The sequence below is a fragment of the Odocoileus virginianus genome, chromosome 3, assembly GCF_023699985.2.
Source record: "Odocoileus virginianus isolate 20LAN1187 ecotype Illinois chromosome 3, Ovbor_1.2, whole genome shotgun sequence".
NCBI classification, from domain to species: domain Eukaryota; kingdom Metazoa; phylum Chordata; class Mammalia; order Artiodactyla; family Cervidae; genus Odocoileus; species Odocoileus virginianus.
In genome coordinates, this window is record NC_069676.1 from 85,863,905 (window position 1) to 86,008,083 (window position 144,179).

Consider the following 144,179-nt stretch of genomic DNA (forward strand, 5'->3'; position numbering starts at 1 on the left):
ACAGGAAATCCTTCCTGAATATTCACTGGAAGGACTGATGTTGACGCTGAAGCGCCAATACTTTGGCCACCTGATGCAAAGAACTGACTCATTGGAAAAGACTCTGATGCTGGGCAAGATTGAAGGCAGGAGGAGAAGGGGACAACAGAGGATGAGATGATTGGATGGCATCACGGAGTCAATGGACATGGGTTTGAGTAAACTCTGAGAGTTGGTAATGGACAGGCATGCTGCAGTCCATGGGGTTGCAAAGAGTCGGACAGCACTGAGTGACCGAATTGACTGACTGAACTGATTCCTAGATACCTCAATGGGTAACCTCTTACTCAGACATTAGATTTTAGCTTAGATATCAATTCTTGTGGAATAGCTACCTTAAAGAAAGCCATCTGGGGCCCTGCTTCTGTGCTGTCATAGCAACCTGCCTTTGCTTCATCTCATGAGGATATTGTGATTTCCTGTTTCCTTAACAGTAGTCCACTAGACTCTAAGTTCTCTGAGGGCAAGAACTCTATCTCTCCATTTCACATTTATGTATTCAGTTCTTGGCATAGTGCTTATAGCTGTTAGATATTCAATTAGCATTAGGTAAATGAATGAATGTAACAAGTACATAGTTTTAAGCATTACATAATATTATTCCTGTATTGAGAAACTTATACTTCTGTTCATATTTTTGTATTCAATATTTTCATATTTTGAAATAACTTCAAATTTACAGAAAAGTTTCAAGAAGTGTATGAAGAAAATTTATTCCTAAACTATTTGAGACGAACTTGCCAAGTTGATGCCTCCTAACCCCTAACAACAACCCCTAATTTGTAAAAATAAGGACAGTCTCCTACATAAGCATAATGCAACCATCATAGTCAGGAAGTAAACATGAATACGTCACTGCTATCTCACTTTTAGACTACTTTCAATTTTTTCTAAATGTTCCAACATGTACTGATCCATGTATGGAATCGTGGATTTGACAGAAGGAACACATACCTCTATTAACATCACTAAGCAGCTGCATAAACCCACCCTGGAGCTGCCTTGACTCATGGCTTTTTCTAATGTTCATAATACGTTTCTACATTGTTTAAGCTGCTTTGAATTGCCTTTTCTGTTACTTAAAAGTAAAAGCAGCCTAATTGTTAAGTGATATTAAAATAGTTTTTTGCTGTTATTTCATGCTGGATGGTTTAATAATCTCATTCCAACTGTAAAATCCTGAAAACATAAAGACCACAATTGATAAATATTTTATATATATTTCCAACATCATATATAATGTTTCACATAAATATCTACTTGTTTATTATATTCTCCCTAAAATATCCATCTTTGCCTTTAAATTTAAATGTCAAGTATTTTGTATATTTCTATTATAATTAAAACATTGCTTAGAAACAAAATTATCAAGCAATACAATTAATTATAAGAGCAGAAATTTATTTAAATGGCTTTATTGTAATTTTTTATTTTCCTTTATTATGAAAACATAGAATATTAGATTTGAAAAAGATTTTATAGATGATCTAACTCAACTCCTATTGTGGACTTAGATTCCATGGACCAGAAATGAATGAAAGTCAGGTAGACTTTTATAATGCCTTTCAAAATAGTCCTATGTATGTTAGCCTGAGTTTTGCAAAACATACAACCTTGACTACATCAGACTCTTTTGAATTATCCTTTGGATCAAATAAAAAACATTGTCTAAGAAATATCTATTAATATATCTAATCTATTTATCATTTGGATTCCACTTTCTTTAATGTTCTTTGTTTCCATTACTCTGCTACTATCCCCTATATTATATTATCTAGCAAAGTCTCTTACCTTTTCCCCATATGTAGGCACTTGTATGTACAGTCTATTATCTAGGAGATATGAGAGGCATAATATTACTGTTCTTAAGAGCATAAACTCTGGAGCCACTGACTAGATTAGAAACCCTGCTTCTCCACTTGCTGACTGTGGGATTTGGTAAATCTAAATTAATCCCTCAAGACCCATTTCCTTATGTGTAAAATGAGGGGGAAAGTAATATTGACCATTTAGGATGGTTGTAAGGATTAAACTATTTAATATATGTAATGTTCAAGGGGGGCTTCACAGGTAGCTCAGTGGTAAAGAATCCACCTGCCAATGCAGGAGACACAGTAGATGTGGGTTCTTCCTGGGTCTGGAAGATCAACTGGAGGAAGAAATGGCAACCCCTCCGGTATTCTTGCCTGGAGAATCCTGTGGACAGAGGAGCCTGGTGGGCTGCCGTCTATGGGCTCACTCAGAGTCAGACACGACTGAAGCGAGTTAGCATGCATGCATGCATTGGAGAAGGAAATGGCAACCCACTCCCGTATTCTTGCCTGGAGAATCCCAGGGACAGAGGAGCCTGGTGGGCTGCCGTCTATGGGGTCGCACAGAGTCAGACACGACTGAAGCAACTTAGCAGCAGCAGCAGCCAGTATTCTTGCCGGGAAAATTCCATGGACAGAGGAGCATGTTGGGCTACAGTCCACGGGGTTGCTAAAGAGTCGGACATGGCTGAGTGACTGAGTACACGTAGCACAAAGTTTGAGGGACATCATAGACACTTAGTGAGTTTATATGTTACTTATATTATAGTGGCTGCTGCGTATTTGGTTTATAAAAGGACATTCTTAACAGGCAATTAATGCCTCTTAACAGGCATTAACAGGCAATGTCTGAAGAAGTTTTTGCATGATTATTTCAGAACTATCTGTGCTCTGATATGCTGTGCTGTATTCTAATACATCTACAATTACTTCTTTATACATGTTTGCCATTTATGAAATCTATGCAGTTTCTTAAGACATTTTTGAATAAAATGCTTCCAGTTTTGTATTGCTCAATATATTTCCAAAATCCTTAAAGATGAGTTCCTTTTGAGTTATAAAAAGTAAAATCAATAGTAAAAATGCTCTTATCTTTTTACTTTTAAAGCTTTAATGACTTTCATGATAATATAGCAACTTGAATTCTAGACAAACATAAACAATGTATAGTGATTGCTATAAGATGGGATAAATCTAATTTTGCCAATTTTCTTAACAAGATATTTGATTTCATGATTGGTTCAAGTGTGCAGTTGTTTCTTAAAGGTTACTTAAGGTTTCCACCAGATTAGGCTGGAATAACTAGCAGGAGTTGATATAGAATGAATAGTTGAGCGAAAAAGAGATGGTCATGAGATCAAAGTGAAAATAAAGACTAACACTAGCTTTTGTGAGATGAAAATACAAGACAATGATAGTCAGCAATACTGTTTCATAGCTTCACTTACACTATTACTGTCAATATGTTAACAGGGAAGCATTTCCTAATCACTCAATTCCTACCTGGGTTTGTACCCTTTTGAACTACTGAAAGAATGTATTTATTTATTTTCTGATTTTTTTATTTTTTGTTTTTAGTTGGTAAGTCTTGTCCAACTCTTTGCTTCCCCAGAGACTGTAGGCTTCCAAGCTCTCTGTCCTTGGGATTTCCCAGGCAAGAATACTGGAGTGGCTTGCCATTTCCTTCTCCAGAGGATCTTCCCTACCCAAGTATAAAACTCGTGTTTCCTGCATTGCAGGCAGATTCTTAACCACTGAGCCACCAGGGAAGCCCCCATTTTATTTTTACTTATTTTTTATTCCAAATGCATTTTATGTATCCATTTAATAATAATTTTGTATTTTCTTTTATATTACACAATTCTGAATAACTCAGCCAGAAATGTTTTTCATCTGTATAATATCCATGCAGAAATGCCATATTCCTTCTGCTGAGCCTCTTGGGCTCATGAGGAAGTGTTGGTGCATGGTCTTTAGCTAGGAGTTTCTGAGAAGCATCTTAATCCCCTGCTGGGTCTGTTGGGTGAATTAAGAGGTGGGGAGGTGGGACAGGGAAAAGGGACAGGGCAAAGAAGAGCCACATTTCTTGCTCACTTTTTCCTCCACTGGCAACTCAGTCCTTTTGTGTTAACAAGCTCTTCTGGGAATATAAATCAAGAAGGCCAGAACTACAGATCATTTGTTTTTGTACCCTTTGTCTAAATCATATTGACAGCTAACAGGAATTTTGAGAGGAAGGCGAAAAAGTCTGGACTGTAGGATCAGTGGGGTAAAGGAGGAAAAGAAAAGGCTGAAAAGTTTCCAGGGCAGCTTAGGCATCATTCCTTTATGGATTCCTCGCTAAGTCTTCCTTCCTCATCTTTCATTAACTGTTGGTAGGACAGGGTATCCTGTATTATTGGGCTTTCTAGAAGACACCTCCAATAAATATGCAGATTCTCCTTTATCTATCTTGTTATTGTTCAATCACTCAGTCGTGTCTAACTCTTTGCAACCCCATTGACTGCAGCACGCCAGCCTTCCTTATCCTTCACCATCTTCCAGAGTTTGCTGAAACTCGTATCTATTGAGTCGATGATGCCATCCAACCATCTCATCCTCTGTCGCCCCCTTCTCCTCCTGCCCCGAATCTTTTTCAGCATCAGTGTCTTTATTTATTTTACATCAGCCTTTTTATTGGGTGCCTGTTGGAAAAGAGTGTTACTCAAAGCGGTCATAAGTGGATACCATGTTTCCCAACTATCTTTTTCTTCAAACCAAACTCAGATTGACCCTGACAGGCATATGTGGCAGAGTGTCAAAAATAGGAGGTCAAGATTTGTCTCATCACCTAATTCATTCTCTTGTGTCAAAACAGGGGAGTTGGGGTCATAGAGTTAGGCCCTCCACACTCAGTGGCTCCCTTCCAGATCCTCATAAGTGCTTCTCAAATCTCCACACCCTGTACTGTACCTCGAGACACACATATACACACACGCTCATGCATACATGCATGTCTCCTCTCAGACCCTCTCTAACCTCTGATTTTTGGTTTTGCCAGGACCTCCTTGCATCAAAAATATGCCTGTGCATCTTGTGATCTCCATTGTCATAGACTTCCATCACAGACTTTCTCCTCTCTCTCTCTTTTTTAAAATTAACTCTTATTCTGTCAAGAGTAAGATACAGACTGAACAACCTAGCAACAACCCTGGTTAATTTCTTCAAGAATTACTTAAAAGTAACAACAGTAGTCTATATAGTCTGCTTTCATAAAAAAGGCACATCTCTTCCGTTAGTGTGACTTTGATCCTATTCCCTGAAAATAACAACTCCGCCTCATTTCGCTATGGGGTATTTTACTAAATTTCTAAACCAGTTTATAAAAATAGGCCACCATATAAGCAAAGAAGAACTTTGAGCCATCCAGCATAGGTGGCATTGGCAGCTTCAAATAGGATCTGACTCGACCTTTATCTCCTGAGAAAAATGAGTGGCTTTCAATTCATCTCATTTTAGGCAGTGGGTTTGGGATATGCTAGCTTTCTTACAGAAGAGTCAGAAGGCTAACTTAGTCTATGCCAGTTAAAATTTTAGATAAGTTGAAAAATTTTTTTATCTTGTACATGAATGACTGGATCTTGGTAGGTGTTCAGAAATACTTATTGAATTGAATGATACAGGCTTTCTTTATGGCCCAGCTCTCCCATCTGTACATAACTACTAGAAAAACCATAGCTTTGAGTAAGCCCCATTACTCAAAAACTCTTCTCTTTGTTTTCAGTGGAATCAAGCTCAGACTGAGCTCTGGCCTTTTCCCCTTATTTCAGTAGTCTTGAATAAAGTCTTCCTCCCCTGTTTAATTTTGTGCAATGTTTGCCTTGATAAGTTTTCCATTACATGGTAGTTAATACTACAAATGAACTAAGTGGTTCATAGATACATAGAATATTCTACTACATAAACTATTTTGTTTCTTAAGTAGCATTAATGAGTCATCTACTATAAATACTTCTGTAGAAATTATATTTAATGTAGCAAGTTCAAATTATAAGAATTCTGTATCTGTTTTATCATAAATATATCATTTTGTTGTATATGAGAGTATGTGGGTTTGTGTTTGTTCTTGTATATGTGATACATCTGTTTGTCTATAGAGAAAACACAAAAAAATTCTATTTCTTTGGCACACCAGTCAATAAGCCCAGAGATGCTGTATTTGAACTTTAAATTTCTCATGCAGAGAATCCAATAAATTCTTCCACAGATTCCCTTTGGCATCTGAGTAAATTTCTAGTGCCCTTTAAATTTTTATGGCTGTTTCTCCTCCTCTCTTACCCCAGAGGCAGTGTTTCACTACTTTCACAATATCTCCTCACCCTTACTTACTTGACCCCCACCTCCTCCAATGTTGAATTAACACATAGCTTCTAGACCTTGCTGGTTCCCCCTGGACTATGTCTTTCCAGCCCCTCCTTTTTCTTTTATTCTTCCTTCTTTTTTTTGACACTCTATCACTGCCTCTAGTGTATAACCATAAGATATCCTTAGTATTCCCACAGATTAGCCTAAAACCAACAAGTTTAGGTTGCTCTGTACATTTGTATATATGTTCATATTTATAGATACATTAAATCTTGCACAGAGTCATGTAAGAAAAAGCTAACAAAATGCACCTTTATATTAGAATGAGTGCTGATTCATAATAAATCTTTAAGGATACATAATTCTTTCTGTGACAGGCTTATATGTCACTAATTTACTTTCTCAAATCTGATGAGCAAGAAAAATGTCAGACGTTTTTGATTAGTTTTAATTCTTAGAGGCTATGTGCTGCGAATATTCTTGAAAAATATCAGAGTCAAGTAACAGCAAAAAATGGGAAAATTATATTCTGTTGAACATATTTATTTGACAGTTAAGGACTTAAATATACAGTGAACATTAATTGAGCAGATAAATATTTATATGTATTATATCATCACACAAAAATAATTGAAGCAAATGAAGTAGGAATAGTCTTTTAGGTGTAAGATATCGAAGCTGGTTCAAATTATATAAATTGGTTGAGCTGAGGTCATCTTATCTGTTCTTCAGTTTTAATGATGACTGTGGATCACCCATCATTGATTTTGCCAGTATAGTGGGTAGTGATGTTGGAGGAATCCAAAGTGATGGAACTGACATACTGGCACTTACTCTATTGCCCTCATATCTATGTGATGCCTATAAAATATCAATGATTCATGCATAAAATCACTGAATTCTTAGTCCCAGTAAAGTTAACTGTTGTAAAGTGTTGTTTAAAACCTCTTTTATGTTGTAAGGTAGCAGCTTTAGCTTCTTAGGAAAATAATCTGCATTATTTATGAATTGATTTTAATTTCAAATGATGAGATTACTAGCTGTGCGCTCCTTTTACCTGTGATGAGACATATCCTGATGAATATAGATGTTCTTTGATAGGTAGCACCTCGAATGTGCAAAATTTTACTGTGAAATTATATGAATTTGAATGCTACTTCAGTTTATGTTGGATTAAATTCATATTTCTAAATTCAGCAGCCTCTTCTCTCTCTTTCTTGGTTCACTTTCAACTGTCAAAAGTCACAGCTTTCCCCAAAGCATTATAAATAACATAAAACAAATGTAAACGAATGAGAAATAAGGATGACAAATTCCCAAGTATTTTGGGGAGGTGGTAGGGGACGTGTGTGAAAATGCACTCCTTATTCTATCCACAATTAAAGTCTGTGTTATTCTTACAGATGCAGGAAATTATAAAGCAGAAATACATCTTTGAAATTTTCTTTAGTCTTGTTGTTGTTGTTTAGTCACTAAATCATGTCTGACTCTTCTGCAATCCCATGGATTGTAGCCTGCTAGGATCCTCTGTCCATGGAATTTTCCAGGCGAAAATACTGGAGAGGGTTGACTTTCCTTCTCCAGGGGATTTTCCTGACCTGGGAATCCAACCAGTGTTTCCTGCCTTGGCAGGTGGATTCTTTACCACTGACCCACCAGGAAGCCTTCATTTAGTCTTAGGCCTTCACTAATCTTTTCCCATCTTAAAATATTTTTTTGTAAAGTGTAGCCCACTCTGTTTTTATTCTCTGTATTATGGAAAATGTATGGCAAATGTAGATAGTGAAAAAAAAAACATTGGGTTTTTTTCCCTTTATATGCATGTCAAAATTATTAGCCACATTGTAATGATTTAGGATCAAATTTCCTCCCTGGTAGAAGAATTTAACACTAATTTTACAATTTATATAGTAATGGGAATGTGATCAAATACAGTTTCTGTTATTTGATAATCATTCAAGAATATTTGCATTTGAATCATATCTGCTATCAGTGTATCTTTGAAAACATAGGCTACCAAAATCTTAATTCAGTACTGTGAATAAAATTGAATAAATACATGTATTTTACAAGTGGAAGATAAATTTTTGTGTCTAAAACTTTACTAGGATTGTTTGAAATGGTCATTTTTTTCAATTTTTCTTCACACTAAAATTTACCATATTTAAATCTCTTGTATTTCTTGGAGTAGAGGATGTTCTTAATAAGAATTAAGACATGTCAACATTAGAATTATTGAAATGTATTTTTCCTATAAATTAAAAAGATCAAAGGAATGCATAGATTTTATGCTAAGTAAAGTAACTAAGATACTTTTTTTTATTGTTTTTAAACTAAACCAAAGCTATATTTTGGTAAAAATTATAAGTGCAGTTTTTAGAGTGTGATGTTGAAAAGTCAGAGACCATTTTATGTTTTTTATTAATATTCAGCCTCTACAATTACTGATTTTTTTTTTTTTTTTTTTTTTTTAAGAAATCATCATCTACATTTCAAAACTCACCAAGCCCTGTAAGACATCTCTATGTCTACCTGATAAACCATTCTAAAACTCAGATATTTAAACGGTGTTTTATTTGCATACAATTATGTTCCACAAAAGTCAAAGTCTTCAGCTGGAATCACATGGAATACTGAAGTTGTCACATAGTCGGATAACTTGAATGGGACGATGTGTGTGGGTTATTGGCTGTGAATGTGAACTCTCTTTCAAGTTTCTCCTCCTTGTAGCCTGTATATGTTCAGTATCCAGTGGGCTGGACAAACAGGCTATCTCAAAGAATGATGGTTTCCAGGTTCCAAGAATATTTGATCCAAGAAGCAAGCCTGTAGTATTTTAACAAGCCCCTGCTAGCTTCATGCTATCTGGCCAGAGCAAGTCACATGACCAAATCCAGTCTCAATGTGATAGGATACCACATAAAGGTATGAATGTCTAGAGGCGTGATTCAGTCATCGGAGGCCACTCATGTAAGAGTTTACTGCAGCATTATTGATCAGAATATGAGAATCCCTACCTACTGAAGATCAAATCTGAATGTAGCCTTCCTAGATTCATTTATAATTTTTATTGTAGATTCTTTTCATTTACAATTTAAAAACTGTAGAGAAAATAAGGAGAAACTGAATTTTATGCTGAAAGATGGTTGTGAATCTTAAATTTTCTCTATAGTTTTAAATTAATAGTTGAAATGGAAAATAAAATAGATTGTGGACAGAGATTTGGAGTTGTAGATATAATCAAATTATATAGACATAAAAACAAACTGGAATATTAGACTAAGATATTATCATAAAAATATCAATGACAGATTGCACATTTTAAAGTAGTAAGAATGGGTACTATATAATTTTTATTTATCATGTTATAGTTGATAAAAAACCTTTCAGGTCCTTTCCTCTAAAGTTTAAAGGGATGCTTGTATTTTGGGCTTCCCTTTTGACTCAGCTGGTGAAGAATCTGCCTACAATGTGGGAGACCTGGTTTCGATCCCTGGGTTGGGAAGATCCCCTGGAGAAGGGAACGGCTACCCACTCCAGTATCCTGGCCTGGAGAATTCCATAGACTGTGTATAGTCCATGGGGTTTCCATTTTTCCTATAATAAGTATTCTGAGTAGCTTTTTCATTTCTCTATTTGTGCCTTTCAACAAATATGTAATGTTTTTGTGTTTTTATTACTCTAATTTGTTGATTCTCATCTTCCAAGTTTGAAAGCATAGGACATAAAGTAATGTGGATGCTTAAGCAAAAACACTTTTTTACTTTATTTGAGCTCCTCAATACACTAAGTAGATATTTCACAAACTGCCTCCCTTATATCCCGGGTTACATATTCTTAGAAATGTCACCCAAAATAACTTTCTGCCAAAGCACTTGTCATCAGCCCTCTTTATTTCCATCTATTCCTTTTCTCATCTAATGTGGTTTTCTGATCTGAATTGCCTTTTCTTTCCTTTCTTTATCTTTTCAAAGATTCTATTGTAAGAATCTCTATTTCTAGACAACCCACTTTAACTTCCTTCAGAAGTTCCCAGCACCCAGTTTCCTTATTCAAAATGATCTTCAGTAGAAGTGAGAGAAACTGATATTCTAGCAGTTGCAAAAAAAATATAGAAATATATTTGCATATATTTGAAACTCACATAATAGGGACTAAAATTGGAGAGGGATTACTTTACATGTAAAAGTGCTTTTCAGATTGTAAAGTGCTGTACAAATCTAAGGTATTATTATGAATAATAATGGTGATGTTGATGGTGATCATGAAATCAGTAGCCTTTACTAAAGACTAGTTCAGCCATGAGGAGTTATTCAGTTAATTTAATATTCATTGTGGAATGCCTTCCAAATCATTGAACTGTCCACATTATAATAGCAGCTATTTCAGGAAGATTTTTAACGTGGGTTCATTTACATATCAGAGTCTTCTTGAATGTTCACTTTCAATGCTAATCTGTATAAGATGAAACTATAAACTTGGAATCCCTATTGTCATGTGGTATAATTAGCAGATAATTTGATAATTGACTAGGTCTGCCATTTTAAATAGAATTCCTCAAGTCTGTAAATGTTGGGTTTATTTTAAAACTCATCCTACAACAAAATATGGAGATATATGTGTTATTTTGCACAAAATGCAAAATCAATGGTAAACCATAAGTACAGAAGGGACATCATTGTAAACTAGTTATTGATGTGCTAAAAGTCATTTATACCTGCCATGGAAGATAGATTGTGACATTATTAATTTAACTGGCATTGGGTATACTAACATAGCTGCCATGTAAACCAGAAATCCACCATCTGTAAAATTTTATGCATTTTTTTTGTGCAGATAGCTGTACAGTATTTTGACAACCCCAAATCAGCTTTAATCTGTCAATTTCAAAGTTTGTCACCAAAAAGTTCATCTGAAGGAGAATGTCTGTTCAATTCATGTTAAATGCAAAATGATTACAGTGGATAACACTTACAAAATGCACCATTCTTGGAAAAATAAAGTTGTTTAACATGGTTATTATGTACTTTCAAGGCATAATACAGTTTTTTAAAAAGCTCATCTTAAAATGCCGATATGAAGTAGTATAATGAAAGATATATTTACTCACAGAAGGCATCTGGCAATAGCAGTAAAAGTAAAGATGCTTTTCTCTGCAATAATTCTTCATTCAAATAACAATATGTAAGGGAGTAAAAAATGGTGTAGTGCTGAATTTTCATTTCTGGTTCAATTTGAGAGAGACTTGACACTCTCTTGCAAAGTAAACATTTTTTTCTTTTTTTCCACCGTGTCCACAGCCTTTTCCCTCTGCATTTAAAGCTATTTGGCTTTAGTGAGGAGTGGGTTCCTTTACAAAAGAATGAAGAATGTCTTTCTACAGCACCCTGTCACTTAAAAATTTCACTGGCAACATTGAGCAGCAGCCCAAACTGTCAAGGTACATAAAATTTCTGCCTTTTATTCTCAGAGAAATTCTAGTAAGAATTGGGAGAAAACAGATGTCTTAAGATAATATGGTATCTAGCACCTGTTTGCTCATGATTTTTGTTTTTATTTTTTCTGATTTTGATCTATTTTGCTTAGATGTTACATGTTACATTAAATGAAACAGCGAAAGGAAAATAATAGTTCATGAAAAACTTGTGAAAGAAACTGAAAAACAGCATGGGTCTTCAAAAATTATAATGGATTATAACCATGAATGCATGAATGGGGCAAATATTTACCTCAATACTAGGATCTTTGAAAATATATACATTCCAGGTAGGTACACAAAAATTTTTATTTTTATTTATTATTTTAGTATTATTGATGTTTTACATATTTATTATTATTATTATTATGCTTTTTAAATGATTGAAAAACATTCATCTTTCTATTTTACAAGAATTTTGAACACATTTAATGAAAGTTTACTTTTGTCCAATAGCCTTTGTTCTAATTGTGTTCTTCAAAATGTTGAAGAACATTTTTTATTGAAAAGAAGTAGGTTTTATTTTTGGGGGATCAAAAATCACTGCAAATGGTGATTGCAGCCATGAAATTAAAAAATGCTCCTTGAAAGAAAAGTTATAACCAACCTAGGCAGCATATTAAAAAGCAGATGCATTACTTTACCAACAAAGGTCTGTCTAGTCAAGAATTGATGCTTTTGAACTGTGGTGTTGGAACAGACTCTTGAGTCCCTTGGACTGCAAGGATATCCAACCAGTCCATCCTAATGAAAATCAGTCCTAAATATTCATTGGGGGGGACTGATGTTGAGGCTGAAACTCCAATACTTTGGCCACCTGATGTGAAGAACTGACTCATTGGAAAAGACCCTGATGCTGGGAAAGATTGAAGTTGGAGGAGAAGGGGACAACAGAGGATGAGATGGTTGGATGGCATCACTGACTCTATGGACATGAGTTTGAGTAAACTCCGGGAGTTGGTGATAGACAGGGAGGCCTGGCTTGCTGCAGTCCATGGGGTCACAAAGAGTCGGACACGACTGAGTGAACTGAACTGAACTGACTGAGGTTTTGTTGAGTGGAGGGTAAATGGGTTTGTGTCTTTTGTTACGTACTGACAGCTGACAGGTATTTCTTTCCTACAGGAAAATGCCTGTGTATTAATCTGCACACACAGTGTGTACTAAATAACTGTTCAATTTTTCTTTTTTGTTTCAAGTATTTGGAAACTAATAATTACAAATAATTTCCTGTTTGAACACCTGTTACAGAGAATCATGTGCATAGCTTTGACATAGAGCAACTATTTGTTTTCTTTTTAAATTTTAAGTGAAACTAGTTTCAGCAACATGAAAAATTTCAGGGATATATTATTCAAACTAGGAGCTTACCCTCATTGCCTGCATGGCCATCTTCTACTCCTTAGTCTTTTGCAGTTGACATTTTATTCTATCTAGTACCAGTTCTTATTCCTCTTTGTAGTGTTTGATAATGCTGATTAACCCCTACTTTACCCTTTTGCTTCCTTAGTCTGATTATTCCCGTTTCCGTTTCCCCCCATAGTCTTTAACCAATTAGTTGATTCTTGAATATAAATAATCTTCATGATTAAATAATCAACATTTCTTCTTCTCTTTTTACTAACTTTAACCAAGTCTTGGTTTCCCAGGTGATGCTAATGGTAAAGAATCTGCCTGCCAATGCAGAAGACCCAAGGGACATGGGTTCCATCCCTGGGTCATGAAGATCCCTGGAGTAGGAAATGGCACCCCACTCAAGTGTTCTTGCCTGGGAGAATCCCACGGGCAGAGGAGTCTGGCAGCCTGCAGTCCGTGGGGCCACAAAGAGTCTGAAACAGCTGAACACACATACACATAGAATCAAATTTTATGAAGTTTTATGGAATAATCCATTTCAGATCTCTCCCTATCCCTCCTTGTCAGTGCTAAGCCCTTTATCCAAATGTCCACTGGACAATATTCAGGCAACTAGTATTTATCCGGTGGTAAGTATATATCTCACACCAAGTTTATTCTGGAGATACACATATGAGGAAAAATCAACATGGTCATTGTCACCATGGTGCCTCAGTTCTTTCTAGAAAATAAAAATTCAAGTAATCACACACATCAATGTAAAATTAAATCTGCCAGGGAGATTACAAGTGGGAATGATGTGAAAGCATGTAATAAGAAGATCTGATATAAGGAAAGTTGCTGTGAGAAGTGATGCTTAAACCGACATTTAACGACATGTAAAAACTGACAGTGAACATTGGCTAGGTGAGAAGGAGAGAGATGAGTGTTCCAGACTGTGGAAAAATCAGTTTTAAAGATTTTTATGGAAATGTCCTTGTCTGTTCGTCTCTTAAAAAGGCCAGTGTGGCTTTAGCATGTGTGAGAGGAAGCTAGTCAGGGGAGGTCAGATCTTACTAGCCTTTGTAAGCTGTGACAAAAAATTTTGTCTTTATCTTCAGAGCAAATTTTCAAGCAGTCTGGGGGGTGGTATGTTATGATAGACATATTAATTTTCAAAATATGACGCTACGTATAGGTTGGAGAAAAGACTTGAGGGAGACCAGAGAGATGGAAGAGAAACTATTGTGTGGCGTACCTAAGAGGAACTTGATGGATGAGGCGAAATATACTTTGGGGATAAAACCATCAGGGCTAGTTGATGGAGTGATATTGAATGGGGAGTGCAAGAAAGTGAAAGAAGATAAAGATAAAATCCTGACTTCTAAATAGGGCTGCCAGAATACTGTCCAGTTACACTGGAATGTCAGATATACAATGATTTTTTTTTTTTTTAGTATGAATCTGTTTCATGGAACGTTTGGGACATATGTATGCTAAGAAATTACTTGTTTATCTGAAATTCAAATTTATTTGTGAGATCTGGCAACCCCCTTCCTCACTTGCCATCTCTGAATTATAACTTTCGGTAGAGAACCAGGGGGAGACATGAGTAAATTTTCCTCATCGAGAGTTACCTTTAATTCTAGGACACCAGAGAATAAATATCAAAAAGGTACTTGGATCTAGATTAGAGTTAAAAAGTTTTGGGAGGAAGATATTTTTGTATGGCTTCTAATTTCATGCTTTAAATGATATCATTTTTTATATCATCAATTCATTTATTTCCCTTAATTTCTCATTTTTGTTAGTAGTGTTATCATTATCTCAAGGAAATAGAAAATAAATTTGATTATTACTGTTGGTTACACTCCTTATTTTAAAAAATAGCTTTATATATTAAAAATATCTAGTCAGAGGAATAAAACCACCATATGACTCAGGAATCCCACTCCTAGGCATATACCCTGAGGAAACCAAAATTGAAAAAGACATGTGTATCCCATTGTGCATTGCAGCACTATTTACAATATCTAGAACACAGAAGCAACCTAGATGTCCATCGACAGATGAATGGATAAAGAAGTTGTGATACATATACACAATGAAATATTACTCAGCCATAAAAAGGAACATATTTGAGTAAGTTCTGATGAGGTGGATGAACCTAGAACCTGTTATACAGAGTGAAGTGAGTCAGAAAGAGAAAGATAAATATCATATTCTAATGCACATATATGGAATCTAGAAAAATGATACTGAAGAATTTTTTTTACAGGGCAGGAGTGGAGAAGCAGACATAAAGAATAGACTTATGGACATAGGGAGAGGGGAGGGGAGGGTGAGTGTCCCTTGGGCTGCAAGGAGATCTAACCAGGCCATCCTAAAGGAGACCAGTCTTGAATATTCATTGGAAGGACTGATGCTGAAGCTGAAATTCCAACACTTTGGCCACTTGATGCGAAGAGCTGACTCATTTGAAAAGTCCCTGATGCTGGGAAAGATTGAAGACAGGAGGAGAAGGGGAAAGCAGAGGATGAGATGGTTGGATAGCATCACGGACTCAATGGATGTGAGTTTGAGTAAACTCTGGGAGTTGGTAATGGGCAGGGAGGTGTGGCGTGCTACAGTCCTTGGGTTGGCAGAGTCAAACATGACTGAGCAACTGAACTGAACTGAGTGACATATTTCATCTCCACTGGGATGACATGTGCTAAGTGATTTTGCAGTTATGAATCAAGTCTATTCAGTTCCTATGGATGATTTTCAGAGCAGGGAAAGGAAGGGATGAAAAGAAGGAAGACCCTAGGCTAATTTGGGGCCTGGGATTGTTTTTGATAGATTAACTTCTGGCAGTCTGTCAAAAACATACAAGTAGGAAATCATTTTTCTTCATTGTTGTCTCTTTGCATGAATCTTGCTTTTGCAGTTAAAATAATTCCTAGACCAATATTGTTTATACTTGGAGTCAATTTTTGGGTTCATTGTTATTGAAGTTTGTCTCAACTAACAAGCAGATCTAATCAGTAGGTTAAAATGACCCATAGCATTTGATATCCTCTGTATCTTAAATCATAAATGCAACCTGACAGAATATTAAGTCCTCACATTCAAAACTTTTGGAATCCTTTCTAGAAGTCCTGCTTTTACCTGACTCATTTCCTAACCTTTCACTGAGAATGAAAAATGGTATTTGAGATCAGTAATCATGAGCAGACCATATAAGTAAGCATACTACTAACTGGTCATATAAGTGCTTAGTTACTATCCCTGAATTTATTTATTTTTTTGCTTGTCAACATATGCATGGAGTTCAGAGAATCCATGACAATAACCATGGAGATGAAAAGATTGACACTGAGGAATCATTACAGAGTTGGGCAAGTTATCCTCTATTCAATTAACTTTAGCATTAATGTCTGAGTTACCAATTGAAAAAAAATAATGTTTCATCAGTGAGGAAGGAAATGTCTTTATAGAAATCATTGCTATAGATTCCAATTATTTTTGAAATATGGAGCAGTAAATCAGAATTATCTCAAGCAACTAGATGCCATAGATCACAAATCATACTTTCCAAACAGTTTCTGTTATGGCAATAAATACTATTTTTCACTATTCTCCAAAATTAAAGAAGGATAAAGAAGACTCCTGATCCCTGTTTTTCAAAGCTTGGTTCACGGACCATTTACACTGGAATCATGGGTACTTTATTCACTTATTCTTTTTTTTTTTTAATTTTTATTAGTTGGAGGCTAATTACATTACATCATTACAGTAGTTTTTGTCATACATTGAAATGAATTCACTTATTCTATCATTAGCAGTTTTTTCAAAACTATTCATTCATGAGCTATTTATTAGGTATTTATTATTTGCCAAGTGGTGCTTTGGAGCTTCCCTGGTGGCTCAGAGGGAAAAGAGTTCTCCTGCAATGCAGGAGACCAAGGTTCAATCCTTGGATCAGGAAGATCCCCTGGAAAAGGGAATGGCTACCCACTGCAATATTCTAGCCTGGAGAATCCCATAGACAGAGGAGGCTGGTGGGCTACAGTCCACGGGGTCACAAAGGGTCAGACATGACTGAGCAACTAACACTTTCACTTTGTTTCAAGTGGTGCTTACTCTTCTGGGGCTAGAGTGATACCTAAGAAAGCATCTTCTCTTTCTACTAGAGATATGTGTTGTTAGAAAAGAAATTGCCTTGGGACATCACAGATCTACCAAGTAAGAATATCTGGTGATTAGGCCATCTGAACTTTTGCCCTCGATTTATAGGGAACATTGCTAACAGGGAGAAAAGCTGTCCACCATTAGTCATTTCTGGATTCAACTTTAAAAAATGTTTATCTTTTACCATCTCTTTCCAGAAATTTCATATATGAAATAAATGAGGAGTTCCCTTTTCTTATTTACCAGTAAACACACATTCACAAATAAACAAACTTTCACTTTTCTTACTAACTTGAGAGACTGAAGCCAGGTACTGGCAATTTATCTAAAACATTTTTATCTGAGTGGATGTTTCTGTTTCAGATGAAGTCTTCGATTGACTTTATTCACACCTGTTCAGTTTTTGTTTGATTTCCACATTTGATTGCTTCTTCCATTCTGTTTTCCTGCCTCATTTTTAAAAAAAATATCTATTTAATAATGTGTATTCGATATAATTTGTTGTTTCATTTGCTTCATCAATGGCATTAATGTTTTCCAGCTTGTAAATTTAAGGCTAATATTAGTCTTTCCTTATATTAATGCTATTCTACTCTGTTGGCCACTTTAACTATACTTTTAAGCCCTGCATTTTATGTTTTCTAACTGGATTACTCTTCCCTCATAACTTCTCTAATTATTCTTGCAATAGTACCATTTTTGGGTAGATCAGTATCTTCACTTCTTTATATCATCTGCTTATGTTGGAAGGCCTAGGCCCCACACAGCCAATAAAGTTAGCAAAGTCACTGCCCCAAAGATAAAGTGAGACTAATTTGCTTTGGCAGCCAACATACCCCAAGAGGTTTGGGAGCCCAGCCAACCTGAACTTGGAAGCAGTGATGAAGCTGTCGACTGCCCGAGACTCTTTTAGTTCTGATTCAGTGCAAAAAGGGGGATGTGGGACAAAGTGGTACCCAGCTAGATTCTATGGGGCCTGGATTTCATCCCCTGAGTATTGCACCATGAACCAGTTTAGACAGGAAATAATGTAGACTAAGGCAATTCATCTCTGACAGAAAACATTTTCAGTATTAAATATCATATGTTAATTGTACAGTGCTCTTTCTGCAACTACAGGTAAGGGAAAGCCACAAATACTTTTTAAAATATAATTTAAACGTCTTGATTTGTTGCATTTCATGACCCAATATCCTTGTGATTTTGCTGAGGTTTATTTACAGTAACAGAGTTGAGATTTCAACTATTTAGTTTATGCTTTCAGCTGAGTTTGTTTTTTCCTATGAGTTACTGTGAAATAGCTCCTCAAAGGGCACATCCAGAATGTTCTTACTTGACTTCAGTGTGGGTATGTGTTGCTAACAATTTCTCAGTGTCACAATCAAATACAGTGTTTTTCAATACATCATTTCTTTTTTGGAAATCCTCAGGGAAAGTTTAATCGTGTAACAGTTTTAAAAATCTTGAACACCAGACTTTACTGTGTACAAGAAAATAGGTGCATAGAGCAAAAATGAATGTGATACTAACGTACAAATAATAATAAACACACAGAGTTTAAATAACTTCTTCATCAAATTTGCCATCTTTGATTTGGATGACATGTTTACTATGTAAAACTTCTAACTCTGTAAAGTGATATGGGCTTAATTTTCAGGTAAATCTGAAGATTTTAGAATTGTGCAAGAATTGTGCTAGAATTTATAAAATGTGCCTACTTTGATGCTATTTTAAAGATACAACATTATATTTTGAAGACTTTTATCATGAATAAATATTCTGTGCATTGCACAGGATCCCATGGCTTGTTTGACATTAGGGTCTTCCTTTGAAGCCAAGCCAAGACAATAAAATACTTAGATTCTTATTCCTAATTTCTCTCCCCATTAATTTCTGTCATTCTGATGGTTGGCAGCTGCAAACCTAGCTCTTACCTCTAGGCAAGTGGTCAAGCAAGCGTCTCTTTCCTGAACTAATGGCTATACAGCTCCTTGGATTAATTGGCAAGTCAATGGTGCAGTCTGTGTGTTGTTTCCCCCAGGAGACCTGGTACTTGACATCAGCAACTTTTTAAATTCAGTTTGGCCTTAAGTTTGCTCCCAAATTTAACCCTTTATAGGCCACTGGTATTCTAATGGATAGCCATATTACATATTGACTCTTATGGGAAAGGATTGTCTTTCAAAAAGACTTCAGAAAAGTGAGAAAGACCACCGGTTAATTGTAAAATTAGTAAAACATCTTTGAAAGGAAGATGCTTCTTTTTCTAAAACCAACTGTTGTTTTGACTGTTTATGCACAGAAAGGACTTTCAGAGAATTTTAAGAAAAACTTTTTTTGATGAACTTTGCTGGATAGTTTTTTTTTAGATTATTTTTGAATACTTGCTTCCCTTATACTTTTTCAAAATTATGCAAAATAGATTTTAAATTTAGAGATTTTGCTTTTTTTTAATTTATTTTTAACTGGAGTACAATTTATGATGTTGTGTTAGTTTCTCTGTACAACAACATGAATTAGCTATATGTATATCCTCCCCCTTGAGCCTCAAGATTTTGCTTTATATTTGACCAATAAACTTTCTAAATGACCTTGGAAATACAAGATGAAGTACACTTTCTGTGTAAAATTAACAGTTCGGATAAGATGAAGTCTTCCAATTCTAAAATTCTGGATATAGTTTTTAAAATTCAGCTAGTGATTCTATATTTATTCTCTAGAAATAGAAACAAAGCCTCAAATAATTCTAATTAGTTTTTCTGATGAACAAAGGTAATTTCATCTAAGCTCAGGTGTTCTTTATTTTTATTCAATCACTCCCGAATTGAGTGTTATATAACTAAATTTAGCAGGAACTGATGCTGCTGAAAAACTATTCTCAAATGATCTGATGCTCCAGACCAGCAATGTCTAATAGAAATATATATTGGGTCACATAAGTAATTTGAAATTTTCTAATAGTCATATTAAAAAAAATAAAAGGGAATGAAATTAATGTTAATATACTTTAACCCATATATCCCAAATATTATCATTACAACATGTAGTCAGTTTTTTAACATGGTATAATTTGCCCTGTTTGTGTGTGTGTGTGTGTGTATTTTGCATCTTCTACATCTCAATTAAGAAGTCAGAAGTCAAAGTCTCTCAGTCCTGTCCAACTCTTTGTGATTCCATGTACATGGAATTCTCCAGGTCAGAATACTGGAGTGGGTAGTCTTTCCCTTCTCCAAGAGATCTTCCGAACCCAGGAATTGAACCCAGGTCTCCTGCATTGCAGGCGGGTTCTTTACCAGCTGAGTCACAGGTGAAGCCAAGGCACTACATTTTAATCAGAAATATTTAACAAATATTTGACTTCATAAATTTAAAACTGGAAAAATAGAACCACAGCTACAAGTTTTTTCACATATACTTAAAGGGTTTTTGTTAGTCTTTCAGTTAAATTAAATTTAAAAACTAAGTTTCTTCCTGGCAGTAACCCCATTTCAAGGTCTCAGTAATCACAGTTTGCAAGTGGACCCACACTACACAGCACATATCTGGGTGCTGATCCACTTTTCACTGGAGATAAAATGAAGTTTTTCAAGCTTCTTATTTAACAACAACAACAAATTCTATAAAGGCTGAAAGACATGTTCCTGTTAAAATCATGAATTAACATTTAATGAAATACTAAGATGAATAGGTTTATCTGAATTTTTTTTAACTCTAGTTCTCTATGAATGCCTATTTAAATGCCTATTGCCTGCACAGAATAATTATTCTAACCCTTGTTTTTGAAATAATCCAGGACACTACCTTTTTTAAGTAAAATTCTAAGCAAGAGGTAATCTTCAAAAAAATAGTTTTCTATATTTTGCTGAGCTCCTATACTTTTTCCAGGTAAAGCATCTCAAGAGTGATGAGAAAATCTTGTCCAAATCCAAATATCTAAATAATTTGAGTATCAGTTTCTTAAGTACACATACTACAAATGATCATTTTGAAGCTCAAATATTCTAACCTATGAGTAGAAACCTGAAGAGGGGGAAGGATTTCCTAATTTTCAATGTAGTATTTAACAAAGAAAAAGGTCTATTTGCTCATTATAAAAAAGATATCTATACATAAAATTTTAGAATTTTAGAAAGAAAATTAAATGTCATATATGTAAATTGCAGACTTCACAAGTAAGAGAACTGAGCTTCAGGGAGGCCAAGTGACTTGTCAAAATCACCACTATTTTCGAGCAAATCCTGAATTGGAACTCATGCTTTCTTAGTATTCTTAACATCCTTATTTCTTAATATCCTTACTTAGTGCTTTTCTCAAATTTATGCAATTGCATGTACATAAATGTAAGATCACACAATTATTACCTACCTGATTCCAGAAGTGTCTGCGTTGTGGGTTAGTCACTCAGTCACGTCAGACTCTGCGACCCCGTGGACCGTAGCCTGCCAGGCTCCTCTGTCCATGGGATTCTCCAGGCTAGAACACTGGAGGAGGTTGCCACGCCCTTCTCCAAGAGATCTTCCCGACCAGGGATCAAACCTTCGTCTCCTGCATTGGAGGCAGATTCTTTACTATCTGAGCCACCAGGGAAACCCATAATTCCAGAAGGTTGCTGGGCAAATACATACAACAATAGAGAGATTTGTAATACTTCTGCTTCTTCCATACTAAAAAAGTGCCCTAAATTTTAGCAGTAATAATGTTTTGTATGCTTTTATCTTCTCCAACCTGCAAAATGCTTAGGGCCCCATACAGATGTACATAATAAAAAAATAACAACTTCAAAAAACTTCTATAAAACATTTAAAACCAGAAAACTTATTGCAAATATCCTCTTAAAAATGTCAAGGTGAGGATCAAGTTTAAAGAAAATAAACACCCTCTGAGTGTATAATAACTTGTTTTAACTATTTATTAACTGAAATAAAGCAAAAATGTATGATTTGCATTATCAGATATATTTTACCAACAAAAGAGTGACTTACCTAAGAATACTGAATACTGTTTTGTTTGTTTTGTGAATATAAGTGTAACTTTGTTAGCAAAGCGAAATTCAGAAATTCATTTTAAAAAGTCAAGCATTTTTAGATTGTCCTGATAACTGATAATAAATTATCCCCCAAACATTTCTAATTTGTAAAGAATTCATATTTCAGGATGACCCAAACTAATATAATTTTGTAAAGTTAATAAAAATTTGCTACCTAAAATGTTGATAATTATGGAAGCTGGATGATAGGTACATGGCAGTTTATTTACATATTTTTTATACTTTGAATATATTAACATTTCATAATAAAAAGGTAAAAAATGAAGACACACCTATTTTTAATGATGAAATTGTAGTACTCAAAGTCTTTGTAGAGATGTAGTTAAAATGAACTATCAGTGATGAAAGGAAGATATTAATACCAAATAATTTGTATACTTATTATACATGAAGGATATCATGAAATAGTGGGATAAATGGATTTAAGAGCAAGCTCACAAATGGGAAGAGTCAGGGTGTATCTATGCTATAAATAGCAGGAGCTCCTGGATCTTCGCTGGAGTTTCCACTCTAACATTAATGTAGCTTATCCTTAACTTTCTCAGAGTCTCAAATTCATAATTCAGATTTTTGAGTTGAGAAAAACATTTCTATTCACTTGAGTCAGTCAGTGGATTAGCTTCTTCTAGGTGAATTGCCCGTTTCAGATCCATCAGCTGAGGCCTGAGGAATGAGGTCCTTAAATATGAAACAATCCTTTTCTGAGTAGTAGACAGAACAAATTCTTTCTAAAAGGGTAGGAGTGGGAAGGAAATTTTGAAATTTTTTTTCCATTAGTATTGCACTTGCTGGCTTGCTTGCTATGTGGCTTCAGTCACGTTTGACTCTGTATGACACCATGGACTATAGCCCCTGCCAGGCTTCCCTTTCCCTGAGGATTCTCCAGGAAAGAATTCTAAAGTGGCTTGCCATTCCTACTCCAGGGGATCTTTCCAACCCAGGGATTGAACCTGAGTCTCTTATATCTTCTATGCTGGCAGGCAGGTTCTTCACCACTAGTACCACCTGGGAAGCCCCAGTATTGCACTATTCCGCATGTTTCTGCTGGTCTCAAATGCCGGCTCTTTCACCAAAAGTTATATGTATTCCAAAATTTTCAAGAAGGTCAGCCCATTGTTGTTTGATACTTAGTCTTGATTAGAGCCTGCATTTTATCAGCATACATGTCATATTCATTTTATTTCAGTATTGTGCCAACATGTTGTTCTGTGTTTCTCTAGGTCACGATGACTTGGGAGTGATGAAAGGGTCAAAAAATTCTGTAACAAAGTGGTATTTCAGTTGCCTCAGATATGGACTGGCCCAGCTTCAGAGTAGAGAATAACATAGGGGGATATCTGTTTTTCTTCTGGTCTCTCTCTGCATATTCTCAAGATAGCTAATATTACTCCAATCCTCATCCACACATGATTGAGTTCAAAGACAGGAAACAGGCAACAGCTTTCCAAAAAATGTACTGATAAATATCTCACTGGTCAGATTTAGGTCACAATCCTCTGCCTGAGAGCTAGGGATCTCTGTTTGCTCTCCAGTCAACACTGAAGTTTGATTAGAAAGTAAGGAGGAAGTACATGGCTTTGTTGTAGACATGAAATAGCGTCTGTTCTTACACCCCTTCACTGTAGTGCAGACACTAAAATTTGGATGGAATTGACTTTATTCCAGTGGTCTTTGATTAGTGAAAGCCAATGCCCCATTCATTTCTTTCCATGGAGGTTAGTTCAGTTATCCAGGCTTTGCCCAATTGGCACATGGCATTTCTCTGGCCACAGGAATGCTTTCAGGGCTGGTGTGATCCAAACTAAACTGACAGGTTTTGTTGGATCATCTAGAGTGCAGCAACTCTTTCTTTTCCTGGAAAATTCCTTAATGCGGAGGACTCCTTTGACCATTTTGTCTCAGTGAGAAAAACCAAATTTAGGATGAATTTGGCTCTACAGAAGGCCAAGCAGAAAGAAAAACATAAATTAGTTTTCACACTGACATTGTTGAGCTGCCAAATCAAACCATGAATTCTACCAGTTAAGAGAGCCAGTCAATCCCCTTTTGTATTAGTTTTTAAGAATAAGAACTTATGAAAAATGTGTATTTATATAAGAAATGTGCTTTAGCAAATCTGTTGTAAGGATTTTTTAAATCCAAACTTTTACTGAGATGGGTAAAAACTTTTAAATTTTTGCAATTAATTATTAGATCTTTTTCACTACAAGTTAGCTAGTCCATGCCAAAAAAAACCTTTCTCTTGAAGTTTTTCAAAAAGAGATGTTAGATACTTTAATTTTGTGTCAGTATATCTAAAAGATGTCCTTTTTACTGTATATGCAGTATGTTTGTGTTGGTTTTATATACAATTAAAACTTTGATTTTTTTTCTTTGAAATTTATAGATATGGTTTATGTGATGTGAGCATAGAAATGCTGAATATTTAACTTAAATTTGCTTCATCTGTATAAGAATACAATGAAATTGGAATTTAGCCTCTATGTTGCAAGATTCCTAGTAGTCCATTCCCAGAAACTTTGAAGGAGATGAAGGAGTTCCTTTCACACCCTGAGTTGTCATCAGAGGCCTGCGGTTTGGTCTTTCTTCACACCTTTGCCGCCAGTGCTATGGGCTCCTTTTGCCCTCCACCTGCTTAGAGTTACCGACCTTGTTCTGCTCGTTTAGGCCCAGTGGCCCAAGACAACTTGGTTCCCATGCAGGGGTTTCTTAATTTGGATTATGCCACATTTATGTAAAGGAGTTGTGGAATGATTATCCATTAATAAATATACTTGTTGTTGTGTTAGTTGCTCAGCTGTGTCCAGCTCTTTGTGACCCCGTGGACAGTAACCCACCCGGCTCCTCTGTCCATGGAATTCTCCAGGCAAGAATACTGGAGTGGGTTGCCATGCCCTCCTGGAGGGGATATTCCCAGCCCAGGGATTGAACCCGGGTCTCCCACATTGCAGGCAGATTCTTTACCATCTGAGCCACCAGGAAAGCCCACAAAATATAATTGAGCTGTTCCCAGATAGTGTGCTCTTATTAGGTTGACCTGTGAAACCTGATTCCTTGTGCCACAGACACAAGCAGAAACTCATTTTTGAGGTTAGTTTATTTGAGCTTAAAATACAGCTTATAAAATTTATGCATGGATACATTTATCTCTTGGATGGAACAATATGAGAAAATTCTAGTTGGCTTGCTTTCATAAGGAGCTTTCAGAATTCAGTGCAGATGGTACCTGGGTTAGCAACATTGTAACCTCTGATCTTCTAGCTTTGGCCTTTCAGAGGCTGATGATGCATTTAAGATGCCATTGGGAGTTTCCGCAGTCTTATGGATAGCTTCTCAACACTTTAAGAAACCAAAGCATAAGACTTAGACATTTTTGTAATATGGACTTTTCATTAATTATTTTTGTATTAATTCATGTACTATCATTAGGGATGTTTATTTCCCCTTTATGTAATTTTTGTCTCTAAGTAACCATGAGAAAAGAAAACTAGTTTTCACCCCTTTTATCTATCTCATTGCTTTTAAGTGTATTTTACCTATGTAAGAGAAATTGCATTTAAGTATTTACATATGAATGTATTTGAGTTAGTGTTCTTTTTAATATTTTCTTAAAATGTGATGGGCAGATGTATGTGAAGACTCCATTTAATGAACTGATACCACCCTGCTGAGTCTTAAGCATCAGTGCATGCCTGTGCTAGGCCAGGTTTCATTTCCAGTTTATTTCAATTAAGTGTCTGTAATGTAATTACATGGCACAGGAAGGATCTGTTGATGTTGTGAATTTGATTTTTAATAAGATTACTCTAAACTATCATGTGCCTTTATAACTTTGAAAATTCCTCTTATGTAATTATCTATCAACTGTTAGGAAGAGTCTCATTTATACAATTATTGGCAAGATTTCCTTTAAGGTGGGTTACAGTAAGAAAGGTACCTAGGCTCACTTTTTGGTTTATTAACTGCAGAATCTTTTTTAATACACCTGGCATTTCTTAGCCAGAGATAATTCCAAAATATCATACATAGAATTTTCAATAAGAGCAAAAATTCATTAATTACATTATAAATTTGCCTTTTCTTGACTTTTATCCTACTACTTCTCTATTCTTCACATACATTTTCTTCTTCTTTTTCTTAAATTTCCAGAATTTTTATTGGGGAATGAAGCAGTTCTTAATATTCATGTTGCTAATGATTACTTGGGTTTTTGGTTTTGAGACATCATTTCCCTGCAAATCTCCATGTCCAGAGTTTACTGAGTTTCATTCTTCAATTGATACTTATTTGGTTAATATTCTTACTAACAGTGAGAAGGAAATTGTAAATTTAGTGGCATGTGTTGTTGAAGAGAAACATCCACAATAATAATTTTGTATGACTTACAATATTAACTATTATCTTAAATATTGATGAGTACATATACACTTCCTTTATTTTATTCATTATTAGTGATTCGTATGTTTTTCCCCAGAAGATTTGAAAATTAGAAGCATGTTTGCAAAAATTGCTAATTAAGGTCAAGCTTAATAAACACTGAATTGAGCATATTCATATAACCTAAATATGATAAGTTGATAAGCATGAGTTTGATTTCATTTTACTATAAACTTATGCTGAAACACAAATGGAGTTATTTTTAATGTAGGAATTTCCATTTTTTCTTTTTTGGCTGTATCAGAAGGCTGGAAAGAATTGGTTTTTTTATATATTTTTGGTAGAAAAATTACCAGTTTAAAATTTTCTTCCAGATTTTCTATTTTAAAATCTAATCCTCTGAATATAAACAGTATTCAAAGGCAAAAAGGTGGGATCTAGATAGCTATATATGTTAATAACAAATACAGTATTAATGATAAACCATATTATGACAAAGACTGTATATATTTATTCAGTAATTAAGTTATTCTCACATACTTAAAATAATTTAAAGGTATAATGAAATCTTATTAAATATAGAATTTCATCACTACTGATAGCATATTCAAAGTAGAACTTTCTTCCCTGTATTAAAATATTAGGAACCTAAAATAGGATATGTAATTGTAACACTTTTTAATTTAATTTCTTCATTAAGTTTTTCCAACACTGATGTGTAGATAATAGACTTAAATCCTCTCTGTTAAATAAGAATATTTGATGCATATTTGTCACTGTGATGTCTTTCATCCTGAAAATTGAAGTTAACCTCACAGTACTGCCCCCCAAGAAAATCCTTGACTGCAATCTCTGACATTAAACCTCTCTGCAGTCTTTATCTTGGACATTTGAGACTCAAGCTGCCACATTATGTGAACTATGGTCAGTAACATACCAACTAGTTTTACTCACCAGGGAACAAGCTGAGATTGAGTAAGTAGCCTGCTATAGTTCTGAAATTAACAGTTATCTTGACAAGAATTGTTTGTCTTTTTCTCTTATTTTAATTGATGGACACTTATTGGATCTCTAGAGAACTGTAAGTGACTTAGGCTAGTTGATTCAAAATAGTAGATTGAGCCACTAAATTTTAACCCTTAAGTTTTTTCTCTCCCTGTCTCCTAAAAATTGAACAGTTAAGAGTGTCTAGTTATTTTTTTGTCTTATTATATAGTTTTTCATGTGTAGCACCATATTTATTTTGTTCTTATGTGAACCAGTGACCTAATATTTACTTAAATTTATTTGTTAAGCACACATAAAAGAATGATTTAATAGCTTAATTCATAATAGGCTGGGATAGGTAGGAAGAATTTCTCCTGGTATATTGATTTACCTTTGTAAATCTCAACCCTGTAACTACATTTTGAAATGACACTTACCAATTCTGGCACTTTTGTAATAGCAATGACAAATATTTTATTTGGAAGAGAAAATGCCATTTTTGAAATATTATTTTTTATTAGTACTTTTACATGTGTCAAGATGTGCTAGTTATTTGTTGACCTGGTGGCTGTGAACTCATAATTTCATCTTCTTTTCTAGAAGAGAGAAGACCCCCGTCAGCCGAGGGTGACTCTGGTGAAGGGGTCAGCAGTGAGATGTTAGCAGCCAACACTTATAGTGGCTGATGGATGGACGCAACCGCCTGGTGAAGGGAATCTGTGTGGAGCATCAGAGTCTGCTGCAGTTGGAAAGTAATACAATAAATATTTCTAAAGTGATGAAATGTCATATAAGGTAGGTCTCAAAAATATTCTAAACGAAAAGCATTAGGAGCCATTCCTCAAAATTTTATTAGTTTTAAGATAAATTTAAAAGTGCTATTCCATACAAAGAATAATTTTTATAAATCATTAAGACTTCAGTATATCACAGTCAATTAATATAAGAGTGAAATGTAGATAAATATTTGAATGAAAAAAATTATAAACATTTCTATGGGAGAGCATAATAATACCACCTTTTACGATTTTCTTTTGTAAGGATGACTTTCACTTGAAGTGTTTGTTGGCAATAAGATTAACTATGACATACTATATGTGTTATATTGATACATTCAGTTATATATTTAATACATATTTATTGAAAACCAACTATGGATACAATGCAAAGGAAGTTTTGCCGAAGAGAGCATTTGTGATCATGTAGTCATACAACAGTATAAACTTACAAACTTTGGGTTGAATGCTACAAAGAAAAATTTATTGATGTACAAGAGTATATTTCAGGTATGAGAGAGTGAGTCTTGGAGTGTAGGGAAGGTTTCCCTGAGGAAATGATGTTTGAGCTGAGGTCTGTATGGTGGAAAGTGTCAAAGAAGATAGTGGAGACTCTTTGAAGCCAAGTGGACACGATATTAAGATGGAAGGGAAAATGGTGCTTTCAAGGAACTGAACAAAGTCCAAAGTAGTAAAAGGTTTGTAAATATAGGGGAAAGGGTTTGAAATGATCATTTAGAAATAAGCATAGGCTAGTTTATAAAGAATCTTGTAGAGCATAGTAAAATTTGGATTTGGATCTTCATTCTAAAAGCAATGAGACATCATTGATTAGCTTTAAACAGGAAAATAACATTACCACAATGAATTTTTATTTTTAAATATCTCTCTGGTCTATAAAGTGGGACAGGAGTGGATAGGTGCAGGGCAGTGAGTTGTCTGGGGAGAGATTGTGAGTTTAGATAAATGAGTAAATGGTTGGGATAAGGTGGTGGCTTCCCTGTGGGGGTTATAAGCAAGAGCAGAGAAGAATCTTCCATTTCTGCTTTTCCTGCTGCACTGATGCTCTTGGATAGGAGAGTTTCCTCCTCTCAGTGGGCTGATTTTACTCTCATTCTGCCCTCTTGACAGCAGTCATGGCTGAGAGTCAGCAGAGGGGCCACAAAAGTGCAGGGCTACTTTCAGCATTCTAGAAAAGAGGTGTGGGAAGGTTCTAACTTTTTGTAACTCTTGTGCTTGTTCTATTTCTACTTGTAATTCTGATTCTGCGGGTCTCATGAATATACTTCCGAAAGTTATGTTGAATTAACTTTTCAAATTACCTTAGTGATTCTGGTTGGAGCATCAATATAGTCTCAAAAAATTTTTGTCTAATTCCCCCTTTTTTCGATATCAGGCAATCCCAATGTGGAATGCCTAGCATGAAGCTGGGCTTTCCTGGTGGCTCAGAGTTAGTAAAGTGTCCTCTTGCAATGCAGGAGACCCGGGTTTGATCCTGGGTCAGAAAGATCTGCTGGAGAAGGAAATGGCAACCCACTCCATTACTCTTGCCTGGAAAATTCCATGGATGGAGGAGCCTGGTAAGCTACAGTCCTCAGTCATCCATTGGTTACCTTGGTTACCCATTCTTCACTGCTTGTAGGTAGGGACAATGTGGAAATCCATGGAAGTGGAGCTGTCAGCAGTTCAAGCATGTACCTCAAGGAAGGTGCTGCGTCGCTCGGGTTCCTCCCTGATAGTCACTAAAGGAAAGATTTGGTGAGAACCATTGGACGCGTGGCATAGTCCCCTTTGGCATAGTTGAGTTTTTGGTGGAGATTTCCAGTGGAGACCTCAACGAGACTTCTCTCAATGGAGCTCTTTGGTTCAGCGTCATGATTTGTTCCAATAATATAAACTTGAAAATTACTAGCACAGAGGGGCACATTGGGTGGCTTCCCAGGTGGTGCTAGTGGTGAAGCACCCACCTCTCCCGCCAGTGCAGGAGACATAAGAGACATGGGCTCATTCCCTGGTTTGGGAAGATCCCCTGGAGAAAGGAATGGCAACCCACTCCAGTATTCTTGCCTGGAGAATCCCATGGACAGAGGAGCCTGGTGAGCCACAGTCCATAGGGTTACAGAGTCAGACATTATTGAAGCTACTTAGCACTCACACACATACACAGCCCCTTGGGTGACCATATAATTTATTGTCTAAGCCAGAACAACTTTGAAAGTAAAAGAGGTGTTATGGACCATCATGCTGAAACAATAAGCGATTGAGAATGCCCTAAAAACATCACAAAATGCAGTCATGAGCAAAGAAAGAAACCTTGAATTTGCTTTAAATTGTCAGCAATTCCTCACGTAGATTTCATCAGTGGAGATTGGTGTCGTTTGTAATTTACATTGCTTTGTATAAGTCACTGTTATTCACAACTCATTTAAGTAGGAAAAACCAACAACATTAACTTGAAATTTAAAAGTCCACCTTTTTTTGGTCAGGGAAAAAGAAATGTCATAGGATTATTATTTAGATAGTTGTCTTTAGCGTTTATAATTTTGGAAGGTTCTGTTTAATTAGAACCATAGAATGTGAAATTATGTTCAGAGGGGTATGTCATTCTTTGTGGCTGCTCTGAACCTTTTGACCATCCTTGTTCTCCTGGCTTTTGACGTATGCATTCCTAGACTCTTTCTCAACTAAATGATAGTTTAGGCTGAAGTAGAAATCTGATGGAATCTTCTGGGAAGCCTATTGTTTTCAATGGTAAAAATTACCCTTCTCCAGTTTTAAATGTAGAAATGATGTCCAAGCTGTAGTGTCAGTCTTGTGTTCATGAAGAAAAGACAAAAAATAGATATCCTGGACTTGAATTATTGAGCTAGTTAAACAGTGTTCAGTGTTAGCAGCAGCAGCTGTGTTTTTTTTTGTTTTTTTGAGAAAAATTAGCTTCTCTTATGTAACACCCTATTGATCAGTTTTACCTCCCTGGTGGCTCAGATGTTAAAGAATCTGCCCACCATGCGGGAATCCCAGGTTTGACCCCTAGGTCAGGAAGACCCCCTGGAGAAGGGAATGACTACCCATTCCAGTATTCTTGCCTGGAGAATTGCATGGACAGAGGAGCCTGGTGGGCTACAGTCCATGGGGTTGCAAAGAGTTGGACATGGCTGAGCTTCACACTTTCACTACATCTTTGCATGAGAAGCACTCCACAATGGCCAGAAGCTGATAATTAAGCAACTATCCAACAACTTCCTTCCAGAAAAGTTGTTCAGTGTGATCATTATCATGAATTTTATGTTTGTGTGCTAACTGGCTTCAGTCGGGTCTAACTCTTTGCAACCCTGTGGCAAAGCCCACCGGCTTCTCTGTCCATGAGATTCTCCAGGAAAGAATACTGGAGTGGGTTGCCATGCCTTCCTCCAGGGAATCTTTTTGACCCAGGGATCGAGCCTGACTCTCTTACGTCTCCTGCATTGGCAGGCGGGTTCTTTACTGGTAGAGTCACCTGAGATGCCCAATTTTATGTTTATATCTAGTAAAACTTTACCAGTGAGTGATAACATGGGTCCAAAACATTCATTAGGTAAAATGGATGAGAGATTATGTTTATGCAAAAGTAGTGACGTGACTGGAGCAAATTTGTCTACTATCGGTCGAGGTTCCCTGGGTGCTTCTGAATGGCTCAGCCCTGTCCTGGTCTTGCTTGGCTTGTTTTTCTGCTCCAGGATAAAGTTAGTGAAGGCTGTTAAGAGTTGTGCCAGAGTGATTCACAAGAGGAAACATGATGTGTGTTTTTCTGTCCCAGTCCAGCTAGGGTAGAGAGGATATTGTAGATGCAGGATCTGCTTTCTACCTGCTTACTTCCTAGGAGCGGGCTGCCAACTCTTCTTGCCAGGCCTGAGCCTCACTTTGTCCTATACAGATCCCTCCCCTTTCTTTGAAAATTTGCCCTTCAACTCTTTGAGAACTATGCTTGATGAAAGACAAGAACCAAGATCCAATTCAGTTAGATCTAAAATCACCTTTCCATGGAATTTTGTTGGGGGCCTCATTGTACTGTGTAGCTATACTTCAAAAACCGGTCTACCTTGCAGAAATAGCTACTCATTAAAAGTCTATTCTTTTCTGAAAGACAGAAGATTGAAAGATAAAAGGTGTGGCACTCACCTGACTTCTCTTTGACTCATATCAGAAATACTGAAGTTTCTAGGAGGCTGGTAGTTTTACAATAAAGAATATGCCTGGCTATGAGCCTTTCAGTGCAGTGTCTTAGCCCTAACTGCTTTAAGTTTTTTTCCTTAACAAAAATTCAGCAAGATTTTTGTTTAATATCCTGCCAGCATGTTTTCTGGAGAAGGGAATGGCACCCCACTCCAGCACTCTTGCCTGGAAAATCCCATGGATGGAGGAGCCTGGTAGGCTACAGTCCATGGGGTCACAAAGAGTCAGACACAACTGAGTGACTTCACTCACTTCATACTTTATCACTGGAGAAGGAAATGGCAACCCAATCCAGTATTCTTGCATGGAGAATCCCATGGACAGAGGAGCCTTGCTGGCCGTGGTCCATGGGGTCAACAGAGAGTCGGACATGGCTGAAGTGAGTAAGCATGCATGCACCATGTTTTCTAATTGGGTTCTATAATCATATGCTTATGTAAATGTGAAAAAGATAAATATTATTCTTAAAAAAAAAACAACTATAAGACTTTTTACAACTAACATTCCTGAACCTTTACTGTTAACAGCATAGTGAATATCTTAGATTCATTTGATCCAGACTCTTTTGCTGGAGGTGCCTGGGGACTGATGTCTCATAAAACACATGGGGTTTTGTCAAATTTACCTGCTAAATTTGAAGGTGTACCTTTTTCTGGATTTGGAATTCTACTGTTTGCATAGTGAGATATCTCTTTTTTTGTGCCCCCTTTCTATGTTTAGGTGTTTAATTTTCCAACATATTTGTATCAGAGGACTAATATCAGAGTAGTCTCATGATATAAACTGAATTTCGAGAGTAGGAAATTTTTGCAAGTGGGAAATTGTTCAATTTGATGTGTCTGGAGCAGCAATCTGCAGACCCATGGGCTCCATGTATAACATGACATGCTATCTGACTGGAAAATGAACAATTCAGCAATGAGCTTTAGAGCTGGAAGATTCTTAGATATCTCCTTCACTCTTGTTTTACATATGAGAAAATTAGTGATCATAAAAGTAGGGTGGCCTACTCTTGGTTAGCAGCCAGTTAGTGGAAGAACCAGAATTAAAATATTAAATTATTATTTTTCCCAGTACACTAGACTGTCCCACAATCCTCAGAATACAGTATTGACTTAATACATGTTTCTTGAATACAAATTAATGCAAATAATTGTATGTTTTCTCTGAAGCTTCCTCTCTGTATCTCCTTCAGGAATTAGTAAATTAGTTTTCCGAGTTTCTTTTTACCAATCATAAAGATCAATACTTCATTTTAGAACTCTTCCATAAAAGAAATGAGGGAAAAAACTGAGTGGCATGGATGCTTGGAAACAAAGAAAAATGTAAGAATTATAAGTTATTCCTTAAAAAAAGAGTTCCTTTTCATGTTTCATAAAATTTCCTGCCAACCAATGACATGAGTAGCTTTAATAATTTATGAGTGCATCATGATTGCCAAATATGTCCCTGATAGATGTTTTTCTGTGTTTTTAATTTGTGAAGAACAGTGGCCTCTGAACCAGTGCATCCATACTTCTTCACTTTGATCTTGTATTAATGTATTTTCTGAAGATATATAACATACTCTTGATATTTTTATATTTTTTTATTATATTTGAGTCCATGACATGCAATTAATCCAGAATCCCCAAAACCCATATTTTATACCAACCATTCCCCCAAATCTGAATTGAGAGACACATTTGTGTAAATATGAATACAAATGCAAAAAAAAATTATATTTGTGTATTGAAAGGACATATAATGAAGATCACAAATATGAGCAAACAAATCCATATCATGATACCAAACTTTGTGGCACATATAATTCCCTTAGTAATCTAAGATTTTAAGGAGAGTTACCCTCAAGTGGGCAAAATAGGCAAGAAAGAAGCTGCTACACACTCTGTAGTGATCAGTTTCTGAAGGAAGTAGGGAAACATTCCAGAAGGACATATTGAAGACAATTAATTCTCCAGATTAATTGACACTATTAATTGAACTAGATTTCTTCTTTACAAATAGTTCCCATATCTCCCAGCGGTTTCATATTCATTTGTATCACATACTATGCCTCACCCCAGGGTTCTGGATATTGAAATCCATAGATCAACTCATTTGTGTAAGGAGTCTAATTTCTCTTGATAACCTACAAGGAGCAAGGTAGGAATGCACTTTTGTCAGCTTCCTCCTGATGCTGATTTCTGTTTGCATTTTTAAATTTAAATGTGATAGTCTTGAGGAAAAAGAGAAACTCCATGAATTATATGAAATAATTTATACCATCAGGGCAACCCCATAAAAAATGAAATTAGAGCCAAAACGATATAATTTAATATGGCTTGAAAAATTTTCTACCTTAAGACAGCTATTGTTTTCTGTTTGTTTCAGTATTTGTGTGTGCATATGCATGCTCAAAGTAAGGGTTGTTAGAAGCATTTCCCTTCATGGTCTTCTGTTAAAACAGAAAACTTTAAGGGAGAGTAAAATGTTAAACCTTTGCTACCCTACTATCAGTGAATTTATTAGAGACTTTGCTCAATTGATGAAAGTAGAAATACTGAGTTTTGAGATACTAAGAAGCTATTGTCCACTGCAAAAATTTAAAATAGGGCAAGTACAGAGTTGGAGGGACTGAAGCTATACTTAAGGGTCCCAACTGTATTTATAGGGATGTTTGATTTATCTGGAGGACCCACTAGTAGTAGAAAATAGTCTGTACACACATGGAAGTAGATTAAAGAGCCATCATGACTTAATTGTTAGAAGTGTATTAATTTAGTAGAGACAAAGTCAATAGCACTCACATCATCATTGAAGTCAAATCACTCTTTATTCTTGTATTCTGCACTTGATGTACTTGATGCTCAATAGGTTGAATCAAAAATGATTTTCAAAGTGAGTTGACAGTGGTCAGATTTCCTTTATAATCGGGTGCCAAGATGATTATGCACACATCACATTTACAGAGGCCTTCTCCTCGAGTAGTAATTTCTATAATACTGGTTTAAAAAAAAAAAAAGCTAGACAAGATGTGGTTTTTGAGTACAGGTTCTCAAAAAATGTGCAAAGCTGGAATGTAATTGTAGGCTGTATTATTAACTCAAAGGCTGGCATCATTTCAGCATAAAAAATAACAGTTATGGGAATGAGGACCCCCTTTTTGAATCATGAAAGTGCTTGTGTATGGATATTATAAGGGATTTTCCTGAGCCTTATTCTTAAACAGATTACACTATTCAAAGTCTCAAAGAATCAAAATCGTGCTCAGCTGGGGCAGTCAATGTGCAGTCTAAACATGTGACAGATGCAGAGAAAACTTCAAAGATGCCATTACAAATGCCTGTGGAGATATTTAAGGAGCCAGATGCTACTGTTTCATGTCTTCCGCAGTTCTGAATGTGTCCTGTGATCACCTTCCAGAGAGGAGGTGTGGTTCAATCTGGTGAGGAACAGAACACCACCTAATCTTCTCGTTGCTGTTGTTCACATACATTGTATGGCCGCGGTGTGAGGGTTTGGGATCAGGGATTCTAACAAGGATGCCATGTATATGAATTTGCTATTCCTTGTGAAAGCAGGAATGTACAACTGCAAGGAAATATGTGATGATGTATTCTCTGAAAGCTCTCCTCTCTAAAAAGTGTGATTTATAGGTGTGTATTGCCATGGAAACAATTTTTTTCCTTTAACTTTTGCCATATACTTAGACTCTAAAAGAAGTAATAAACATATTCATATGGTTCATGTTTATTTTCCATTTTGTTTGGTGGTAAGAAATAAATTACTTGGGACAATGTATTAAGTGTTTTGTTTCATTTTCATCACTACTGCCTTCTGGAGAAGAACTTAATATTTTGAGCTAGCATGAAGCCCCAGGTAAATACAAAGACTGTGAGATTTAACTAGAAATTTAAAAATGCCACCTGCTTTATTTCACAAGGATTCCTTTATTTTTAGTTTTCTTCTCCATTACAGTCTATGTAAGAGAGTTTGTTTTGCTGCAGCTTTTAAGAACACACGTTCATAGGCTTATTCAAAAGGAGCAAAGAGTATCAAAGACAATTTTCTAGGAAATATGTGATACAGGAAATTTCTAGGAAATATGTGATATAGCATTAAAACAATCTAGAAAATTTGAATTGCTATGTAATGTCTGAGCATATTTTTTTTTGCTTTGAAAAAGTGATTCTGCCCAAATTTGTTCTTATTTTATTATATGAATGATGTGCCCTAGCTCATCCTCTATTGAATCTGATCTATGGAGAGATTATTTTATTAATTTTTAAATTGAAATTTGTGACATATTATAAAAGACAAAAGGCATAATTATTTACATGAAAAGGGATGGCTATAAGTGTAAAATAAATAGCAAAGGATATTTTTCTTTCTAGTGTAAACATCTGGCAGTAATCCTTGCTTACACAATTAATGGGCATTTAATTGGCAATGATCAGTTTATTGCCGCAATATGAAGTGAATGTTTCCCCAGGAACAAACAGCTGTTGCAAGAATTTCACAGTGATTTAGCAAACACCAGGTGATAGCTGTATCTAGAATGAAGTGTTCTGTCTCTCAGCAAATCACAGTGCATCGAAAAAACACAGTGAAAAGTAGCATAGCCAAAGAGATCCAATCGTCACTGACGTTAACATCTATCTAAAAAGCAGACTTCATGAAACAACACACTAATTTTGCTAGATGTTATCCATGCCTCAAATATAAAGAAAGAATACCTCCAAGAAGCAATAATAAATTGGCATGGCATTCTTCTCTTTAAAAGTAGTATTTTATGTCTTGTTTCAAAGACATAACAGTTGACAAAACTTTTGTTGTATTCTAATACTTTGTCCCTTTAAAAGTCTTAGAAAATTTGATAGTCATGATCTAATTTTTTGATTAAAAAGTTATTGAAGTCATTCAATGGTTACTGACAATTATATTCTTTCTTAATAGATTTTGTTCAACTGTCTAAAATTAAATGTACCGTTTTTTAATTTGCATTGCTTGTGAGCTGCTTTCCCATTAAGTTTTAAATAAAAAGTTTTTCATTTTTCATTATGCACTCTTATTACTAATTTAATAAAATGATAATAGCTATGCAAAGTTTCTGTTACTACTCAGCTTTTGGCATGTATTGAATTATACATTTTAAATGTAGCACACTTGCAGACACTGTTATTTCATAAAGTTGAGTTTCATTAGCGAAGAAAGTAATTTCGCTCCAGCAAAAAAATGCTTTTATTTACTATAGTATTTAGTATTAGCTCATACTAGAGTCTGCGAACAATGAACTCAAATGAACAAAGCATCAAGGGCCAATTTAGAGAACAATGCTTTTATTTTTTTCACGTATGCATTCTACAATAATTCATCTCCATGACAAAAGCAGACAATCAATCATCTTCTATTGTGCCTTTCTCAATAAAATTACCATCCTTGATGTAACAAAAAAAGCTGTCTAAGTAATAGGAACAGCTTTACATGCTCAAATCAATAAATTGACCATACTTCCAAAAAACTTTACCCATTAATATGACAATGCAGTTTTATGTTTAACTGATCCACATTAATATAAATTATTAAGTAACATTGTTCTTTTTTAATTCAAGAAAGCGAAAAATAAGAAAGCTTGTTAAATGAATGCTTTCAAGTGTCTCTGTGACAAAACTTTGTGACTTACGTATGTGTTGATATGTTATTATAACTGTATAAACTGGAATACTGTATGTAAATTGTTACAAGAGCATGTAAGAGTGCCAGATTTAAAACAATCTTATGATATATGGTATTGTTGTAAAACGAGATATTTATATGGTAGTATATGTTAAACATACAAACTTATGCACATATTTCAAAAAGTGAAATCTGAAAATGTCATGTGAATGTAAAGGAAACTTAAGTTCAAATGTTAAGTACAAGTTTCCACACCAGGAAAATGAAGAAGGAATATTATAGATATAGGTATAGCTGCATACACATTCTAAATAATTTGGTCTTTATTTTCAACTAGAAGAATAGAAATTTAACATGAGAAATGAAAGTTTTTTGAAGTTTTTAAGCCAATATACAGTGCAAACTGATATATGCATTTATTTTCATATAGTTTGTATATATATAAAATACTATTTTGAGTTTTAAATTTCTCTCACAGAGATCAAAGGGAATTACAGCAAAATTCATAGATTAAAATATAAACCATTTCTATATAACCTACTAGAGCAACAGGATTAATTTGAGCTACTAACACTCATGTCATTAACCACTCCAAAATTCAGATGACTTTAGAACCTCTGAAGACTCTCCTTAATTGTATTTTCTTTTTTCTGAATTAATGAGGCCAGGCCATAACATGTTTCAAGAAAATGAAATCCTTTGTTATAGAAATGCAAATGCTGTGACTTAGCTTCTAAGATCCTATATGGTATAAATGACTATGTGAATAGTTTTATTGCAGTATACAGAGCATCATAATAATTCATAATTTTCAATAACTTATCTACCAGTTACATAATTAAATTCTTAATACTTTGTGCTCATATCGCCTGAAAGTTTACAGTATCTTCATGAGTTACACCATGTCAAAAAAATGGCATTCTAAATTTGATATTAAATATTCTATTAGATTTTAACCTCATAGTAATTAATCTGAAAAATTGCAATCAAAACATATTACTATGCCTGCAAGTTTAAAGTAAACATTAGTGAAAATTTTGTGCTGCATTTCATTCTAAAATAAATGTTTTAATTGAAATGTTTTTAGCTTTAAACAGTTGCTTATTTTATTGCCCTTTTCTTTCCTCATGAACTGGTTAATTCACTTTGATTTAATTCCCACTCAATGTGATTTATAGTTATTTACTGAGAGAAATTTGTTAGAGAATCAATTCTTACTATGGAAACTTGCTTACTGATACATTACTCTTACTCAGTTCAAAGAAACAGATTTCAGGGAAAAGTAAAAGTAGAAAATTTTATGTTGGATGTTTCACTTTTGTCTTGCCATCTTTAGCTTTATTTGCTGAAAAAAGAAAAAGCAGAATGTATCACTTAATAAGAAATCACAATGTGGTTGATCATGCCATCACAACAGTGTAGCTCAATTTTCTTGAACTATTAACTTATCTTTATAGGAAATCTAAGCCTTAAGAGTGCGGTCTTTCTCCCAGGTCTCAGAAAACAACTTTAGAGTTCAGTGATTTTCTCCTGTAGTCATCACATTCATCCTCCCTTCTCTGTGTTCCTGTCTCTTCTCCTCCCCTTGTCTCTTGCTCTCTTTTCCCCTACTTGTTCCTTGTGATCGCCAGATCTCTTTAAGTGTAGTGAATAACCTCCTGATGATTTCATGGCAGACTTCACCTTGGAGGCAGGGCCCAGGAAATTTCCATCAAGTGCATCTGCTTTATTAATCCTGGGACTTGTTACACGTGTGTGTGCCCAGTCATGTCTGATTCTTTGCGACGAGAAGGACTGTAGACCACCAGGCTCCTCTATCCATGGAATTTTCAAGGCAAGAATACTGGCGTGGGTTGCCATTTTCTACTGCAGGGGATCTTCCTGACCCTGAACTTGAATCTCTTGGGCCTCCTGCATTGGAAGGCAGATTCTTTACTTCTGTGCTACCTGGGAAGCCTCTGGGACTTGTTGAATTTAGTTTCAATTATATAACTGGTACTACTGTCTGTGGAAGTCATTGATTTCTTTCTTTTATGGATGGCAATATTTCTAACAATAGTCCAAACTGAGAAGCTAGAGTCAGCTATGTTTGTAGGTATGTAAACCCAGAGTAGTCCATCAAAATTTGAAGATTTTTTTTGCCTAGTTTTTTAAAAACTTTATTCAGATCCCTATGGTACTTCTTTTTATTTTTATTTTTAGCTGCACATCTACTGAGTGTTTTTCTTGCCTGGAGTACAAAACATATCCTTTATTCCTTGGAGTAAGAAATTGTTCTGAAATATGTTTTTTTATTGAAAGATTTGGTAGAGAATATATGTTGAAATCATAATATTATTAGAGAGAAGTCAAGGCAGACCTATTGGACAAGTCAGTTTACACCAGTTGAATGACTCTATTGCCGTTGTATGCATCAGGATCATCTGGAGGGCTTGCTCAAAAGCAACACACTGGGCCCCATCTCCAGAGTTTCTGATTCAGTAGCATGGTGGGTGACAGAGAATTTGCATTTTTAACCAATTCCTAAAGTTTGCTCATTTTGAGAACTACTATTAAGTCAACAAGTCCATCCTAAAGGAGATCAGTCCTGGGTGTTCATTGGAAGGACTGATGCTGAAGCTGAAACTCCAATACTTTGGCTACCTCATGCGAAGAGTTGACTCATTGGAAAAGACCCTGATGCTGGGAGGGACTGGGGGCAGGAAGAGAAGGGGACGACAGAGGATGAGATGGCTGGATGGCATCACTGACTCGATGGATATGAGTTTGAGTAAACTCCAGGAGTTGGTGATGGACAGGGAGGCCTGGTATGCTGCGATTCATGGAGTCACAAAGAGTCAGACAGGACTGAGCAACTGAACTAAGTTAAGCTAAGAAAGATAAACCCATCTAAATGCAGAGTTCCAAAGAATAGCAAGGAGAGATAAGAAAGCCTTAAGGAAACAATGCAAAGAAATAGAGGAAAACAATACAATGGGAAAGATTAGCGATCTCTTCAAGACAATTAGAGATATCAGGGAACATTTCATGCAAAGATTGGCAAAAAAAACAGAAGCAGACGATATTAAGAAAAAGTGGCAACTTATAAAATGGGTCTTAATGACCTGGATAATAACAGTGATGTCATCACTCACCTAGAGTCAGACATCCTGGAGTGTGAGGTCAAGTGGGCCTTAGGAAGCATCACTATGAACAAAGCTAGTGGAGGTGTTGAAATTCTAGCTGAGCTACTTCAAATCCTGAAAGATGATGCCATTAAAGTGGGGCACTCAATACACCAGCAAATTTGGAAACTCATAAATGGCCACAAGCCTGGAAAAGGTCAGTTTTCATTCCAATCCCAAAGAAGGACAATGCCAAAGAATGTTCAAACTATTACACAGTTGTGTTCATTTCACATGCTAGCAAGGTAATGCTCAAAATCCTTCAAGCTAGGCATCAACAACAAACTGGATTTAGAAAAAGCAAAAGAATCAGAGATCAAATTGCAAACAGCCATTGAATCACAGAAAAAGCAAGAGAATCCAGAGAAACATCTACTTCTGCATCATTGACTATGCTAAAGCCTTTGTGTGGATCACAACAAACTGTGGAAAATTCAGGGGATACCAGACCGCCTGACCTGCCTCCTAAGAAACCTGTATGGAGGTCAAGAAGCAACACTTAAAACCAGACATGAAACAATGGAGTGGTTCCAAATTGGGAAAGGAGTATGTCAAAGCTGTATATTGTCACCCTGCTTATATATAACTTACATGCAGTATACATCATGTGAAATGCCAAGCTGAATGAATCCTCAAGCTCGAATCAAGACTGTTGAGAGAAATATCAATAAATTTAGATCTGCAGATGATATCATCCTTATGGAAGAAAATGAAGAGGAATTAAAGAGCCTCTTGATGAAAGTGAAAGAGGAGAGTGAAAAAGTTGGCTTTAAGTTCAACATTCATAAAACTAAGATCATGGCATCCGGTCCCATCACTGCATGGCAAATAGATGGGGAAACAGTGGAAACAGTGGCTGACTTTACTTTTCTGGGCTCCAAAATCACTGCAGATGGTGATTGCAGCCGTGTAATTAAAAGACGCTTACTCCTTGGAAGGAAAGTTATGACCAACCTAGATAGCATATTAAAAAGCTGAGACATTACTTTGCCAACAAAGGTCCGTCTAGTCAAGTTTATGGTTTATCCAGTGGTCATGTATGGATGTGAGAGTTGGACTGTGAGGAAAGCAGAGCACCGAAGAATTGATGCTTTTGAACTGTGGTGTTGGAGAAGACTCTTGAGAGTCCGTTGGACAGCAGGGAGATCCAACCAGTCCATCCTAAAGGACATCAGTCCTGGGTATTCATTGGAAGGACTGATGTTGAAGCTGAAGCTTCAATACTTTGGCCACCTCATGCAAAGAGCTGACTCATTGCAAAAGACCTTATGCTGGGAGGGATTGGGGGCAGGAGAAGGGGATGACAGAGGATGAGATGGCTGGATGGCATCACCAACTCGATGGACATGGGTTTGGGTAGACTCTGGGAGTTGGTGATGGACAGGGAAGCCTGGCGTGCTGCGATTCATGGGGTCGCAAAGAGTTGGACACGACTGAGTGACTGAACTGAACTGAACCATTACAGTACAATTACGGAAGTATCTACGTGTATCTGCCATTTTGTGTTTCCCTCGTGGCTCACTAGCAAAGTGGCCTCCTTCTAATGCAGGAGATGTGAATTTGATCCCTGGGTTGGGAAGATCCTCTGGGAAAGGAAATGGCAAATCACTCCAGTATTCTTGTGTGGGAAATCCCATGGACAGAGGAGCCTGGCAGGCTATAGTCCATGGGGTTGCAAAGAATTTGGACGTGACTTAGTGACTAAAAGAAACAAACCACTACAGTATTGTACAGGGATGTTTCACTGCCCTAAAAATCCTCTGTGCTCTACCAATTCATCCTTCTCCACCACTGGCAACCAGTGATCATTTTGCTATCTCCATAGTTTGTCTTTTCCAGAGCATCATACAATTGGAATCATATGGTGGGTAGCCTTTTCATATTGGTGTCTTTTATTTAGTAATATGCATTAAAATTCTTTCAGAACTTAATAGCTCTTATTTTTATTAGTGCTGAATAATATTCCATTGTCTGGATATACCACAGTTTATCAATTTTATTACTAGAGGACATATTTGCTTACAAGATTTGGTGATTATGAATAAATCTGCTGTAAACATTCATTTGTAGGCTTTTACATGGACATAAGTTTTTAACTTCTTTGAGTAAATACCAAGGAGCAATACTGTTGAATCATTTGGTAAGAGTTTTAGTTTTCTAAGAAATCACCCAACTGTCTACCAAAGTGACTGGACCATTTTGCATTTCCATTACCAATGAATGAGATTTCCTCTTGTTCCCCTTGTTGGCCTTTAGTGTTTTCAGTGTTCAGGATTTTGACAATTCTAATAGGTGTGTAGTTTCATCCTGGTTTTAATGTGCTTTTTACCTGATGGCTTATGATGTGAATCTGTTCATCTTCTTTGGTGAATTATCTGTTAAGGTCTTCAGTCGATTTTTTAATTTGGTTGTTTGTTTACTTATTGTTGAATTTTAAGAGTTCTTTGTATATTTTAGGTAACAGTCCCTTATCAGAGGTGTCTTTTACAAATGTTTTCCCCTAGTCTATGACTTGTCATCTCATTCTCTTGATTGAATGTCTTTGACTCATGAAGTTTGTGCCTTAGGCTGATGTCACCAGATCCTAAGATTATTCTGCAGAGCTGTGTATTTTTACCAGATGTTGCTTCTAGAGGTAAAAATTATTTATAAGCCAGAGTGTCAATGGTCTGACTAAAGATAAGTTTCTTTTTATAACTCTACTTCAGCAAAGTGAAGATTTCTAATACCTTGACCCCTCTTATTTTTTCCTTAGAATTAAACAGTCCTGCCTGCCTTTGCTCTAGTATCCAACGTAGTCTACAACCTATCACTTCAATCACTCTCTTGTCAGTTACCTCCCTTCCCATTTCTGTTTGCTGCTCAAAATTCTACCTCTAAATCAATCCAATGTTGGTATTTCCCTAGGCTATTCCAGGGATGCTGAGTGCTGATGGGAGGAAATCACACTGAACAACCACTGCAAGGGGTTTCCCAGGTGGTGCTAGGGTAAAGAACCTGCCTGCTAATGCAGGCGACATAAGAGACATGGATTCGATCCCTGGGTCAGGAAGATCCCCTGGAGGAGAGCATGGCAACTCACTCCAGTATTCTTGCCTGGAGAATCATTCAGACAGAGGAGCCTGGTGGGCTACAGTCCATGGGATTGCGAAGAGTTGGACACGACTGATGCGACCTAGCATGCATGCACTCAAGCACTGCAAATCCTCACCTCCACCTCAAGTGCATCCTTATTGCTGTCTGGAGGTCCTTTAAATTGGCTCTCTTTTCTATGGATTATACCTACTCTAAGCTTTTCTTCTTTCAAACATTTTACTCAACCACATCAATACTTACACTCATAAAATGGTTGTGATTCCTGCTTTGCAGGGAAAATGCTAGAAATTGGATAAAAATACAAGTTGCCATGAAATCCACCACACCCCTAAAAAGGAGTGAGAGGAAGATCTTCATTCCTAAGACAAATGCCTGTTTCAGTGCTCTGAACAAACCTGTTCATCAGTTCAGTTCAGTCGCTCAGTCATGTCCGGCTCTGCGACCCCATGGACTGCAGCACACCAGGCCTCCCTGTCCATCACCAATTCCCGGAGTTTGCTCAAACTCATGTCCATTGAGCTAATGATGCCCTCCAACCATCTCATCCTCTGTCATCCCCTTTTCCTCCTGCCTTCAATCTTTTGCAGCATCAGGGTCTTTTCCAGTGACTCAGTTCTTTGCATCAGGTGGCCAAAGTATTGGAGTTTCAGCTTCACCATCAGTCCTTCCAAGGAATATTCAGGGTTGATTTCCTTCCATACAAATATTTGGACATATATATAGCCACACACACATACATACATGCAACAGGATATTACTCATCCATAAAAAAGGAATGAAATCATGCCATTTGTAGCAACATGGATGGATCTAGATATATGTATATATGTAATTTCATATACATATATATGTATATGTATATATATACACACAAAGAAAGAGAGAGAGCACGTGGAACCGTACTCAGTACTTTGTAATAAACTATGAGGGAAAAGAATCAGAAAAGGAAACACTGAACCACTGCTGTATACCTGTGTGTGTGTGTGTGTGTTTGTGTGTTAGTCGATCAGTCATACCCAACTCTTTGTGACTCCATGGACAGCAGCCCACCTCGCTCTTTTTACATGGAATTCTCCAGGCAAGAATATTGGAGTGGGTTGCAATTCCTTTCACCAGGGATCTTCCCATCTGAGGGATCAAAACAAGGTCTCCTGCATTGCAGGCAGATTTCTTTATCATCTGAGCTACCAGGGAAGTATACCAATGTAGGACTGTGAAAAGATCCTGAGCCAGAAGACCTACTGGTCCTTGACCTGCAAATAACCTTGTTTTGTGCCCTTTTTAAAACCTCTTTGGTTTCAAGGGGCTCAGTTTATTCATTTGTAAAATAAGGGGGTTGGAGTAGCTGATCTCTGAGGTCTCTTCAGCTCTAAACTTCATCATTCTCTCATTCTTGTTTTATCTGAGAATTTCATTTATCTATGTGATTTCTTTCTTGCCTCTGAAATGATAATTGAGGGTTGATTATACATATCCAGTCCAATTATTCATAGATCATAGATTTTTATTATTATATATGAAAGATTAAGATGTATGAAGGGCATACGTTTGAAGTCTCTACAAAGCCTAATGATTAAAATCCTATTATATAACTAAAAAATGTTCTTCTTTAGAATATTATACTGGGCTTTTCTGTAAAAGAAGGAAAACATTTTAATAGCAGTGCTTAATATTTAGTGTGTTTCCATTCTTGAAGAAGAGAGCTGAATTTTAAAAATATTTGTATTAAACCTGCTTTCATATAAATTTATATTACATCATTATTGGAAGCACTGAGCCATGGCCAACGATCTATTACATCATGATTTACTATGCTGTGTTATGTCAACTGATGGATTATAGCATGTCATGTTTTGATATGTAAAATTTTTAAGATAATTAAAGAAACAAAGCACAAAAATAGTTCATGTACTGTTTTAAATAAAAATCTCTTGTTTTTTCCATTCTCCAAAGTAATTTTAGATATTTTAGAGGATTCTATATTTTGGCATAGCTAGTGTCAGTGTATCAGCTCGGTGAGTATATAATATGCCCAAGGAAAGCTATTAAAATTGAGAATATGATTTAAATAGTGGATGGATATAAGAATATAAATATAAGTATATATATATATATCCTTCATATAAATGAAGGATATAAGAATTAAGACATTTTACAAATCTTCACATTATACCTACTTTTTCTGATTTTTCAGTATTACATCAACCATGTTTTTATAAATATGAGCTCTGTTTAATAAAAATATTTTACGTGCTATACTACTCAGCTCTTACTATCATCATAAAGTTGCTACCAAGGAAACAAAAATAATTCTTTGTTGGCCAAGGACAAAGAAGATCAGTTTTACAGAAAAGTTATCTGTACTTTTAATCTGAATAATGGCATAACAAATCTGGTGCCGACTACAGATAAACAAGCTAAGAAAACCACAAATTACTATAATTAAAATGTAATCTTACAACATTACAATTTCTAAAATGCCAAATATTTATCATTTACATATATTTCACTTGAGAATATAAGTATTGTCCTTACTAAGTATGATAGATCTAACTTCATAAAATTAAAGGATAATAATGCAATAATATTGTTATGAAATGAATAGGATTTGGGTGTCAGAGCTAAGTTCAATTCCTGCCTCCACAATTTGCTAGCTGTGTGTTGGGGTCCTTTAATGGACTGGAACCTTGTGGTATGGAGTTCACGATCAGAAAGTAAAAGAGAGAAGGAGGCTGATACCCCTTGGTTTATGCAGAGGACCAATATGTCCTTGACACAGGGCTTGCATCACTCACCAAGGTACCAGGCACCCTCTCAGGGTGGGTCTTAGAAGCCCGGGCAGAAAAGTGAGCACGACGGGTCTCCACGCTCCAGAAAGTCAGCCAGAAAAAGATAGAGAGAGAGAGAGAAAGAGAGAGAGAGAGACAAAAAAAGACCCGGGGACCTAAGCTCTAATGGAACAAAGGTGCTTTAATGATTTTCTATGAGTATATATAGGCTGTGGTACAAGAAACTTCTTTGGGGAATGATAGAGTTCAGCAAACCAAACATACTGCAACGGTTACCAAGGGAACAAGGAGTAATGTTAGTCACAAGGTCAGGAGACAATCCATATCTCAAGAAAGGGGAAGGGGACTAAGCAGTTTTGTCTTAAAGAGAATGTTTACTAAAGGAGACCCAAGCCTGCCTCACACAGTGACCTCAGCCCCTGGGAGCAGCGTGCTGTTCCGCTTGAAGAGGGACAGAGGACTCATGAGAGACGGCACGTAGGCATCCTCCTGTCAAACACTCCCTGACAGCTGTGTGGACTGGACAAATACTTAAAGTCTCCAAACTGGTTTCCTTTGTATAAAATGGGAAAAACAATCCTCTACTTCTTTGGAATGTTGTATAATGTGAGACAACACATTAATTGTGCCTGACAGAATATGGTTGACCCTAAAAACCCTCAGTAAATATTAGCTATATCTACTATAGTCTGACTTAGGCCGGTGCAATGGGTGGTGTGTGTGTGTTCAGTTGTGTCTGACTCTTTGCAGCCTCATGGACTGTAGCCTGCCAGGCTCCTTTGGCCATGGGAGTATCCTGGCAAGAATACTGGAGTGGGCTGCCATTTCCTTCCCCAGGGGATCTTCCCAAATGAGGGATTGAAGCTGGGTCTCCTGCATTGGCAGGCAGATTTTTTTTTTTTTTTTACCACTGAGCCACCTCAGTGAGGCCTGTACAATACTTCATATTTACTATCTGCTCTTCAAAGAGTTTCTTTCTCATTTTTTATTATTTTTTACTGAATACATTCAGTGCATTCAACTTTTTCTGAAAAAAAAAAAAAAAAGAACTATGTTCATCAATTAAATCTTTCATATTTTTAGAGATTGCTCATTCTCTTAGACCAATGTTTTCCTTTTTTGTTTGGAGAATTTCTTCCACAGCCTGACCCCACAGGTTTGTCTGAGGCTGTCAGCATCCCTTCATCACAGGTGATTACTCCTGCTGGGTGGCCGCGCCCCCCACAGACCTCTTTCTGTCTCACCTGGTCTGGTAATTGTCCTCTTCCAGCTCTTTCAGGCCAAGGGTGGGGGTGGGGAGAAGGCATTTTATTATTGCTGTAGCCCCTGCTTACTGCACTACCCTATGACTTCCCTACATTCTGCCTATACCTTGTAAATCTCTCTATATGAGATTCTCCTTTAAATACTTAGTTTTACTTTGCCTTTTATTTCTTACTGTAGGATCTCAATCCCTTCATGTATCTTCATGTTACTGTTTACATAGTAATTTCTTGAGAACAAAAGATATTTGCTAGTTTTGGTGGGGGGAGCAATTTTTTTTTTTTTCTTTTTTAACAAATACACCAAAGAATCATGCAATGCTGCCAGCATTGGAAGCAATCCTGGACCACAACTCAGCCTTTGCAACTGGCCCTGTGATGGCAGAACCTTTCATCTCGCCTTTATTGTTTCCTGTGACCCCTGCATTATCTTCAAAATAAAGTAACACACCGTCTTTTCTCCTGTATGACTATCGATGTCGAATTACCACCGCTGGATGTACCTTCTTTCTGAGCTCTGCTTTGCCTTTCTTGACTGTGGCCGTCACCATGTCACCCTCACCGGCAGCAGGAAGTCTGTTCAGTCGTCCCTTGAGCCCCTTCACCGAGATGATATACAGATTTTGGCTCCTGTGTTTTCAGCACAGTTATCAGGCCTCCAACCGGAAGACCCAAGGAAGTCTGGAATTTCGCACCAGAGGAACCACCATGTCCTCACTTGGACATCTTGAACACCAGAAAGGGACAAAAAGAAAAAAAAAACCTTTACTACTTTTTAATTTGCATCTTTTACAGCCATAAAGTTGTGGATTTGTTGGTGGCTGGGATGGTAAAGAATCTGCCTGCAATGCAGGAAACCCGAGTTTGATCCCTGGGTTGGGAAAATCCCCTAGGGAAGGGAATGGCTACCCACTCCAGTATTCTTGCCTGGAGAATTCCATGGACAGAGGAGCCTGGCGAACTACAGTCCATGGGGTCACAAACAGTCAGACACAACTTAGTGAATAACAGTTTTACTTTTTTTTTTTAATGAAATTGTGGATTTATAGGAGAAGAAATAGTGTATAAGTTAAATAACAGTGCTAGAATTGTTTTTGTAAGGATGTGTGTGGGCAAGGGCTGAGGAATTTTTGCATCTTTTTACCCATACCCTGTTTTAAGTCAAGAATGCTGTGGAGAAAAACTGCCAGTATTTCCAGGGTCTCACTGATGAGATGGGACTCCACTGGCTTCTACTATATCTCCACTGTTTTGTAGCAGCTAGAGAAGGAGTGAGGATAGAGAGGGATGGCAGAGCTCTTTAAATTTTCCTTTTTTTTAAAAATTCATATTTCATCACATATAAGGTGATAATCATGTTGTTGAGCTCAGCTTAACCTTCTTCCTTCAGAGCCTCTTTGAATACCATGGCATCAAAGTACAGGTAAAAGACAAATGTTGGTGGTTTACCAATGTATTTCAGAGCTATCTATTCCTAGTTATGAAATATGGATATAAATGTGATATGGATATTAAAAGAAACTGAGATTACTGTCTATAATCTAGTAAAATAATCTCTGTATATATACATATAGGTGTATTAATATATACTTGACAGTCATATTCATAGGGAAAATAGCCTCTAAAAATGTCTGTGTAATCAACAGAATATATTTTTCAAATTTGCTGTCATATTCAATGTCATTTACTATTGTTCACATTTTGCTTAAATTTTCACTAAATTTATAGTTTTTAAAAACGTAAATATTTTAAAAGGATTGTATATTGCAAGTTATTATCTCCTTATAACCACTGGCACATCTGTATGGCTCACTTATCAACAATCCATAGACCTGCAAACTTGGTTTAGAGAAGACCTAAAGGTAACCAGAATGTCCTTAAACCTGTCTAATCCCTAAAGGTACACCTGTGGAAAAAGAAAGCTGGAGGTGGGATTATGAACACATAAAATATATTATTTGTCTAAAACTACCAAACTTGACTAAACTCACTCTATCCCTTGATTCTAAATATATGTTTGGAGTCAAGGAAATAGAACTGGAACAATATTTACTTCATTGCAAATTTTTCTGTTAAATACTTAACTCTAGCTTTTTCAGCAATGGGGGTTTGAATTCAATAAACCATTTAGGCAATATTTGCATACTTTTGTGAAGGTAATGTGATAAAAGAATCATCTGTAAATATTTAATTAGAATTGAACATTTAGGTGAGTGTGTCCCCATGGGAGGTCTTACAGTTACTATAATTTTGCAGAATGTTGTTACATACATCTGATTAGTGTACTTAGGAAATTGTGTAGATTCTTAACTAGAGAGAATTGATATTTTGTTTTTTGTTAACAGATGAAAGGACTAAAATTTTCCTATATCTTGTTAAGTGACCTATAAAAGCTACTTTAATCATTTTATAGCTTCTTTTTGGTCTCAAATTTATATGAATATGGTTCTTACTAACTAAAAATACTAATTACTGATTTGAATTACATTTTGCCTGTTAACAGTACTTTAGAGGTAGGGGTTTCATTTTTCTCAGATGTTAGTTTACCTGGAATCTTTTGATTTTTGAAAAATAAAAAAAAAATAAATGGTGAAGGCATACACATAAGTAGTTAGGATTGACCAGTGATTAATATATTCTATATAATATATTTCAGTAACACTTTCAACTAACATATTGAATGAGTACTACAGAGGAAATTATATGAAAATTGATTATTAGTGATAGTTTGTGAGCATTAGTGAAAGTAGAGAGTGAAACAGCTGGCTTAAAACTCAATATTAAAAAAAAAAATCTTAAGATCATGGCATCCAGCCCCATCACTTCATGGCAAATAGAAGGGGAAAAAGTGGAAACAGTGACATTTTATTTTCTTGGCCTCCAAAATCACTGCAGATGGTGACTACAGCTAGGAAATTAAAAGACACTTGCCCCTTGGAAGGAAAGCTCGACAAACCTAGATAGTGTATTAAAAAGCAGTGATATACTTTGCAAACAAAGGTCTGTATAGTCAAAAACTACTGGTTTTTCCAGTAGTCAAGTATGGATGTGAGAGTTGGATCAAAAAGAAGGCTGAGTGCCAAAGGATGGTTGCTTTTCTTTTTTTTTTTTTTTTTTTATTTTTTTTTAGGATGGTTGCTTTTCAATTGTGGTGCTGGAGAAGACTCTTGAGAGTCCCTTGGACTGCATGGAGATTAAACCAGTCAATCCTAAAGGAAATCAATCCTGAATATTCATTGGAAGGATCATTACTTAAACTGAAGCTCCAGTACTTTGGCCGCCTGATGCAAAAAGTCATTGCATTGGAAAAGACCCCAATGCTGGGAAGGATTGAAAGAGAGGTGTCCGCCGGCAGAGGATGAAATGGCTAGATAGCATCATCAACACAATGGACATGAATTTGAGCCAATTCCAGGAGGTAGTGAAGGACAGAGGAGCCTGGCATGTTGCAGTCCATTTGGTCGCAAAGGGTTGGACATGACTTAATGACTGAAAAACAACTTCAACAACGTAAGTATTTGGTATAGTACATTCAGAAAAAAGTCCTGTCCTGTAACTCAAGAACAGTTTTAAGAGAGAAGAATTCATGCAAAAGTTTTTAAATATTTTGCTTCATCAACATTGACAGAGATATTTAATATCCAAAGAGATTTTTTTTCCCTTTGTATGTAGACATAAGTTGTTACATGCCTTAAAACCTATAACGTGATTATCATCTCTATGAGAAGTCCCTGTAGCAACTTTTTACTATCATACCGGCTCAACATATTGTAATTCATACACCATCAAGATCTCTGAAAAATCATTGTTCATCTTTGTGTGACTAGGAGTATGAAATACCCTTTCTTTTATGGACCTTTGTCCCATAAATGTTAATGCACCCATGAAACTGATCTGATGTCTTTTAATTTTATTTTTAAAATCTGGTACTGAATCCCTAGATTATACTATCAGGACAATGTCATTGAAGAACAGCTCTGGGCAAAAATATGAAGTATGAAACTTATTTCCTTCCCATTAGATTTATCTGTGCTGTCCTGATAAACTTCCCATGCCTATCACAATAACCAAAAATAAATTGAAAAGCTTAATGTCAAGTGAAAGTGAAAACTAAGTCTCTACGGAATATCACAGAAATTTATTTTCCTAATATTCACTCAGTACCAGCTATGTGTCAGGCACTTTAGGGGTGCTCACTAATGATACAGTGAGCAAAAATAACAAAGTCCCCTATCCTCATAGTCTCATTGTCTAATCAGGAGAAGACAGGGACATATTTTGGGATAAAATTAAAGTATTGTCTTGGTTAGGGAGAAAGTGAAGCAGGAGATAAAAATTTGAAGTTTGAGCTTTTAACAGAGTGGTTGGAGAAGGATGGTTGAAAAGTGATACTCAAGCAAAGACCTGAAGGAGGACAGAAACTGATCCCTTGAGCATTTATGTGTACATTTATGTATACATTAAGTATACATTATGTATACAATAATGTATACATTAAGTGTACATTTATGCTTTAAGAGGAGCATTCTGGTTGCTGAGTTGAGAACAGGTGCCAGGCTGTGAGTGAATCAGAATGGTGATGATGGGGGATGAGAAAAGACCAGAAGTTAGATGGTGTAAAAGTTCAGTCTGTGGGTTGCAGAGATTCCAAAGGCCATGTTAAGAAACAAAATGTCCTGTTTTGAAGGTGATGGAATCTTTAAGAGTATATTTTTAAAAAAGAAAAAGAAAAAAACTTCTGTGAGTAGAAATCCCTTTTCACATGGTTATATGATAATCATGTTTATATGGTGCTGCTCTGTGATATGTCAGGGATTCTGCTATAGAACATCTGACTGAAATTAAAAGGAACAGAAAAAAAGATGTTTATCTGAATTAGCCAAGGGATATGATATGTTAATAATATGGAACTTTATCCTTAAGTAGTTGGTAGAATGTTTCATTGGTACTCTATTCCTAGGAATGAAGTGTGTTGTTCATAAAATCCAAAGGAGGAGGAATGTACTGAATTGACCCTGATGAGGATATTGCCACTAGATCAAAATTTAACTGGCTGAACCTTTAACATTAAGCGATCAAGAGAGTTATATGCAAACTTCTAGTCAGAGGAGCAGGAAAAGGAGAAAACAGGGAATTAATGTTCAATAAATGTTTACTATATTCTAGAAACTATACTGTCTGTTTTTCATATATTTCCTCATTTAAATTTCAGAACATTTTGGAAAGAAGAATTAAGAGAAAAATAATTATGGAAAAGCATTGAGGGTAGTGCAGCTGGGAAGTATGAAAAGGGAAATAGTCTATGTGCCCAAGAAACTGGATTAAGAATGCAGAATAGGAAGAAAGAATTAATGCATTTATATAGAAGTTGCTGAAAAATTTTAAGTAGTATTGTGATAATCATATTTACTTAGATTGTTTTGGTAACTGTGTGAAGGCTGGGATTACTCGGAGCTAAAGCTGGAGACAAAGGACTAGATAGGAACATGTGAAATCAACAAATACAATAGGTAACTATGACCAGAAGTAAGGCAATGACTGAGAATATGGTGAAGATGGACTAGATCCAAGAAATATTAATATTAAGAAGTTAAAACAGGAGGACTTGATGCTTATGTGGTAGGATTATACATAAGTCTTAAAAGGAGAGAGATATGTCAAGAATGATTCCATACTTTCTGGGTTGGTGATGAAGAAGAGAATATTGCTGTTAGTCCAAAAAAGAAGAGGGGAGGAGAGGGTTGCAGGGGAAGAGTTGTGGCTTGGCTCCCTTAAATGATTATCTGCACTTGGACATGTTGGTTTTAAAGTTCTCTTCCACCATCCAAATGGACAAGTGGCTTGATTACACAATTTAGGAGAGTGGTATAAATGAAAGACAGAGATTTGGAACTGATCTCTATAGAAGTCTTGCACATGGATAAGGTCATGAGAGCTGCTGAAAATAGGTAGAGTTAGGACAAAGTAAAGGAAAAGAGCCAGCATTGAGAGAAAGAAAAGGAGTTCATGAAAAAACAAAACAAAACAAAAACAAAACTATGGAAGATCAATGAAAAATTTGGAGGAAAAAGAAAAGGGCAGCATAGGAGCCCCAGGGAAAGAAAGTGTAAGGAAAAAGGGAAGGGACAACAAATAGAAGTGTCAGAGTGTAGTCAGAGAAGGTAAGAACCTGCTTAGAACATTTAGCTCAGGCTTTTCTTGTCATCTGGATAAGAACAATATCAGAACAGTGGTTGAGGCAAAAGTCCAATTGAGGTATTTTAAGGAAGGCATTAGGAGTTAAAGTAGAGGGCAGAATGGTAAAGCTCTCTGTAGGAGCTCTAGTAGGTGTCATAATGATCCCCAAAGATGTCCACATCGTGTATTCAGCACTTGTGAGGATGTTACTTTATGTTGCAGATGTGATTAAATGATGAATTTTGAGATGGGAGATTGTCTTGAATTATATGGATAGGTCCAATGTAACCACCTGGTCCTTTTAAGCAAACACGCAGGACAGTCAGAGAAGGAGATGTACTGATGGAAGCGGAAGTCAGAGGGATGCAGTTGCTGGCTTTCGTGATGCAAAGAGACTGAAAGTTAAGGAATGTGAGAAGGCTCTCAAAGCTGCCTAGGAAATGAATTCCTGAAGTCTCCAGAGAAAAGACTTTTGGGCCAACACCTGAATTTTACACAGGTTGAAACCCATTTTGGACTTCTGACCTCTAGAACTTTATGATAAATATTAGTGATGTGTTTTAGTCTTTAGGTTTGTGGTAATGTTACAAGAGCAACAGAAAACTAATACATTACCTTTGGCTTTGGAAGAGGAGGAAGAGAAAGATAAGAGCATAGGATATGAATGTGTGTGTGTGTGTGAGTGTGTGTGAGTGTGTATGTAAAATCATCAAGGATTCTTGAGACTACCCTCCTGAAAATTCTGTAATATTAGAAGGTTTTATTTGTATGCAATTATATAAATGGTAGTCACTTATGGTAATTTTACTTGGTTCTCTCATACATGTTTGCGAGGGCTGAAGAAGCAGAGTTGACAGCTGTACTTTTAGATACTTTGATATTTGTGTACTTGTGTTGTCACATTTTTATATTCCTCTCGTTTTATTTTATGTATGCAAATTCTATGCCCATGCTATTTTTATGCATTTTAAAGAAATATCTGTTCAGAGTGTTATTCATAATAATAATGTGTTCCATTTTTAAAAAAACTAGTGGAAAATAAGTTCCTGCAATATAATGAGGACCCATGACACTATTCAGGCTTTCAAAATGAAGTGAAAATCCTTTGATTTTTAACTTTCTATTGGTCTCCATAATCATCCCCAACTCATTCCACAGCATAAGCATCAGAGTAGCGACATGTAAAACTTCTCAATGTCTGTCAAAATGACATTACACCTGGAAAGAAATGGCCTAGTTTAAAGAAAAGTTCAAGTGTTTGCAATCAGAGCCATCAGTAAAAAGTGATTAGATATTAATAATGGAACAGAATTCTCAGTGTTCTCCTACTTTGTCATTAATTCATATTTTTCTCATTGTTATAGACTGCACACCATAATTATAATTTATAATTATTTTAGATCAAATGAAATATTTGCCTCCACTAATTATATACAAATAATGCCTTACTAACTCAATACACAACTTAATTCTCAGGCCATTGAAGCTAAAGGTTAGTGACTCCATTCACTCCATCCTTCTATAAATAGAAGTCAAACTCATTTTAAAGTGATTAAAATACAGATTTTAAAAGGGACAAGGTTAACCAGGTTTTCTGCTTGTAGCTCCTGTGTTTGGAGTTGTCCAAGAAAACTTAATGTTCAAAACGATTTCCTCTGACACTCCTGTGTAATTTTATTTTAAATTCAAACAGGATTTTTTTTTTTTCTCTAAGCAGTACTTCCCTCTATGCAACACATTCCCCTGTGATTTCTTTTCTCCATGCAATTGCCTGTGCTGATCTTTCTATTTGCACTTCTCTCTTTCTCCATCTTCATCTATCTCAAAGCCTAACTGCAGTTCAACTTCTTTCCTGATGCTTTGCTTGATTTTAAGGGAAATAAATGCACCTCCACTTCCTTTTGGGATGTAACATTATAGCTCTTTGTGAAGTGATCATCCCTTCTCTTGGACAGAGTGAATGCATCTAGATGAAAGGAATGATTCGTCTTCTGATAGCTGCATCCATGTTGCTCATAGTGGGGGTTTTCAACAGGGCAGAGCATCTATAATTATTAAGTGAAGAATGAGATTTATTCTTCTCTCTTAGTAGGTTGCTGTATTTAAAAAAAATATATTAGCTATATTCAAATTGTTCTTATGGATTTTTCTCTTGATAAGTAATGATCTTTAGTCCTTCAGGGTAGCGTTGCTTAAAAACAGAAACTCTTCATGAGAAATGTCTAAAAATGGAGACAACAGATTTCAAATCATAGCTACTCAGCTTTGCTTAAAAATACCCAGATATGCTTCCTAATTCATCCATTTGTGATCATGACTCACCATTTCTTTATTTGAGATTCATGCTGCAGTGGAATTATTTGATTTCATTGACGTTCATTTAATTTATACTTAAAGTATATATGTTATACAAAAATCTAAAGTAACACCATCATTATATTTTTGTTCACATTTCCTATCTCTGATTAAATATAATAAATAGTGTATTTGGCAATTAATCTCATTTAGACTCTCTGTGGTTTTTCCAGTAGTCATGTACAGATAGGAGAGTTCGACAATAAAGAAGGCTGAGTACTGAAGAATTGATGCTTTTGAATTGTGGTGCTGGAGAAGATTCTTGAGAGTCCCTTGGACAGCAAGGAGATCAAACCAGTGAATTCTAAAGGAAATCAACCCTTAATATCAATTGGAAGGACTGATGCTGAAGTTGATGCAAAGAGTTTACTCATCGGAAAAGATTCTGATACTGGAAAAGATTGAGGGCAAGAGGAGAAGGGGGTGACAGAGGATGAGATGGTTGGATGGCATCACCTACTCAATGGACATGAGTTTGAGTAAACTCTGGGAGACAGTGAAGGACAGGGAAGCATGACCTGCTGCAGTTGTAGGGGTCCCAAAGAGTCAGACTTGACTTAGCAACTGAACAAGACTCTGTACTAACTCACTTGATCTGTATAACTGCTTTATTATTTACATACAAACATGATCCATATTTAATAGAAGAAAGTAAGGCAGAGTTTAAGTAACATGACTAAGTTAACTGGTTATCAACAGAGTAAAGGTTTGAACCTGTGAAGTATAATTCTCAGCAACTGTATCTGCTGCTAAGTCGCTTCAGTTGTATCTGACTCTGTGCAACCCCATAGACGGCAGCCCACCAGGCTCCCCTGTCCCTGGGATTCTCCAGGCAAAAACACTGGAGTGGGTTGCCATTTCCTTCTCCAATGCATGAAAGTGAAAAGGGAAAGTGAAGTCGCTCAGTCATGTCTGACTCTTAGTGACCCCATGGACCACAGCCTACCAGGCTCCTCCGTCCACGAGATCGTCCAGGCAGGAGTACTGGAGTGGGTTGCCATTGCCTTCTCCAACTATATCTGAGTGACTCTGAATACTCTCTTAAAGGCTTTTTTTGATTTTTCTAGAGTGAGATTCATGCCACTGTTTTCTATTTCTTCCTGTCTTTCTTGTTGCCTCAATTCAAGGCTTGAATCTAGTATAGAATTTTTATATAGCATTAATAGTTAAATTCTTGAATATTCTTAGTTCACAAGATTTGAATGCATTGATACCAGGAGTATGATCTTTATCATCCCTTTCTCTTAGTGCAACTAAGTCAAATGTAACTTTAGTCTTCTACTTTATAAAATGAAAATGAAAATAAATATTCAAGACAAAGGAGGGTACCAATTCAGGTTAAACATATAAAATAGCCAATATATTTCTTAAAACATAATTGTTGCTATGTTTTTTTATTTAGCTCTAATTATTTTATCTTGCTTTAATACTCTGTTTTAGAATTGGAAAAAAAGTATCTGTGTCATGAGAACATACTTTTTTATTTGTGAAAATTTCTAAATGAAAATGACCTGTATGTGGTATATAGTTGATTGCTGACTGCATTTTAAAGTTCTTTCCCACATGGCAACCCTAAACCTGTTCCTATCCACATTGATTACCCCCCTTTTTCATTTACTGATCACAGATTTCTGGGACACAAACACAATTCAAGGACAATGGTAAACGTGCTACTATGTGTATGTGTATACTTGGATGTGTATATATGTGCACATATTCCTAATCTTTCAAGAAAAAACTTTGCAGGTTTAATTATAAAAATGAACACAAATGTATAAGGTCTAAATTCCGAAATCTGTTCACTTATAGTTCAATAAGGTGATTATAAATCTTAGTTTCAGGGAAATATTTGGGTTGCACAAAACATAGGTTATAAATTATGAAATGTATTCTTTGTTCAAGTAAGTTTATAAAATTCATGTTCAAATCAAGTAAAAATAGCAAGGCTTTTATACTTTAGAACTTTCCAAACTATAAAAAACATTTCTTTCATCTCTGAAGCAACTACTGGTATTCCAGGGAATGCAGTTTGGGAAATGTTGATTTGATATGAGACCATTGAAAAAGTTAAACGTGTGTTTCCAAGGATGTATGATATGTTAAAAGTTGTTACAAAAACTGAGTTACAAAATGATTTAGAAAATTAACAGTTACATTATTTTCTCTTATTATAGGAATTCTTAGCAGTTTTAATATAGCAAATATGTCTGTTGTGAATGCTCAGTCACTAAGCTGTGTCTGACTCTTTTTGACCCCATGGACCATAGCCTGCCAGGCTCCCCTGTCCATGGGATTCTCCAGGCAAGAATATTGGAGTGGGTTGCCATGCCCTCCTCTAGGGGATCTTCCAGTCCCAGGAATTGAACCCTCATCTCCTGAGTCTCCTGCATTACAGGAGGATTCTTTACCACTCAGCCACCTGGAAGTCCTCCAAAATGTCGGTTATTAATATGCTAATAACATGCTACAACCTCTAGGAGCAGGGGTCCCTAGCCCTGGCTGCAGACTGGTGCCTGTCCATGACCTGTCAGGGACTGGGCAGGACAGCGGGAGGTGAGCCGTGTCTGAGCAAACGAAGCTTCGTCTGCCGGCCCTCATTTCTCTCATTACTTCCTGAACCATCCCTCACCCCCCACCCTTGGCTGTAGAAGAATTGTTTTCCACAAAACCTGTCCCTGATGCCAGAAGGATTGGCGACCCCTGTCGAAGAGGACGATTCCATTTGTGGTGTGTGTGCCTGTGTGTACACATGCTTAGTTGTGTCTGACTCTTTGTGACCCCACGGACTGTAGCCTGCCAGGTTCCTCTGTCCATGGAATTTTCTAGGCAAGAATAATGAAGCAGGTTACCATTTCCTCCTCCAGGGAATCATCCTGACCTAGGGATCAACCCTGTGTTTCTTGTGTCTCCTGCATTAGCAGGCAGATTCTTTACCACTGTGTCACCTGGGAAGCCCCACTTCCATTTGTAGCCTAGCCCAAAATGGTTTGATTATTGGTCATATTTTGGAGAGGAAACTTGAACAGCTCTTAACACCCTTTGCCTCTGAAGAAGCCTCCTCTGCCTCTGCTGTGGGAGTCTAATCTATTGCAGTCTCCCTCAAGCATTCTGTAGACCCTGAATGTTGAATTGCTATGACTTGCTATGACTTAGATATTTAAATTTCTTAGCACTTTATAGTTGTGTGTATGTATTCATAGTTTGTATAAATAAAGCAATTCTTTGTTTAACAGAAAAAAAAAGTCCCTATTAACATCTCATGGAATACTAGAGCTACAAATATAGTGTTAGAAACATGGTACAACATCATTGGTTTTCTGTGTGTAGCCTCGTGATGATCAGCTTCACCTGGGAATTGGTCAGGAATGCAAACTCCCAGCCCCATCCCAGGGTCCATTGAATTAGAAAGGTAAGGTCTATAATCAGTGCTCTAACAAGCTCCCCAGGTGATTCTGATAAACATTGCAATTTGGCAGCCAATATTTAGATGTTTGTAAGACTGAGCACAATAATAAATGCAGATGTTTTTAACTGGACTCAAATCAGGAAAAAAAAACTTATAATGACATTTTAAAGGCATTGTTTTGGGCTGAACTATGTCTCACCAAATTTAAAATGTTGAAAACCCCTTCCAGTATAAGGCCTTTAAAGAGATAATTGGGGTAAAATGAGATCATATGGGTGAGCCCTATCCCATGTGACTGGTACCTTTATAAGTAGTGGCAATTAGGCCACACAGGCACACGAAGACCGCGTGAGCAGGTAGCGGGAGGTGGCCGTTTGCAAGCCAAGGGGATGGATGCCTCGGAAGATGCCAGACCTGCAAATTCCTGAATTTTGGACTCCCTGCTTCTAAAACTGTGAGTCAATGAATTTCTGTTGTTGAAGCCATCCAGCCTGTGTATTTGTTTTGGCAGGCCTAGCAAATTCATACACGTATAAATTTAAATCACTAAACTCTTGGGTTTAGAGTCAAATCTGTTCAAGGGGATTTTCTGCTATTATAAAGCGCCGTGTTTACTTTGGATTTCATCTTCATGAAACTTACAAATGTTGTAATATTTTGGAAGAAATGATACAAAGCATTCTTGCAGTTGCTTAATTATATCTTGACTTGAATAAGCCAGAAGACGCGAAAATAAGTTTTGAGCAGAGGTAATAGCTCTTGTTAATGTAATTAGCCTCTTACTTTTTTCTTTTTATTTTGTCTAATTTTAAAGTAAAAGCTTATTTACTACCACCTCACCCTTCTGGTGTAAAATTTTTTTGTTTTTCCGTGTAGCAATGGTAGCATTTAGTATTTTGTCTAGAAAAGAAAGACTTCATTGGAAAACACCTAAATTGTTTTGTATAAAATCCATTATTTTTGTCATTTATTAGTGCAAAGTACATTAAAATAGAAACAGTAATATGTTTCCTTGGTTTTAAAAAATATTTATCCCACACCTCATTAATAGATTTAATACCATTATTGATTTAAGTAATATCTGTGTATTGAGTGTTTTAGGCCTTAGGTGGATAGAGTTAATTCTTTCTATATATCTGCTTGTTATGAGTCCTATGGTGACATATATTTCATAATGGTTCCTGTTGATTGATCTAATTATATGCACATAGTTTTATTGGAGCTTTGTGAATCTGGAGATACCCATGTTTGCTTAATGTTCTACAAGCACAATTCAAAACCCTTTAGGCTTACCAGGATTGTTTCCATAATCCTTAATTGAGAATAGTAAGCCTTGAGAATTTTGAGATACCCTGCCTAAATCAAGCTTTTGGGCCAGAAAATTTTCTCATTAGATTTTTCTTTGAGAGAATCTTTTAAAAATAGGTTGTGTATTTTACAAAAAAGTAATGAATGCCATTTTAGAATGAAATGAAACATTTATTCTGTGAGTGCATGTAAATGGCCTTACTTTATGGTCTTTGATTTTCAAATTTAAAGAATGACTCTTTTGCAAAAGAACATACAGAATTACATCATAGTAAGCAGTGAATAGCAGAGAAATAGTAATATTTCAAAGCAAAATTAAATAACTCTGTAATTACTATATTTTATGTATAAAGATAAATATAGCAGAACTATATTAATTTTCATAACTTTAAGTTAATTTTATTGAACACTCCTGAATGGCAGATATGAATCTGTGAATTTTAGGGTTTTTTTTATTGGTTTACATAATATATTAATATCATCCCAATGCTTGAAACATGCAATTGTGTCTATGATTTGTGAGCTTTCCTTTCTTTCTGCAGTTTTAGCTATTTTTACATGTTTTTTCCTTTGTATTGCTTGAAGAATAGTTCTGACAAATAAGATTACTTTGTTTTTCTATCCACTCCAGCGTTTTGGGGTTTCAAGTGTCATTTTTTTAACAAAGCTTTAGTTCACCAAAAGCCCAAGACAAACCTAAAGTTTTGAAATGTAATTCCATAGATATATTAAATTTTTCCTGACTGAATCATTTTATTTAATAACCAAAATCTTGTGAAGTATAAACTAGCAAAACAGTAATGCTGATTGAGGTTTCTCTCATAAATCTTACCTGCCACCCCCATCAGATATACACATGTTTAGCTGCAGTAAGACTCAAGGGAAGGCTGTATTGGAGCTGAATAATAGCGGCAGGGGTGGGGGTCAGGGCTGCTTAAAAAAGGAAAAGAATAACAAATGAATGACTTGTTAAATACTGGAGAGCTTTGTGAACCATTAATTTACATTCTTGGAGCAGCTAGAGTAGTTTGCTTTCTTGGTACTTCCTAACCTTGATTGGAGAATTGTCTAATACACTTTGTTACCATTTTGGTTACCAATCAGTTCCTACAGGAAGCTAACTGGGTTTGGTTCCTCTGAAGTTTTCTGTCTATGGATGTTGATAGTTGCAGTGTAGTTTTAAGAAGTTATTTCAAAAAGAAAGACAGTGATCAATACAAGTTGAAAGATCTTTATGATTCAGAAAGGATCAAAAAAACAAACATAACCTGAGAATATTTAAGTGGGACTCCAGTGTTAAAATGCACCCATGTTTATCTATGAACATCTCTTGTCAGGAAAACACCTATGATCAACTCATATCTGTCTATTTGCAATACTTTGAGACATTTATTGTTAGGCACTATATGAAATACTTTATCTTCTTAAGAGACTCATGAAGATGACAACTATCTTTTATATTCATTTTACACATTTAAAAACTGAGGCTTAAAGAGGTTTAGGAGTTTGCTCTTGGCCAGGGGTTGGGGCAGGAGTCAGTCCTTGGCCTTTTGAATTCTTTAGCAGCATTCTTTAAGCAGCATTGCCTGATGGTGAAATAATTGGAGAAGGCTTGAACATTAATAAACTGGGGCACTTTTCTTAACAAAAACCACACTGAACCACAGATACTAAGAAACTGGTAATCTCTAGTTTCAAATGGAAAACACAAAAGATCTGTGTGTATTTGCATCTTGATATCTGCCTTGTCTTCTAGTTCACTCTTGATTCCCTAGAGTGTATTAACATACTAAAGTTGAAATTTAAAAATTTAGATTTTTAAACCATGCCTCCCAATATGTATACTCCTGGTTAAAACATACATTTTCCTCTTTTTTTTGTATCTCTCCCATTCAAAACCTTTTTCCCTGGATAATGCTTTTAAATTTCTTTCTTTATAATTCAGTTGTCTTTTTCTTTTTTCCCAGTATTTTCAAATAGACCAAGTATTGGTGTTTAAAACTGTTAGTGATGTTTAGTTGAAAATTTAGGCTATGATTCAGGGTGGTTTTTTGCCTAATTGTAATGATACACATATAGAGATGGGATAAAAAACTTGAAATAGTCAACATATAGCTCTGTTTTAAATAGAAATTAGCAGCAGTTGTCTTGAAAACATTGTAAGTTAACAATATGAAAATGTAGTATGCAGCTGTAGTTAGTGAGTTTGCTTTCTTATGTGCATAATATGAGCTTGTAATGGAAGTAATGTCATATAGTATTTAACTCTGACATTTAGTGTTTGCCCTAGTAGATGGTCTTCCTTTTACTTAAGTGCCATTACTTTTATGTAGTCCATTTTCATTGCATTTAGTCCCATTTTAGTAATAATGCTTGCATGATTTACCAGGCAAATGCAATCTTTGCCCTGAATGGCACAGTGCAAGAAAAAATGGAAGCTGTTAAGAGGCTGAATGGCAAAAAAGTATTATTGACCTATGCTGGCAGCCATGTGTTTCAATTATTTTCAAGAATCCATTTGTCAAATAAGTGAAGCGATGTGGGACGTCAAGTTCAAGCTGGGGTTAGTGCCTTTCTACATCTGATATGATGTATCTTCTGTAGCCATTTAATTGAATTACCCAATTTATTTTTCAAGCAACAATGCTCTACCAAGAGCCATGACATTAAACAATTAAATATGAGTTTAAAAGTCTGCATTTTCTGTAGTTCATCATTCCTCTGCAGCAGAAAGTGAACTCGAGGCCCTGAGAATTTCTGATTTTGGTGTAATAAAAGCTTAGCTTCTGGGGAACAACCATTACTGTCCCAGGTGGAAACATTTTAAAAGTAATACTTCATAATTCTTTCGGAACATAACGATGGCATAAACACTGAGAAGTTAACTGAGATGACTCAATCATTCCTTGAGAAACATCCTATGTGGCCGAGTAAACTCTAGGCTGTGATTGTGATTCTCTTACCTAATTAGTGCTCGTTGATTTAGTTTTAAGAATGCTTTTCTATTTGAACTGCCTCCATTTTGTGAATATCAAACCTAATGCATAAAACAATCAGGCTTTCAAAGAACTGTGAAGTGGAAATGCAGCTAAGAAATACCTGTGTTTTCAAGTCACTAAAATATTTTGAGCCATTATCACTTACAAAGTTGTTGAAACTTTTAATAAAAACCAAGTTAAGTGACCATAACTCTTCCATTCATGTATGTGAGGGGGTATGGTGGAGGAGAATTCAAAGCAGATGCATGCTGGCTTTAGTTAAGATAACTACTGTGGAAAACAAATTATTTTTTTACAGGGGTATTCTATAACAAGTATTAAAATGCTTTATTTCAGGTTTTCTTTTGTTGCTAACTTTGACATAGAGATGTGTTTTTGATCTGAGGAGAATAATTACTGAAATGCAGAGAACAGAAGCGATTTATATTTTTTTCAATTAACATTCAACAATTAAATTTTAATATGGTCAGGGAATTGTTCAGATTCTTTTGTATAGGGATACTGCACCTTTAATTATCTGCCCTCTGGTGCCAAGCCTTTTCTTTGAGTGCTTCCATAAAAGCTTATTGCAGCTAGTTATTGAGCAAATTAGTACTTGAGTTTTGGTGAAAAATGTCTTTATTAGTCCTAAAACTGGAGTCACTGTGCATTCCCAGAAGGCGTGATTTTGTTTGATGAATAAATCTAGTAATTATCCTGCTGTTAGGGTTGTACCGCAAATGTCATAAGCAGATAAACAGAGGGAGTAAGCCTTCCGTAAATTCTCTAATTATCTATGTTGGACTACTTATCGCCTGCAGATGATTTATGAGCATATTGATATATCCTTAAGTATGTTCATTTGAGTTCACAGATGCAAATAATTAAGGCACTAGTCATTTACAAAGGAGGCTTCAGGTCAGGGTCATTTCATTATAAAATTTCAGCCTGGCTTGTACTATAAAACAAGATATAGATATAATCTCCTTGACCAGGATATGTCCCAAGAGACATTTAATTTTCTTTCCTTGTATCCCTATCTGGAGATGTTATTTTCACCCATTATTTTCATTAACTAAGACTTTTTCAACTTTCCTGTGTCACCTATTTTTATTTCACTTTAAGAAATAACAACTGTCCTGTATTTAACATTTCTAAATTTCTTAGGAAAATGGTCAGTAGGAAAAACTAGAAATACTTTGAAATACTTAAATGCCATTTTAGAATTCATAAAACATGTTTTTCAAATACAGGTGTTTTATTTTTCTCTTTGATAGTTTCACTCCAGGTAACTAGTTTCCTTCAGCTGTATAAAATTCCGTGAAGAATATTTTGTACCCTTGCTTATTTTCTAATTGACTAAGAAATGTATAAATCCCTCAAATAATTTATTTTAATAATTAAAGCTAATATACCTGTAAGTATTGGGAAAAATTACTGAAAAGTTGAATGTGAATAGTTAATAAAAGTACTTGATATTAGGCCTCCAACACATGCAATTACAGTTTAAGATGATGAATGATTGTAAGATATCTTACATATTTTGGTACTTTTTGAGCTCTGATGTTTTGAAGAAAATATACCAGTCAAAGAGTGTAGACATTACAGTGTATTTAAAAAATTGTACTAAAACAAAATGTTTTTGCTTAGTGCAAGCAAAAACAAATAGTTTGGTATTTCTAGACACCAAAGAACTAAATAGAATCACATGGGTGTAATCATTGACTTGATTATTTGATTTATGAGTAATGAATAAATGTGTTTCTGGCCAAATCCTTATTAAACTGAGGTTCAGATACATAATTCTTGAAGGCTACTGATGGTGTTCTCAAAGGATTTATTTCAGTTTCAGGTCATTGTATTTCCCAACTGACAAGAGCAAATTAATTGGAAATTTACGTAAAGTTAAAAAAAATGAGTGTTGCCCCAAGAGTCTCAAATTAAGAGGGCCAGTCGTTCAAACCCACTAGAATCAATTCAGTCTACACAGAGCCCTTTGTAAAACCGATCTGAAGTTTGATATTGGAGGCAGATTCTTAGAGTTGCTACCAGTTGAAAATCAAGATTATCTCAGAATTTGGTAAATAAAGGGACATTTCAGTTTACTATTCTGTTAGTAAGGTGGTATTCATGAATCTACCTACTGTAAGAAAGCAGTTTCGTATATGCCATTTCTTGCTTTTTTCCCCTCCCGAAACACATTCACAGACATCTCCACTTCCTCCTCTCCCCTGTCTACAAGCCATGTGTAACAGTGATCACATTCACTTGCTTGGGGTTCCACACTTCGGACCTGATATTCCACTATTCTTTTCTCTTCTATGGTGGACTAAAAGGGTTAAGGATTGTAAAGCCTATTAACAAGAAAAACCCGTCAGCTTTTATTTCAGCTTGTCTGTAGAGATACCTTGAATTCCAATCCACTTCTAGAAATGAGCTTATCATAGGTACATAGGCTGAAGAAATGCATCTTACCATAGAAATAGCTTGTAAGTAGTAAGTCAAGAAAACGAAGTCTTAGAATTAGACTTACCCCAAAACCACTTTTCACGTTCTAGCAGACATATGCAAAAATTGACATTTTACAAGTATTGCATCTTTGAAAAGTCCTTGGCAAGTTGTTTTTGCCCACTTCCCCTAACTGAGGTGAATATGTGATTGAGGCTAGCTTGATCTTACCAGGAAAACTATATAGATACAATTCATTTTTTTGTAAATAGAATACAGATAAGTTAAATCTTAAAAGTTAGTACTTGAAGAGGTAAACTTTTTCCTTGAAATGTTATTTCAGCGTGTATGAAAAAAAAATCCTTAAAATCAAATTACATAATTCATGTTCTCATTGAGTTTTGTGATTCATCCAAGGCCATGTAGCTAGAACAAAATAAGAAGGTAAGTCTTAGGACTCCCAGCCCTTTGCCCTTACAGCATTATGTCTTAGTACTCCTGTTCTTCAGCTCTCTGAGCATACTTTCTACTCAACTCATCATTCTCTTGACATATAAGTAAATCTAGAAATGTTAAGTATTTTTATTAAAAGTTCTCACTTTTAGAGCATTTTAGTAGCTTCAAAATTTTTAATTGCTCCCTAAAACTAGTAAGAATAGATGTTTTCCTCAATGACAGAAGTTGAATTTTATCTTTTACATTTTCAAATATCAGCACGAAAACCAATCAGAATTAATAACTATGTGGGAAGCAAAATTTTTGAAGAATTTAAACACACACACACTAACAATTTTGATTTAATACATGTACTTATTTTTCCATGGCTCCTTTTTTTATATCATTCTATTCCATCTCTTTCTTTATGTGGTGCTTAAGTTGAATGTCTAGTGCATGACTATTAATTAGGATATGGTTAATATCTTCTAGTAGGTAAAAAAGGAAAATAAAGCCAGTAATTATTTTATTTTCATTGAAAGTATATTGTGTTTTGTTATGTTTATGTACAAAATATTATATAATACAGGCTGCATGTCTAAACATGTATGTATATATATATGCATTTATGTATGTGTACCTATCTATATAGTTACTGATCTCAAAACTCTTTATGCACTCTGATTATTTCTGAGCAAGTTTGTTTTTCAGAAGATGGAAAACACAGGTAGCAAGCAATTGCAGTACATCTAAAGTTGTGCTGAAACTGTGATGCCTCAGATAGGATTGGCTCAGACATCCTGGGTCCCTAAAATTACATCATGGGAATCCTTACTCTGATTAGCTGTGCTGCACAATGATTTCACTGTTTGAATCCTAGCCACTGAACTGCTGGATAGCTGGGAGGCAGAGAGGGGTCATGCAGATGTCAAGGAGATTCAGGGCAATTGTTTTTTTGACTTTCTGACATTGACTTTGTAGTATTGGGGTCAGAATGTTTTTATTTCTTGACAAATCCTTTAGAGAAGTAGTTTAGTCATTTTAGCTTAAGCACCCCCTCCCCAATTCCTGAATATTGTAGGTCTTTTTGTGCCTATTTATTAAATATAATGGAGAAAGAGGACGAATAAAAGAAATAACAGTCATTGACAATGCTTACCCTGAAGTTTGCAAATGGTTGCATTTTTATCAAATGAGCATACTCATATCCCCCCACTCTGTATTTCTTTCTCACTCTATTTCTCTCTCTCCCTCCCCCACAAATCCTGGAACACCTTTTTATTTAATTTTGGTGCCTGAATCTGGGAATGCACAGAGAAAAAAGTGAATAGCAGTCTTTCTATGTGGACATTCAATCACTGTCAGCAGCTTATTTTTATGAGTAGTAAATTTGCTTTCAAAATAAGCACAGTGAAGAAAAAGAATGTGATGCTAGAATTTAAAGAGCAGTATATCACTTGACTAGTGTTCATGCATAAAATAGAATCAGATCCTATTGGGTTTGTGATAGGACTGTTAACTGACCTACAAGGATAAAGGCACAAAGGTAGATATTTAATTCCCTTGCTCCCTGCCCAAGTGAACATTTTTCAAAAGAGCTAACTAGTAGAATCATTGATTTTCCTCTTTACTCTTCTTTGATTCACACCAACATTTGAGCTTATTCCTATTAGCATGACTCCATTAAATCTCATAGTTTATCACAGAGGAAACATGCCTGGTAAGGAAGTAAACTGAGGTTCAGGAATACCATAGATCATAATTTATAATTTTTATAGTAATTTTACTTGGGTCTTACAAAATTGTCATAGTACTTTGTTAGATATTCTCTAATTATCTTGTCTTTTCCCTTGCTATTGAGGACTTTTCCTTTTTCTTCTCAACAAAGTTTATAGAACCTAGTTGGAGAAGTTTGTGTGCATTTGGTTTAAAGTCATTGCCTTTGATTTTATATATGATAATAAAACAAAAGCAAAATGCCAGGCAGCTTATCATAACTCAGAATTGTGCTTCTTATTTATATATATGTATGTGTGTGTATATAGTCTGTGGTTGTAATGTTTTAATTTCCTACCATGTTATTGATTGAAAAATTATTTAACTATCTTTACATACTAGCATTTTTGTTTGGTTTACAGAGCTGAATCTTAGAACTAGTGTAAATTCTTCGTAGTTTCTCTAGTTTTTAAAAGTTAGCAAAAAAAGTAATTTGCTTTTACTTTTTCATCTAGAAATATCACAGTTGAGTCAATATTTAGAAGAGTTAAGGATGAATAAAATGCCAGTAATTTTCATTATTTTTAGACCATAGACATTTGCTAATTAAACAATTAGGAAAAACATATTTTAAAACTTTGCCAGTGTTTATAATCTTGAGAATTTAAGCCAGTTTTTCAACATCAGATGAAAGGTCATCAGTAAGTAACACATGAATTATTTCACTGTATGGAATATACTTTGGATTTTTGTCTGATTCAAATCAATCAACTCAGCTGCTTTGAATTTCTGATTGGATGTAGTCTAACATTTGGTATGTAGTGTTTTTATTGTAACCAGAGGAAGTGGAGAGATCCATAGGACACCCCATTTCCTTGATTTTCTCAGTAGTCTGCATTGAGCAAAGAAAGAAATTCACTTACAAACCACAATTACAACCAAGAATTTTAAAAGTGCTTTGTTTAAATTAGATGAAAAATCTGAGTAGTATGTGTGACTTCTAAGATTATCTGGTGTGTAGCACAGGATTACAAAGGTGACTAGATTTTAAGAAGGATAAAACTCAAGACGTACAGGCATTTCTTTCACCTCACATTTTTGTAAAAATTATTTTCTTCCTTTGGACAGTTGTCGGTCTTCAGCTTCTTAACAAAGATTGTTGAAGGGGGTATGATAACTTTTTAATGTGACTCAAGACCAATTATTTTGGTTAAGTGTAGTGTGAAATATTATAAAATTCCAGCTAAAGTAGAGCACATAATTATAATTAGCATATATAGAAGTTTTATATATATGGGGAAACTTGTTAATGGTACTAACGCATAATTTATTGCCATAGATACACATAGGTGGTAACAATTTTCTGGAACTGAGCAGGTCTGCTTCTTGATATTCAGTCCTTCTGAGGATGTTGCAAAGAGTAAAAGTATGAATTAATATGAAGTGGGACAATGCAGTAGAGCCTGGTGAAACATTTGAAACTTGAGTTAAACCTCATATACTGCCTTTGTAGCTAACTATTTTGCCCCACCTCTGTACTTGTAAATGTTTATAATATTTGTAAAAATTTATTTGAATCATAAAATGTCCATTTCAAAAAACAAAAAGTTAAGAAAATCACCCATTTACAACTCAATAAGTCAAATTTTTAGTGTTATTCTTAGTTTTTATTTTGTTATTTCACATGATCTTACAGTACACATAAGTGGCAGACTTGTAAGAATAACTAAATGGCTTAACTGTTCAATGGAAGAACAGTATCCATCATACAAAGTGATTTTTAAATTTCTTTCCTATAGTCACACATTTGGTTTGCTCTCAGATTTTTGCTATGGGACATTTATTCTGCATACAGCACATGTATTCTCAATTTTTTACATTTTTGATACTTTGTGTTGACATAAATATTTAATATAAAATAATATTTTATAGTATACTCTGATATGTCTAAAGATCTAAGTTGAAGTGTAATTGCATTTAGGCCCAACTTTCTATATAAGTAGACTAGTGATTTCGGTGGGTTGTTTGGGAAATACAGGAGCTACGTGGGTGTTATTCCCATTATCTTGTACTACCTGCAACTTCATCACTAAAGAATCACTTTCTAAGTTAAAACTCTGCTCCCTGCTGGTATCTCATTAAATTATTATCAATCAATAATCTGCTGGTAAAAATTTATCCAGTGCTTTTTCTTGACAAGTAGAAATCAGAACACTGATGGAATAAAACATTAATCAAAGGAGAGAGAGAAAGGGCGTTCTCACTTCTTAGGCATGGCCACACAGATAACTTTACTTTGTTCAACTTTGGTGATGAGGAAAACATGGAGAATAAATGTTCTTTGTTCAAGGGGAAAATCCTGAAATGAGATGAGCTCAGAAATGAGAACCCACATGATAGGTAAAATAAACAAGCATGCAGATAATGACAGCAAACCTATTACCTATCCACTTGTCTAAGACAAATAGTTAAGCAGATGCAGAGGATGAATTCTTGTCTGTTTTCATTCTTGTCTAATATTGGTCAAGGATAATAAATGCAAATACCACAACACCATGGATCTACACAGGAATATGAACTGATATGCATATTTTAACAATGGCAGGTATTTCCTTATATTGATGCCTTTCATTTCTTCATTCTCAGAAAGATACTGTGTGTCTGAACCCCCATGTTCTACAGGAATCACAACTATTTTATATGTTTAATCTTGCCTGGATCTGCATATTTCCTTCTCTTCCTTCATCTAAGCCCCCAAATAATTCCTTTAAAACACAAAAACACTTTAAAAATAACTCGTTCGTTTCCTACCATCTTATGAAGAGACCACTCAGCAAAGCCATCCTTTAGTATCTGTGAAAGTCAGTTGTAAATGTTCCGTATATTTCTTATTTTCCTTCTCACTATGAAATGACATTCTAGTACTGTACTATTAGGTTTATGCTTCTAACACTTACTCTAATGAAACAATACATTTCTCCAAATTGACATTCATTTTCATATCTTATCTCTTTCATAATTTCTCTGTCTCCCTTACCTCTTCTCACTACTTCTTGACATTCACTTTCTTTGGCTTTTGGTTATCACTTCTCCTACTTTTCTATTTTCTTATCTTAGCCTTCATCGTTATGGCTCCTCCTATGTGCTGTTGAAATACAGGTAATTTCTGGGGTTCTTCTGGGTTTTTCTTCACATGGTCACTGTAGGATCTCATCCACTGGGAGAGATCATGTTGCCTACCATCTGTTTACTAGTGATGCCAGAATTTATATCTCAGGTGTCAATCCCTCTCCTGAGCATATTTTCTATATTTTCACCAAGACAGACACACACTCTGCATTTGGAAAATAAAATTTATATTACTTAGCAAAATGTAATGCTTGTCCTGTATTCTGTCTCCAAGCCAGAAACATTAGGTTCATTCTTGGCTAGTTGTTCTCATTCACGTCTTACATTCAACCAGTTATTTTGATTCTACTTCAGAAATGTCCCTAATATCTGAATCTTCTCATTCATTATCGATGCCTCAAATCTCATGAAAGCATTCTACACAAAGACCCTACTATTTGTCCTGGGTGGAGGACCTTGCATTTTAGTGTTAACTGGCAATACTATGTGTAAAGGTGATACAAGGTACTTTGGAAAGATGAAGAAACTATTTACCCAACTTGCCTATTGTTGCTGATCTGGACTGTTGAATTAGCCGTCTCATTTCTCTCCCTGCCAGCAAAATCTCCTGTTGGCCATTATCTTTCTCCATATTGCAACTACAGTATTTTTCTGTAGAGACAGTGTTCCAGTGTTCATTTTGTTCCATTTATTAAAATCTCTTCTAGAATCCTGTCACCCAGGTAGGAACTTGGAATCTGGGACACTGAATGGATCAGCCGTATTTTATTTCTCAGCTCCCCTTCCTCCTCCTCTACATTAAATTAATCCTTTCCAGGCACATCAAACTTTTCACAATTTCCCAAACACTCAGGATTTTTAGGTGTCTTTGTAGATGCTATTATGTGAGTTGGAATGGCTTTACCCATCACCACAATACATTTCTATGCACCATTAAGATGAATCAGTTCATTCCTGTTTGCTAAGTGTACATGTAGTTAAATCTTTCACAATTCTATGATAGCTTCAATTGACCTTGTATTTCTAAGGGACTATGACATCTTCCTATGTCATTAATGCTCTTCCCAATATGTTAATTGAATGATTTAATGAACTTAAAAAATTTGGAGGTGACTTTTTTAACCAAGACCACATTTCTACCTTTAATTCTGGTGCAAGGAGAAAAGAGTAAAGCACAAAGAACTCCAGCAGGAAATAATGTACTTTGAATATAAAAGGTAAGCTCCTGAGTTTATAAATATGAGGCTCCTTTTGATTCAGAGTATATTAGAAGTTCTAAGGGAGGAACGATAACCTTGAAAAACTAGCAGATAACTGTTCACTGATTGGGTTTTGGGCATTTGTTTTTCTCATCATTTACAGGTATATTCTAGTAAAGGCACTTTATCAGTTCAGTTAAGTTGCTCAGTCGTGTCTAACTTTTTGTGATCCCATTGACTGTGGCATGCCAGGCTTTTCTGTCCATCAACAAGTTCCAAAGCTTACTCTGACTCATGTCCATTGAGTCTGTGATGCCATCCAACCATCTCATCCTCTGTGGTCCCCTTCTCCTCCAGCCTTCAATCTTTCCCAGCATCAGGGTCTTTTCCAGTGAGTCAGTTCTTCGCATCAGTTGGCCAAAAGTATTGAAGTTTCAGCATCAGTCCTTCCAATGAGTATTCAGGACTAATTTCCTTTAGGATGGACTGTTAGGATCTCCTTGTAGTCCAAGAGACTCTCAAGAGTCTTCTCCAACACCACAGCTCAAAAGCATCCATTCTTTGGTGCTCAGCTTTCTATACAGTCCTACTCACATCCATGCATGACTACTAGAAAAGCCATAGCTTTGACTAGATGGATCTTTCTCAGTTAAGTAATGTCTCTGCTTTTTAATATGCTGTCTAGGTTTGTCATAGCTTCTCTTCCAAGGAGCAAGCATCTTTTAATTTCATGGCTGCAGTCACCATTCACAGTGATTTTGGAGCCCATGAAGACAAAGTCTGTCATTGTTTCCATTGTTTTCATAGCTTTGAATAGATGGACTTCTGTTGGCAAAGTAATGTCTCTGCTTTTTAATATGCTGTCTAGGTTGGCCATAACTTTTCTTCCAAGGAGAAAACTTTTTTTTTTTTAAATTTCATGGCTGTAGTTTTTGGAAATTATTCATAGGTGGTTTGAAACCTAATACAGAAGATTGCCCTAATAGTACAACTAACAGTAAGGAGTATGTAGCCTAGAGTAAAGAACCATAGAAATAGTAAGGATGACACAGTGCCTAGACATTTACAGGGGCAAAAGCACATGGATCCATTAGTGGTTCTGGTTATGAGAACTGATTAAGAGACAAAGAAAAAGTGACACGAATGAGGAAGTCAGCAATGCTACCTGTGGTATTATAAGAACGATGGGGAAAGTGTGTGTGTGATTATGGGAGGGAAAGGCCAGCACAATGAAATCTTTTAGACTCTGAGAGAGTCAAAATATTGGGTAGCAAGTAGAAATTTAGAGTAAACTTTCTTCTAAAATCTACTTTATGGCTTATTTTACATTGATATGTTTACATCAGTAAATATAGGGCTAAATAATAAAAATAATGGTATGATAGTCATCACAGATGTATCATTTGTTGGAGCTTTTTTATATATTGTGAATAGCACTAAACATCATCTCCCTTCATTCCATAGCAACCTGATAAGATAGGTACTATTATTAACCCAATATTAGAAGTAAGGAATCTGAGGTTCACAGGGGTTAAGGAATTTGCCCAAAATCACACAGCTAGAAACATGCAGAGCAATGCCTTAGTACGGGAACTTTGATCCAAAGCTCCATGTTTTTAATAGCTACCGTTATATTGCATCCTTCTGTATATATTGTCTATATTGCTATTAGACATTTCTACAATGTTCTTTTTATGGTGACATTTTATAATGCAGTTTATGTTGACTTAAATCTTTATTACAGACTGTAGCCAACCCTTCAGAAAGGAAGTTCAGAAGTATCTATTCTCCTATATTGCTGAGAATTTGTTATCTAAGTTATGCTTTCATTTGAATATTTTTATAATTATACTTTAAATACAAAAATGTGTATTTCATCTTAATATGTGAACTGCTTTTAAGAGCAACCTTAAGATTCTCTCCAATTCTTTCTCTTTAGATCAATATTTATAATTCTATGTAATTTTTGTGGAGTGGCATTTTTAAAATAGAATATATAGCTTTTCTTAAAACTTGTACAATCTGTATGTTTGAGTTCATTCTCATTGCAAAGTTTGTTCAGGGCTAATTATGTTGTGTGTGTGTGTGTGTGTGTGTGTGTATTTGGAGTTAATAAGCTTAGATACTAGGGGGGAAAACAGTGGAAAGATTATACCACAGATAATTAATAAAAATCAATTAGTTTGTTAATGAGTACTCTGTCAGTACCCAAGGTGGCAGAAACCAGCTGGGGGAAAGAAATCAGGATCTCTGAATAGGACATTTAGAATGCCTGAGTCCTGCTGAGAATTCAAGAGGAAATAACTATGAGAAGCACTTACTTGGGTTAAAACTGGCTAAATTTCCTCTTGAGATTGCAATTCCTCTAGCTAATAAATCTAGTAAAAAAGTGATTCACCTTTAGTGTATGCCATAAAGCATTTTCTGAGGCCTTAAGTACATTGCTCACTGCCCTGTATTAAAAACAAACCCATAGTTGTAAATGTCAATGACTTAGGATATTAGAGCCCTTGCATCTTTCTTATGTTAGTAGAAAAGCTGGAAGCACCCATTACCTCTATGACTTTTTACATTGTATTTCTATAAATGGCAAAAGTCAAACATGAGCTGACAGGGAAATACAATATCTGTCTTCCAATGGTCCTTGGTCAAAAAAAGCAGAAAATTGCAATGACAGCAATTGACCTTCATAGAAAGTTTTTCAGAACAACCCATTCTCCCATTGTTAATTATATTTATGTTAAGATTATTACCTCTCCATCATATGTAATTATGGATCATTTGTAACAGTAACACAAAAGATGATTTACATAAAAAAAAAATAAATCCATTTGATATATCTTTCCTAAGGATTGAGGAAAAATGCATTCTAGTGAACTCATGGCTTTTATGTGAATTTGTATATACAGTTACATTGTAAACAAATATTTTCCAATAGTTGTTATGAACCCAGATACGATTACTAATGGGTCTCCCTCTTGGATAAAAGATAAAGTCTAAAAGATGTTTTCGGTACTGTTTACTCTTTGTAATAATTGTTCCAAGTTCTATGAAGTAGATTTATAGTATAGAATAAGATGTATAAAATTGGTATGGAAAAATTTTGCCTAATAGCTCCCTCTGAGTATGAGTTACATTCCTGAGGGTAAAAGATCATTGATTTGACTTAACTCAAATAGTTGGCTTCCACAGATAATAAGGTCCTCTAATTACCTATACAATTTCTGGATAGTGAAACAGAGAATACGCACATGTGGGTAGGAGAAAAAATAGACTGCATGCATATAAATAAATGACTAAGTAATCTTAGATTATTTTTAGTCAACTAAATAAGTCAATAGGTTAGTATGCTCTTTTCTTCAAATATATACAGAACTACGTGCTTAAAAACAATGTTCGTACAATGGGCAAAAGTGGTATCTACACTCATTTAAGTAAATTGGATTACAGTTTCCTTTTTAGTGCTTTCTGATATTTCCCCTTTTTCCTCTAGTACAGTTTTAATTTCCTAGGAGGCAACTGTAATAGTCTCAGTTTCATGACCTTACATTTCTTTTAATGCATGGGATTTTTCAGAAGTTCTTGCTTCTGCCTACATATAAAATACAATTATGCTTTATTTCAAAATATGTTGAAAAATGAACTCATCTCATATTCATTTTAGGAATACATATAGAGAGATTACACAGAAATGAGGAATTCATCTGTGAATAGGTGAATTTTCAGAGCACATATGTTAGATTTATCATTTTCCATTTAGCCTTTGCTATTCCATCAAGAAACTAGATAACATTCCTCATACTTATTAACCAGTTGCATGATCTTTTTCCCCACCAACTGAAAAGAAGGAATTTTTTGAGGCCATTTCCAACTTCTTGGAAACCCTGTGAACTCAGAGACAAACCAGCCTGACCTGTGGGATGGATCTAACTCCTTTCAGAGGTTCATGGCCCTGTGAAACATGGCAGAGTTACCTCCAGCTTATCACAGAATTAAAATTCAATATGGAAAATTAAAATTTTAGCTTGTAAGATGCATTTCACTTTTGCTTTTTAGGTGCTGCAGACTTTCACATAGGCAGTATATGATTTTACCCTTTCTCTATTGATTTTTAATTGCTTTTTTATTTAATTTTAGCTGAAGGATAGTTGCTTTACAATATTGCCTTGGTTTATACCATATATCAACATGAATTAGCCATAGGAATACAGATGCCGCCTCCCTGTTGAACCTCCCTCCCATTCCCCACCTCCTCACACCTCTTTACACACAGGAGTTAGAGTTCCCTGAGTCACATAGTAAGTTTCCATTGGCTATTTTACCCCTTCTCTTTTAACGTTAAGGAAATTGAGGCTTTAAATTACTTATTAATATGGCTAGACTTGTGAATGAACCAATAACCTCTGATATGGGAAAGCTGAGGAATAAATGCCTGGTCTCACTATATACTTAGACTTTTTAACCCCTCTATCTTGGCTTTCCAGGTGACTAGTGGTAATGCTGGTGCAGATGATGTAAGAGACAAGGGTTTGATCCCTGGGTCGGGAAGATCCCGTGGAGGAGGGCATGGCAACCCGTTCCAGTATTCTTGCCTGGAGAATCCTTGGACAGAAGAGCCTGGGTGGGCTACAGTCAATGGGGTCACAAAAGAGTCAGACATGACTTAGAAACTAAACAACAACAAGAAACTCTTAAAGTGTAGAGCCCAGTAACATTGCTTTCTTTTATGTCACAACTAAAATGTTTGTGAATAAGAGTCAGACATGACTGTAGCGACTTAGCACGGAAGCACGTGTCTTGGCTAGTTCATCTGAAAATAAGGATACTACACAAAATTATTGTGAATATTAAGACAAGGTAACTTTTTAAAAGAACTTATAATAATGCATAGTGCACAATAAGTGCTATATAAGTGTTTGCAAAATAAATTCCATTTAATAATTTTAATGGACTCAAAATGTATAAACCATTCCTTTGAAAGACTGCCAACCAATGGAGTTGCTAGAAATAAACACTTACTCCTTCATTTGATATTAGATACTGTGTTATTAGCTCAACAAATTATGGAACTCTTAGTATTTGCCAGGATTAATGGTAGCTGCTGGAAATCAGGAGGGAAAAAGTGCTGCCCTCAAAGAGTCTATTCCAGTTGAAGAGATTGAAATATCTAAATAATTAAAACACAATGTGATTGGTGCAATGAAATAATGTCAGAAAGCTATAAATTTTGACTTCAAGGGAGGCCTCACAAAGGAGTTTCAGTAGTTCTTGAAGTTTTAATAGAAATATATCTAGCAAAGACAGAGGAAAATACATCTTCATTAGTGCAAACAGAAAGGATGGATGAGGCTGCGGCTGCTTTAGCTCTGCTCTCGGGCTTTCTCATTCAGGGATAGGATAGAGGAGCAGCCCAGTGTGGGGCTTTCCCGCTGTCATACAGAAAGGAAGAGCAAGGGGGTGAGCCCAAGCCTGCAATCACACTTACAACTTCTGTTCAGATGTGCTGGTGTCACACCTCCACATTCTGTGAATCAATGGAAGGCACATGGTCAGCTCCAAATCACTGAATAGGGTTCAATATACTCTATGTTTCTGTCTCGAGGGTAGTAAAGGCCACATCACAATAAGCAGGGATGACAATCTCCCTGTGGAATAAAAGAAGTGAATAATTAAACTGTAATATGAACTATCCCATGCATTTATGGAGTCGGGGGGTGGTGAATCTTTTGTGGTTGGAGTAAGACCATGTAATTGTAGTGAATGGGGAGTAATAAAGCAAGAATGATAAATATTGCCAAATTGCATGATATCTTGTATCTTGCTGAAACATCTTGACTTTATCCATGATCAGAAATACATTTTTAGAAATATGACCCTGACCAAAATGTGGAGGAAGGTCTGGATAAGGAGAAAGTGGAGGTATACAGGCTGGTGATGGGAAGAAGCTTACAAATACATGTAGAGGACCCGGGGAAGGTAGAATTGGCAGACAGACCCACTGTGGGAGATGAAGAGTAAGGATGTGAGAAGAAAGTAAGAAGGGATCCAGCTTGGATGGCTAAGTAATGAGATCGAATGAGCCAGGAAATATGGGGAAAATCAGTCATTATTAGCCAAGAAGGTGAGTCTTCTGCTAAGGTCAAGTTCTAAGTCGAAGGGAGGTTTCAGAAAATGAAACTTGTGGGCTGACTTCATAGGAAAGCAAGAGGCTGGAGTGAGAGGGATCCCTGGAAAAGCAAATAGGAAATGGCAATGAGAAAATAAAAATGATATTAAGCAGCATGCCATGATCAGAAATTTTAAGGTACTTAGGGCCACAGAAGGTAGTCAACGAAAGAAAATTCTGAAAAGTCAAATATACTTGTCTTAGTGTTCTGGCCCATTTTCTTTGTCAATGTTCCATCTCAGTTTAAGAGGACATGGAAATTGAGAATGACATGAATGCAATAAAAGGAACAAGGTATAAAAAGTCTTTTCTAATTAGTTAAACTCAGCAAGGTTAAAGGCCAACTAGAAACCAAGTTATATTTGTAAAAGGAGTTTTGAAAATGGCAAATGATCAGGAGAAATACTATATAAAATTAAAACATCAATTTCTAATTTTCATACATAGTAATCTGATAATTATTTTTGTTATGCTTTTTTAAAAGTTACTCATTTCATTTTAGGAATGTAGAAACAGTCAAACAGAAATTAGCATCAATAATTAGCACTAGGTCTCTGTATTAAGGCTTCCCAGGTGGTTCAGTGGTAAAGTCTCTGCCTGCGAATGAAGGAGACCTGTGTTCGATCTATGGGTCAGGAAGGTCCCCTGGAGGAGAAAATGGCAACCCACCCCAGTATTCTTGCCCAGAGAATCCGTGGATAGAGGAGCCTGGTGGGCTACAGTTCATGCGGTCACAAAGAGTCAGATACAACTTAGCAACTGAGCATGCACACACTCTGTATTAAGTTAGCCTAAGTGATTATGTGGATCACTTCAGGTTCAATTTAGTTTATATAGCCAGAGTCAATATTAACACTGTAAATATCACATACTATTCTTGTACAATGCTAACATGAGACAGAATAAAATTTTATAAAGGAAAATATTGTTGTTATAGATTTTAAAATGAGGCTGGTTGTCTAGCTTGGATGGAAAGCAGCAGGTCAGAAAGGTCTTATTGAGTTTAAAACAATCGAGTCAGATTCTCAGTTTAACATTTCCAGAAATTCAGTTGGAAAAGTTACTAAATTATTAACTTCTTAAAGACTGACTTAAGTTTAGTGTGAGCTAAAAAACCCATCAAACCCTAACTTATAAACCATGATGTTCACTTATTCATTCACAAAGTGTATCTTTTCACTCAAGATTACATGAAAGAAAATTTACCTGAGGTAATACTATATCTTGTATGAAAGTAAATAAATAAAGTTTAAATAAAATTCTAATCTGAATTGCTATCAGGCTAGAACTGGACAAGATTCCTTTCTGTAGTCTAAAGATAATTTTTTCTACATACCCATGATTGACTGAATTCCTGAGGCCCGCTCTGGATACAGTGACTCGGGACTTCCCTGGTGGTTCAGATCGTAAAGGCTCTGCCTACAATGCAGGAGATCTGGGTGTGATCCATGGGTCAGGAAGATCCTCTGGAGAAGGGAATGGCAACCCACTCCAGTACTCTTGCCTGGAAAATTTCATGGATGGAGGAGCCTGGTAGGCTACAGTCCATGGGGTCCCAAAGAATTAGACACGACTGAGCGATTTCACTTTCAGGAGTTCCAGGAGGTGGGACCAGGAGTTTGATCACAGTGTCTCAGATGATTCTGATCCTGAGATAAGTTTCAGAAACATTGGCAGGAGATATCAACACTTGCTCAACTCCGTTTTCAAATATGGTTTGTGCAGATTTCTGACTTCTCTTTCCAGATTGTTAAGGAAAAAATTCTTACACATTAATAGTTTATTCTTTAACATTTCTTAGTTGCTATGGCTGATCTGAGAAATAGGCTTCAGTTCAATTCAGTTGCTCAGTTGTGTCCAACTCTTTGCGACCCCATGAACTGCAGCACGCCAAGCCTCCCTGTCCATCACCAACTCCCAGAGCTTATTCAAACTCATGTTCATTGAGCCGGTGATGCCATCCAACCATCTCATCCTCTGTTATCCACTTCTCCTCCCACCTTGAATCTTTCCCAGCATCAGGATTTTTTCCAGTGAGACAGTTCTTCACATCAAGTGGCCAAAGTATTTGAGTTTTGGCTTCAGCATTAATCCTTCCAATGAATATTCAGGACTAATTTCCTTTAGGATGGACTGGTTGGATCTCCTTGCAGTCCAAGGGACTCTCAAGAGTCTTCTCCAACACCACAGTTCAAAAGCATCAATTCTTCAGTGCTCAGCTTTCTTCACAGTCCAACTCTCAAATCCATACATGAATACTGGAAAAACCATAGTTTTGACTAGATGGACCTTTGTTGGCAAAGTAATGTCTCTGCTTCTTAATATGCTGTCTAGGTTGGTCATAACCTTTCTTCCAAGGAGCAAGCATCTTTTAATTTCATGGCTGCAGTCACCATCTGCAGTGATTTTGGAGTCCAAGTAAAATAAAATTTTCCACTGTTTCCATTGTTTCCCCATCTATTGCTGTGAAGTGATTGGACCGGATGTCATGATCTCTGTCTTCTGAATGTTGAGTTTTAAGCCAACTTTTTCACTCTCGTCTTTCATTTTCATCAAGAGGTTCTTTAGTTCTTCACTTTCTGCCATAAGGGTGGTGTCATCTGTGGTTATTTATATTTCTTTTGGCAAACTTGATTCCAGCTTGTGTGTCATCCAGCCCAGCATTTCTCATGACGTACTTTGCATATAAATTAAATAAGCAAGGTAACAATATACCACCTTGAAGTACTTCTTTCCCAATTTGGATCCAGTCTGTTGTTCATGTCCCGTTCTAACTGTTGTTTCCTGACGTGCATACAGATATTTCAGGAGGCAAGTAAGGTGGTCTGGTATTCCCACCTGTTTAAGAATTTTCCACAGTTTGTCTTGGTCCACACAGTCAAAGGCCTTGGCATAGTCAATAAAGCAGGAATAGATATTTTTCTGGAACTCTCTTGCTTTTTCAATGATCCAGCAGATGTTGGCAATTTGATCTCTGGTTCCCCCTGTCTTTTCTAAGCCCCACTTGAACATCTGGAAGTTCATGGTTCACATACTGTTGAAGCCTGGCTTGCAGAATTTTGAGCATTACTCTGCTAGAATGTGAGATGAGTATCATTGTGCACTAGTTTCAGCATTATTTGGCATTGGAATGAAAACTGACATTTTCCAGTTTGGTGGTCACTGCTGAGTTTTCCAAATTTGCTGGTATATTGAGTGTAGCACTTTCACAGTATCATCTTTTAGGATTTGAAATAACTGGAATTCCATCACCTCCACTAGCTTTGTCTCTAATAATACTTCCTAAGGCCCACTTGACTTCGCATTCCAGGATGTCTGGCTCTAGGTGAGTGATCACTCCATGAAGATCTTTTTTGTATAGTTCTTCTGTGTATTCTTGCCACCTCTTCTTAATATCTTCTGCTTCTGTTAGGTCCATACCATTTCTGTCCTTTATTGTGCCCATCTTTGCATGAGATGTTCCTTGGCATCTCTAATTTTCTTAAAGATATCTCTAGTCTTTCCTGTTCTATTGTTTTCCTCTGTATCTTTGCATTGATCACTGAGGAAATCTTTCTTATCTCTCCTTGCTATTCTTTGGAACTCTGCATTCTTGATTTTATAGAAACTTGGTTTCTGTAGTATCATGGTTCCACACCACATAAGGTGAATTATTTTGATGACAAATAGTCTCACTTATTTCAGGTGGCTATAACTAATTTCACAGGAAGATTTCAAAGGAAAATCTCCCCAGTGCCTAAATATAGTTCTTTTCATTATAGTTTACAATTTGTTGTTGTGTCTGACTCTCTGTAACCCCTTGGACTGTAGCACACCAGGCTTCCCTGTCCTTCACTATCTCCTGGAGTTTGCTCAGATTCATGTTCATTGAGTCGATGATAGTATCTAACTGTCTCATCCTCTGCCACCCTCTTCCCCTTTTGCCTTCAACCTTTTGCAGCATCAGGGTCTTTTCCAATGAGTTGGCTCGTTGCATTAGATGGCCAAATTATTGGAGCTTCAGTATCAGTCCTTCCTATGAATAACCAGGGTTTATTTCCTTTATGACTGACTGGTTTGATTTCCTTTTAGTCCAAGGGACTGTCAAGAGTTTTCTCAACACCATAGTTCAAAAGGATCAATATCCCACAGAGCCACCCAAGATGTGGCAAACTGCAAATCTGCAGTAGCTTGTCCAAAACTTTGCCAATGAATATATTAGAAATTCAGAATTATTTGCATTTTAAAAATTGAATGGAGCATTTTCTATATATTAATTGCATCATATACCAAGCATTGTTGAAGCTGTGCTCTGTAATAAGTGGAGAAAAGTGTGCGTGTATGTCTGTTTTTTACTATTTTTGGTTCAGGTCAGATTCTTACAAAGTAAGTCTTCTGTGTCACACTTGAGATTAATCCTGTGTGTATTTGTTTCTACTTTGAAATAACAATTAACAGATTATAAACCTATATAATAGAAATGAGTGGGAGGATTAAGAGAAGTGAACTGAATGAATGTATTTATGTCATTCCTTAATCAGATATGAATCCTCATCCTTGTTTTGTGCCAGGTGCTGTAATTCTATGTGAAGACTATGGTTATAGTCTTCTTTTAAAACTGACTTGAGAAATTAATACTGTTAACTTGAAGATGGTATTTGAGAACAGACAGCTATATCTCATATGGGATGTCTATTTTATGGTGTGTCTTTCCGAGTTTGATCAGGATCGATGAACTGAGACTTTTCCTGGAGACTGTTACCTTCATTTCAAAGTGACTGGAAACCCAAGGCTTCTGTCACCTGTGCCAAAGCAAGAACAGTGGCGGATTTTGCTGAAACTGGTTATGAATGTCTCCCACTACTGGCACCGCTGAAGTATAGTCTGTCCGTATGCATGTGAGGAGAGAGTAGAAATGAAAATGAAAGCAGGACATGGCAAAGGTAAAGTAAAAGATTTTACTATTAGGCTAGTGCTTTGATCATAAAGATTCAAACATATCTATCACCCTACATCTGTGAGAATGTATTAAAAGGTTAATGAAGTTTTGTACCTTTTTGGACTTAGAACTAAATTGTCAGGTCAGCAAAGATGAAAAATTTTTGTCCTGTAGACTAACCTAGGAAATTGGGGGAAAAATGAGATGCCCTTATGATTTGTTTCCAAACATCCAGTATCTTCAAACTGTTCTACACAGTTTTGAGGCTGTTTAAAAGGAACTATATAGAGCTAATCCTGTTTAAAAAGAAATTGGGAAAGTTCAAGAAAATCCCTTATGTGAGAAATCAGGACAATTTTTTTTCCCCTGTGATTTATATACAATTTATAGATCTTTGAATTGAATATTCACCATTTTAATAATTTCCAAGAGACAACTGCTTCACCAAGTCTGTAGCATAAGAATCACATCATAAGACTGCATATAATTGTCATACTGCCATGGGTTAAATGAGCAGAGCTTGAAGTGTTATTTTTTGAAAAAATTGAAAGGTTGTGGCAGTAATAAAAAGGTTGAATGGTAATGCCTCTAATTGAACAGTAAGGCCTCTTCCCTATTAAGTCACTCTTTCATCTGTCTTTTTAATTATTTCATTATCATTTTGTACTGCAGTTCACAATGAAATGACCATTTGTGTTTAAGTGAAAGCTAATTATTAGGACTGAATTATTGTGCAGTTTATTGATCCCTATGGTGGATTAAGGGCTTTAAGTTCGTCTAGACAGAATAGTTAGCAAAATGACAAAAGGAAACATATAAGACCCTTGGGAAGAATCCCTATGCTCCATAAGCAATTAATGCCTGCCAGGTAATGGAATTTAAGTTTATACTAAATCCAGCAGAGCTTTGACATTTCAACTGCCTTATAAACACATTAGTCTAATGAATTAAGACTTATGAATTGTGTTTAGACACAAGAAGGAATAGTAAGTCCAGGATATTTTCAGCCAGCACTGATCGAATGAAAAATAGATCATTTTCTCTCTGAATCTGATGAAAAATGGAACATGTTCTTCTTTGTGTTTATCTCTGTTCATTCTGCTCTGTGCTGATGGATGTGTATTAACAATTTCCATTTCCCAGAGAACACTAATCTCCCTTATGGATGCGAAAAGTATGCAGTGATAAACCAAGAAAGGAAAACATACATATATGTGTGTGTATATAGTACTGCTGAGTAAGAAGCCAAACAGCCTATTCATCTCAATCCAGTGCTGGGCAATTTTTAAAGCCATCTGTCATTACAGTGATGAACGAACCCTGGTCTGAGCTGATGATACAGCCATTGCTGTTATTTATAAGAGCATGTTCTTGAGTGGGCTTTGAGGAGATTTTACCCAGTCCTTTAGTTATGTGACTTTTTTCCCTTAAACTTCTTGGTGTTCAAAACTCTTTTGACAACATGGAATAAAGGATTTTTGGAGGAAAAAAAGTGCTAAAACTCTACTGATGGCAAAGATTTTGGCAATTACCCTAGCAAACCATGACAAATTGATTCAGACAGAGATGCTGCCAACTTTTCAGGTATTCTTCTTTGCCATCTTCATTTTCAGCCTTCCCACAAAAATCTCTCTTAGTGTACCAACCATGATTATTTAAGGATCAGGTAACAGATTTTTAAGTAATATGCTATAAAAATCAGGTACATTTTACCTGCGTAGATTTCTCTGAATTAAAAGTGCTTTTTTATTTATTTATTTATTTTTGGTGTTATGAAAGTTGTGACAGTATTGAACATTTTAAGAACAGACTTTTGTTTTATATATATATATAATGTGTGTGTATATATATGCACATATATAATGTGTGTGTGTATATACACACACACACACACACACATATATGTATATATATATAAAATCATGTCAAAGACTATTCAATGAAGAGGTGCCATACCTGACAGCCAGAGGCACAGTTTAAATATTTAAGTATATTTATACAAAATATGTTTTAGGTGCTTATCATATAAGTTTGCATTACATTGAAAGCCGTCTTATGTACCAGATATAATCTATTTAGCAATTGCAAAAATGTTTGCTTCCATTATATTTATGCACAATTTTATTGCTTGCATTTGACAGTGGCAAAGTAGCGAGTTTAATAAGCAAGCGTAAGTTTTTATAGCAATGGTTATGGACTTTTATGGTATTTAAACTAGATTAATCAGTGAAGTATGATGAAGTCGAAGAATTGAACAGACTGTGTGCTCTTAAATATAAAACACTAATGGGGAAATCTTGCACGAGGCGATATTTGTTATTATGAAAATATAATAAAAGGATAATTGGTGGGGTTCTCTTTCTAGGAAAAAGCTGGGTTTTCTTAGCTTAAGAAGTCAAATTAATGCCTAGGGAAATAGGACATCCTTCTTATATATAGACATGGTGCCACCTACATGAGAGTCGTTTGATTTTTAAAACCTAAAATAAAACTTATGCCTTACATTATGCCATTATATGGCTGAATTGCAACTATTATCCTGTAGAAAATGATACCAAGCATCTTTTTCTAATTTTATCTTTGTAAAATTGCACATATGCCCCTAGACAGACATATTCAGATGTTGATTTATAATATGTTCTATGATGGGATGATTTTGTTTTCTGTTTTGAAGAAAAACTGTTCACTCCTAATGAACAAAGTCATAAACTATTTTTCAGAATGCTTGAAATTTGAATGCCTCAAGTCTAAAGTAAAAGTTCAAGCAAAGAGGATTAATTCACTTTATAATAAATGAAAGGAATACATGCTCCAAAGTCAATTAAGTCATGTTCTCTGAACTTAGGTAATTAATACAAGTATTAGTATTTCTATTACTACATAACATGTAACATTAGAACTTAGCAGTTCAATGTATCAAACATTTATTGTCTCAGTTACTCTGGCTCAGGAATCTAGGAGCTGGGTTTCTCTGGATCAAGGTGAAGTTGCTCAGTTGTGTCTGCCCCTTAAGACTCCATGGACGGTAGTCCACCAGATTTCTCTGTCCGTGGAAATTTCCAGGCAAGAATACTGGAGTGGGTTGCCATTTCCTTCTCCAGGGGATCTTCCCGACCCAGGGATCAAACCCGGGTCTTCCGCATTGCAAGGCAGATGCTTTACCATCTGAACCACAGGGAAGCCCTCTCTGGATCAAGGAGGATCACAAAGTTTCAGGCAAGCTGCCAAGATGGGATGGTGTCTCACCTAAAACCTTGTTGTCCTTTTCTAAACTCACTCATGTGGCTGTTGTCAGGGTTCAGTTTCTTGATGGCTACTGCCCTCCATTCCTTGCCACATGGGTCTTGCCATAAGGCAGCTCACAATGCAGCAGCTAGTTTCCCTCAGCTCTAGGGAGAGAGTGACCACCTAAGATGGAAGCCAGTCTTTTCGTAACCTAGTATCAGAAGGGGCATGCCATCATTTCTGATGTATTCAGACAAAGGACTAAGTCAAATAAGTCAAACACCCTTCAGAAAGAGGACGGACAAGGTTATGCATCTCAGGAGGTGGAGATTGTCATGGGCTCCTTTAGACATTGCCTCCTACAAAGTTGATGGCCTAGCAAAAGAGAGAAAAGAACGAAAATGAAGTCACTCAGTCGTGTCTGACTCTTTGTGAGCCCATGAACTGTAACCTATCAGGCTCCTCCATCTGTGGGATTTTCCAGGCAAGAGTACTGGAGCGGGGTGCCATTTCCCTCTCCAGAGGATCTTCCTGACTCAGGGATCGAACCTGGGCCTCCCTCGTTATAGGCAGATGCTTTACCATCTGAGCCCCCAGGGAAGCTTACAAAAGGGAGAAAACCAACTCTTAGAGCAGAACGTTGCATCATGTTAGGAGTGCACGCAGAGTGCAAAGCACAGTTCTGTTGATGGACTGTGTTACGTAAACTGTCCAGTGGAAAGATCACCCAAAAAAGATGGGAAGAACCAGTATCCAGTGGCATATGTGGTAGTGGCAAAAAGAGTATTTCTGGTGGGGGATATTTAAAAAGGTTTGCAGGTAAGTTTACAAGTTGATGCCTACAGCTAGAAGACCAGCTGTAATAGGAAGGATGGGAATTTAGGCTTAGGTTTTTGTTGTTCATTTGCTAAGTAATGTCTGACCCTGTGAGCCCATGGACTGCTGCACACCAGGCTTCCCTGTCCTTCACTATCTCCCAGAGTGTGCTCAAACTCATGTCCATAGAGTCGGTGATGCCATCCAACCATCTCATTCTCTGTCATCCCCTTCTCCTCCTGTCCTCAATCTTTCCCAGAATCAGGGTCTTTTCCAATGAATCATCTCTTCACATCAGGTGGCCAAAGTATTGGAGCTTCAGCTTCAAAATCAGTCCTTCCTATGAATATTTAAGGTTGATATCCTTTAGGATTGGCTGGTTTGATCTCCTTGCTGTCCAAAAGACTCTCAAGAGTCTTCTCTAGCACCACAGTTTGAAAGCATCAATTCCTCAGCACTCAGCCTTCTTTATGGTCCAACTCTCTCATATCCATACTTGAATACTAGAAAAACCCTAGCTTTAACTAGATGGACCTTAGTTGGTAACGTAATGTCTCTGTTTTTATTATGCTGTCTAGGTTGGTCATAGCTTTTCTTCCAAGGAGCAAACATCTTTTAACATAAGATGGTATAAGATGATAAGATGATTGATATGATGTATACTCATAATCCAAGAAATTGTTTTTAAGTAGTTATATTTTATGTTCACTACACACCTTTCTTAAGGGTTTCCCAGGTGGCACTAGTGATAAAGAACTTGCCTCCCGATGCAGGAGACAGAAGAGTGCAGCTTTGATTCCTGGGTCGGAAAGATGCCTTGAAGTAGGGCACAGCAACCAACTCTAGTATTCTTGTCTGGAGAATCCCATGGACAGAGGAGCCTGGTGGGCTACAGTCCTTAGGGTCACAAAGAGTTGTATGTGACTGAAGCAACTGATCATCACACACACACCTTCCTTACAGACTTTTCATCTATTTATTCCTATAGGAACTACGGCAACTTTTTCCAACTTCATAATGTGTATGTTAAAAGAAAATGTGACAGGGCACTAAAGACCTGAGCCTTAGAACAGCATCCAGGTGTTACATGGTGGCAACTTTGGTTAGAAGTTTCAGGTATACATAAATGACCCTTGGATAATAGACAAACTAAAATGCACCCACCACTTATCCTAGATTCTCCAAATCCAGAAATAATAAACCATATATTAATATATTCCCAGACAACTACTAACTCGCTGGTAAATTGTGCCTGTTATTGTCTTGGCCTTAAATGATGCCTGTGATAGAGTGAAAGCCAAGCGAGGCTGTGTTGTCAAGTAAGAATAATAACAGAACTGACCTCAGATCTGCATAGCCTCATAACTCGGAGGTTATGCATTGTTTTTTTGTGTATTTTGCAGAGTATTTTACCAGGTGACTAACTCTGTTATCAAAGACAGGAGTACATGAGCCTTACAGAAGGACGAACCAACTTTCTACAGAAAATACTGTGAATGATGTCTCTGTATCAAACCAGAACTGGCTAAATTTTTGGGTTAGGAGTATCTTATATCATTGTCACCTCTCTAACATGCATAAAAATGACATACACATTAAAGCTATGACCAACCTAGACAGCATATTAAAAAGCAGAGACAATTCTTTGCCAACAAAGGTCCATCTAGTCAAAGCTATGGTTTTTTTCCAGTAGTCATGTGTGGAAGTTGGACCATTAAGAAAGCTGAGCGCAGAAGAATTGATGCTTTTGAAATGTGGTGTTGGAGAAGACTCCTGAGAGTCCCTTGGACTGCAAGGAGATACAACCAGTCCAACCTAAAGGAGATCAGTCCTGGGCGTTCATTGGAAGGACTGATGCTGAAGCTGAAACTCCAATATTTGGCCACGTGATGCAAAGAACTGACTCATTTGAAAAGACCCTGATGCTGGAAAGGATTGAAGGCAGGGGGAGAAGGGGACGACAGAGGATGAGACGGCTGGATGGCATCACCGACTCCTTGGACATGAGTTTGAGTAAACTCCAGGAGTTGTTGACTGACAGGGAAGCCTGGCATGCTGCAGTCCATTCGGTCGCAAAGAGTTGTATGTGACTGAGTGAGTGAACTGAACTGACTGAAGCTCAGTTTAACAATGAGCCTAGTATTTGTTGGCAAATTTACACTGAATTCATAAAATACCTTTAATTATAGCATAGATAATGAAATAAAATATACTAGTAGTTGAACATTGAGATTTTATTTTCTTCAGGAAAAAATGGAAACTTCCTAAATATTTGCTCAAACAACTAGCAAGCACATATGATTGCATGTTTTATAGTCCTGTAGGAGAAAATGGAAATATACTGTAGGTGTTAATCCTAGACTAGAGTTAGACATCATGGATTTAAATCTTGGTTTCATTGCTGGAGAATTCCTAAAAAGTACCAACTTCTCTAAGACTCGGTGTGATCACTGGCAAAAAAAATGAAATAATATTGATGCTATTTCACAAGGAGGTTCTGCAGTTTAAACGAGTAAGCTACTGAAAAAAGCAATTAACAAATGCAATGCCTAAATATTAAAGGCACTTAATATATTTAGCTATTCTTATCAAATTTCCTTTCAAAAATCATTCTTATATGATTTTATTTTCTGATTTTTAAAATTTTTATTTATTAAATAACAGCATAGGATAACTTTTATGAAGCTAAACATGAGAAATTGTACTTCAGATCAATTTGATGATTTGACCATCAGAGACCACTATAAGTATTCATATTATTCATTTGCTCATTCATTAAATCAGTATTTATTGGGTGTTTTTTTTTAATCTTTTATTACTAAATAAGGCACTGGAGGCTAAAATCCCTACCCTCATAGAGTTTACAATCTATTGTGAAATAAAGATGCTAATCATGTAAACAAATGCAAAAACTGAAACTGATATGGTGGTTATAGAATTTGCTGCACTTGTATTAAGAATATGATATTACATGCTAGGAGTATTAAGTGTCAATCAGCTTACAATTTTGCTAATAGTATTCATGAATTTTAAAAACATGCCTTTTTATTTAAATGTATGGTTAAGCAATATGTATAAATCATTTAGCTTAGTGGCTAGTGAATAATCAGAACCTAATCTATTTTACCTAGCCATAATTACATGCATATTTACAGTTATTATTAAAAAGTAAATCATCATTAGGGGCTATAATCAATGTTAATACCAATATGCTACCAAATATACATCAAAATAAGTTTTTGCTACTGAGAGAAAGAGTAACATTCAGTGAGATGTCATACCCAACTATAATAGGGGTTAGTTTTGTTTTGGATAAGACTGTTGTTCTAACATTCAATATAAAACTTCACATATCTTACTGAATATCAGAATTGTAGACCCTTAAAATCTACTTACTCCAAATTTCTTCCAGTGCCTAAAATCTCTATATTTTACATCTGGAAAATAGTTTCACTATACTTTGGAACACTCTTTTGACCCTTAATTATATTATAATCAATAATTTAAACTCAATTGGCTCAGACTCTATTGAACACTCATTCTGTTCACAAAACTTCTTTGAAAGTTTTAAACTTCATGATATGATAATTTGGTGAATTTTTAAGAACAGTATAGCTGAATAGCATACAGAGCATATAAGTGCCCAGGTGAGTAAACCATTAGTTTCTAATAAGAGGAAATTTTTAAAGACGGTTTGCTACATCTATTTACTAATATTTTGAGCTAAATTTGAATGCACACATTCGATAATGAAAAAGTCAACAGAGTGATCACTCTTATTTATATTTGCTATTTAGAAGTTTTATAGAACCACATTTTCTCTTAGAATAGTAGAAAACACTATGAATTGATTAAATTAGTGCATTGATTTGTAATAAGATTACATTGAGTGAATAGTACAACTTTTTCTTAGGTTTTATTATGAACCTATGGATTATAAAAGAGAAATAATCTTCTCTGGTCTGTTTTATATTTTGGATAGTTTTGGGTTTTAGAAACTGAGATAATAATATTAGACATATTGACAACTTAATGTATTTTCATCATGAGAAATTTAACCTCAGAATTCTAATTGTAAGGCAAAATTGGAGGAAATAAACATGAAAATAGATGCATTTTTAGGGTACTTCAGACTCAAGTGAGATATAAGCATTCCATTATATAAGCATATTAGATGCTTATAAATTAATCTAAAGATCTCTATTAAAGTCTCCTTTTCTTTCAAACAAATGACCAAATCCTTCCATAATTTACTTTGATTGATCCTCTTTATCTCTGAATTTCCTAAGAAGGGGTCACTCCTGGTATCTGTAACTTTGCTGAGGCATTAATCCTTAATAAATATCTAGCTTGAGTAATTTGTTACCCCTTCCTGCAAGTACTAATTTATTATCCATAGAATGATTAACAGATTTGTTGACCCATTCTAAGAGCTTCCTCTGATTATAATATAATTAAATGTATTTAGAATTTGTACCTCAGATTAAAATAATTTGAAGATGTAGACTAAAACATTAAAATCACATAATTAGAGTTTGAAAGAAGCAAAAGGGGAAGGACATTGAGGAAAACAGGGCTACATCAGGCTTTGACACTTTATCTGATTAACAGTTGATTATGGATTTAGTGCTACTCGTATTAGGTCTCCCCTGGTGGCTCAGGTGGAAGAGAATCCACTTGCAATGCAGGAGACCTGGGGTCAATCCCTGGTCAGGAAGAGCCCCTGGAAAAGGGAATGATCATGTTAAGAATGTGATATTATATGGTAGGAGTAGGAATTTTTTTTTCAAATACGCTGATGAGCTTTGAGATAAAAAGTGAGATTCAGAGAAAACAGAGAATGAGATGTTGGCAACTTGGAAAACTGGGGACAGAGATAAAGGCCCAAAAGAAAGAGGGACATAGATACACAGCAGATACTGAAGAACTGAGAAACCAATGATGAAGAAACAGCAAGATTAATACATTAGAAATTTGCATGTGGCAAGTTCTGTGCATAATACCTGTTTCACACTACAAATGGAGAAGCACGGCCTATAAGAAGGAAAGGCTTAATTGTTTAGCACATGCATACCAAGTTGTTTCACTCTGCGATCCTATGGACCATAGCCTTCCAGGATCCTCTGTCCTGAAAATGAAAGATAAACTTAGTAGATATGTTCTAACAAAATGTTTTTTAAAGCATGCATATCCAGGAAGATAACTATTAATCAAACTACTTGTTAACACACACTGATTCTAATAAGTAGATATTAAACTAGCATTTTAAACTATTGAGCTAATTTGTAGTTTAATTCTATTAGATTATCTTTTATTCATTGCACTAAAAGTTTATCAGACAATCTCTGAACTAAATAATAATTTGCACCTCTTCTGCATCTTCTGCTATCAAGAAATTTACTTCTTAATGTAAGAACTTACCGCACACACGTATGAATTGAGATATTTCTCAATATGTGTGACTTGATAAGAGAACTTGGCTGGTCTGTACCCAAAAGAAATTTTCAGGCTCCCCCTAAGAGCTTTGAGAATTAAAACTTAAGTTTATTGAAAGAAAGTAAATCCAAAAAAGAAAAAAAAATAGGCTTTAAAAAAATGTTACAAGGCTGCGTATTTCTAAGTGAGAACTTGTGTGTATGGCAAGTGTCAATGGAAATTTACTTGAAACGGTAATTTTTTTTCTTCTTTTTGTCATTTAACAGTTTCTAGAGGTAAAGCATTTTGTGTTAGAAATTTAATTGGCTTGAATAATACATTTTCTACCTACATGATCAATGCCAAAAAATGTATCTCTACCAATTCAGCCTAAAATGAGTCCATTTATTTTAATCTCTCTAAAGTGTTTTTAGCTGTAACCACCTAAGATCTTTGTCTATTCTACCTCACTTGTATAAGTCTGTGTGAATTTTTGAAAGTTTATTTCATGATTATTTGTCTTTTAAAACTTTCCTTTTTTTACTTTGCTATCTTTTCCATTTTCTTTGAAATGTTCTAGCTTATTTAAATAGACTTATAGCTAATATGTTATCACAACACTATAAATCAACCCTTACTATGTGGCCATGACTCCTTTCAATTTTTATTGTGTTTTCCCTCTCTATTATTTGCTTCTGATTAAAAAAAAAAAAAAAACACAATCCCTGGTTAATGTCCTATTTTAGACTTGCCTCCTGGTTCAGATGTTAGAGTCTGCCCAAATGCAGGAGACCCAGGTTCAGTTCCTGGGTCAGGAAGATCCCCTGCAGAAGGGAGTAACAACATAGTCCAGTATTCCTGCCTGCAGCATTCCGTGGGAAGAGGAGCCCGGTGGGCCACATTTGGTGGGGTCACCAGGTCTTCATGACTGAGCGACTACACCTTCACTTTCATGTTCTATTTTGCTGTTTTCTTTTACCTAAAGATCAAAACTTGATCAAATATGTAATTTTCTTTAGGGGCTTCCCATAGGTGGCACTACTGGTAAAGAGCATGCGTGCCGTTGCAGGAGACATAAGAAGCACAGGTTCAATTTCTGAGACAGGAAGATCTCCTGGAGAAAGGCATGGCAACTCACTCTAGTATCCTTGCCTGGAAATTCCCAAGGACTGAGGATTCTGATGCCCTACAGCCCATGGGGTCTTAAAGAGTCAGACACAACTGAAGTGACTTAGCAGCAGCACATCAGTTTCTTTAGTCTATTTTTTTTTCTTTTAAAACTTCCTGTTCTTTCTTAGCACTCCTTTTCCTTGTTCTCATTTCTAGAATAGAAACATATGTTCATTTACATTTACTCTCCTATATCTATCTATAAATGTTATGAATTTTTTCCATACTTCATGTTTGCCTGAATACTTTGCAATATTTTTTATATTCAGAAAAATGTTCTAATGACTTAACCGTGAACATAACAATTATAAGGAGTTAACTTTTATGATGATAGGTTGCTGCTGTTTTAGTTTAATAGAACAGCATATAATTATACCTTTAAGTTAAATTTGATTAATATTTTCATTATCACAACTGATAAATTTAAATTTGTTTCACATTTTTATTTTTTACTGAAAAAAATACATTTAATTAACTTATATGCAGGGTATATCATGAGAAATGCTGGGTTGGATGAAGCGCAAGCTGGAATCAAGATTACAGGGAGAAATATCAATAACCTCAGATATGCAGATAACACCAGCCTTATGGCAAAAAGCTAAGAAGAACTAAAGAGCCTCTTGATGAAGGTGAAAGAGGAGAGTGAAAAAGTTGGCTTAAAACTCAACATTCAGAAAACTAAGATCCTGGCATCTGGTCCCATCAGTTCAGTTCAGTTGCTCAGGTGTGTCTGACTGTTTGGGACCCCATGAACCACAGCACGGCAGGCTTCCCTGTCCATCACCAACTCCCAGAGTTTACTCAAACTCATGTCCATTGTCTCAGTGATAACATCCAACCATCTCATCCTCTGTTGTCCCCTTCTCCTCCTGCCCTCAATCTTTCCAAGCCAGGGTCTTTTCAAATGAGTCAGCTCTTTGCATCAGGTGGCCAAAGTATTTAATTTCAATTTCAACATCAGTCCTTCCAATGAACACCCAGGACTGATTTCCTTTAGGATGGACTGATTGGATCACCTTGCAGTCCAAGGGACTCTCAAGAGTCTTCTCCAACACCACAGTTCAAAAGCATCAATTCTTCGGTGCTCAGCTTTCTTTATAGTTCAACTCTCACATCCATACATGACCACTGGAAAAACCATAACCTTGACTACTTTGTTGGCAAAGTAATGTCTCTGCTTTTAATATGCTATCTAGGTTGGTCATAACTTTCCTTCCAAGGAGTAAGCGTCTTTTAACTTCATGGCTGCAATCACCATCTGCAGTGATTTTGGAGTCCAAAAAAATAGTCAGCCACTGTATCCACTGTTTCCTCATCTATTTGCCATGAAGTGATGGGACTAGATGCCATGATCTTAATTTTCTGAATGTTGAGCTTTAAGCTAACTTTTTCACTCTCCTCTTTCACTTTCATCAAGAGGCTCTTTAGTTCCTCTTCATTTTCTGCCATAAGGGTGGTATTATCTGCATATCTGTGATCATTGATATTTCTCCTGGCAATCTTGATTCCAGTGTGTGCTTCTTCCAGCCCAGCGTTTATCATGATGTATTCTGGATAAAAGTTAAATAAGCAGGGTGACAATATATAGCCTTAATGTACTCCTTTTCCTATTTGGAACCAGTCTGTTGTTCCATGTCTAGTTCTAACTGTTGCTTCCTGACCTGCATAAGATTTCTCAAGAGGCAGGTCAGGTGGTCTGGTATTCTCATCTCTTTCAGAATTTTCCATAGTTTATTGTGATCGACATAGTCAAAGGCTTTGGCATAGTCAATAAAGCAGAAATAGATGTTTTTCTGGAGCTCACTTGCTTTCTCAATGATCCGACGGTTATTGGCAATTTGATCTCTGGTTCCTTTGCTATTTCTAAAACCAGCTTGAACATCTGGAATTGCGTGGTTCATGTGTTGCCGAAGCCTGGCTTAGAGAATTTTGAGCATTACTTTACTAGCGTGTGAGATGAGTGCAATTGTGTGATAGTTTGAGCATTCTTTGGCATTGACTTTTTTGGGGGATTGGAATGAAAAACTGACCTTTTCCAGTCTTGTGGCCACTGCTGTTTTCCAAATTTGCTGGCATATTGAGTGCAGCACTTTCATAGCATCATCTTTGGAGGACTGATGCTGAAGCTAGAGTTCCAACATTTTGACCACCTGATGCAAAAAGACTACACATTGGAAAAGACCCTGATGCTGGGAATGATTGAGGACAGAAGGAGAAGGCGGAAACTGAGGGTGAGATTGTTGGATAGTATAACTGATTCAATGGACATGAGTTTGAGCAAACTCCGGAAGATAGTGAAGGACAGAGAATCCTGCATGCTGCAATCCACAGGGTTTCAAAGAGCCAGACACAAGTTAGTCACTGAACAACAACAAAGCATACTGTAACTCACTAGAAAACCCAATGAAAGAAGATTTTAAAAGGAGTGCAATATACTTTACCTAGGAACATAAATAGGGAAACCTATTTCGAATATACCTGCACATCACAATAATCAACCATAATGAACAGACATAAGTGTTCTAAGGATGATTCTACATCATGAGAGTTTAGTTCTAAAGTTAGTATATAAATCAAATGCAATCTCAATAAAAATTTCTATAGAAATATATTCAAGACCAGATAGGAAAACTCTGAAAGTAGCAAAAAAGGTAAAGGATAACCCTGCCAGATATTACAACACAATATATAAAATTGCTATTAAATCAGTGTTAAAGCTGTGCATTTTGGCAGATGATTAAATAGACCAATGAAAGTAGAATGGAAATCTAGATATAGATCCTAAAATAGAAAATGAAATATGGTATATGTGGTTTCTAAAATAAGTGTGCATGTGGTGGGGGAAATACAGACTTAAAAATCTGAGGTGTCTGGCTAGCCATTTAGTAAAATATAAATGGGTCAGAAATCTATATTTAAAATAAATACTATGGATTTACTAGTGTAAAATGAGGATGAATTGCTTTATAATCTTGGAACATGAAAAACCTTTCTAATATGATTCCAGATTCAGAATCAGTAACAGAACTAATTACTAAATTCAAATATATTTCTACAGTCTGTGTGTATGGGGTAAGAGAAGCTCCATAAAGCAAATTTTAAGTGACTAACTAGAGTAAAATATTATCAGCTTTTTTCTTAAAGGGATAATCTCCAAATAAATACCTTTGAAAAAGTGGAAAGACCCAAATTAATTGATTAAATGGAAATAAATATGAGGATTAATTCAAAGGAAAGGCAAATTACCCATAACCATATGAATATATATTTAATTACTTGCATGAAGTAAAATTTAAATCAAGATTACACTGAAATACTGCTGTTTACTAGCAGAGTGGAAAACATTTGATAGTTTGACCATATACTCATTTGGCAAAGATTTGGAGCACAGTCATTCTCATGTACTATTGATGAGCATGAAAAATGATACAAATCCATGAGAGGATTATTTGGCAGGATCAGAAAAAAATAACAATTTTCTCTTTGATCCAGAGATTCCACTGATTGAGGTCCACCTTAAAGGTAGATCTTCACAAATATGAAGTGACATACATACAAGGTTTGTCATGCATGTTCTTTATAACACCGGAAGAATGGACATGAAATTTCCATCACAACAGGGCTGTGGTATACCTTCAGTGAGCCTATTTGATGAGCTTATTTGTATAAATTCAGTTTTTTTGAGATCAAGAAATATATCTGTCTCTCTCACTGTGCATTGTAATGCTTCTGCTCCTTCCTCTGGAAAACTAATAATCTTCTTAGATATGATTTTGTGCCTTCTTTTTACATGTTAGCTTAGTTTTTAATCTCTCTCTCTGCATTCCGGATAAGTGTCTCAAATTTATCCTCCATACCACTGACTTGATTTTCTGTAATCAAATCCAATTGGGACTACCTCCAATGTGGATTTTTATTATGCCACTCTTTTATGCTGCCAGCACCCTTTCCATCTTAACTCAGTTTTATCCTTAAGGCTTCTTGCTTCTGCTTCCTATAATTCATTTCCTCTTGCATTATTTTGAGGACAACAAGCTGCTGCTTGATTTTTTTTTTAAGTATATATTTTTCCTGTGAAGGTTATTGTCAAAGTTATTTTTTCCCTTGACTATTAAGTGTAATTTCCTTTTTCTTCACACTGAGGTTGTAATTCATAGATGTATTTTTATTTGTCTTGAGTGGGCAGAGTGTTTACCCTCAGGGTATGATCCCATGTCTCACAGCTCCTGTCACTATTTACTTGATGGTAGGTGGTGTATCCTCTTATATCTCAGCCTGAAGCATCACCCTGAGCTTGATTTGCAATTCGTAAAGTAGTCCTGTAAACTGAGTTTCCATCATCTGCTGCTTCAGTGCTAAACTTCTCCTGTTCCAATATTCATTTACTGTTGGAAGTCTTCTTTGAACATAATAATGCTAAATCCTTACTTCTTCCCCAGTGCTGCTCCTTGCTTTTTTATTTTTTAGTCCTATACTTCTGAACATAACGTTTGGATCGACATAATTCTACTTAGGTATAAGAGGGAGAGAAGCCAATACTTGTTGGAGGTAGCGCTGCTCACAGTACTTTGAATTTTTGTGCATATCCTGTCTTATGGGGGGAGTTATTTTGGTCCAGAGTATGAATTGTTTTATGTATAGTACAGGAATGTATCATGAACTAATAAGCAGAAATCTTACCCAGAGTTAAGCCCATAGCCTTTTCTTTGGTTCCCTTTGAATCATGAGTACTTTAATTTGTGATCAGTAGGAACAATATTATGCATTTCTTATGTACCACAATTTTAACCCTGAAACATTATCTCAAGTTTTCTTCTTTTTGCAATGAAAGATACTGTCTAGAGATATCTTCCTTGAGATCAGAGGGAATAACTTTTTTTTAATTAGCCCTTCTATAATAATTTTGTATATAATAGTCTTTGCATCCCTTTCTTCATTCCTTCCATTTATCCTTCATCATTTTAAATAAATAGAGATCAATCCAAACATTGTGTTTAAAAACTTTCCCTTGATTTCCAAAGGTGTTAATCTGGGTAGAACTTCACTTGAATATTGTTATATAGCCCTCTGTCTGGCTGTCAGAAGTTAGCAGTTACTTCTTTATTGTGCTTTTGCCATGCTTAAAATGGCCTACTTTGAGTACCTGTTTCAGAGACCTGCGTATGCAGTAAAAGAAAAAAAAAAATTCCATTTCTAGCTTATACTCACAAGTCTTCAAGTATTGTGTAAAGAGGGCAGTCTCTTCTCAGTTACAGCCTAAATCCTAAATGATGATCTTTTCTGATTTACACATATGTGTGTATGATGTGTGTGTGTTTGCATACACATATGTATACACACATGTATATACACAGGCTTTCTTGGTGGTTCAGATGGTAAAGAACCTGCTTGAAATGCAGGAAATGCTGGTTCGATCTCTGATTGGGTAAGATCCCCAGGGAAGGGAATGGCTACTCTCTCCAGTATTCTTGCCTGGAGAATTCCATGGCTTAAGGAGACTGCTGGGCTAGAGGCCACGGAGTCGCAAAGAGTCACACATGACTGAGCTACTAACACAACCCAACATGCATATACACACATGCACGCACCCATTTCAAAAGATACTAATAAAAATCGATTAAAAAGTGATGGCCATTTCCCAAAACAAGAATTCCTGTGAATCAGAAGAGAATGTCCACTTGATTATTGGGGCCGAAGTTGCAAATCTGCTGAGCCCAGGACAGCTGCAGGAGGCACTGAGGTATTTTATTGCTCTGTGGGAAGTAGAGACCGGATGTAGGATATTCCCGATAGCCACTCAGGGCGGGAGCCATCAAGAACCCTCAGTGGACCTACTTTTGTATGAGGACGCCAAAAGCACCTGTGGAAGAAGATGAAAAGTCTTTACACAGAGATAGTTGAACACAGAAAAAGCTGAGAGAAGGAGCAGTGAAACTTAAGAAACCCCAGCAAGCTTAAGTCTCTAAATCACAATTTGGAAACATGGTAAATTAATAATATAGTTACTTTAAAAAATAAAAAAATCAGTTACCTATTACAGGAAAAATAAATGTAGAACAACCCAAAAATTGAAAATCTGCCTAGGAATCTTTAAGAATTAATGAAAGATTTTCTCTATATATGCATGTATATGTATATATATGTATTATGTATCTATATACACATACCAACTTTCAAGGAATTATAAAGCAACACAAGTAAGAATAAAACTGGAATTTTGGGGGAATACAGACTTTCTCTGCTGCAGTTTTCTAGCATTCATTCTTCAGCTCTCAAGATGTTCACAGATTTCTTATCCATTTATCTGCTGATGGGCATCTGGGTTGCTTCCATGTCCTGGCTATTACAAACAGTGCTGCGATGAACATTGGGGTACACGTCTCTCTTTCAGATCTGGTTTCCTCGGTGTGTATGCCCAAGAGTGGGATTGCTGGGTCACATGGCAGTTCTATTTCCAGTTTTTTAAGGAATCTCCACACTGTTTTCCATAGTAGCTGTACTAGTTTGCATTCCCACCAACAGTGTAAGAGGGTTCCCTTTTCTCCACACCCTCTCCAGCATTTATTGCTTGTAGACTTTTAGATAGCAGCCATTCTGACTGGCGTGTAATGGTACCTCATTGTGGTTTTAATTTGCATTTCTCTGATAATGAGTGATGTTGAGCATCTTTTCATGTGTTTGATAGTTGATTCATGTCAATGTATGGCAAAAACCACTACAATATTGTAAAGTAATTAGCCTCCAACTAATAAAAATAATTGGGGAAAAAATAAAGTAAAAAAGTAAAAAAGAAAAGATGTTCAGACACTGTTTAAAGTCATCAAGAGCAGAGGAGTCTTCCTGACGTGGCTGATTCTGGGATGGGCAGTTAGTTCTTTCTCCAACTCCTTTGGTGTCCAGAGGCAGTTATTGTGGCAGCAATTGTGGTGGCTTCTTGATTCCAACATATGTCAAGGGGGAATTATGCTTAAGAGATGGGCCAGTTGAGTATTTTGGAAATCACTCCAGACCTAGAATACATGTCTACAACTCTTCCAATAATTTTTACAAGCCCTTAATTTCCTGAGTTAAATCACTTCTTATTTACAGTACTTAAGAGATCCTGAAGGATGAGAATAAGATTTGGAGATTTGACATGATTTGGCTTAAAGATGGTTTTCCATAATCATTAGAAATAGAGAGATCTGTAGTATGTGGGGGTAAAAAATGACTCCAGTGTTATCTGGAATAGTATGGGAAGGGGTATCATGGTTAGCCTTTGGCAGAATAAGCATTTGCTGTTATAGACCATTGAAGGGAGAACCGAGTATACAGGCTGGCTCTCTCAATACAACAAAGAGAATAAAGAAAGAATAACAGTTTCATGTCCTTGCAAGGTCAGAGACCAAGGGGTTTCTATGAGGCCCTAAAAGGATCTCTGATTCCTTCTAGTTTGAAAGCCTACTCAGCTGGAAGTTAGATGCATAGCTAGTTGTTCAGCTGCTCAGTCGTGTCTGATTCTTTGCAATCCCATGGACTGCAGCATACCTGGAGTCCACTGTTGGGCAAGTTTTTGATGCAAGTTCAATTCACAACTATGACAGATTTCTTATATAACTGTCAGTACATTTATTGAGAGAGATAATTGGGATAATTCTTATCCCAAGAATTAGGATAGGGACTTTTAAACAAGTTTAGAAATGTCTAAACCCAAACACCAATCTCTAATGAATCTCCTTGAATAACAGAAGCAATCTCTTCAGTGACTGAGAGGCTTATCTTGCCTCATAACCTTACCTGAGAAAAGAATCTTTTAAAGGAAGCCTGATTTTTTTTTCATACCCTTGAGCTTAGTTCTTATTATTTTCAAGATCTATAACTCAAATTATATTAGTCACACATATGTATGTTTTATTAATTTAATATATATATGTATTATGTACATACTTAACCAGTTTACTTACAGTGATTGTGATCAGAAATGTTTGGAGATGATTGTACTAGTTAACAATTTTCAAAGAAGCCCATTAAAGACTGTATCTTCTTTAGGAAGGCCAGAAATACAGAACAATGTTAGCATTAGCTAGAAAAATCAGAGTGGATAGACAATATGATACACAGATTCTAAACATCTCATTTTGTTCATGGATTGTTTTCTTGATTTCATTTAGTCCTCTGTATTCTCTTGTATCTCACCGAGCTTCCTTAAAACTTGATTATTTTGATTTCTTTTTTAGGCCCTTTGCAGTTCACCATTTCTTTGGAGTGAAGTTATTGAATCTTAGTTTCTTTTGGTCGTGTCAATGCTTCCCTGACTTTTCATGATTGTTATAGCCCTGCATTGGTGAACGTGTATTTGAAAGGGAAAATACCTCTTATGGTCTTTATAGGCTGGTTTTTGGCTGGTAAAGACATTATTCTATTAGGTCCCTTGGTTGATGGAATTATCTCTGGGATCCCACTCAAATAGGGTTGGAACCTGGTTACATGGTTGCTACTATGCCCAAGTGGATTGGCTGTTGTTGGGTCTGTTACTAGAGGCTTGGGTGGGCATAGACCCTATCTAGTCTCTATTGGAACTGCCTCCAATATATTGGTCAGTAGGGCAGATACTAGGACAAAGGTCCCAACTGGATCCCCAGATAGCCAGCCTTTTACCAGGTGTATGGACAGATGTGGCTTCTGCCAGTTCTCCGAGAGGACTCCCACCGGATACCTGGACAGGTTGCTGGGCAGTCAAGGCTGGCTTGAGAATGTGTTTGAGTAGGGCTGGATTGAAGACATGGGGCCTCTTCAGGGCCTCCAGCTGTGACTGAGGTCTGTAGGGCTGCCTTTGGGGCACATAGACTGTCTTCCTTCGTTCTCTGGATGGACGAGTCTGCTCTTGATCTGTAGGTGAGAGAGGGAAATGGTTTGCAGGCTCCTGCAAGGTCCTCACTCAGAATCGAGGTTGGTGTACCTGTTACCCAAAGCAGGATGGGCGGATCTCCTCTCAGATCTCTTGGTGGATAGTACTACTTCAAGGACCAAGATCAGATGGAGCTGTAGCTGAATCCTTTAGGGACTGGGGCTTGTAACCAGGACCATACTTGGTGCCATACAGTCCTGCCATCTGGGCACAGACCTACCTTCTCAAAATGTTCTAACACTACCTTGGGCTCCACCAGCTTTACAAGCTCCTATCTGGATCTCAAAGCTCCTAAAAAGTTATTGTTTTCATTCATGCTTGACTGCTAAATAATTATTACTTTAGGATGAGTGGGGAAACTCCTATTTAGCTCTTTTGCTTATGTTGTCATTTCACACATTTTGATAAGTTGTGTTTTTATTTTTGTTCAAAATATCTTTAGATTTTTCAAGATTTTTTTTTTTAACCTAAATGTGGTGATAAATCTTCCATTGTTTGGGGATTTTTTTCAGCTATATTTCTGTTACTGATTTCTAGTTTACTTCTGTTGTGGTTAGAAAGCAGACATGATATGATTTCTATTCTTTTAAATTTGTGAGGATGTGTTTTATAGCAGAGAATATGGTCTTTCTTGGTGAATGTTTCATGTAAGCTTGAGAACAATGTATATTCTGTTGTCATTGGATAAACTAGTCTATGGATGTCAATGATATCTAGTTGATTGATGATGCTATTCAGCTCAACTATAAACTTACTGATTTTTTTGCCTGTTGGATCTGTGCATTCCTCATCCAGGGCTGTTCAGGTTTCCAGCTATGATAGTGTGGATTCATCTCTTTCTGTTTGCAGTTCTGTAAAGTCTTGTCTCATGTAGCTTGATGCTCTGTTGGTAGGCGTATACATGTAATGGTTGTCATGTCATCTGGAAGCATTGACCTCTTTATCCTTACGTGATGGCCACCTTTATCTCTGATAACTTATTTTGCTCTGTAGTCTGCTCTGTATTTAATATGGATACCCCATCCTTTTTTTTTTTTTTGCTAGTGTTAGCATGGTGCATTTTTTCTATTCCTTTAATTTTAATCTATATGTGTGTTTATATGTATGTGTTGTAAAGTAGATTTCTTGTAGATTACATATATTTGTTTTTTTTTTTTCATTTATTTTTATTAGTTGGAGGCTAATTACTTTACATCATTGCAGTGGTTTTTGTCATACATTGAAATGAATTAGCCATGGATTTACATGTATTCCCCATCAGGGTCCCCCCTCCCACCTCCCTCTCCACCTGATCCCTCTGGGTCTTCCCAGTGTACCAGGCCCGAGCACTTGTCTCATGCACCCAACCTGGGCTGGTGATATGTTTCACCCTAGATAATATACATGTTTCGATGCTGTTCTCTTGAAACATCCCACCCTCGCCTTCTCCCAGAGTCCACAAGTCTGTTCTATACATCTGAGTCTCTTTTTCTGTTTTGCATATAGGGTTATCGTTACCATCTTTCTAAATTCCATATATGTGTGTTAGTATACTGTAATGGTCTTTATCTTTCTGGCTTTCTTCGCTCTGTATAATGGGCTCCAGTTTCATCCATCTCATTAGAACTGATTCAAATGAATTCTTTTTAATGGCGAGTAATATTCCATGGTGTATATGTACCACAGCTTCCTCATCCATTCGTCTGCTGATGGGCATCTAGGTTGCTTCCATGTCCTGGCTATTATAAACAGTGCTGCGATGAACACTGGGGTGCACGTGTCTCTTTCAGATCTGGTTTCCTCGGTGTGTATGCCCAGAAGTGGGATTGCTGGGTCATATGGCAGTTCTATTTCCAGCTTTTTAAGAAATCTCCACACTGTTTTCCATAGTGGCTGTACTAATTTGCATTCCCACCAACAGGGTAAGAGGGTTCCCTTTTCTCCACACCGTCTCCAGCATTTATTGCTTGTAGACTTTTGGATAGCAGCCATCCTGACTGGTGTGTAATGGTACCTCATTGTGATTTTGATTTGCATTTCTCTGATAATGAGTGATGTTGAGCATCTTTTCATGTGTTTGTTAGCCATCTGTATGTCTTCCTTGGAGAAATGTCTGTTGAGTTCTTTGGCCCATTTTTTGATTGGGTCATTTATTTTTCTGGAGTTGAGCTGGAGGAGTTGCTTGTATATTTTTGAGATTAATCCTTTGTCTGTTGCTTCATTTGCTATTATTTTCTCCCAATCTGAGGGCTGTCTTTTCACCTTGCTTATAGTTTCCTTTGTTGTGCAAAAGCTTATCTTCGACAAAGGAGGCAATGATATACAATGGAAAAAAGACAACCTCTTTAACAAGTGGTGCTGGGAAAACTGGTCAACCACCTGTAAAAGAATGAAACTAGAACACTTTCTAACACCATACACAAAAATAAACTCAAAATGGATTAAAGATCTAAATGTAAGACCAGAAACTATAAAACTCCTAGAGGAGAACATAGGCAAAACACTCTCCGACATAAATCACAGCAGGATCCTCTATGACCCACATCCCAGAATTTTAGAAATAAAAGCAAAAATAAACAAATGGGACCTAATGAAACTTAAAAGATTACATATATTTAATTCGTGTTTTTTGATATTTTTATCTACTATTAGAATCTCTATTTTGTAGTTGGTATATCAATGGTCATTGATATGTAAAGTGATTTTTTTTTTTTGTATAATTGAAAATATATACCATAAGGTTTACTGTTTCTGCTTGTGGCCTATGTTGTTTGTTTCTGTTTTTCTCTTAATACTTTAAATATTTCATTCTATTCTCTTCTTGCTTGCATGGTTTTTGAGAATAAGTGGAATGCAGGCTTTTCTTTGCTTCTGAAGAGATAAGTTGCCAGTATTTCTCCACCCCACCCTTCAACTGAATTCTTTAGGATTTTTTTATCTTTTGATTTTTCTTAAGTTTGAAAATGATATGACTACATATAATTTTTTTGCATTTGTTCTGCTTGGTTTTCTCTGAGATTCCTGTGTCTATGGTTTTGTGTTTGACATTAATTTGAGAAAATTCTCTTTGTTTTAAATATGTCTTCTGTTTCTTTCTTCCTTCATTCTCTACCTGGACAAAATTCCTAAATCCTTTTGGGTTAGTCATTCCAACTGGAATCCTAAGGATTCTCAACCAAACTTAGTAGAGTATCTTCCGTTACCTGGTTACACACAATGCACAGCTTCCAGTTTTATTCCTCATCAATCTGTCTGAATAAATCTCAGATTTATAAGATCATATGACAGACTTTCAAATTGCCTGTATTGCATATATACTTAGGTGGGTTAACCCATATCAAGTCCAATAATCAAGAACAGAATATTAAAGTTGAAGTAAATAAGATTTAAATGTAGTTGGAAACAACTGATGTTTAACTAATTAGTTTTCACTGCAGGCAAATCATTATTGCCTCATTATTTTATGTACAGGAAAATATGAAAGTGAAGTTGCTCAGCTGTGTCTGACTACAATATGGACTGCCCAGCTCCTCTGTCCATGGGATCCAAGCAATAATGCTGGAGTGGGTATCTCTTCCCTTCTCCAGGGGATTCCCAACCTAGGGATTGAATGTAGGTCTCCTGTATTGCAGGCAGATTCTTTTTTACCATCTGAGCCTCCATAGTGGCTTATTTGTAAAAATCACCTCAATGAATAAAAGCAACTTTTACTTCTCTTCAATAAGTTGTCAATACTAATCTTGCCATTCAGCTGTCCTGAATCCTGACTGTTGAAGGTTTTTGGCTTTATATCTGTGTGTGCTTTCAAAGATATTTACTTAGAATACTATTTGGGGGTATAGAAAGTAATATCAACATTTAACTTTCTGTGATATTTTCCTCTGAAAAAGGAAACTTTGTTCCACTATCATTAATATTTTGTGCATTGATTACCATTTCAAGAAACATTTCTCCTACACAGTGATAAATTGTCAAGAAATTCTCAGCAATTCTGACTTACATCTGAATCAATCAAATTAATGAAATTGAGTACTACAGAAGTTGAAGTTACTGAATTCTTCTCTCCTTCTTTCATCTGCAGCTGAAAGTTATGGCAAAATAACTATCTTTATTTCCAAATCTCATGAAATTTTAACTTGTTTGAAGGTTAGAGTTATAGTGCTGCTTCACCAAATACAACCTACTTGTCTTTGTTGTTCAGTGTCTTACATTTAAATATGACTGTTGGCATCAGTAATAAGATTTTTGAGACACCTTGTTAATGTTCCTGTGGAAGAAATATAGAACACAGGAGCTTACCTATCATCATAAGGATAGACTATTTTTGCCTTTTCTCTCAAATTTCAACTTTAATAGGCACAGTAGAGGACAAACTCTTTAGTCTTAAACTTGTAAACTTTATTACACTTATTTTTCATGAAATGAAAGTACAGTTGAGTATGGAGCTTTCCTTCAAGTTAAAATATTTTGTAAAACTGAATTTATGTAATGTTACATAAATAATGTGAAAACCATCTTTTTTTTTTTTTTTTTTGCTTTTATTGTCACTATATGAAATAGTCTCTGCTGATAAACAGTCCCAAATTCGACTATTTGGGTCATTAAATTAGACATTACAATCTTGAACATTTCTTACTTCTTTAGTTGTATATCCATATCATTCAAAATTTGCTTAAAGGTAGCATGACTTTATTTATTACACTTCATCTTTTTCCAAAGTGTGCTTTTATGTTTAGATTTCTGTAACTAATGAAAAAGTAAATCAAATAATCTACTGATTAACAAGTGAGCATTTGCCAAGATCACACCAAGTTTTCACATTTTACCTAGTTTGGGACATGTCTTTTCCCCTTTCTGTGGGAAAAGAAAAATTTTCAGGCTTAATTTGTCTGAATTTTTGAGTGATTATAACAGAAGTGGTACAAAAGTATCTTCTGTAGAGGAATCTGTCTGCTACTTAGAAGGAAAAAGTTCTCATAGGGAAAGGTCAATTAAAAAGATAGAAAAGTATCTCCAGAGGGAAGGGAACATATACAGTAACAACGTTTCACATCTCAGTCTTCTTTTCTGTATTATCCTTAATTTGTGGTGCCTCTCAGTGTAGAAAGAGTATATTCTACAAAGCTTGTGGAAATGCTACTTCTTGATCCATCTTTCTTTACAACTAAAATTGATGAGATCTCATGTAAGATTTATTCCAAAATTAACAGTGTAACACAATATTTTCTCCAAAACACTGAGAAAATACTTTATGATTTTAATTTTTCTATACAGTCTTTCACATTTTCTTTTTGGTACTAAAAACAACGTGTTCAAATGAGAGATCAATAACTGGAAACACTTTTTAATTTAATGAGTGTGGCGGCTTTTTTGAAATTGTAGGTTTTGAATCCAGATAATACTATGTAGCTTTAAGAAAGTTTAACTATACTCAGTATTGTGTAATAACCTATAAGGGAAGACAATTTGAAAAAAAAAATGGACACATATTATGTATAACTAAATCACTTTGTACACCTGAAACTAACAACATTGTAAATCAACTATACTTCAATAAAAGAGAAAGAAAATTTAGTACACCTACAGCAATGTTTCTAATACATCACAACAAAACTTTCCAATGTTGCTTAACCTGGATAAGGCTTAAAGTTTTCTAAGACAGATTAAATATTTGTTAGTTGGTTTCTTTGGAACCTCTTACAACTTCTATTTACCTAATTTGTATACTGAACAATAATTTTTCATATTCAACAACTTGTTCCAGGTACTGTGGCTGTGTAAGAACTTATCTAAGAATGTATTATGATCATGATTTGTATAAGTTAGGAAATAAGATAGGCCATAAAGGGTATATAGCCTGTTTTTGCTTTAAAATGTCTAGGGTCTCAGCTGGAGGACTCCCAGACTGAGTGATAAATTCATCTGAAGGTCTATTTATTCGCACATCTGGCGGTTTATATTGTCTGTCAGCTGAGGCCTCTGTTAGGATAGGTACAAGATGACTGTTTCATATTCAGGCATTCTATCCATTATTCTTATCCATAAGCCAAGTAGAAATCAAATGAAACTGGTAGATCAGAAGGGGAAATTCTTGTTAGGAAATACAGCAATGTATCACATGGCAACTCTAGATCAAATCTGGAGAAGGAAGCATTATTTAACTGGAAACAGAGCTGCTACAAGTAAAATTGTGGTTTCATTATTAAAGCATATTAGAATGTGTATTATATGGGCAACTATCCATATCTGTCACTCTTGGTATTCTCTAAGCCTGTGTTAAAATTCTCTTAAGCTTTTAGCTTTGCTTTGCTATACAATTTTATCTGCTACAAAGCTTCTAATTCAATTCCTGCTTTCTAGGGCTAGAGATAATTATATTCTAGTCTGAACCATATTTGAAATGAGTTGTTTATCATTCTGTCTGCATTCATCCCATTTTTGTGATAAATTTAAATTCAGAGTTACAGTTATGGCTTCCCAATCACCAAGCTGGAGATAAAAATAGGGAAAATTTTCTATCCATGTTCCCTTAATTGCATCTTGTAAGACAGGAAACTTTATTAATTGATTAGTTATATCTTACCTGTAGAACTAGTCACATTTTGAAAGTGAAAAGTTTTCATATGTATCCAGTGTATTTCATTTCTTCAACTTATATTAAAAGAAATATAACTTTCTCTTACAAATATATATTAAATTATATAATATATATAAATATATATAAATTGAGTTAACACTAACTCAAAACACTAGGAATCAGTAATTGAATGGGAAGGTGATCTGATGGGCAACTAGTTCTCTTTTACCAATTCATTCACTGTAAAATGTTCATTTTGTATTTTGGTTTTAAATCTCATTGAGTTTTGCTCAATTCCCTATTAAAATTCCCTATTTCTAGTGGTTTTAAAACTCATTGAGTTTTGCTCTTGATTTCCTTAGAAGAAAATATCCAGAGACCCAGGGGTGGTGTTTTAGTTTTAAAATTCCCTATTTCTAGTGCTGCATGCTGAAAGTATTACGATGAATAGACTAAAACCCACTTTATTTAGTCACTCTTAACCTTACTGAGATTTTAATACTAAAGCAATCTGTTACCAGTAAACTATGCAGTGCCGATTGTCTTCTAAATGTTTTAAATTCATTTATTTCTCTTGTGTTAATGGTAAACAGGATAGCTGAGCAAAGGTGTGGTCTGCAGCCAAACCAAAGTTACTTGGCAGAGATCATATCTGTGAAGTTAGGGTTTTATTACTTGCAACATAACAAAAGCTTATGAAGTGACCATAATTTACCAGGTGCTGAGCTAGACCTTTTAGGAGAGACAAATTAGTTCTTGTTTCAAACTTAATGGAAAGCATAGAGAGCATAGATATTTATGGTGCCCATAATAAGTACCACTTGGATAAGCACAGCTTGTTATGGAAACCCTGTGACTTTTAGAAGAAATTGAAATTTGAATATTACAAGATAAATAGCAAGAGCCAAATCTTTGTAAAGTAAATTATGTTTTATTAAATATATTTTATTCTTCTGTAAAAGTACTTTTGACTATCAAAGCTAGTAAAGGTGAATCTTGGTGGAACTGGGTGCAGAAAATAAAATCACTGTAAGAGTTTAATCCAAATAGATGGCTAGATAGAACAGAGTGAAAGCTAGATTAGCAGATGGGGGAATGCACAGTTTATGTGAGTTGGGAATAAAGATGTACCTTCTGTATTTGACCAAAGAGCATGAGAAAACAAGTTAAAAAGCCTCTCACACTATGATTCCATAACCTTTATAATGTTAATGTTGAAACTATTCTTCATACCGGGATTCATTATTTCTAACCAGAAAATTCAGTTGTCATTTAATCTCCCTCCTTAAATTTCCAAATTACATCACATAATGCCTTCCTTCCCCTTCCTTCTTTTTAAATTTGGGACTCAAGTATTTTGCTTTAAATTGGAAATGAACTGTGCAATTTACTGTTTAATATTAAAAATCCTTATCACATCCAATCGAGACCCCAAAAGAAATCTAGAAGAATGTTGCTGTTCAGTTGTGTCCTGTCCAGATCTTTGCCACCCCACGAACTGCAGCATGCAAGGCTTCCCTGTCCTCTGTCTTCCGCCGGAGTTTGCTCAATCTCATGTCCACTGAGTCAGTGATGCCATCCAATCATCTCATCCTCTATCGCCCTTGTCTCCTCCTGTCCTCAATCTTCCCAGCATTAGGATCTTTCCCAGTGAGTCAGCACTTTGCATCAAGTGACCAAAGTATTGGAGTTTCCGCATCAGTCCTACCAAAAATAAATATTAAAAGTTGATTACCTTTAAGATTGACTGGTTTGAACTCCTTACAGTTCAAGGGACCCTCAAGAGTCTTCTCCAACACCACAGTTCAAAAGCATCAATTCTTAGGTGCTTAGCTTTCTTTATAGTCTAACTCTCACATGCAATACATGACTACTGGAAGAAGCATAGCTTTGACCAGGTGGACCTTAGTTGGCAAAATGATGTCTCTGCTTTTTAATATGGTGTCTAGGTTTGTCATAGCTTTCATTTCAAGGAGCAAGCATCTTTGAATTTCATGGTTGCAGTCACCATCTACAGTAATTTTGGAGCCCAAGAAAATAAAATCTAAATCTCTTTCTTCTTTCTTCCCTTCTATTTGCTGTAAAATGTTGGGACTGGCTGCTGTGATCTTAATTTTTTGAATGTTGAGTTTTAAGGCAGCTTTTTCACTCTCCTTTTTCACCTTCATCAAAAGGCTCTTTAGTTCCTCTTCACTTTCTACTGTTAGAGAGGTGGTATCTGCATTTCTGAGATTGTTGGTGGTTTGCCCAGAAATCTTGATTTGAGCTTGTGAGTCAACCCATCTGGCATTTTGCATGATTATACTCTGCCTATACGTTAAACAAGCAGGGTGACAAAATGCATCCCTGACATACTCTTTTCCCAATTTTGAACCTGTCAGTTACATGTTAGTTGCTCAGTTGTGTCCGACTCTGCAATCCCACGGACTGTAGCCCACCAGGGTCCTCTGTCCATGAAATTCTTCAGGCAAGGGTATTATAGTGGGTTGCCATTTCCTTCTCCAGGGGATCTTCGTGATCCAGGGATTGAACCCATGTCACCTACATCGCAGGTAGATTCTTTACTTTCTGAGCCACCAGGGAAGCCTGGTTTTCCACCAAAAGGGTCTAACTGTCGCTTCTTGCCCTGCATAGAAGAATGTGCTAAAGGCCAATTATTACTTATTCAAGTCATATGTTCCAACCCACAGAAGACACAGAAGGCTCATAGAATTAGGGTCCAGAGCATTTGTTCACTTTCATTCAACTCAACCAAATTTCTTCACTGATTAGTCCCTTATTTTCCTTTTTAAATCTAAAGTCCCTTAGACTTGTCACTACTTTTCTCCTTTCAGTCTGCTTCTCCTATATCCCCTCAGTCTCCATAGCTTCTTTGGTTACCCTCCCAAATTGCTCAGTTTTTCTCTGAATCTCTAAGATAGTTCTAGATGCAGTTATCTAACTAATTACCTCCACTCTGCAGAGATTCAGGGTTTGGGGTGGAAAGTAGTTTAGAAAATGCCAGTTCTCACAGGTAGAGCATATTCTGGACAGTCAAGTATTTCATACAACCAAGATGGAGTGATAGGGTTTCCTGCTCTCGCCTCTATTGATCTTCTTTATTATAGCCAAATGACCCCTCTATCAGATCATTCAATTTCTGTTGGGATTTTTCTTAGCTAAATAGGTCTCAGGAGTAATACTCATCAAGCCACAAAACTAGCAACTTTATTTACCTGCTTTTCCCTCTAATCTTGACTTGGGCTTTGAAAACTTTTCAACAAATTTGTCGTTAGTAAAATTTTCTTAAAATAGACTGTTTGCATTAGGTAAAACATCCGCACACAAGTATTTAACTATATTTCTAATTCTGTCTTCCATCATATGAAAATTTTATACACTTAACACTAATTTGAGTCATATTCAGAGAGTGCTGACTTAGATGTTTCCTAACACTCTTTATGTTGCTCTGTCCCTTTGAAGATGTTGCTACTTTTTGGTTGATTTGAAGGCTTATACACATTTATTTTTTTGCCCTCTGTGGGGAATTCTCTTGTTCATTTTTCTTTATGGTACTTGGCTCTTCCTTCTCAGATTTTTTTTTCTTTCCATTTTCCTTCTTAGAGACATCTTCAAATGGGAAAACACGTCCATGTCCTTTTTGGTGTTGGGTAGCTTTCTCAGACTGTTTCTGTCCTTAGAAGTTTGGGAAACCAATCATTTAGAGAACTTTAGATTAATCTGTGGTTTATTTTGCTATCTATCTCCCTTAAAAACTTATTAAGCTTCTTGTTTAATAAATATGAGCTCCTAAAAGGATATGTCCTCAGCTATTTTATCATTTAAAAAGAATAACTATTTAGCACATTCTTAATATGATCTTTGCACTGAGTCTTCTTAATTTTCGAAAAATCTTAAGAAGGTATGGAAGCAACATTTTTAGTTCCCCTTTTATAGCAGAGCTGAGTTGAAAGTATCTTTACCTCTTAAACTACTTAATTTTATTTCCTGGTGTTTGTTATCTCCGAACACTTTGTTTGTCTCATATTACAAATTTCAAAATTCCCCGAATGTTTCCATTTTCTTTCATTTTAGCCTGCAAATTAGCGAAATCTTACCTGAGGTTACTAATTTTAAATCAGTCAGTTCAGTTGCTCAGTTGTATCTGACTCTTTGCGACCCCATGGACTACAGCACACCAGGCCTCCCTGTCCATCACCAACTCCCGGAGTTTACTCAAACTCATGTCCATTGGGTCAGTGACGCCATCCAACATTTCATCCTCTGTTGTCCCATTCTCCTCCTGCCTTCAATCTTTCGCAGCATCAGGGTCTTTTTAAATGAGTCAGCTCTTGCATGAGGTGGCCAAAGTATTGGAGTTTCAGCTTCAACATCAGTCCTTCCAAAGAATATTCAGGACTGATTTCTTTAGGATGGACTGGTTGGATCTCCTTGCAGTCCAAGGGACTCTCAAGAGTCTTCTCCAACACCACAGTTCAAAAGGATCAATTCTTCAGTGCTCAGCTTTCTTTATAGTCCAACTCTCAAATCCATACATGACTACTGGAAAAACCATAGCCTTGACTAGACAGACCTTTGTTGGCCAAGTAATCTCTCTGCTCTTTAATATGTTGTCTAGGTTGGTCATAACTTTCCTTCCAAGGAGGAAGCATCTTTTAATTTCATGGCTGCAGTCAACATCTGCAGTGATTTTGGAGCCCAAGAAAATTAAGCTTGCCACTGTTTCCACTGCTTCCCCATCTATTTGCCATGAAGTGATGGGACTAGATGCCATGATCTTAGTTTTCTGAATGTTGAGCTTTAAGCCAACTTTTTCACTCTCCTCTTTCACTTTCAAGAGTCTCTTTAGTTCTTCTTCATTTTCTGCCATAAGGGTGGTATCATCTGCATACCTGAGGTTATTGATATTTTTCCCGGCAATCTTGATACCAGCTTGTGCTTCTTCCAGTCCAGCATTTCTTATGATGTACTCTGCATATAAGTTAAATAAACAGGGTGACAATATACAGCCTTGACGTACTCTTTACCTATTTGGAACCAGTCTGTTGTTCCACATCCTGTTCTAATTGTTGGTTCCTGACCTACATGCAGATTTCTCAAGAGGTAGATCAGGTAGTCTGGTATTCCCATTTCTTGAAGAATTTTCTGCAGTTTAATGTGATCCACACAGTCAAAGGCTTTGGCATAGTCAATAGAGCAGAAATAGATGTTTTTCTGGAACTCCCTTGCTTTTTCAATGATCCAGTGGATGTTGGCAATTTGATCTCTGGTTCCTCTGCTTTTTCTAAATCCAGCTTGAACATCTGAAAGTTCACGGTTCATGTATTGTTGAAGCCTGGCTTGGAGAATTTTGAGCATTACTTTGCTAGCATGTGAGATGAGTGTGATTGTGCAGTAGTTTGAGCATTCTGTGGGATTGCCTTTCTTTGGGATTGGGATGAAAACTGACCTTTTCTAGTCCTGTGGCCACTGCTGAGTTTTCCAAATTTGCTGACATATTGAGAGCAGCACTTTCACAGCATCGTCTTTCAGGATATGAAATAGCTCAACTGGAATTCCATCACGTCCACTAGCTTTGTTTGTAGTGATGCTTTCTAAGGCCCACCTGACTTCACATTCCAGTATGTCTGGCTCTAGGTGAGTGATCACACCATCATGATCATCTGACTCGTGAAGATCTTTTTGGTACAGTTCTTCTGTGTATTCTTGCCACCTCTTCTGAATAACTTCTGCTTCTGTTAGGTCTATACCATTTCTGTCCTTTATTAAGCCCATCTTTGCATGAAATGTTCCCTTGGCATCTCTAATTTTATTGAAGAGATCTCTAGTCTTTCCATTAGTTGAGACCAGCTCGATAAGCAGGGTTTCCGAAAGCACGATACGGTGAGAGAATGAGAAACGAGACACAAGAATTCAGAGAAAAGTGAGGATCAGGGCACCAGCACTGCTCCATTGTGAAGGTGCTGAAACTGAATCCAAGCCAGCTTTATTATACTTTCAGCTGTGAATGAAAGAACATGTGGGGAGTTAAACTATAACTTCTGTGGTCTTTAGGGCCAAAGAACAAAATGATCATTAGCCACTGAGTAATTAAGAAGCAGTAATCAATAACAAATCAGTAACTAAGACTAATATTCTTATCCAGCAGATGCATAGAACATGTGACTCTGAGATACCAGTTGAGAAACAATCTGGGGTCGATTTCTGACCCCAGGATCATATCTTGTTTTCAAGATTATGAACTGTTCCATCTGGACTTGTTCCAAGAGTCTCATGCCTTATAGTATCCAGTTTATCAAAAAATTACAAATTTCTCTTGCAACCCTTGCCGGGGCCTGCTTTTCTTTTCTTCTTCCTGTCTCCTACACCCATTCTATTGTTTTCCTCTATATCATTGAACTGATCACTGAGGAAGAGTTTCTTATCTCTCCTTGCTATTCTTTGGAACTGTGCATTCATATGGGTATATCTTTCCTTTTCTCCTTTGCTTTTTGCTTATCTTCTTTCCACAGCTATTTATGAGGCCTCCTCAGCCATTTTGATTTTTTGCATTTCTTTTTCTTGAGGATGGTCTTGCTCCCGGCCTCCTGTGAGGTGTCACAAACCTCCGTCCATAGTTCATCAGGCACTCTGTCTGTCAGATCTAGTCCCTTAAATGTATTTCTCACTTCCACTGTATAACCATTAGGGATTTGATTTAGGTCACACTTGAATGGTCTAGTGGTTTTCCCTACTTTCTTCAATTTAAGTCTGAATTTGGCAAGAAGGAGTTCATGATCTGAATCATAGTCAGCTCCTGGTCTTGTTTTTGCTGACTGTATAGAGCTCCTCCATCTTTAACTGCAAAGAATATAATCAATCTGATTTCAGTGTTGACCATCTGGTGATGTCCGTGTGTAGAGTCTTGTCTTGTGTTGTTGGTAGAGGGTGTTTGCTGTGACCAGTGTGTTCTCTTGGCAAAACTTTATTAGCCTTTGCCCTGCTTCATTCTGTACTCCAAGGCCAAATTTTCCTGTTACTCCAGGTGTTTAACTTCCTACTTTGGCATACGAGTCCCCTATAATGGAAAGGACATCTTTTGGGGGTGTTAGTTCTAGAAGTTCTTGTAGGTCTTCATAGAACCTTTCAAGTTCAGCTTCTTCAACATTACTGGTTGGGGCATAGGCTTGGATTACCATGATATTGAATGGTTTGCCTTGGAAACGAACAGAGATCATTCTGTCATTTTTGAGATTGCATCCAAGTACTGCATTTTGGACTCTTGTTGACTATGATGGCTACTCCATTTCTTCTAAGGGTTTCTTGCCCACGGTAGTAGATATAATGGTCATCTGAGTTAAATTCAGCCATTCCAGTCCATTTTAATTCGCTGATTCCTAAAATATCGACGTTCACTCTAGCCCTCTCTGGTTTGACCATGTCCAATTTGCCTTGATTCATGGACCTGACACTCCAGGCTCCTATGTAATATTGTTCTTTATAGCATTGGACCTTGTTTCCAATAGCAGTCACATCCACAACTGGCTGCCAGAAATGTACACAGGACAGGGAAATAGACTATCAGAGGCCACAACAAAACCTTGGGCACCAGGACCCAGAAGAAAGGAGCAGTGATCCCACAGAAGACAGCCCTAGACTTGCCTGTGGGTTTCTGGGAGTCTCCGGTGGAGGTGCAGGTCAGTGGTGGCCTGCTGCAGGGTTGGGGGAACTGAATGTAGCAGTGCATGCATGGAATCTTTTCAGGGTCACAATTATCTTCATTACCTCCACCATAGTTTGGCCCTTGGTAAATAGCAGGGAGGGAACACAGCATCAGAAAACCATCAACAGAAAATTGGATTAACAATTTAATGAGCATGGCCCCACCCATCAGAACAAGACCCAGGTTCCCCCTCAGTCAGTCTCTCCCACCAGGAAATTTCCATAAACCAGTTAGCATCAGAGGGCAGACAGACTGAAAACTACAATCACAGAAGACTCACCAGTCTGATCACATGGACCACAGCCTTGTCTAACTCAGTGAAACTATGAGCCATACCATGTAGGGCCACCCAAGATGGATCGGTCATAGTGGAGAGGTCTGACAGATTGTGGTCCACTGGAGAAGGGAATGGCAAAGCACTTCAGTATTCTTGGCTTGAGAACCCCATGAACAGTATGAAAAGGCAAAAAGATAGGACACTGAAAGATGAACTCCCCAGGTCAGTAGGTGTCCAATATGCTACTGGAGATCAGTGGAGGAAAAAACTCCAGAAAGAATGAAGAGACGCAACCAAAGCAAAGATTTTAAATAATACCCTGTCAAAAGTAGATAACAGCAATTAACTCGGATGAGTAACATTCAGTTTTCTAAAACCATTTCTTAGGATTTCAAATTCATTAGGTTTATGATCTAGCTTCCCAATCATATTTTGTTACTGGAAACAGTAAAAATATCACCATCTTTCCCGATGACAGTCATCAGTGTCTTCCTCAACCTACCAAGGAAACAAGGCCACATGTTTTAGTTATTTGTTTCTGAAGCTTCCAACTTAGAGAATTAATATCTCTATTAGGATAAGCTGAATGTGTTACAGTGAGAATTACCTTAAAATCTTATTAGCTTAAGAAGACAACCATTTATTTCTTATTTCTGCAGAATCCACTGCAGACCTGGATATGTTTCCAATGCAACAACAAAGTAATCTAGGATGACCAGAGTCCCGTCCATTTTATAGTTCTCCCATCTGAAATGGATAGCAGTCATTGTTGTCATAATAAGGAAAGAGATCACTAACTGGATTCACACAGCAACGGAAAGCTTCTATCTGGAGATGATGTACATGACTCTCTCTCTCACAGCCCCTTAGTCAGATCTGATCATTTGTCACATGCCTCTGGTTTTCTGTGAAGAAATGAGCAAGAATAAGCCTCTTCTATACCCAAGAAAGAAGACTTAGATGTGAATGGGTTATACCACACTCCCACATCTTACTTTTGCAGATTTCTACCTCTTAACCTAAGAAAGGGAAATCAGTATCCTTCTTAGAAAGCAGAGAGAGAGGTATTAGATGAGTATGATCTCACATGAGTAAAACTGAAGGAGGAAAGAGATCAGGCTCCATCTTGGGCCGGACTGTGGACTTTGAGCTCTCTGCCCAGTATTTATGGAAACGACATACCAACTGGAAAACCAGGCCCCCGAAAGGAAGAGCCACAGGGCTCTCCATCGCCTAGAAGAATACCCCAATTATCTTTGTAACCGACTAGAATCATACATTCTATTATGCTTACTGGGGTATGACCACAAGCCTATTGATAATTGTCCACTGTTAACCACCTAGGCTTAAAGCTTATGAATCGCGGGTTAACTTTGATTGTATCTTTCTTCTTCCTTTGTTCAGACTAGTTTCAGGGAATTTTGGGAAGGTGGGTTTGGGAACCTATGCTTAGGGTATATATAATGTTTTCACAAAAACTGGTCAGGGTCCTTGGCTAAGAGGAGACTCTGCTTTGAGCTCACCGGTGTAATAAACTGCACTTCACTATCTGCATTGTCGGTCTGAGTGAGTTTGTTTCTCAGAACACGTGGCTACAACAAAACTAAGATCTAATACCATCAACTATTGACTGTAAATACAGAATGTTTCTTCATTTCAGATGTTAGTTGCTGTCAATCAGCTATTAAGGTCAACATTAAAATCAACTGGAAAGCTTGCACCTAGTGGCTTCAAACATGGTGCAGTAGAATGTCTTTGACTTTTAAAAATTTTATTCTGCTGACCTTCTTTTGTGCCTTATTGAACACGATGTGAAATATCTTCTCTTTCCTAGCTTATACATGCAGTGTATCTCCCTCCCTCCTTCCTTCTCCCTCGGTCTCTTTTCCTCTCTCCCTCTGTCTCTCCTTTCATCCTTCTTCATCCCTCCTCCTTCTTCTCTTTCAGTAGCTATGTAAACGGAAGAATTTATTTAGAATTTGGGACAAAGTAGGTTTATATTGCAGCAGTACAAACTTCAAGTTAATACTAGTCATTTTTGTGTTATAAAAGGTCTCCTTTAACAGTTCTCGGATCAGCCCTTTTTGGCTCTCTATCCTCTTACCATCCTTCTATCACCTCCTTTCTCATCATTGCCCTTCTCTATTAGGTGTAAGAATATTCTTATTTTCTGTCCGATTCAGTAGCCTCTGAGGCATCTAACTCCAGATTTAGGGCCATATTATTCCCCATTCTCTGAGAGTGAGGATAGAGTTCCATAGCTTCACTTATACCAGGATAAAAATAGAATTCTTCTGGGGTTGAAATTCGGCACTCAGCAGCTTGATTTCTGCCTTCCAATTAGGGCTAAGGAAGGTATCATATAGGCCTTACTTCCCGAAGCAAGTGTACTTTCAATTAAAGCATCAGATAAAACCCTTATAGGAGGACAGATTGGATTTCATTATCTTATTTAAAATTTCAGTTATAAAAAACATTTAGATGTATTAATATCTAGGATCTTATAACTCCCCAATAATTATAAATAAATTATAATAAATTCATTTAATGGATTTTCAGAGCTTGTAAATTTTCAATGTATTCTTACAGAACTGCTCAAATTAATACTTCAATCTCAAAGGCAAAACATATTTCCTAATTGCAAAGTAAGAAATATTTAACAGGTAATTATCTCACAATTTTCATATGTAGTTATTTTGAAAAAGACAACCTTACTTTCAAGGTCATCACATGTTTGATCCAATGAGATACATCTTAAAATTTATTCAGTTCAAAATTCTAAAGAAAGAATATAGTTCCTTCATGTGACTTAGTGGCAAAGCAATTAGATTGCAAATGTATGTGTAAGAGAGAGCAACACTTTAATAAGATACATCTTCAGGTTCATTTCTAATCAAACTTTATCACCTATTATTCATCCTATTAAAAATGGAGAGGGCAAACTTGATAGGCATGTCAGATGAATCCCTCAAAGAGATACATGTCAACATTTAAATAGAAAATATGGAAATGCTAAATTACAAAAAGTGCATTTTTATTCATTCCTTTTTTAAGCAATGAAAGATAACAAGCAAGTTTCTAAAACTTTGAATAGCAATCCAGTGATGAATTATTAGGACATTTCCCCTTGCTCAACAGTCTGCCTGCTGGATTGGGATAAGCTGATATGGACAGTTTTAATGATAAGATTATAAAACATTGGAAAACTATGTAGTAATTAATGAATAATTATGTAACATTCAAAGATTTTTTTTAAAATCAAACAAAATAGACTTTAAAAGAAGACCACTGGGGAGAGGGGAGGAGAGGGTGAGATATATGGAAAGAGTAACATGGAACTTACATTACCATACGTAAAATAGATGGCCAATGGGAATTGCAAAAAAAAAAAAAAAATCACAAAAAAGATAATTGTTATGGTTATTTGGAAATTTTTTCTGTTTTAGAAAAAACTTGGCTTCTTTGTTTCATGTTTTAAGGCCATAGAAAGTCACTTTTGTTTCTTTAAATAAAAGTTAGAATTACACTTGTTATACATCCTTAATTTTGAGTGTTTGATTTCGACAGCAAAGTATTACATGATTATGGGCAGATGTAGACCATATTTAGGGATTTGAGAAGTATAGTTAGGAATAAAAAGCAGAAATGTATGCAAAAATTCTCCATTGAGGGATATTATTATTTGTTACTGTCTAAAGTGAGAACAAGAATGATATCTAGGGAATATATGCTACCTTGTGAAATGTTAAAGTTAATAATGTTACTTCTTAATGCTCTTTTCTCTAAAAACCTCCTGATTCCTTATCGCCTGAAGATTCTAACCAGGTCAGCAAAGTGACCTCCAAAAACCCCTACTGTCTAAAGAAACCGTGATGGATGTGAAATTAATTGGCACACACAGTACTTCAGTTATGTGATTAAATATGACCAAGAATTGGTATCATGGTCTATGTCATGTTAGGAAATGTAACGTAGAAATGATCCTCACCTTAGCCCAAATTGTTAATCTATAATTAATTTCAATTCATATTTCCTGGTAATTTTGTTAAAAGAATTATATTCTTATAAGTTTTTAAATATTTTAATATACTTAAAACAGATCATCATTAATCAAGAAACTTTAAAAAAGCATGTGGGGATTGAGAATAATAAACATAACCTTAAAATATTTCTGTATCTTTAATTCATTAAATATAACAAATTTTAGATTCTTTTTATATAAAATAAGTTCAATGTATTTAAAAAAAATAACAAGCCTCAACTTTTAAAATGTTTTATAGGAAAATTGAGATTATAAGTGTTACGCAGAGCTTTTAATGGATGATATGGTTGGATGGTATCACTGATTCAGTGGTCATGAACTTGGGCAAACTCCAGGAGATGGTAAGGGGCAGGGAAGCCCAGCATGCTGCAGTCTGTGGGATCACAGAGTTGGACACAACTTGGCAACTGAACAACAACAACAAAAGATTGTTTTTTATCTTTTTATTCTTCAAATCTGTACAGATAATGTTTCAGAAATAAGGATGGGAATCTAGGTTGCATAGATGAAAAGAAAATTTCTCCTTTACCTCTCTCAAGATTCAAACACTGAACAATTTTTTTTTTTTTTTTTTTTTTTACTGTAACAAAACCTTGTCAGTTATTGCCCCACCAAGTGAATTGTAATAAGATACAGAATTTATGGCGAAAAGACAATTTTCCTTCATGGTCCACCTAAGAAATCATAGTAACACTGGTTCTGCTTTGTTCTTTCTGCCAGTTAGGGTTAGCCTTAGCTTCTGAGAATGAGTCTGGACCAGGCAGCATCTAACAAGTACCATCCTTGCCGTTCTGACTATATCAAGTTGTTTTTTTTTTTTTTTTGTTTTTTTTTTTAACAAAAGTTGCTTCCTGGCCAAGTTTAATGCAGATTGACCTAATAGAGAAGATTTCTGGACTTATGCCATGTGGGCAAAATAGTGACATATCCACAAAGCTGTTCAACTTAAAATGAAGTTGCATTTTAAAAATTAATATAGAAATGTTTATTTTATAAAAAGTCATTCCATAATTCGTTTTCAGGTAAGCAGGGCTTTAGAATAAAATAATTTCTATGTTTTTAATTTTAAAATGTCGTAAAAGTTTATCTTCAAATTTTTTCATCTATTACTCTAAATTCTGATAAATTGAAAACATTTAAATGAAAGTTTAACTGATACAGTGCTTAGCTTTTTAAAAATTTCTGAATATGTGAGAAATCTCTTCAATTTCCTTGTAATAGAATAAGTACAAAATTATGGTTTTATAGGAAATATGGAAATATATTTTCAAATAAGAAAAAGAATGCCTGAGAAACCCATAGCATATAAGAGATATTACTTTATTTTATACATTTATAGCTTTTATAAATATGTATCTATAATTATGCTTCCAGACATTCATATTTTGAATAATCAGCAATGACAAATCATTTCAAATTTTTAAAATTCAATTTATGTTTCAAATAGACACAAAAGAATAGAATCTCTAGAAATGAATACATGGGGGAATTCAAATGAATTGCCATTAAATTTTCTAGTCTTGGCATTAAGATGTACTAACAGCAAAAATATTGCATATTTTAACACTTCAAAGGAACATTATAGTGACATTTTAGAAGACAAAAATTTGAGGTGTAACTTCATTAATAGTTTTACTTAAATCAGTTTTAAGGACTGTCTGATCTTTGGTTCTGGATCAAAGAAAAAGAAATAACTTGCATTACAAAATTTTAACCTTTTAAAAAATCTTTTTGCAAATTTGATGTGAATGAAGCAAGACTGTGACAGTAAACAAGAACAATATCTCTTGTCTTACTGATAAAATTTTATAGTTGTCATACCTGACCTGAGTTGTTGTCATTTATTTCTTTTAAAATGTCCAAGATCCCCATTTAGCAAAGTAAAAGCTGGATGCTTTTATAGAGGGTGCATGTATTATAATTGTGATTAAATATTAAAATACTTGAATTCTGAATTTAGCAAACACCCATTGTAGATGATCCAAGGTGAACTAGACAAACTTGATTTTTTATCACCTGCATTTTTAATTTTTATTTTTCCTAGATTTATTGAGGCATGATTGACAAAATTGTATATATTTGAAGTGTGTAACCTGAAAGTTTGACATATGTGTACATTGTAAAATATTTACCACACTGAAAGCTTCTCATTTCTTTGTACATGAAACTCATAGGTCTCCATGTAGATTCAACCAAAATAAGATTTCACTGAGAGATATAAGAAAACTGTCAAAAAATCAGGTAAAGTTTTTGACTGTGTCAAGGGAAAAAAAGAAACCAAAACAAACAGCTTCATTTCATAGAGGGGAGTGCCCATAAAGCTATCAGTGGGGTTTATAGCTGAAACCTTGCAGACTATGAGAAAAAAAGATGATATAGTCAAAGTTTTGTGAGAGAGACAGAAAAAACCTGCCAACCAAGAATGCTTTACCTGGCAAAACTGTCCTCCAGCAATGAAACAGAGAGAGACCTTCTCAGATGATAAAAGCTGACGGAGTTCCTCTTATCATTAGACCTGCCCTGCAGTAATGTTAAGAGGTTTCTTCAAGCTGAAATGAATGAAAAATTGCTAATTAGTAAATCAAAACATAAAACCACACAGATAAAGATAAATATGTAGTCAAATCAAGAAGGCACTAATACTATAATAGGGGTCCATAAATCACTTAAGTACAATGTTAGAAGACAAAAGCATTAAAAATAACTGAGCTACAATTATTTGTTAATAAATACACAGTATAAAAAGATGTAAATTGTGACATCAAAACACAAAATGTGAAAGAGGGAAGAAAAAGCGTTGAGTTTTGGCATGTGATCAAAGTTAATTTATCAGTTATACATATTTTTCAGGTTCTTTTCTATTATCATTTATTATAAGACATTGAATATAGTTCCCTGTACTGTACAGTAGGACTTTATTGTTGATCTATTTTATATGTGGTAGTTTGTATTTGCTAACCCCAAACTCCTAATTTATCCTACCCTCCTTCCCCTTTGCTATACACTAGAAACTAACACAACATTGCAACTCAACTATACTTCAATCTTTTAAAAAGTTAATTTATCAGTTTAGAATAGATCATTATAACTACGTTATATGTAAGTCTCAAGGTAACTACAAAGCAAAAATCTGTAGAAGATATAGAAAATATTAACTTAAATATTTAATTTTACTGCCTTGTTTTCTCTAATTCTGAAATTTTGACCCAAATGAAACCATGGTATTCTGAAAAATCATATTAAAAATATGTGTCTGTGTATATACATATGCTTATGGTACCCACACCAAAACTTACATGAATGGATGAATGAACAGTTAAATGAATAATAGTGTAGGTTTTCTTCACATTAGCATTGACATCAAAAGATAAAACCAATCTCTCACATCCATTCACATCGTGTCACTACAGGAATTTCAAATGCTTTAGTCTATGACTTGCTTGAATATATTGAAATTTCTTTTATCCAAATATATTAGAAGCCCAGAATTTTCTAACCTGAAGGAAAAGTGGCACTGAATTCTAGGAAGAATTCTTCTGAAAACCATTTGTGATCTTTAGAACCTAAGAATTCATGTTCAATACTTCTCTCTGTGGCTGGAATAAAGCCCTTTTCTAATTTTCTGGGATTATTGCAAAATAAGGCTGGGCCTTTAGCCAGGGATTAAATGTCGGTCTAATTCAGTCCTCATGTACAACTGTGTATGTTTTGTAGTTGTTCTAGGTACAAGTTTAAACAACTGAAAAGCCGGACAGTATCTGTCTTATTGTGAATCTCATTCAACCTGAAATTTAATTCCGTTACTATGTGGGTTTGTAATGTGGATTAATAGGTTTATTGTACTCGTGTGATTAGCTTCTGTTTGTTCTAATTTCTTTTTTGCTCTGTCCTGACCTTGAGGTGAAAAAAACCCGGAAGATGTATTCCTTCAATTTAATGCCAGTTTGAGGTGTTTCTCTTGCATCATCAGATCAATGAAAAGTAAATAGCCTACACTTCTTGTTTCACTGTGCAGTATTGATCTTTCTTCAGCTTTTGCTTCCCTTTTTCCCTGCGTCTTGTGTCTTTCAACCCCTGGGACTGAAGTGATTGCCATAGATTGGACAAGCTAACAAGCGCATGATAAGGAACGCGTGTTTTGTGGCATACTCACACATGCCTGGTGTATAAAACCTTGCTTCCGCATCGAAAGAAAGGTGCCATTTTGTGTGAGGGGCACAAGCCACTAAGAGAAAGAACTGGAAGGACAAAACCAGGAAGATTTTTTTTTTTTTGCTGTCCCAAATCTTGGCTGATAGTGCTAATTTAGGTGATGAAACTCCGTTGAAAAGTAGAAGACAAGTAGCCTGCGGGGAAATGTCATATGCTTTTAGCTTTAGCAAATGACTGGATGTTGGCAGCCTGTGGGTAAGTATCTACTGTCCTTTAGCGTCTATATTTTGTCAAGAATATTTGCTTTGGTTTTTGTCTTGTTTGGGTTTGGTTTTTAAGAGTAATGGGCAATCTTAGAGCTTGAGACATAATTAAAATTTTGATTTCATATCTAATACCTGGAAATGTAGATTTAAGCCACATACTTTACTTGACAAGAGGCATTAGGAGATATATCTGCTCCTTTAAAAATCTGACTTATTTACAGCTTTTGAGGTAAAAAGAAGTGTTTTTGTAAAGATGTGAACTGGTCTGCTTTTAAAATGTCAAGTCATGGAAGGAAACAATAACTTTATAAAGCTTGGAAAGCATTTATTTACTTTCTGCCTGTCTTTAACATACTCACTGTAGAAATAGAACTCCCCGAATTTTATTTTTGGGCCCTCTGTGTCCATCGATTTCTCGAGCATTGAAAAGTGGGTAAATAAATAATTGATATTCTATCACATGCTATTGTCTTCTTACAGAAGCATATTTTATGCTGCGCAGCTCACAAGTTATCCGACATCATGTTAGGATGGTGGGAATACAGTTTCTTGACTGAGGGCTTTTTAGTCATTGCTACTTTTGGTAGTCAATTCTGTAAACTAATGCATATGTAAGTAAAGTTACCCTTATTTTTTTTTTTTATTTATGTTTTCCTTCTTAAATTTAGTTTGCAAACCTACAGTCAGAGTACCATTCTGATCTCCATGAATGAAAGGGTCACCTAGCAGAGGAAATAAACAAAGCTTTTGCTTCTCATGGGGAAACTTTAACCTAAGGGTTGAGATAGAATGAGGATGTGTGTAGAATGTTTAACTTTTTACTGACTTTAAGAAAGAATAGTTACAATGCAGAGGTTCCTGATTCTGACATACAAATCTCTGTCCAGCGACATATGAACTTCATAGGGACGCCATGGACACCTCTGCAATGCAGCTTACTAGCACATTGTTTTCAACATGACACTTTTATATCATTAGCCTTTTGTTGTCTGAGAAGGAAACAATGTGCAGGGAACAAATTAAGCATAATGTTCAGGCTTTTGTATCTTTTTCAGATCTTTATGGCATTTTATACTTCTTGGAGTTGGGTGAGTGTTCTAACTCAAGCTATTATGTAATCCTTAGGGTAACCCTAGTGCTGATTTGAAAGCTATTAATTTTCTATTATAGTGTGCTAAAGATGTTCTATAGTGTGGCACTCACCTGCATTATTGAGTCAATGACCAATTGCGGAGTTGCTCTGTGGTAGTTGGAGCTTAACTCAACCCTCTGGGATCTCATTTATTATTTGCAGATATTGATTTTGGAAAAAGAAAAGCTAAGATGTGTGAATACAATACTGACTTAGACCTGGCCTAGAGCCGTTAACTCTTAATGGTCTGCATATTGTATATGTTAATATGTAAAACTATTCAATGTTTTGTGGTCTTAGCCAAAATAAATTTATGCTGGTCACAATAAATGTCAGTTTCCAACAGTGTGTAAGTACTGAGTCCCCAGATGATTTTGCTGTATGTTCATAGAATCCAAACTTAGCCCTTATTTATGATTTTCTGATGTCTTATAAATGCAAATAGGAGAAGATAATATATCATAAACAATATGCTAAAACAAGTCCCTGGTGTGTCTGGGATATGATTTCTAATTAGTGTCTATGTGTACGTACACTGGAATCTGAGTGATAATTTATTTTTTCTTCAAGAAACACGATAGTTTGGACAGTTCTTGGGGGGGGTGGTCCTCAAACAGCTGCAGACACTGTCAAAGGAAAATAAAAACATAAACTGGGGAAGGGGAGGGTTTCCCCTTAAGGGACCTACAATTCAAAATAAAGCCAGGGCTTTACTTTGGCACCTAGCATAAAAGGTGTCTTGACTGAGGGAACCCTGAAACTCCAATAGGCCGGCAAATGTGCAAAGATAGGCTCTCATGAACTATACAAGGATTTTCTCCTTTGCCCTGTGTTAATTCTAAGGCTTAAACTGTATACATTTCCTAAACACTTGGATTTCTCCTTCAAATGTCTTCATTATTTTAGTAGAGCAACATTTCTGGATAGCCAAATTCATTGGAAACACTTATAAAATTGGGTTGTTTGATTTAAGGTAAGCCTTTAAAAAAATATTGTCTGCCACTTTTTATTTAATAACAAATGTAAGAGAGCAAAACCTATCTTATTAAAAATTTTAATCAACTATCTTCACAAGTAATAAAATGGGATTATGTTGTTAACAATCCATTTACTCATAAGTTATGTGAAAATAATTGACTATGTAATCAGAAACACTTAAGTAATTTCTTGTGAGCCTTACATGTTCAAGATTAAGCTACACCATGAAAAGTAGATTCGACTTTTGCGTTGCTCCCTCTTTAGCAATGCATTTCATTTCAAAACTTACCAGCCTTGTCTCCTATTTGCAGCTACTCCATGCAAGTGTCCTCAGTAAATTCAATTATTCCATGATTTCTTTCATTAATCAGAAATTTAACACATCTGTGTTCCACATGACAGATAATAAAAATATAAAGGAAATGAGATTCAAAGAAAAAATTCAATATATGTTAAAGGAAAGTAATAAGGCCAAGCCTTTGATTTTAATGAAGCTCAATTATAACATTATAAATAAATATTATAAAAAAGCTCTAATACAAAACCATAGTTTTTAAAACAAGTTGTTTTATGTCAGAAGTAAAAATGATGCACTGTATTGTGAGAATTCACTAAAATATAGAATGAGAATGTTTTTCAGTATGAACTTAATGTTTAAAAAAATTTCCTTCTGGTTAGTGATAAGTAGAAGGATGTCTCGAATTGTGTAATGAGATTGTTTAATAAACAAAGATGTGTTTAGTATCAATTATGGGACATGGGCTAGCTATGTAAAGGAAAAGGTGTATTTTCAGCCCTCGCAAGAACTCAGAGTAGAGAGGAAAACACACCAAACAGTAATCATTATTCACTCTTCACTGAAGAACATGAATGAACATCTATTCACTGAAGACTTTGTAGTAAAATGTCTAAGGGAAATTTTTACATTTTTCAATATATTTTTATGAATGTTAAATCATATTTAATTGCCTTTCAGTTCAACTTTAAATAATTTAAAAAATTTGTATGATCACTTTGTTGGCTCACGACATTTTTGGTAGCACATTTGTAATATACACATGACCTAGAGGCTTCTGTAGGACTTTATTTCAAATATTGATCAGACTGGGGCCAGTTTGAGGACCAGAGATATTCACAAATTAATGACACTGAATTTGTCTTAAATAAACACATACATAGTAGTGAAATTAAATACCAAACCCCAAACATGCTTATAGGAGACCTAATGTTTATAGCTTAAATGCCAAGTTGGCTACTGATGTGATATCTCTTGAGAAAGTTTTAACTAGGGTAGAGATCTGAAATCAAACCTTTAAAACTCAAGGTTATATGCTTCTGATCTACAATCCCAAAAAGTACGTTTTCAATGGCACATTGGTGATCTCACTCTGCAAATATTTATCTAAAATGTTTAACATTCTCTTGTTTAAAGTAATTGTAGGGTTTTTCTTAATATGAAAAATATAATCAAGCACAAGTCAGTATTTTTAATGAATACTCTTTCCTTTTTGTCAACAAATGAGTGATAATTAACTGACAAGGTTTTGCATGATTAGCTAATTTCATGTGTGTGTGCTAAGTTACTTCAGTCATGTCTGACTCTGCGTGACCTGATGGACTGTAGCCCAACAGGCTTCTCTGTTCATGGGGTTCACCAGGGAAGAGTACCAGAGTGGGTTGCCATGCCCTCCTCCAGGGGATCTTCCCCATCCAGGGATTGAACCTGTCTCCTGCCACTCCTGCAATGCAGGCAGATTCTCTACTGCTGAGCTACCAGGGAAAATCAGGTCAATTATATGGATAGCATTCCTTTCAACTAGACAGAAGCCAAATAGCCCATCACTGGTGCAAATTGCTATCCTCTAACTTCTTCATAATGACTATGAGGATATATGACTTTTCTTCTTCCTTTTTCTTATATGATTGTTGTTGTTGTTATATCCTACTGGCTAACATACAAATAGCAAAAAGAAAAAGAAAAAAATCACGGGTGTGCTATTTTCATTAATTTAGAAGATGCTTTTCTCTGGCACAATACTTTGTTCATATAAATATCAACTTCAGGGGTGATCTGTTCTTTTAAGTGAAGCACCCTATGAAGTAGTACCATAAACATATTTCCAGCACAAAGTTTCAGCAGTGAGATTTGAAACAGCTTGTCATGCAAAAGTAAGGCATTACTCAAGACAGGCAGTTTTAGCAAAAGGTCATTGTTAGGCTTGAATGGGTAGGCAATGAGTACACAGCTATTTTATCACTATCCATTCATCCAGTGGAACAACTTTATTTTTGAATTTAAGAGTTCAGAGGTGCTACTGACCCTTGGTCAGAAAAGATGCTGATGCTGAAACTGACTCTTCTAACTGCTTTGCTTGTAATTTACCTACTCATATGTCTAGGCACCTACAGCAGCAGTCATCACTGATATCTATTGGACCCAGGCTTTTAGATTCTTTTGGCTTTACTTGGCTTTTATCCAGGCTCAATATTTTATATTCACCCTGAGATTGCAATGTAATTTCCTCTCCCTTGACTCTCAACTATGTCAGTTCATAGTCTTTCTCCTTATACATTCTAAAAATCAAAATCACATGAGGACTGAAACTTATAAATCCATGATCTCACATTAGACCTCTGGTACTACTTGATCACGCTTTTGTTAAGCTTTTCATGACTCCCCTATTTCCCAGTAGCTCTGTCAAACATGTTCCCTATTTCCAAAGTTTCAGACCCCACTTCCTGCTTTGTCTTAGACTTCTGGTGCCGATTCCCATTTTTGTTCATTTGGTTCTCTCTCGAACAAGGTTAACTTTAATCCTCCACTTCCTTTATCTTGAGTAGGATCAGAGCGTGCTGGATATTAATTGAAACAGATTGAATTCATCTCAGTGGAGGACAGGCTTCTCTGGTGGCTCAGCTGGTAAAGAATCCACCGGCAATGCAGGAGCCCTGGGTTCGACCCTTGGGCTGGGAAGATCCCCTGCAGGACGGCATGGCAACTCACTCCAGTATTCTCGCCTGGAGAATCCCCCTGGACAGAGGTGTCCGGTTGGGCTACAGTCCATGGGGTCACAAAGCACGACTGAGCAGCCAAGCCCAGTGGAGGACACAGCATTTCTTCTCCCCTCCCGTTTTTTAACCTGGAGACATTGTGATCTGAATCAGAAAATCATAAAGTAGTAGAACTTCTGTCAGCCTGAATTGTTACAGAAGCATGGAAACCAGTTGTCTTGGAGTCAACAGATTATATTTTCACAAACAGGGAAGCAAATGTAATTTTAAGCCACTGAGATGTTGGGGATATTCCACTGAATAACCAAAAAAGTGTCCTCACTAATATGCCTTGACGTTTAGGTGATGGTCGTCTTATCCATGATCCTGAAAGAGTTGAGATAGAATCAGAATATTTCTGTATCTTTTTGTGCATCATTGTCAAAGGAAAAATTGGATAGTGCCAACTTTGTAACTGTAATCCTTATACAATGATTGTCGGCTTGTTCTGACACAATGTTTAAGTACATATCTTCACACTAAATAATTTAATAAAATATTATATTTACATCTCTATAAAATGAATGCTGCAGTCCATGGGGTCACAAAGAGTCAGACATGAACAACAACAACATAAGACTTTACATTAAAATTAGTATTACACAGCACTACTGATCCATGGACGTAAATTTGAGCAAACTGGGTGATACTGAAGGACCGGGGAGCCTGGCATACTACAGTCCATGGGGTCACAAAGAGTTAGACACAGCTTAGCAACTAAGCAACAACAATAATATATACACTTGATATACACATACATGTAGTTTCACATATTTATAATTATCTACTAACATCTTCAAGATCATATTTCTGGTCTAGTAGAGCCAGATTTTAAGACCAAGTATTTATGACCACTAATCCATGGCTTTATTCACTCTGCTACACCATCGTTTTTCTGAAAATCTGTTTCCTTGACTTTACTATATGCTCTAAGTATCATTTATTACCTATTAGCTATTTTATGCTACTTATATGACTTTTACAAGTAACTTTCTTTGAATCTAAGTATACTTATGTATAAAATGAGCACAAGAATGTGTATTCAACAGTTTTTAATTAGACTAAGTTAAATAATGTAAAGATATTGTGATAGCTTAGTTTCTGATGCATATTGGCGTTTCAGAAATGTTAGATGTCTATATGCTTCTTTATACTTTGCTTATATCATTACCCTTTCCCTGAATTGACCAGTTTCTTTGGTGATGAAGTTATTACTTATTTTGATATCGGTACCTCATCATCTCCTTTCTCGGGTCTCCCAGGAGGTACAGTGGTAAAGAATCCACTTGCCAATGCAGGAAGTGCAAGAGACAGGGGTTCGATCCCCATCACGGGTCGGGGAGATCCCCTGGGACAGGAAATGGCAACCTGCTCCATTATTCTTGCCTCAAAAATCCTATGGACAGAGGAGCCTGGCAGAATACAGTCCATGGATTCGCAGAGCCGGACGTGACTGAGTGCCCATACAGGCACGCATCTTCATATCCGCCACTTTGTCTTTTGCTTGAGTATTCAGTTTCTTATTTGTTATATGTATTTTATTTTTCTGTTATGTACATATGTCTTATTTTCTGATGGATTCTGAATTCTGTGAAGTCAGAACCTAACTTGTCACTATTATTCATTTATTATACACATATATCTGATACTACTGATGATTTTTATGAATAGGCACATCCTACTTGAATATTCTAGTAGAAAAGCATCCTTTATGTCAAATTATATTCATCAACCACCACACTTCTTGGAATTCTGAATGTAGTGTCAACCTGACATATCATTCATACCAAGCCGTTACTATTGCTTGCTGCTGCTGCTGCTGACGCTTCAGTCATGTCCGACTCTGTGTGACCCCATAGACGGCAGCCCACCAGGCTCGTCTGTCCCTGGGATTCTCCAGGCAAGAACGCTGGAGTGGGTTGCCATTTCCTTCTCCACTGTTGCTTGCTACGTAGTGGCTTTTTCCTAGCTCAAGTCAAAGTACAATATTGGCGAATTTAGGAAATGGGTTCTGTCATGAACCAAGGAGAATAGCTTTTGACTTTTATTTCCTAGTCTTACTCCAGAATGAAATAGATTTAATAATATTTTTTCTCATTCAGAATTTTGTCTCTTCTTTCCAAATATGTATTATTTATGAATGATTGTATGAGAAGATGTAGTTTTACCTATAAATATTTCTTTCAGAGATGATGTTCAGATAGCAGGCCAATGAAATAACAATTAAAAAAAATGTATAGTGGAGTTAAAGCTGGCAAAATTATGCCACCAGATGAATTATGAAGTGGAAACATCGGTGCTTAGTCACATGCATTTATCTATTTCCTGTCCTTTGCTGAGTTTTATTAGTAGATTCTCAAAATAGGATTTTATGTAATACACTTATTAGCAAATACTTTGAGTCACAGGACCATCCATCAACATTGCATATGGTACTGCTACTATATTTCTATGTTCATTGCCTTAAGTTGGCTCTCATAGCCTGTGTTTAAAGCTTTTAACTCTTAGATTCAAACCATAATGTTTCTGAACATGTTCACTGTTTTAAATGCAAAGTGCTTCTATAGAAAGTCGTGATATGAAGTCTCAGAAGATGGATGAAGCTTCTGTGCCCCTTTTCTTTTTTTCTTTTTTAAAGCTACACTAATGTATGTGAAGACTGACATTCATGAAGACTAAAGTGGTTCAATTTTGGAAAGTAACAGCAACTCAAGAGGGGCCATCAGTGCCTCTTACTATGCTGCAGCTCTCATACCTAACAAAGGATTGAGCTTTTCCCTGCTCTCTTTTTCTCTCTCCTAAAACACTCATTCATAACACTGATTTAGTGGTTTTAAATTGAAAGTTTATTGGCCCACCAGATCCCAGATACAATCTCTTATATTCCTTTTTTTTTCTTACCCAAAACACATCAGTTGTGGAAATCTAAAATAAAACAATTGGTCAGTGAGATCAAGAGGTCATTCCTAGAGTAGGATCACTATGGAAGCAGCGGAATGAAGCCTGCGGCACAGGCTGTGATTGCATTTGTGTTCTGCTACTTACGAGGGACCCTGAGCAAGTAGCCTAACTGCTTTGCAACTCAATTTGTCCATGAAGAGAAAAACTGATATATAATAATACAATATTAATGTAATGACCTATCTTACAGAAATGGTGTGTGCATAGATTAAATGAGATAGTGAATTTAAAGTCTTAAAATGCTCAGTATGGTGTCTGGCATGTGGTAAAGCCTTCAGTCAATTTTAGCTTCATCATCATAATCTTATTGATGCAGTCAGTAGTACTCTTGATCATTCAGTGTTGACTGGCCTCAGAAAGACTGTCTTAACACTGATTATAATACCTTAAAATTCTCATTTTTCAAATGCAGTGTGAAGATACAATTTTTGGCAAGTGCAGTCTCTCCCTATAGGCCATGTTAGCCATATTATAATCAGAATATTACTTGGTAGACTGTGTTCAGAACAAGAGTTTGGGGGTGTAAGGGCACCAGGTTGTATCATTAGGCACCCCATCTTTTTAGAGATGCATTCACATCTGCTCTCAGAATATCCTCTTTCTGGATATGTTTATGGGTTTGCTAACAGAATGTGTATTGTTTCTATTTATGTCAAATGCTTCATTTAATTGTTACTTTCTTTTATGTTAGAACTTCAGTCAGGTTCTTTAACTGATCCACTGTTTTGATTTTCTTGTTTAACTTTTAGTAGATACCATGATTTGCATTATTTCTAAGTTTTTGAGGGGTACATCTCTAGAACTCTTGGAATTTGTTAGTGCATACTACTTAAAGAATAGTTTCTTAAAAATGGCTTACCTTTAATGTGTCTGGTTACTTTCTTTTCTTACACTATTTTCTTCCTGTGAGATACAGCAATTGCTTTACCAAGTGTTCATATAATTTCACATGTTGATATTGATTCTACATTTACTTTGAAAAACAAATATTTTGTAAGAGGGTTCAATGGGTTTCCCTGGGGAATCAGACAGTAAAGAATCTGTCTGCAGAGCAGGACACCTGGGTTTGATCCCTGCAGAAAAAAGTGGCTACTGACTGCAGTATGCTTGCCTAGAGAATTCCATGGACAGAAGATCCTGGCAGGCTACAGTCCTTGGGGTTGCAAATAGTCAGACATGACTAAGCAACTAACACCACCACACCAAGAGGGTTCAGATTCACGTTAATTTTCTTTCTGGTTAAAAACTGACATGAAATAGCCTAGGGAATAATAGAAAATTAAGTCTTGGAGATCATTTATTAAATGTAATTATTAGCAGAAAACTTACTTATATTCAAAGATACTATCTAGAATTATGAAAACATATAAACTTTATTACCAAAATGACTAATAATAGAAAATCAAAATCATGTGTCCCATTATTTTCCTTTAGTACACACATATCCTAAGTTTATAATTTTTAAAAGGCCTAATACTTAATATAAACTTATGCTATATATCATTGTTTAAATGAAATATAAAGATGTTGCATAGTATTAATGTTATAATTCATTGTATGGCAGTAGGTGTCAATTCATTATCTATCTGGAAAAGTACAATACTGAATTTTAGTTAATTGCTTTATTATAGAAATTAAGATATTTCTGGAAGTAATAAGCCACAATAGTATAAAAAAGAATGTGAGACAGGCCTAATAATTACTTGATCTCATTCAAACTTTTTACTTAATAATATAATCAAACTATGAGATTTGTATATGGCCACATTTATTTCTCACTTGGGAAAAAGGAATGTGAATTATTTATTAAAGAAATGTCAAAAGGCTTTCTATATTCTTAGTGTTTTCAGTATACAGAGTCATTTGAATGAAGGAACAGATAATTCAGGTCAAAAATGGATTCTTTCCATGTGTAAGTTATTTTGTGTATAAAGTGAAGTGAAAGTTGCTCAGTCATGTCTGAATCTTTGCTATCCCATGGACTATACAGTCCATGGAATTCTCCAGGCCGGAATACTGGAGTGGATAGCTGTTCCCTTCTCCAGGGGATCTTCCCAACTCTGGGATCAAACCCAGGTCTCCTGCATTGCAAGCAGATTCTTTCCCAACTGAGTCACCAGGGAAGTCCTATTTAGTGTATAAACACATTAAAAATGATCACTTAGGGATAATTTACTTATTTCCCTTGATCTGTACTTTGTACATCATTTTACAGATTAGTCATTTAGTATAATTAATGTAAGTATTGAAACAACCAAATATTTTTGTCAGCCTTTTTAAATTATATAGGTAAAGGTGATAAGTTTCAGAAGCTTTAAGCACACTCCTTTGTAGGATACAGAGTGCTAAGAATATTGAAGGAGTGTATCTGTCTGCCAAAAGCACTATTGTCTTTCCAGGGGATCCTGGTCCAGCATGTTGAAAATGATGAGGCATGCAGCATATACTGTTAAAATTCCTCCATAAACCCAGTAGTAATTCTAGAGAAATAGAATAGTAGTTCTAGAGAAATAGAATATATATGTGTATATATATGTGCATATAGGTGTGTATGTCTGTATTTATGTATATATGCGTGTGTGTGTGTGTATATATATGTATGTATGTGTATGCATATCAGGGGAGAAAGAGAATAAAAACAAGTCTTACCTTAAGGAATTTATAGGTGGAAGATAAAGAAATGATCAAGTAAACAAAAATAATTATTGATCAAAAAACATGTGTGATTACAGATTATGGCCCAGACTTGTGCAAGAAAGTCAGGATACAAAGGAGAATGATGCAAACTCTACTCTCAAGGAGCTCATAGTAGAGTTCTGGGGTGAAACAAAATTTTGAAAAGGTACAGCAGGTATAAAACCATAAAAGACGAAGAAGTCTCAGGAGGATTTTTATATACTAGAACATATATTTTTAACATTATATACTTTTTTGTCTATATAATTAAATTTTATTCTAATACAATATAAGCTTTAAGAAGGGAGAATCCTACAAGGTTTTTTTTGCCAATTAATCCCATTTGTCATTTTGCAAGGGACCTGGAATGCTCTACGTCTTGAAAAATATAACCCTGGACACTGAAATCTTAGTCCAAATGAGAAATTGTCACACTTTTGATACTAAGTTAAAGATATAACAGCTATTTTTCATTTATTTATCAGTTTAATTTTCCATCTCATACTTTTCCATTTTGAAATTTAAATATCTCTAAATGGATTTGTGTTTGTATATATGTGTGTGTATAATATATATGGATAGTTTGTGTTGCAGAAAGGGAACTCTGGGTTAATAGATTTCTTATCTAATAGGACTTTAAAAAAAATCTAGAAAAACACTGATGATTATCTGTAGAAAAGGTAGAATTTCAAGGTGAAGGGTAGGTTTAAGGTTTCAAAAGAAGTAAAATTAGAAGTACTGTGTGGATGTGTAGGTTTATGATAGCAGCATCTCTGCTTTTGCATGTCTGTGTGAAATCATGACGAAGCCAAAGCTACAAAAGTGGATCTAGTTTAAAGAATCATTGTGCCCCTCACCCTAGCAGGGAAGAAGGACCTAGAGCAGGATAGACATATTAGGAGAGGGCCTGCTAAGACGAGCAAAGTCAGCTGGGTCTGAGGAAGGCTGGGCTGTGGTGTGCCTCATCAGTGGTTTCAGCTCTTTCTGGGGCTCAGTCAAGACCGAGCAGGAGAGTTATTAGAGATGGCCCCTCAGATAAGCCCTAGAGGGGCCTCCTAGCCTTCTTTTTTTTGAGGGAGTTCAGGAGTACTTAATACACTGGGGTTAAGTCAATGGTTGGGTCAGGGGAAGCAGCCACCGACCCCACCTCAAAATACCAATCCAGCCCACCTTTGCCGCCTCATAGTCCCCAGAGCCGAGAGCTGTCTGCTGCTCCCCTATCATGGCTGGGAGCCCTCGGCCACACTGTGGGCAGAACAGGCCAAGGGCTGCTTTACTGAGCGCCATGGCCCGGCCCGGCTGGTAGCAAACACTCAGAGAAGGCTGAGTCACTTCTGCCATGACCATCTGTGCCTGCTGCAGCCAGGCTGGGCCCCGATGAAAGATGAGCTTGTCACCCCCGGCAGCCTCTTCCCCATTTCCAAAGTAAAAAGTCAGCCAGATTCCAGGCCAATCACGCTACAAGAGCAGGATCCACTGAGATCCCTAAGTCCTCCTTCCATGCCCTCTTCTGCTCACAGTGATGCAGAAATGACACTGCCCTCCCAGCCCCACCCTTGTAGAACTCTGTGCTGAAATTTCCCTTCCCCAGTTCTTATGAGCCCAGAAGTTCATGGAGTTTCCACTGGCCCCATGATGCTGATAGTAGGCTGTCCCTCCATCCCAGTCTTCTGGGAACGAACCTAGGCCTATATTCTCTTGAACTTGAACTTCATCCCCATTGCTGCTTTTGCCCAAAAATGGGGCTTCTGCACCCTTTGCTTTTCTCAGAGGTTCATCAGAGACCAGGACTTTCTACACATATGGCTCATAGAGTGTCTGGGACAGGGGAATTGGGGAATGCAATCTAGAATCCACAACTATGAGTTTTTTCCTGCTTTGTGTAGGAGTCTTGTCTCTGCCTGGGGGGTCATGAATGAAGGCCACAGGCTCAAAAACAAAAAAACATCTTGGCTATTTTGAGTGTAAGTTTCTGTGAGCACCTAGTGACCCTAACAGAGCACAAGTGTCGACCAGGAATCCCAGAAGCCACAAATAAACTAAACACGTACTTTTAAAATCTCCACCATTTTCTTAAAATTTACTGTCATTTTAAAAAGGCATATCTAGTAACACGCTGGGAGGATGTCACTGGAATTGGCTGACATCCCCTATATATAGGACATGACCTCAGGAAGTTCTGTTACATCCTGCGTGTGTGTGTGTGGTCATTTCAGTCTTGTCCAACTCTTTGTGACCCTCTGAACTGTAGCCCACCAGGCTCCTCTGTCCTTGGGATTTTGCAAGCAAGAACACTGAAGTGGGTTGCCATGCCCTCCTCCAGGGGACATTCCTCAGCCAGAGATCAAACCCGCATTCTCTCTTATGTCTCCTCCACTGGCAGGCAGCTTCCTCGCCACTAATGCCACCTGGGAATCCCAAAGTGAAAGTGTTAGTCGCTCATTTGTGCCTGACTCTTTTGAGACCCCATGGACTGTATAGCCCACCAGGCTCCTCTGTCCATGGACTTCAGACAAGATTACTGGAGTGGGTAGCCATTCCCTTCTCCAGGCGATATTGCTGACCCAGGGATCGAAATCGGGTCTCTTGCAAAGCAGGCAGATTCTTTACCGTCTGAGCTACTAAGGAAGCCCATTGTATCCTATTGTCTCCCAACTCTGGGGTGGACATTGTTGTTACACTTCATACTTTCTTAAAAGAATTTTAAACTTAAAAAAAAAAAAAAGTACATGTAACCATTGCCGTCCCTGCATGTTTAGCTGTGTCTGAGTCTCTGTGACCCTTTGGACTGTAGCCTGCCAGGCTCCTCTGTCCACTGGATTTTCCAGCCAAGGATACTGGAGTGGGCTGTGATAGCTTTTAGTAAACGGTGAGCAATGTCACCAGATTCATGGTCTCTGGAGGAGAAGATTTAACTCTGGGACAAAAGACAGCCTCAATCACTCAGAGCTTTGTGTAGATGTTATTTAAAGTGCAAGTGACAGAAAAAGCTTCTGACATAGACATCAGAAGGGGGCAGGAAAGTACCCGCCTCACTAGTTTAAGTGAGGCCTTATATTCTTCTCAACTAACTAGTGAGAATAGATAAAAAATACCTCAAGGCTATGAGAATTGTGCCCAGACCTTTTCCCGTAACATACATCCAACGCTCAAAAAAAAGGCATGTCCTTGAATAAGAGAGACAGCTGCCTACAAGGCCTACTTGTCTAAGGCAAAAGAATGTGAAAAAGGGAATATTTACCTCTTCTTCAAAGGGACCTTAGACTTAGATGCCTCATCAACCTGCCTAAGTTAACTCTCTGAGTTGCCATCTCCTTCTCCAGGTATCTTCCTGACCCAGGGACCTAAGCTGTGTTTCCTGCATTGCACGCGGATTCTTTACCTGCTGAGCCACTGGGAAGCCCTGACATATAACAGATCCTCCAACAGGCTACTTGACGCAAGGAACATTGCAGTGAATGTTTTCTTAATGGTAATGGAGACGGTTCTGGGTGTTTAATGTGCACAGTGTAACTTTTTGAAAATATGTCATTGTTACAAAGCCACAGCCATCAAGACAGTATGGTGCTGGCACAAAGACAGAAATATAGATCAATGGAACAGAATAGAAAGCCCAGAGATAAATCCACACACCTATGGTCACCTTATCTTCGACAAAGGAGGCAGGATATACAATGGAGAAAAGACAACCTCTTTAACAAGCGGTGCTGGGAAAACTGGTCAACCACTTGTAAAAGAATTTGAAACTAGAACACTTTTTAACACCATACACAAAAATAAACTCAAAATGGATTAAAGATCTAAATGTAAGAGCAGAAACTAGAAAACTCCTAGAGGAGAACATAGGCAAAACACTCTCCGACATAAATCACAGCAGGATCCTCTATGACCCCCCTCCCAGAATATTGGAAATAAAAGCAAAAATAAACAAATGGGACCTAATTAAACTTAAAAGCTTTCTTACAACAAAGAAAACTATAAGCAAGGTGAAAAGACAGACTTCAGAATGGGATAAAATAATAGAAAATGAAGCAACAGACAATTAATCTAAAAAATATACAAGCAACTCCTGCAGCTCAATTCCAGAAAAATAAATGACACAATAAAAAAATGGGCCAAAGAACTAAACAGAAATTTCTCCAGAGAAGATGCACAGATGGCTAACAAACACATGAAAAGATGCTCAATATCACTCATTATCAGAGAAATGCAAATCAAAACCTCAATGAGGTACCATTACACACCAGTCAGGATGGCTGCTATCCAAAAGTCTACAAGCAATAAATGCTGGAGGGTGTGGAGAAAAGGGAACCCTCTTAGACTGTTGGTGGGAATGCAAACTAGTACAGCCACTATGGAGAATAGTGTGGAGATTCCTTAAAAAACTGGAAATAGAACTGCCATATGACCCAGCAATCCAATTGCTGGGCATACACACCGAGGAAACCAGATCTGAAAGACACACATGCACCCCAATGTTCATCGCAGCACTGTTTATAATAGCCAGGACATGGAAGCAAGCTAGATGCCCATCAGCAGACGAATGGATAAGGAAGCTGTGGTACATATACACCATGGAATATTACTCAGCTATTAAAAAGAATGCATTTGAAACAGTTCTAATGAGGTGGATGAAACTGGAGCCTTTTATACAGAGTGAAGTAAGACAGAAAGGAAAATACCAATACAGCATATTAACACATATATATGGAATTTAGAAAGATGGTAATGATAACCCTATATGCAAGACAGAAAAAGAGAGACAGATGTGTAGAGCAGACTTTTGGACTCTATGGGAGAAGGAAAGGGTGGGATGATCTGAGAGAACAGCATTGAAACATGTATACTATCAAGTGTGAAACAGATCGCCAGCCCAGGTTGGATGCATGAGACAAGTGTTTAGGGCTGGTGCACTGGGATGACCCAGAGGGATGGGATGGGGAGGGAGGTGGGACAGGGGATCAGGATGGGGAACACATGTAAATCCATGGCTGATTCATATCAATATATGGCAAAACCCACTACAATACTGTAATTAGCCTCCAACTAATATAAATAAATGAAAAAAAAAAAGAAAATATGTCATTGTGAAAAAAAAAAATTGTAATAAGAACTCTAAATACACTTCAGAAAAGATATATGATAAAAAACCTTAGTGAAATGAACAAATAATCAAGAGTTTCAATAATCATTGTTTTGGAATGCAAATGGTAACACTATGAAATAAAACTATTGAATAACTAAAAATATAAACCTGACAAATTTTATATTTAAGCTTTGAAGTTTAAAAAATATTGTCCATGTAATAATGTAAGAATTGTGTTTCAAACAGAAACATTTCCAAAGGTAGTTTAGTAGTATTGCTTCATTTACTCTTGTATATAGAATTGAACTTAGGAGAGAGAGAAATAATTTGTGGTTCTCTCCATTCCAGTTAATTCCTGTCATCTCATTTTAAAACGGTCTTAAAAGGTATATGATGTGTATATTAGTTTGCTAGGTCTGTTATAACACTACCACAAGCTGTGATACAGAAAGGTACTGTATCGTAGTTCTGGAGGCCATATCTCAGGTCAAATTGTCAGTGGCCCATGCTCCTTTTTGAAAGTATGAGGGAAGAATTTTAGATCTTTCTCCTAACTTCTTCTGTTTCCTTGGCTTGTGGCAGTGCATCTCCAGTATTTACACAGTGTTCTCCCTGTGTGCATTTTAACTAATTACACTGCACTGACCCTTTTTCCCAACAAGGCCACACTCTTAGGAACTGGTGGTTATGGTGTGTAGCTCTATATCCTTTCAACATATGGATAAGGGGCTGGCTAAATGATACAACCCATAATAATGCAATGAAAGACATTTTTTGATTAGTTTCTCTGAGAACAATAAAAAATCATTTATTTTTATATGTTAAGGGGCTTCCTAGGTGGCGCTAGTGGTAAAGAACCAACCTGCCAATGCAAGTAGACCTAAGAGACAGTTTGATCCCTAGATCAGAAAGATCCCTGGAGGAGGACATGGCAACCCACTCCAATATTCTTGCCTGGAGAATCCCATTGACAGAGGAGACTGGAAGGCTACAGTCCATAGGGTCA

The 144,179-nt window shown here is 36.2% G+C and overlaps 1 long non-coding RNA gene and 1 pseudogene across 1 annotated transcript; one reads left to right on the top strand and one right to left on the bottom strand.

Annotated features, from left to right (window-relative positions):
- Positions 1-11,500: 11,500 nt before the first annotated feature.
- On the top strand, positions 11,501-60,188 carry LOC139032475 (uncharacterized). The gene is made up of 4 exons (XR_011485031.1): positions 11,501-11,634; positions 11,781-11,960; positions 28,190-28,384; positions 57,252-60,188. It is a non-coding gene; the product is annotated as an uncharacterized lncRNA (long non-coding RNA).
- LOC110133482 (large ribosomal subunit protein uL14-like) lies at positions 48,858-49,272 on the bottom strand (annotated as a pseudogene).
- Positions 60,189-144,179: the final 83,991 nt, after the last annotated feature.